This window comes from Melospiza georgiana, chromosome 9, assembly GCF_028018845.1.
Source record: "Melospiza georgiana isolate bMelGeo1 chromosome 9, bMelGeo1.pri, whole genome shotgun sequence".
Classification (NCBI taxonomy): Eukaryota; Metazoa; Chordata; class Aves; order Passeriformes; family Passerellidae; genus Melospiza; species Melospiza georgiana.
Window position 1 is genome coordinate 7,367,692 of NC_080438.1, and position 127,554 is coordinate 7,495,245.

A 127,554-nucleotide genomic window follows, 5' to 3' on the forward strand; every position below is an offset into this window, starting at 1 on the left:
CATCCATCTCCTTCAGGGTATTTATTGATCTAACTGGAGCAAACTTTTGAGCATCACTGGCTTTGCTCTCTGGTTCGCCAAAGAAGCAGCAGCCCAGAAGTGCTGAGGTGCCTTAACTCAGAAATTACATTGCTCAGGGAGAATAAATCCTCCCTTTTCTGCTGTTACAGACTATTGTTCTGAAAAACAGGTCAGGTTGCTGCTTATTCATATAATTTTTTTCCTAAAAACTAAACCAGTCCTGCTCCAGACATTGCTGATATCTGTTCTGGTGCCTCTCTGTTGCTGTTACCCTCTCACTCCTCCTCTGGTTTGCTCCAGGTATGTATGTCAAGTTTGACAGAGCCACATCCCTGTGAAATTCTGTGATATGACCAATTGATTTAGTTTGCTAAAGTAATTCCTCATGTAAACATTCCTTTCTTGCTGTCCTTTATTCCTGCTGCTGCATGAACACGGTGTTGGAATCTGTTGTGGAAGGACTGTGGATTTTGCCACTCACTTTATGCTCTGCTGCACACACAGAGCTGGTGACAAGAACTGATGATTCTTTACATATCTCTTCATGAAACACAGGGAAAATGTGGGAAATTGCTGAGTTTCAAGAGCTGTAGGCTGCCAGGAGAGATTTCACTAGACAGAGCTGCTCTTTGACCAAACAATGGTTTGACCTCCCTGTAGTTGTGTGTGCTTGTCACTCCCACTCTGCAGCTTCTCTCCTTTACAGAACTGTCTCCCTTTCCACACCAGTGTGTGGATCACTCACCTTCCCTACTACTGGTGTTCCCTATGGATGCTGCTCAGCCCTGCCACTCCCTCTGCTGCTAGGGTTTTTCCTCCTACCTGCAGAACTGCCATTCCTCCCGGTTCCCTCTGCCTGAGAAAGTCAGCAGTCATTCCTGGGCATGCCCCAGTTGTGGATAATTTGCCCTGGAAATGAAATCTCTGCAGCATTTTTACTGAGGTACCAACTCTCCCTGCACCAGGTGCTGGCAAAGCATCCCTGAACATCTGACTCTCTCTAAAATCCAACAGCTGCTTTTCCATTAAACCTCACACTTGGCCTTAATCAGGGAGAAAAAGCAAACTCCAAAACAGCCTGTATTTTGGGTTCTTTGGGGTGCATTTTCTAAAGGTTAAGAGGGAATTCAAAAATCTATGGAGGGCAAAAATAACCAAGCCCAACTGAAGAAAAAGGCCAGCAGAAATTTCAGGGACATTTAAGAGCTTTCATACATCAGGATCCTTTGTAAATGTTCTTAGACACCTCGTCCTTTCCACGCAGGGCTGGAGAGCAGGCTCACTGCCTGCTGGAATGCTGTGAAGACTTGGGGAAGAATGAGCTGGGCTGATGTCAGGGACAGCAGATGGCCCCTGCTGGAGGCCCAGGGAACACGGATTTGAGCTGCCTGGGAAGGAAATGTGAAGATGAAATCTCTTGGCTTAGAGTATTCAGGGTCTTGTGCCACGTCTGAACATCCCAGGAGTGCAGGGAAGCAGCTAAAGCAGCATCAAATGCTCAAGGGATCCTGTTCCATACCTGCATGAGCAAACCTGCTGCTCATCACCTTTGCAAATAAGGGTAAAAATCCTGAGCAGAAAGCAGCACCAATCTCCTGGACCTGGGACTTGGGAGAAGGGCTGGAGTGACAGGACTCAGGGAATGGCTTCCCACTGCCAGAGGGGAGGGCTGGATGGGCTATTGGGAAGGAATTGTTCCCTGTGAGGGTGGGCAGGCCCTGGCACAGGGTGCCCAGAGAAACTGTGGCTGCCCCTGGATCCCTGGCAGTGTCCAAGGCCAGGTTGGACAGGGCTTGGAGCATCCTGGGATAGTGGAAGGTGTCCCTGCCCATGGCAGGGTGTAAAATGGGATGGGTTTCAAGGTCCTTTCCACCCAAACAATTCTGTTCCACCCAAACAATGACTGCTTAAAAACATAAGAGTTGGTATTGTATTTGCTGGGAATGTCCTGATGAAGGCAGGAATGATGCACCTGACTCCATGTTCTCAGAAGGCTCATTTATTACTTTATTATACAATATTATATTAAAGAATACTATACTATACTAAAGAATACAGAAAGGATACTTAATGCTAAAAAGATAACAATTAAAAACTCGTGACTCTTTCCAGGGTCCCAACACAGCTTGGCACTGATTGGCCAAAGAGTCAAAACAACTCACAGCAGAATCCAATGAAACAATCATCTGTGGATAAACAATCTCCAAACACATTCCACATGTGAGCACAACACAGGAGAAGCAAATGAGATAAAAATTGTTTTCCTTTTTCTCTGAGGCCTCTCAGCTTCCCAGGAGAAAAATCCTGGGCGAAGGCATTTTTTCAGAGAATGTGAATGCCACAAGTTGGCATCTGAAAGTGGCAGGATTTTTTTCTTGTAACCCCCTTGTCTGCAAAAATCAGATATTTGGTATGCATTTACCAGCTCCAAAGTGCTGATGAAACTTCTATGTGATTTAAAAAGAAATAAGAATGTAATTTTGCATTCTGAATTGTGCTGCTGGTGACAGCAGTCAAATGGCAGAATTTCAAGGGCAGGAGCAGGGATAATCATCTTGGTCAAATTACAGTTTTAATTTAAGAAAAACTTCTTTCCTTACCGAGAATATTACCATGCATATTTTCATTTTATTAGTTTATGTACACAACCACTAAGTTATTTGCATGTTATAGGATTTTATTTTGTACTTAGCAAATGAATGACATCCAAGCAATTTTAGATTTAATTTGATCAATATTTAATGAATTATAATTATCATTACAACTCTGAGTTTTGCACTGCTGTATATTGCTGCATAATGTTTAATCAAGGGGAGAGAGAGACTAAAATATAACTGGAAAACAGCTACAAAGTCTATGTTAAAGAAATGTAGTGGGATTATTAACTAAATTACAGCAGTCTAATTTAATAATTTTCCTAGTTACAGCTTTAAGATTGAATTTCAAGAGCATTTCCCTAATTTATATTTTTAGATGCCTTCAATATATATTTTAAAAATACATGCACAAAAACCAAAATTACTCTGTGGCATCAGAGTTTGAAATCTCTGCATGACTGGAAAAAATTCCCAGGTGCTGTACCTGGGAAAATGGAAATACCAGATAAAGAAGATACCAGCTTATATGGACAGAATAGTCAAAAGATTTGGTATTTTTTATTTAATTGGATTTTTTACTTAATTTTCCACAATTTTAGCTTTGAAATATTTCTGGGAGTTGTGGCTGCAATAAAGAGTAAATACTTCCCAATTATTTTTTTAAATTACAGTCTAGGCAAGCCCATCTGAAGCAGTTGAGCCTGGTCAAGCTGTAGATTTTCACTTGGATCCAATTCCAAACTCCAGACCCAAGGCAGGTCCCAAAGTGAGGTTGAGTTTCATGCATTACAAAGTTAAAGAGAATGTGCAAAAAAACCCCACATGTCATAATGAGCCACGTGAAAACCACATTATTCCATGGCCTTTGATCAAAATCTGGTGAGGCTCAGAGGTGAGATCTCTATAGAGACAACTGACAGAAAGAGAAATCTATAGAGTTCTATTTAGGATTTCCCTATGAAACTAAATCAAAGGAAATAAAGAACAATAAATATGCCTGACACATCTATGTACTGTATGTGAAAATTATCCTGCTCCTGGGGTGGTTAGTTTTGGTTCAATAATTCAGGTTTATTCTTTAGCAGCATGTTCTCAGAAGAAAATCTGTAGTTTAATTTGTGTCTATGCCTGTGCAATTTGCAGAGATATGTTGTTGTTACACAGAGAGTTTAATTTTTAGGATTTTATTTCCTATATTTTCCCCTTATTATTCTCACTCTCTACTCTCAGGCCCACAAGCTAAAAAACCACAAACAAACATCACAATTAGGGAAAGAACAGAAATACTCTTTAACATCTGTTCTTGCCCAAACAGGAGAATTTATCCAAGACAAAAGTAAAATAAATTATGTTTCCATTTTCACTTGAGAAAGGGTTTCTGCATTTGTTTGGAACTCTCCATATTTGCAAAGAAATCCCTTGCTCTGCATCTCTTTGGAAGTGATTTTTCTCTCTCTTTGAAACACCTCCCCTTACACACTCTTTTATTTATTATTAACTCTTACGTTAAAGGCTTTCGTGAAATAATGTTTTTCAACTTCATATAATTAATAATTTAATTTAAAATACTGGTTGTTACTGAGCTGCAACATAACTTGTACATTGATTTTCCTTTCAAAACCACTTCAAAATTAAATCCCTGGAATTAAAGACACAAATGTTATTATCAAAGTTCTCAAGCAGAATAACAAGGAGATGCCAATAACCATCTTGTCTACAGAGTGGAAAGAATTTTGTTTTGTAGGAATTTCACATCTACATAAAACCACTTTGGATTAAATGTTGACTGCTTCACAAGTAAAATTTGCTCACTGGGATTGTTGAAAACAAGACTGTTCATGGAAACTCATATGCATGCACACAGAGCAAAGCACACAAAAAATCAGCTATGGCACTGCTGTGGGAGTGCCCAGTTTAGTAAAAAATTGTCCAGACTGGAAAAAATATATAGGGGCTTACACATATTAAAACCCCAGAAGGATGCTGAAATTCTCCAAGATTTTTGCCCTCCCTGTCTAAAACAGATTATTTTCAGTAAATGGATCATATCAGAACCGGTGCCTTAGAAATTAAAGGGCTTGTGGTGCTTTATGAGCTGGCTCCCTCACTCCACAATTGTTCTTCATTATCCCTCAGCTCCAGCTGTACTGTGCTTCCCATAAAACCAACTGCATGTCCCCTCTGTGAGAACTGCCCTGGAAATGGCACTTGAGGCTCTCTGAAATGTCTCCCATAAATGATCTGGAGTCACTGCCAAAGAGCCTGAGAAGGTTGTTGTCCCCTCAGCTCCTCACATGTCACCTTAATGGCAAATACAGCACAAGAATGAAGAGAGGGGAGTTTTTGCTGCCAGCACTGATCTAAGCACAGCAGGTTTGCCACTGCTTCTCCAGGGGGGATGTGGAACGCAGCACTGAGGAAGGAATGAGCAGTGGCCAGGAAAGGGCAGTGTATATGTGGGGAACTAATGCCAGGGCTAAAAATAAGTGTAAATAAGGGTTCTCTGTGATTCTGGAATTCTGAGGTTAGAAACATTCTGCTTGTGCCCAGAGCAATGATATACAAGGTGTCAAGCACAACTGAGCACTGTGGTGCGTGTGGGGCCTTGGCTGATGCTCACTCTGTGACTATGACACACTACTGAAAATTTTGAGGGGATCAAACTCCCTCCTCACCAAAAAAAAACCAAACCCAAACCATCTTTTATCGATTTAAGAAGTACAAAAATTTGTATCTAATTCCAGCTTTCCATAGAAAACTCTTTCAAAGCCCAGAACAAAACAGGTGGATGGCTGAAGATTGGAAATCATAGAACAGTTTGGGTTGGAAGAGACCTTAAAGCCCATCCAGTGCCACCTCCTGCCATGGGCAGGGACACCTTCCACTGTGCTCCAAGCCCCATCCAGCCTGGCCTTGGACACTGCCAGGGATCCAGGGGCAGCCACAGCTTCTCTGGGCACCCTGTGCCAGGGCCTGGCTCCCATCACAGGGAACAATTCCTTCCTAATATCTAACCTAAATTTTCCCCTCTTTTAATTTGAACCCATTGCTCCTTGTTCTGTCACTAGAGTTCCTGATGACATTTTGTGGTCAACTAGAAGCTCAGTTCAGATTTCCTACACCTGCAAAAAAGTCTTTTTGAGCAACCAAAATTCCCTGTTCAGGAACCCCAAGAACCATTTTATATTCTTTACCCAACTGATGATAAAGCAGCAGGGAGTAGGTGGTTATTTGGTGGTTATTTGGGTGTTCACTGGAATCATGGAATCATTGAGGTGGGTAAAGACCTTTAAGGTCACCAAATCCAAATCTTGATTCTAGAACCACCCCATGTTCACCATTAAACCAATTCCCCAGGTGCCAAGGACATTGAATCTGGCCCCATTCCCTGATCAATTCAATCCCCAATTCAGTTCAATTTTGGAGGCTATGTAAGGAATCAAATCAAGTCATGATCATCCCATGCAGGTTTCCTCTTTGCCCCACCACCTTTCCACTTGGGGTATTTCCACACCTAAAGACCACAAAAGAAATTAATGTCTCAGTAGCTCTACTGTATAAAAGAGCAAAAATTTGACTTTGCATCATCCTTTTGTTTAAAAATAAATCCAGCCCAGGAAGCAGTGCAAAGGACACACTGTCTCACTTCCTCTAGAATTCATATGGAATATTAACCAATGAAGAATTTTGATAATTTATGTTCTTGACAAAGGTTGTAACAAGAGCAAGAAATGGGGGAAACTAATTCTTCATATGGGAAACAGTAAAATTATAATTCACTGTAATCGCTGCCTTAGATTTTAATTTTCTGGTTCCCTTGGGCTCCACAGTAGGGGAAACTGAAGGACCTCACAGAAGAATTAAAAAGGGATTTATATCAGTGAAAAAATTGACTCATAAATAGTTATAGATTATATTGCAAGTTCTCATCAGAGCGGTTAAAACCAAAGCAGAGAGCTTAATTTAGCTTGTCAGGGGTTTTTAATAATGATCCTTTCAATTAAAAATCCAGTAAATACATAATGGAAAACTTATATTGTTTTCAGTAAACAAAACTGTGGAGAGAGCTGATGGAAAAACAACATGCCAGGCAAAATCTCTTCTTCCATCCCATCTGCCTTCTCTTCAATTTTACTCAGATTTGAGCTAAAAAGCCCAAATAAAAAGCATCAGCACCCCACCATTATGCCAGAGAGTCAGGGAAATGTAGTTCTCTGCCTGCAGCCAACAGAGACATGGGAATGTGTCCCTGCCAATGTCCAGCAGCCCCAGCACACAGAGCTCAGATACTCTGCCTTTTGTTCCCAAAAGTGTGGGGTTTAGTGCTGGGATGTGGCATTCACATTCTCTGAAAAAATCCCTTCGCCCAGGATTTTTGTCCTGGGAAGATAAGAAGCCTCAGAGAAAAGGAAAACAATTCTTATCTCATTTGCTTCTCCTGTATTGTGCTCACATGTGGAATGTGTTTGGAGGTTGTTTACCCACAGGCGATTGTTTCATTGGATTCTGCTGTGAGATGTTTTGGCCAATTACAGCCAAGCTGTGTCGGGACTCTGGAAAGAGTCACAAGCTTTCATTATTATCTTTTTAGCAGTGAGTAAGTATCCTTTCTGTATTCTTTAGTATAGTATAGTATTCTTTAATATAATTTAGTATAATAAAATAATAAATGAGCCTTCTGAGAACATGGAGTCAGGTGCATCGTTCCTGCCTTCATCAGGGCATTCCCAGCAAATACAACACTGGGAAGCTCTTGGAAGGAGACCCCTCCTGTCAGGGCAGCATTTCTGTGCTCAAAATGCACAGCTCTCACTTTCTCTGCAATCCACAGGTGTGCAGGAAGGGAAGGGAGTGAAAAGAAATCAGTGAGACAACACCCAGAGGGAGACAACAGCTTGGAAATGCTGTATCAGAAATCCTCACTTTGTCACTCTCTTCCCCACTGCAAAAAAAAACCCCACAGCTATTTCCCAAAAGCTGTGAGGGTTGTTCAAACCCCTCTTCCCAACACAGCCTGCGGTTTCCCAGTGGAATGAAGCACCACTCCCCTGAAGGAGCACTCCTGTCACTTGTTCCCTCTTGAAGAGCACCTTGGCAGCATCCCAAGGAAATTCAAAGTAGACACATCTCACTGTGGGGCATTTTCACAAGTGCTCTGCCATGAAATGCTGCTCTGCCCACATCTTAGGGAGCTTGGTTTCATCAGAAAGAAAAAGCAAAAAATAAAAAAAAATAATAAGGAAGTGATAACTGAGAAAGGACACATTTCTATTTTATTGTTAGAAGGAACCTTCCTCTCCTACCTGTCCTTTTCATGACAGTCCATCAGAGTTTGTCCCTGGCTGGGCACAGACACCTCCTGCACCCATGGTGGAAACAAACCCAGTCAGGAGCACTGGAGAAAATATAGAAAACTCATTTCTTGCAAAAAGAGAATGAGGATTTTTGGTGGAAAGGCAGATTTCTGGATTAAAATGTGTTTTCCTCTCTCATGTTTGAGCTACCTGGGAAAATAGAAAAAAGAGAATCATCTAGTTCTGTCTTTACTAAATTTTCTTTTGGTTTTGCTTGAGATTCCTGATGGTGCCTCTGCTTTTCCCATGTCTTGCTAATAAACCAGCAGAGTTTGCAATTTGTATTTTTTGTGTGTGGTGGATAACCCTACACTTTGTGAGGTTTCACATGGCCTCACACAGCTGAACCCATATTTCTGTCCCTTATTATACAGCACCTTAAATGCATAAAAAGCAAGATTTGCCCTGATTTTTCCCAGGCATAGCCATGCTAACTCAGAGGGGTTTGGACACAGTAGTTCCCAGCAGCTTTCTGTGTCCCTCTCCAAGAAAACACAGAGCTCATCTCCCTCTTCCTTCCAAAATCTGCAGCAAATTCCAATTTTTAGCCTGACAGCCCAGCTGAAAAATGTGTTTTCTGCAACACTCCTGTGCTTAAATGATACCAAAAATCAATTGTAATTAAAATAGAAAAGAAAAATAAAATAAAGTCACCAATACAAAGCTAAAAGAAGCAAACCTACACATTTTTCCAGAATACTGAGGTGTGTTTCCCTCAGTCTAAGCACTGTCCCCAAATGGTCAGGTCTTCCCTCAAGAAGCTGTCTACCCCCAGTGCAGTCAGTGGGTGTTACCTGAGAAGCTGTAGGCAATATTATTTAGTATTTTATTTCTTATTCCGGACAGGATGGCTTGCCTTCAGCAGTGGAGTGCTACACCCTTCATCCTCAAGGCTAAATATCAACACCAAAAAATGAAATTGATACACAGGACTTAAAAGAATGAGCCTGATTAGGCCATTATTTCTACAACATTCAGATAGATTGGAATTATTTTCTGTAATAGTTAAAAAAACCAGATCTTTTTCATGTTTTAATTTGCACCGATATAATTTTTTTTTTTTTAAAGAAAGAAAACCCACCTTATAAGTATTTTCCTATTTCAAACAAATCCTTTTATCTAAGGGTGAGCCCAGGTTGTTACTTGAGATTGTTTGCATAAAATCTTATTAGCCTATTGATTCTCCTTCTAACACCTCAGGTAGTACTTCATTACCATGCAAATAGAGACAGGCTTTTTACATGGACCTTAATGCAGCCCTGATTATTCTCCTTTCACAGCACCGCCAACAAAGCCCCGTAATGAAAATCATCGATAATTGTTCAACAGGTGAAAGAGATTAGAATCAAAGAGACACTTTCTTATCAGCAAGAGCTTCCTTTTCCCCTCCAAAACGTGAATTTGGCTGATTACCCTTCTCAGGGATGTGCAAGGCTCCCAGTTTTATCTTTTCCTCCCACAGCAGGCACAGTGCACTGCAGGGTGAGATGTTCTGGAATTCAGAGGGAAATCCAGACCCAAAGGAAGCAGTGGTGCCTCCAGTGCTGCCTTCTTCCCCCAAATCCCAGCCTTGCCCTTCCAGTTCCTGTGATGGCTCTGGAGCACCACCTCAGCTTTTAATTTAAACGAGTTTGATGGGGAAGGGCCCTGCTTTAATGGGGCACACAGCTTGTGAGAAAGAACAATAGAATCAGGAAGTCGTGGAATGGTGGCTCTGAAGCACCACCTCAGCTTTTGATTTAAACACTTCTGATGTGGAAGGTCCCTGCTTTAACATGACACACGGCTAGTGAGAAAGAAAACAGAATCAGAGAGTCATGGAATGCTTTTGGTTGGAAAAGACCTTGAAGAACACCCAGTGCTACCCCCTGCCATGGCCAGGGACACCTTCCACTGTCCCAGGTTGCTCCAAGCCCTGTCCAGCCTGGCCTTGGACACTTGTAGGGATAGGGAAGCCACAGCTGCTCTGGTCTGGATGATCCTTGAGCTCCCAGCCCAAAGCATTCTGTGGTTCTGGAAAGTCATACTGGCAATACAGTGGCTACAAATCTACCTTAATCTTAACCCTAGGTGCCCTCCAGTATGTCAGCAGAGCATCTCTGGGCCTGCCCTTGGGACAGTTGCAAGTGCAGAAACTCCAGCAGGGAATGTTTGTTGGCAAGCAGCCTCTGCTGGGATAGAATCACAGAACCCCAGAGCATGCAGAGTGGGAAGGGACTCACAGGGATCATTCAGTCCAGCCCCTGTCCCTGCACAGACACCCCAACAATCCCACCCTGTGCATCCCGGGCAGCATTGTCCAAACCCTCCTGGAGCTCTGGCAGCCTTGGGGCTGTGCCCATTCCCTGGGGAGCCTGGGCAGTGCCAGCACCCTCTGGGGAAGAACCTTTCCTGATCTCCAGCCTGACCCTGCCCTGGCACAGCTCCAGCTGCTCCCTGGGTCCTGTCCCTGTCACAGGGAGCAGAGATTGGAGCTTTCCCTGTCTTTCCCCCTCCAGGAGGGTTTGGACAATGCTCCCAGGGATGCACAGGGTGGGATTGTTGGGGTGTCCTGAGCCAGGAGTTTAACTCAGTGGTGCTTGAGGGTCCCTTCCAGGTCTGGAGATCCTGTGATTCCATGAGCAGAGGTGTGCACATAAGAAAACAGGGATGAAATAAAAATATTGGAGGCAGCCTCCAGCACTTTTTCCTTAACAAGCACAAATGCAGGCACAGAGCAGCAGCAGCACTAGAAGTGTGGCTGTGAGAGGCAGTAAAAGACACACCTGTTGGAGCAGAGTGCTAAGTGGGAAAAAAAGAAAAGTGACATAAAAAACGCCTAGGATTTAAAGTGAAGGAAACACTTCCAACTTGTTTCTCCCAAAGTTAATGCAATGGGGTCTGCCATGAAGGCAGGCAGCACTTGGCTGTTAAATTTTCCTGCAAAAAAGAACCTGTAAGAAAGAACCATCAAGTAACCAGCCAAATAAAGGAAAGGAAATTTGACTTTTATGTGCCTATAGTTTATAATGAATTGGGCCCCATATCTGTAGCAATTGTGAACTGAAAGCCAGAGCTTTGCTATAATTCAGTTTGATTACTACTGTTGACTTCCTTTTCAGTAGATTTCCTAAGAACCAATAGAAAACAAACAAAAATCTATTATCAAAAAGTCTAGCAAGGAGGGGACGAGGAGGAGGGAACACATGAAATAACAAAAATTTAGATGTTTTGAGCAGAACCTCCAATTAGAAGGAAAGGGTTTACTCCACGAACAAATTTTACTCCATTGCCAGGAAATAACAAGCAAAGGAGCAAAAAAAATAAATATGTCAGAAATTCTGTTATCTTGTCAAAAGCAAAGCAAATTAATTGTGTAAATATAAATGTGATAGTAATGATATTATCCAGCTCAAGCAAAGCCAGCAAATGAACCCCAAAAACCAATGCCTAAAAGAGCCTGCTTCAGTTATCAGCATTCCAGTCACAACTGCCACAATTTCCATTTGTGTTGTCAGAACACAGAAGTGGCTTAAAAGAAAAGGCAAAAACCCTAGAAATGCATGTATAATATTTACTAATCACTACTAATTCAGAAAGATTTAGGAATTTGTATGCCTTCAGCTGCCAAATATCATCTGAAATGTTTTAATACTCTCCAAAACCCTTATTGCCCTTTCGCTTGAAAATTTTAGACAGGATTACATTTTCTTGCTTGGTTTCTTTGCACAGAAATTGTGCTCTATGCAAGGAATCAGCATTATGTGATCAACACAGACAAGAAACAATCAATACAAATAAACAGTTTTAAATGGGCTGGAGGGGCAGGACACAGGGAATGGCTTCCCACTGCCAGAGGGCAGGGTTAAGTGGGATATTGGGAAGGAATTGTTCCCTGTGAGGGTGGGCAGGCCCTGGCACAGGGTGCCCAGAGAAGCTGTGGCTGCTCCTGGATCCCTGGCAGTGTCCAAGGCCAGGTTGGATGGGGCTTGGAGCAACCTGGGACAGTGGGAGGTGTCCCTGCCCATGGCAGAGGGTGGGACTGGATGGGCTGTAAAGTCCATCCTAAACCATCCTGTGGTTCTATGATTCAGTGGATGGTGTTGATAGCACCCAAACCAGAAAGAAATGCCATATTCCTGCCACTAATAGGGAACCAATCCAATACAACGATACTTACCATCATCCAAAACATATCAGTCAGAAAAATGAATGTGTTTAATGGAAATGATAACTGGGTTTTGATCATGAACAGGTCCTGGCACAGGATCATCCAAAACTGCTATGCTGCTAATTCAGAGAGCTGCTGCTAATTGGTCCCAGACAACATTCGCCATGTTATCTTCTTTGATGTAGAAAACAGGAAAGAATCATTCCTTTTTCCAGAAAACAGGAAAAAATAAGTAAGTTGATGAAAAACACAAACCCAGGGCTTATCCCAAAAATTTGTGGGTCTTTGGGTTTGTTTATTTTTATTGTTTTCCATTTTCTAAGCACTGCAACCCATATATCAAAGTTTGTGTTTGATTAGCCAACCCCAAAGCAATATTTTGTGAATACCACTAGCAAAGGGAAGAGAGGAAAAGAGAGCCTGCCAGTTCTGAAAGGGCTTTTACAGGACAGGGTCAGTGTTAATGAACAGAAATGTTACCTGATACACACTGGACACCAAGGAAATACATGAAAATATGCAGCTGAGTGAGTTGTTTCTACCAGAATTCACTTTGAAAGCTATTAGATTAAATTGGACCACGGCAAATTGTGAGACAATTTGCATTCCTGCTTAAAAATCTATAGTCTGAGTAAAATGGCCCTCAAAGCTTCATCTCTGTTAAACTGAAATATAAGACTCAGTATTAAAGAGCAAAATTTACCTGTTGACAGCAGTGATGGACTGTCTTTGCTCAAAAGACATTCTTAATTAAAAACAAATGGGGTTAATGTGAGCTAAAGCTACCAGCTCAAGTGCAATCAGCAGTCAAGTCAATCTGAGAGTGGGGTGACCTTCAAAGGAGAATGTTTTCACTCACTTAAACACATTGCTGACTTTGGGGAAAGAAATAGAAAGTTTAAAAAGAAAAAAAATAATAAGTTGTTAATAGGCTGTGAGGAAAGGATCTAAAGAAAAACAATCTTGCATCTTGCTCTTCCGTGGCAAGTGAGACAAGAACCTATATTTTTAATGAATATTTTCTGTGCACTTTCATTTATCTCCTCCATATTGTTCTCCCTAAGTGCCTACAGTTAAATCAAAAGAGACACTCACTAGGGAAAAATAACCCAGTCGAGCCTAACAACAACAAAAGTGCTGTTATCCACAGGAATACCACAGCTTCTAAGGAAGACAGAAAATCAGGGAGCCATTAATTAGAAAATTAGTTCCAACCAAGCTGGCAAGGTTTATTTTCATGTGGAAAATGGCAATGTTGCTGTTTACATCTCTCAGAGGCCTTTAAAGATGCCAACTGTGAAGAAAGTTAGAAATGCTCAAAAATAAAGGATTTTTTTCTACACTTCAAGGCACGATGGCAGAAGAATCAACTAATTACATCCCATCTTCTCCACCAGCACATCAACAACAGGATGTGTTGAGGAGTGGGGTGTGAGAGAGCAGCCAGCCAGGGCCACCCCAACCCACTCTTTATCCATAAAGATTCTTGAAAGCTTAAAAGTTTTTTATGAAATTTCAGAGAAATAAATCTTTAGAGGATGCCATTCTGCCAAGAGAGCCCCAGTCCTGCCCACCGGGGAATTTCCACTAGGACAGAAACACAGGGCCATGAGGAAGTTCCCAGGGAATGAATGAGATGATAATTTTATAGCACAGTTACCTGCACAAAACTTATTTCATCTTCACAACTCGCTTGATTGCTTTTCCCATTATTATTGTAAAGTCATTCCAGAACCTCATTTCCTCTATCTCTGAGCAAACTTCTGAAGTCCAGCTGGAATTTATGAGCAGACTATTTGAAACCACTCATTCTTATGCTAACATTTCCCTAGAAGTTTCTCCATTGATTACTTTTCTCTCTAAAGGGCCTCTCCAGACAAAGGCTATCGCCTGTCAACTTTAATTTCACAAGGTATCTTCATATAAAATAGGTCTCTATTTCTTCAGTCAATCTAATCATTTTACAAAAATATGGGACATTTTGCAAGATAAATGTTGTAGAGCCAGGATTTATCGTGAGTAATAGGAGCTGGAGTAAGGGAGTGCCTGGAGGCAGGAGGCCTTGCTGTGCTCCATCCCTCCTGCTCCCTGCTCACAAGTGACACCTCCCAAAGGTGCTTTAATGAGCCTGAACCAGGCCATAAAACTGCACAAACACATCACCCACACACAAAATAAACCAGGAGCTGTCCTCTGTAATAAGCAATTTCCAAGGATTGAAGCACTCAAGCCTTTCCTTTCTTTCCAAAACAAGGGTATATTCTCCTATTTTTCTCACTCAAAATACAATTTAAGACATTCTGCCAAGGAATAGAAAAGGTTACGCAGACTAATTGTGTCACAATTCATTTTCTCAGGAAAGTTCCCAAAATCGCAGACTGAGGATGAAAATATCTAGCTCAGGTTGGTTCTGCACAGTTCCCAAAGCCAGGAGGAGAACCAGCAGAAGGAATGTTCTGTCTGCACACTGCAGGAAAATAATAAGAAGTCCTCAATTTGTTTCAGGAAAATAATATGCAAAAAGAAGTGTCTCCCATTATACAAAGGATTCTGGGAACACCTGCAGGCTCCAGAATAGCAGTTGGTTTCGGGCAAGTCACAGATTTGTTTATGTCTTCTTTCTGTGTCTTTTCTATGTGTGGTTTCTATGGTCCACGTTTAGAACAAAAAAGAAACCATTTTTTCAGGTGTTTGCAAGATCCTGCCTGTGCTGACCCTACAGATGGGATGAGTGAATGGGAATAGTAATAAGGACAATTCCATCCAATTTGATCTGCTCTGGAAAACCACAAACAGCTCAGTTAAAGCTAAACCAGCAAAACCCCCCACATTTAGTGAGTGGTCTGGGGCTGCTATAAAAGAGGGGAAGACAAAAGATTGTAGTGTTTTATGAAAGGTGCCATGAGAATTGTGACAAACCAGAAGAAAATCTTTTTCTTCCCCATCACCAACACGAGGCCATGCTCTCCTCCAGACCAAGGTTATTTGTCTATCCATGTCCTAATGCTGATGCTGATAGGCATCACACACTTCCATTCCTTTTCATTCAGAATTAGATAAAAGTTAGGAAATGAGGCAGCACACCGTGTCCCTGCAGAGAGACACTCACATATTCAATGTCATCCAAAGTCTCCCTGATGTGAGGAGCCCAGACTAATTTACTGCCTCTCCTAGTCACAACAAAATATAAACAACATCATTTACTGTGACCTGTGCTGCTTTCCCTTCTGTTTTTCAGATATGTTTAATAAGTTTCAGAGAAGCACAAATGCAGAAGTCAGAGACCAAGTGACAGGAATAATTTACTGAAACCTGGAGATTCACATCCCACTTGATTTTAACACAAATGACAGCTTTCACTGCCTTAAAAAAAGAGACTGAGGAGCTGAGCACTCTGCATTAGCCAGGTTTAAAACTCTCTCCAGGCAATTTAATTTCCTCTGAAATAGCAACGTGAGAAGAAAACTCGGGTCAGGAGCTCCACAATCTGTGTCAGGACAGGAGGATTTAACACCACCCAGGATGGGTTCATGAATGAGCCCCCAAAAAACCCTGTCTGGAGCCAGAGGTGAAAGAAGGAATTAAATATAATTTAATAATTAGAAGCACTGTCCTGGCAGGGCAGCTGCTCTGGGACAACTCAGGGAGCCAAGAAAGCCCAAGAAAGGCCTTTAAAGCCAAGGTGTCCATCTCCACTCCAAACCCTTCATCCCTCAGATGTTGGGGGGGCATCTACTTCAAGCAGCCCTCCTCTCTCAAACCTCTGAGAGGTTTGGAGAGTGTTTCTGTGCCTAGCACAGGAGCTCATTCCATTCCTCGTTAAACTCAGGTCTGGCAAGGCTGGAGGGGATGTCCCACCCTCACACAGGGAGGCGGACGGAGATCAGCCTTTGAATCCCTGGCAGGGATGTTGCCCAGGGCATCAGCACTTCCCTGGAACACCCTGGAGCAGAGAAAATGTCCTGTGATTTACTGCCATCAGTGCTTTTGCCCCAAGCACTTATAAAAAAGTTGGCTTGGACAAAAAGGCCATAAATGAAACATAAAAGAAATAAAAATTTTGCGGGGTCATTATCGTTGCTGCTCTCATTTCACAAGAAAGCCAGAAGGGGGATTTCGCAAGAAACTCTGGTTTTCTTAAAGACCTCCTAATAGCAGATTGAAACTACAGCTAGCCATCCCCACTGTGGGACTGAAAAGAAAGCAAAGGCTACAAGAAAATTAGAGACATTTTGGGTTTATCCCGGGACAGGAGGGAAATCCTGATTTCCTGTAGCTGCTCTCTCTGTGATCCCAGGGCAGGAGAGCCTCACCCACCCTGCTCAGCATCCCTTCCACCCATTAGCAGATCCTCAGGGAGTGTCCATTTCTGGCTAATGCCAGGCTGGCTGCCACTGGCAACACTCAGATGCAAAGAAAAATCCTGAGCACTGATGTCCAAGATATTACTGGAACAAAAAAAAAGCATTAGAACACATGCCTTATCTATCCCATGGCATCACTTTTTCCTTTAGTAACTATAAATCCAGTAACTTGTCCTGATCCTGGAAGAATACAGATCTGGAACCTCAAATCTGCCAATCTCTGTGTATTTTGCTGGCTTAATTTATCAATATTATCAATTAATATAATTTATTCAACAATAGCAGTAAATAAAAAAAAATCAAATGCACAAATGCTCCTTCTCTCCTCCTACTCAGGAACAGAGTGAATAAAATCCAGTAAGGGGGTAAAGTGGACAACTAAACACTCAAATCTTTCTCTCAAGCCTTGCCTAACACAAACCTCTTCCAAAATAGAGAAAAATACCATGGAATATGAAATAAGAGAGCGACCCAGAGTTCAAAGCAGACTCGTGCATTGGTAACAGGGTTTTGTGGGGTAGCCACAGCAAAATAATGCACTAGGGGCTATAAAAAACCATGAAATCCCACACAGATCTGGATGAAATTTGGCACTCTTTCAAGAGTGGGCTGCCAAGGGGCTCTGGATTCACCCACTGAAGATTTGCCACCTGGAAAGCCCACACAGATATGTGCCTGCTCAAATGCATATTTTATTTCCAACTTTAAATTCTCTGAGAATATTTTGATCTGATGTTTGCAACCATGCAGATATTAATTTAATGCCTGTAAATTTAAATTCAACTTGGCAGCCTGTGCACAGAGCAAGCATTACCTGTCCCACATATGAAGCAAAGAGTTGACAAGCTGCTTCCTTTCTGTGAGACAAAATGGTTTATCAGGGTGCTCCCCAAATCAATGCTGGGGAGCTGCAGCCAATTTAGAGGCCTCTGACACTTATGAATTATGAATTTACCACTCAGTATTTAACTAGAGACCAGCTATAATTAATATTAGCTTGCCTGGAATGCAGGAATAAGCAAACCAAAGTGCCTGTGGGGTACATAATTTTTGGAACACACCACAGTGACACAGCCAGGCACTGTGGAAGTGTGGAATGAATGTGACTCCCAAAAGGGTTGAGATGGATGCGTGCAGCTGCTCATAGGAGGCACCCAACAAAACTATTGATTAAAACGTTATTATACTCAGGATACTTGAGTTCTGTTTTGAAGCTGAGTTCTCCAGAGTTCTCCCTGTCCCTCCATCCAGCCCTTCCTCCTCTGCAACACAGGGAATAAAGAAACCTCAATTTCCATTTTCCTCAACCATTTGATTTAAACCATCCTTTACAACCTGCTCGGGTCACCCTTTGTATCCCAAAACATGCACATAATCCCACATGAAGACATTTTTCCAAGGAATGTGATGGAGCCACAGACACTGTGCTCCTGTGCATCCACAGTGCTCCCCAAACTGGATATTGAAAAGCCTCAGACTGCAAGAGCAGCCAAGGTTAATTTTGGATAGAGTTTGATAATTAGAGTTATCAGACAGTAGGAGCCTTCCCTGGGCATGTTTGAAACCCCCTCAAAGGAAAGACAATGTGATATTGTGAATATATTATTTCTTTGCAAAGATAAAAGCTGGAGTCATGCTGTGGGCATCACAAAACCTCTCTCTCTTTTGGTTTCTGATGTTTTTCTGCACTTTCTGTAGATCCTGCTCTTCTGTTTCTTTCAGATGTACCTGCTTTAGACAAAATATCTGAAAATCTGTAGTAGTGTGACACCAGCTTACTACAGCAAACTAGATCTAAAAACATTCACAGCCCACAAGTCCTTCCATTAAATGGACGGCTATTTGCATAAAACAATATATAAATTTTACAACCTGCAGAAAATAGCTGAGATATTTGAAGGTTATCATGTCTTGCTCCAAAACTCTGAAATTTAATCAGCTTTGAGAGTAAATTTATTTTGGCTGAAATGTCCCAGTGTCCAATTCTCCCTGCACTGCCTGGTGGGAAACATCCTTCCTGTGCAAGCCAGGGAAAACTTAAATTAACTCCTGTGTAGAAAGTTGTGCCTATAATCACCTTTTTTCCAGGGCTGGAAGTTTGGGGAGCAGATTGTGGTCAGCAATGAACCTGCTTGACAAGGTCAGGTGGTTTGTGAAGAGAAAATTGGTGCCTGTGCAGTAATTAGGTTTCACTGAAGAGAAGCTGCCAAAGTCCCAGCAGCCTCCATGGGGTAAAGCAGAGTAATTAAAGCAGTTTTAATGCCTATTTACACCAGCAAAGGCTGGCTCTAACACTGGCTGTCAAAAAAAAAAAAAAAAAAAAAAAAAAAAAAAAAAAGCACACAGAGGTGATGAAATTGCATCATTTCATAAAAAGCTTCTACTAAATAGTGGGGTGCTGGTGCTGAAATACCCAATTATCCCCTGGAATATTAACCTCTGTGCCCACAGGTGTCCAAGCAGGGAGCAGGAGAGGGGAATTTGCTGCAGTCACACATTCCCTGAGCCTTCACCAACACCTAAAGCCCTGCCAGCAGAGCAGCCCATGATTTAATCTGCTCTGCAAAACCCCCCAAAAGGGTCAGCCAAAGCTTTGTGCAGCAAAAAAAAAAAAAAAAAAACAAAAAACATTGACAGAAAGCCTTTGGAGCAAGGGAAAAGCAGGAGGAGCTTTAAGAGCTTGAGCATAAATTGGATAATCCAAAACTTGAGTTTTCCAGGCTGCTGAGGTGAGGGTGCCCAACCTCAGCTCAGCTCTCCAATACCCAGACTACAACAGTCTTGGGTTAAAGCACCATTTCTCCTCTCATATTTCCTAGGAAAGAATTTGCCATTAAGGCCAAAATTGCATCCACAGGAACCAAAGATAACCTCAACTGGTGAAGAGATAAGACTTGATAATTTCTTAACCATTACCAATGTTTCTATACTTCCCATAAGTTGTTGAGATTTGAGGGGAGTGTGTTGTTTTGCCTTTTTTGTTTTGTTTTTAATTAAGCAAAGCAGACAATTTGTACTAACTCTGTAATTTTCCCCTCACCCACAGAAGAGCTTTTGAACAACAACTTCTTCCAGTTCTTTCCATTTTACCTGTGAGCTCAAAGCTGACTTTCCTCTGCTGCTGACAAAGTGAACCTGAGCAGTGGGAAGCCAGTAAATCTCAAGCAGCAGTGATGCTTTATGTACCTTAAGTACTGCAAGATTAAAAATGTGGTTTTATCACAGTGTGATACCGACGTTAATAACTCGTCTGGAGCAGGAATTCAAAGCTTTCAGTATTCTATAATTGAAAGTAGCCCAGTTGCACACAGATTCAGGTGGCAACAGAGGAGCTCAGATCATCTTAGTCAGTGTTTCACTCCAACAGGAGTCTGAGAAGGGCAGTGAAGCATCACTCAGGCAGGCATTACCAACACTGGGGTTTGCATTAGCAAATGAAGCTACATGCAAGTCACAATCCCACGCCAGCCGACTACAAAGCAGGTCAGGCATGCAGAAAAATTCACTTGTGGCACTCACTGAAAGCAGAGAACATTTAAATTTCAGATTTTCAGCCCATCAGCAATAGCCTTACCTGCTGCTACGTTTTCAGTTGTCCCAGCAACAAGCAATCCCTTTCCTTTCAGCCTTTTTATCATGGCTTCTCCTTTTCAGCGGGCTTTTGTGAGACAATTATTTCATAAATCTTAATTACTGATTCATTTTGTTTTTCTGGGCTCAACACAACACCTGCAGGCTGTGACAGAAAGCAGCTGTCCCTCCCAGCACGGCCATGGCCACCACAGCTCTCACTGCAGAGCTGCCACTCTCACATCAAAGGAGGCACAGCAGCAGCAGCAGGACAGACTGCAGGGATTCCAGGGCAGGACAGAGGGACATCCAGGTGGTCACAGCCTGGGAAGGGGCTAAGGCATCTCCAAAATGCCAGGGACAAGATGGGAGTGGCTGGCGGCAGGCAGGATGGCCACAGGGCACCAGGAGAGCAGGGAAGGTGGGCACAGGGAGGGAGGCTGGACTCCACTGCAGGCAGTGCTTGGGATGGCACAGCTCTGAGAAGGGTGGGCTGAGGCAAAGGCACAAGAGAGGGCAGTCAGGGGCACTCTGGTGGAGCAAGGAAAGAAAGGAAACCTTCCTCAAATAGTTCAGAGAAGTCTTTACCCTGCCTGGGGGCTCCTGAACATCCTCTTTGCAAAGAGTTCTCCTCACAGGGTGGGCAAGACAAGGCTCCTGGAGCTCTGGCAGCCTTGACCACTGCCCTGAGCTATTGTGTCCAATAAAATTATCAGAATGTCATTTTAATAGCTTTTGGTTACAATTTCACTCCCTTCTCATACAGGGCACACATTGCACCTGACTTAAAAAGACTATAAAGATGTCAAGGATGCAGAAATGCTCTGTGTGTATCCACAGCTTTGGACCCAAATCAGCTCTGCAGTCACAGTCCTCTCTGAAATCCAGCAAAAGTCTCTGGGCACACACTGTCACCATTTGTATTTCCTAAATCAGCTTAAACACAGCCTAAAAGAGAAGGTTCAGTACTGCCTGTAATTCTGTGTGAATGGCTCTCAGTGCACACACATTGCCCATTTCCCACCTGGATTTGCTGCCATTCCATCTCATTTGTGCAGGCCCAGCTCCTGTTCCAGGTCAGGCTGCAGAGGAGCAGGAGCTGCAGCACATAGGGAAAGAAAAACCAATTCACTCCTCCCTTGCCAATCATAAAGAAGCCATGGAGGTAGAACACAAACTCAGGCAAATCCCTGTGACCATGTTCACAGGGGTCTTAGGATGAGGGAAGAGACGAGGATCTGACTCCATGTTTCAGAAGGCTTGATTTATTATTTTATGATATATATATTCTATTAAAACCATACTAAAAGAATAGAAGAAAGGATTTCATCAGAAGGCTATCTGAGAATAGAAAGAGAAGGAATGATAACAAAGGTTTGTGTCTGGGACAGAGAGTCCAAGCCAGCTGACTCTGATTGGCCATTAATTAGAAACAACTAACATGGGCTAATCACAGATGCACCTGTTGCATTCCACAGCAGCAGATAACCATTGTTAACATTTTGTTCCTGAGGCCTCTCATCTTCTCAGGAGGAAAAATCCTAAGGAAAGGATTTTTCATAAAAGAAGTCTGTGACAAATCCCTGCATTTCTGATTGAAGAAATCTAAAGGTAGCAACCAGAAACTTGCCACTCATCTACAGGAATTTAAATAATAAAAAACTCAACTTATGCAGACATTTATATGTGTTTCAAAAGTAATAATATTTAAATGAAGGGAGTGAATGTCCTTAGGTAGAATTGAGGGCGTTTTAGTCAGCCATAATTTCATTTGAAAAGCCTAATAACACCCCTGGATTTAAATTCCATATATCATTCTGCTTTTGTTTTGCATTGTTGAAAATGCCATCACAAGAAAACAATGTACACCATTTCTAGTAGTGCATATTTATGGTTTATGGCTTCTTTATCCCAAGAAATTGCCACATACATAAAGAAAATCAATCTTTTCAATTTCCAAACTGTTTTAGAATTTATGTTCATTTTCTATTATAAGCATTTGATCTGGTCTGTGAGAAGTCAGATAGGGAAGTTTTACCCTTTGCAGTCAGGAAAAAGATGTTCATGAGTATTTTTAGTCTCTGCCATGTACAAGCCTTAAAACCTGAGATATCCCTTCACATTTTTTTTCCTGATGCTCAATATCTTTTCTGTTGCCTGTTTGTGATAACAATTCCTTTGGGCCGTAATGAGGAAAAGTCAAAGTTTGTTCCACACAAATTCTTCCTTCCATTAATAACACTGACAGGGGTAGAGATGCTGAGGCAGTTTCTGTGCACTCAATTAAAAAAAATAAAAATCTAATATGAAGCTGTAGAAGCAGTTTTGGTTATATTTATCATCAGATACTGCAATTAAAGACTGACAAGTCTGCAAAGCAAACAAAACAGAAATAACAATTGAGGCCACACCTCCAGAGGGAAAGTCAGGGTGTGAAATTATCACCTCCTGAACCTGGTCAGCTTGGCTTAACATGGATCTGGAGGAAAACACAGGTCTATGATGTAGATATCTATGAATTTAGCTCAAATTTAGCAATTAGCCCTCTTGCTAAATACACAGAACTTCTGCTCTGAGGCCAGAAATCTCAAAAAGTTGTGAGTCACTACCACAAATCAGTCTATGTGACCACTTTTCATCCTTAAAGGCTCAGATGATTCAAAACTGTTTGTCTGCCCTTCCTCCCTGTCAAAAATGCAGCTATTAATTAAAACCCAGAGTGGAAGCAATAACCAAGCAAAACCCAGAGTAATGCTGCCAAATTTTTGGGAAATGGCTCATCATTTTTTATTCCATGGCTGCTGACCAGCTCTGGGGGTTACATTCCTGCTGAGAGGAAGGCACCAGTAAATCTTGAAAGTGTTGGGTTTTCCCTCTTTCCAAATAAAAAAAAAAAAAAGTAGAGCAACCATGTCTGAGAAGATGCTGACACTGCTTAGCAACCAAAGGGATGGGGAAAAAACAAGGTTGGGAAGTCACCTGCTAGAGTTTAAATTACCTTAAAAATCAAAGGTGAAACCCAACAATGCAAGGCACAACTTCTGAATCATCAGCTGGGGAATGCCCACACAGGCAGGCAGGATTCCTCACAAAATGCCCCCAAAATGGGTAAAAGGATGTGGAGGAGTTGTTTTCCATAAAATATTTCCCTGTTTTTGCTATCAGCTCTGCATCAGTTCCTGGCCATCATAAATAAGAGCAAGGCAGAAAAATCTAGAAGCTCAGTGCAGGCTATGAGAGGGGAGGAGTTATAGGATTATATTCTGCTTATTTTGCCCCTGGAGTATATTTTGCTTAAATTTTAGTGTGCTCTGGTGAAATTTAAAAATCAGAAAGTGAAATGTGCAGGTGGAATGGTTGAAGAACCTTCTGTGTGACAGGAGAGAGAACACATTGTGCCAGCATTTCCTCCTCCAGGATTTGACAGCAGAATTCTTGGAGGACACAGGAAAAATTCCAACCCACAGAGAATCTGAGAGACTGCAACTCTCTGCCAACAAGTGACAGTGCTCCTCTCCAGTATTATGAGGGAATTTTGGATTTTGGAAATGTGGAGCTTAGCAGGATTTCCAAAACTCTGTTGCATCTCAGGGATGAAATCTGAGTAAACTCTAAACTAATATAAATCAAGGTAAAAATGAAAATCTGGCCAGGAAGAAAGTACAGTTTGTCTCTTATCCTGCTTACATATTTCTGGTACTTTCTGTGCAGTTTCAATCACTTTTCTTTTTTTAATGAGAGGCTGGTCTCAGAAATTGCAATATAATTGTGAAATTTAAGGGTTACCATCCAAGTATATTTTCATTTATCCTCTTTAGTTCTGTAATATCCCACCAAGCTGCTAATATCTAATAATCCGTTCAGAGAAGCTGAATGTTATCTGTAAAAACAAAATTGTTTACATTCACCATGGCTTACTGTAAATAAAAATGCTCATTCATTATTTAAAATGCAGCAGAGCTTGGTGAATTTTGTGTTTTCCCTGCTCAGTTTTGGCTCTAACCAACTCCATAAATACATTAGCACCATCTTTTGGCTAAACTAGGCCCTGACCTATATTTGTAGCTTTTCCTTACAAGTGGGGTTGTTGTATTTTCCTGGAATTTCCAACCTTTTTAACATGAGGAGGAGCCAAACAGGGAAGTGAAGCTCAGGCTGTGGCTGACAAACCAACCAAGACAACATTTTCATATCTACACTGAGGTGCCTTTATGTTATTGCAGCCCTAAAACTGAATTTTTATAATTATTTTCCTTCCCCTAGAATTGTGCAAAGGTGATTTTTTTTTTTGTAAAAATGCAAATCACCTCCACTAATTATTAATCAGCTGCTTGTTTGCATCATATCTTTTTCATAAAACATGCAATGTGGGCCTGCTCTAGGGATTTGCTGCTACTTTGCCATTCACTTGTACTTTATGTTACCAGATATAAAAGACTCTAAATTCAGACTTAAGGTGGTTGGTAAAATGTATTTTTTCCCTCCTTATTTTACCTTCTATTTTTTTATTGTGCTTATTGAAATTAGTTGAAAGGTGGGATGAAAATGAAGCTTCTATTTAGGCAAAAATCCCTCCTCCTTTGTGTATTCCCTTTTTCCTTCTGACATCCCATCAGGAAAACCATCTCACATCCTTGCTCTGCTAATGGTGTCTCAACAGGGTCACATCAGAGCAAGGATGGAGGGAATAAATGGCAAATACGACAAATTTAGGACTTCAGGACATCATACAAATGGGACTGCTGGAATTTCAAAAGTAACAGGTTGAGGTTTTTTGTTTGGGTTTTTTTTTTGTTTGGTTGGTTTTTTGTTTGTTTTGTGGGCGATTTCCTTTGTTTTGTTTTCTGTTTTGCTTTTGGTTGGGTTTTTTTCGTCTTTTGGTTTGATTTTTTTTTTTTTTTGCTTCTCTGGATCTGAAGGAATTCTGGATAGACATTTCAACTATGAGCACCTGTGGAGCACAAAGGACCTTGGAAAAGTGGAATTGTCTTGCTGAGGGTCCTGTCAGTCCAGTTTCAGCCTCACCCCAGTCAAGTGTCCCAATCTGCCCCAGGGAGCTCTCTGGAGTTTGGCCAAGCTCCTGTGGGATTACTGGGCCTGCAAGGAGAGGGTGATGAGGATCCCCCAACTCCACACCCAGAGCTGGGGAGAACAAACACATTTCCAGGTCACTCAGGGCATTTCCATCCCATGAAATCACCCCACACTCCATGGGCTGCAGAGGAAGGGGCATTTCAGACCAGGACAACAGCCAGTTGCAAAGATGGATGGTTCCAGAAAGAAAAGACAGAGTTTGGTACAACCTTCTGTCGAGTTTACATCATCCACAAACCTATTAATCCCACCAGAATCCCCTTTTCCTCATTTGCCAAAAAAAACCCCACATCTTCCCAGGGCAAACTAGCATGAAGTATTGTGTATTTTTAGTGATATTCTCTATATTCCAGCTGGGGAATGGGATTATTTGGACACTGTGCCCTGCAAAGCTCTCACCATTCATCACCCCCCTGACCCAGGAGTGCAGATACATCAGGATTTGCCCCTGGCACTGAGTGTTGCAGCTTTGTTAATCTAGAGCAGAAAAATAATTTGCTGCATGAAACCAGCAGATACCAGAGCAGAACCTCACGAGAAATATGTGCCATGTATATTTATATATTTATATATATATTTTATGTATTTAATATGGCATTTAGAAACACATCTTTGCCAGTAACAGCTACTGGAGTAGAGTCAGTGAAAGAAAGTCAAAGAAACTTCCCTAAAATAGGCTGAACCTGTCCAAACAGAAGCACTTCTCTTTTCTTCCTGTTTTTCCTTTGGAATTTTTTAGCTGCAATGAGAAAAACTGGTAATAATTGGTTACTTTATGACTTATGGCTAAAGCTATGCAGTTCAAAAGTTTCCTGTGGAGCATAATATTTATCTGTATAATTTTTACCTCTATAACACACATACCCCACACCAAAACATGTTCTTGTATCCCTACTGATGTCATTTCAGGACTGAGGAGTCTGGAAAGATTGCTTGGACTGGATGATCTGAGAGGTTTTTCACCTTCATGATTTTATTATTCTAAAAGAACATGTGTGGGAACAGGAATGTTTTAAGGCCACGTGGAACAACAGCTGGAAATAGGAGGCAGATAATAATGTAATAGAAAAATATTGACATATATCTGAAGAAAATGATGCCAAGATGGGCAGAAAAGCAAGGATGTACAAGAGCTTGTCTCATTCTAACTGGCAACAACCACATCAACCAGGAGATTTATGGGATGAAAAACCCCATGACTTGAAATTTCAGGAAGGTAGGGGAGGGATTTTTCCATTATTTACCAGATGAGGGGGAAAAGATGTTCCAGGGCTACACTGCCTATATCATTATATATATTATCCTTTTCAGGCAGGGAATTTCTTCAAGGAGCTGGTGGGATTCTGTTCCCATCCTAAAGCCAGATTATCATAACTTTGCATCCTTGGCTGGGAGCACAGAGTTCAGGAAATGCCTCTCCAGGGAGCCAGCCTGGCTCCATCCCATTCCAGCTCCTTCCAGCCACATCCAGGGGAAAAGCTGCCCTGGCAACACACACCAGTGACCAAATCCATGCCAGCAAAATCTAATATAGGAAAAGAGAAGGGCAGAGAACCAAAATGAAAGAAAACTTTTATTATATTTGAAATGCAGAGGCAAAAACTGAAATCACCTGAAGGAAGGTAAAACTGCTTGAACTGAAAAATTAGAAATAGATGTTTCTCTCTTAATTCTGAAAGGCTAAAAAGTCTCACCACCTACCCATTTGCATGAGGAAATTTAAGTTCAAGGAGATGTTTTGGATAAGTAAAAAATTACTAAAACCTGGGTGTTCCTCTAAAGGTACTACCCCAACTTGTTGCAATTAGTTTAAAACAATCCAGAAAGTCTTTGAAACACACCAAAAATAGTTTCTAAATAGAAATATGCTGAATATGTGAGAGGAAAGGGTTTGAAGGATTTGCAGGAAGGATTTTTCTCCTTGTTGCACTGGATTTGCTGGTCTTTTCTTAAAACACCTCTAAGGCTTCTAAATCTGTAGAAGTCAATTTTTCTTTCTATAATCTGTTATTTTTTCTGTTAATTAATCTGTTAATTAACCTTATTCCTATAATCTGGTTTTTTTTTTTTTTAAAGCATGAAAGCTTTGAAATTTCAAGCGACAAAACATACCACTGTGGTTTTTTTTCACCTTCCCAGTTACTATTTGATAATGGGCTATGAAACCACTTAAATGAAGAGAGCCCAGCCAGTCTCAATGGCTTTGGGCACCTGCATTAAAAGCAGCACTGTTCTGCTCTCTAAAATGGCAATTTCCCCAGGCCAACCACACATTATTTGGAGTCCTTTGGCACGGTGTTTGTGTGCTTTGTTTTGTTTATTGAAAGAAAAGTGTTTTATTTATTGAAAACCCACTCTCTGTGAGCCACTAAGCCAAGGAAAATTCTGTATTTAACACCTCTCTGCACATTGGGCCCTGAGAAAGGACTGCTGCAGTCACTTTACTGCAAACAGCAGAAAATCAGCTCCTGCCAGACACTTAAATATTCCCTCTTTAAATCACCTAAGAACCTCTGATGGAGACTGGCTTGTTTAGAGATTGGGTGCCACTCTTAGAGTCTCTCCCACTTCTTCAGAAAGATCATATCCCTGATGTGGGAGAGACTAACCAGATTTTTCTTGCAGATTGAGGGAGAGCTGGGAAAAACAGGACAACTGGTTTTATCTCTATATTATTGTCCTTCCTAAAAATAAAATGTAATAACTAAAGAAAAACCCAAACAGGAACCACTCTGGAGTACCCTAAAAACCCCAAACAACAATCCACACATCATCTTGGATGATCCATTCCCTTCCATAAAGGTAAAGCTGAGCACTGCTTCCCTTTTGGCAGAAAACTATTCTTTTAAACAGACACACGTCACTGCTCAACAGTTGGATTTTCTTACAATATAATATCATCCTACCAAATACCAAGCAGGCCAAGTTTTCCCTGGCTCTTAAAAATCAGCCTCAACATGAAGAAAGATATCAAACTTCTCACCAGCACTAAATCAGTACTCCCCAGGCTAAACCATAAATGTACTCAACCAAGTCAGCCTTAGAAGCTTTTCATTTAGCTCTACAAAGATAACACTAGATCAGCATTTTCATTAAAAAGAAATGTCATGGCTCATTCCTTTCTGTGATTGAAGAGGAAGCAGCAACATCTTCCAAAACTCAGGAGAGAAACATATGCTGCAATAAAAAATAAATACAACTGTGATTGTTGTTCCATTTAATATTTCAGTCTATGATTATAATTACTTCCTGATTGGGAAGAATTCTCAAGTTAAAAGAGAATTCTCATGCCATGCAATGGTAGCTCAAGCAGATCAAAAAAAGCAATGGCAAAACCCACAGGATGATCCAGGTACAAGGTGCAGGGACAGAAACTTGACTGGTCTTCATTTGCTCTGGTTTTATTCTAATTGTGCACTAAAGAATGTTTTATCCCCACCACCTCTCTGTTACCTGTCCAACATCTGGAATTTAGCCACAAAACTGGACCAGAACTGCTGGAATACCTAAAGGTACAGCAGATTTTGGTTGTGGCAGGCCAGCAACTCCTTACCAGGTCTTTCCCTTTGGTATCTGCAGCAGTCAGAGTGGGATGGTCAAAGGCTGGATATGGACAAATCCTTGTCCTCAAAGGAAGCCACTGTCACAGAACAGGGGGCAGTGTCCCTGCACTGGGCAGGCACAGACCCCACAGACTGTTGTGGTCTGTGCTTAAAGGCTCCTAAGACTCCTAAGACTTTACTCCTAAGGAGTAAACACGGAGTAGAGCAAATGGGGAGGGGTTTGGCAAAGCATCTTCCTTCCCTGCAGATCATTTGAGGTCAGAACTTTTCACTGGAGGGGGGATGAGTTTCAAGGAATGGTTTGTCCAGAAGTCTTTCTTCAGGATTAAATGGCTGGTTGGAATGAAAGGCTGATGGAGAAAATGAGAGGGTAGGAAGGGGAGAGCCTGAAGAAGCAGGAGCTGAACTTCCCAATATCATGGCTGGCATATCTGGATCAACCATGACCCAGAACTGTAAGAAAGCTGTGATCTGAAAAGCAGCAAAGGTGCCTCACAGGCAGCACACAGCCATCCCCCAGGGCCCATGGCAGGGGACATCTATGGGATGGAGTCAATCCCCAGGCACACTCAGCCTCCCCCAGGAGTGCAACACCCCTGTGCCATTTCCATTCCTCACCTGCCAGCAAACCCCTCTGCTATAGCCTGATGCTGTCCAGGATGGGCAGCAGAATCCCAGAACGGTTTGGGTTGGAAGGGACCTTAAATCTCTTGTTCCACCCTCTGCCATGGGCAGGGACACCTTCCACTGTCCCAGGTTGCTCCAAGCCCTGTCCAACCTGGCCTTGGACACTGCCAGGGATCCAGGGGCAGCCACAGCTTCACTGGGCACCCTGTGCCTGTGAGCTGCAGGGTATCCAGGTGGAAGCAAATCCTCCAAATTGCTCTGTTTGAGAGTCAATAAAATAGACTCTGATCACTGGAGAGGAAGTGATGAGCAGTCTCAAGCCAAAAGCAAGTTTCTAAAGTTCACACATTTTCCCTTTTACTGAAGGCTCCATGTTCAACCGGTGTGTAAACTCCACCAGAAAACAGCACTAATCTTTCTGCAAGAATCCAAGCCCAAATTTGCAAACCCAAGTGAAGACCTGAAAGAGTCTTTCTGTTGTTTACACAACACTGTCCTCCAGCTCTTTAGTACCACAATGTAGAGCACTAGTAATTCAACATAAATACATAACTGTACACACAGAGCATACACAGAGTCACTCACAAACAGCGTCCCCAAAACCCACAGACAAGGAACTGGGAACCTTTGCTGTTGATCATGACTACTTTCTTTGTGTTAACTTTAAAATAGTAATGATCTTCTTTTATGTTAAATGCACGAACAATGAAGTAAAACAATGTCAAGTCAGATGAGAGAACCCGAAGTCACTTCAAACAATCCGAGATGTGACGCTCACTGTTAAGTACAGTTCTGCTTTCAACAGATTAAAGTACTCTCAGATCTATTTTTTGTTCCAGTCAAAGGCAGACACGTTGCATAAAACATCAGGGGGCTTTCTTTGATCAGATGCATAACTTTACATTTCTTGTTAAACTGTTATAAAAATAAAAAAAGCCTTCTAAGAGGTAAACTCAGAGGATATTTATACTTTCCCGATGACAGCTCAATCGGGGTCTGGAGTTTAGCACCACTTTCAAGATGTAAAAATAATTATTTGCAGAGTAAGTTTTCAAGTTACATCTCTAGAGGAGATAAAGGAATGATCCACAGCCCTGTGCAAAACAAGTCCCACTTGGAGAGGGTTGTTACCTTCATTGAAATAAACCTCTGCTTAATATCACTGGATTAGAATAGAGAGACTTTCCAAGCATTAATAGGGCCTTTTTGTGCCACTCTGCAAGTTCACAGGAATGATAAAACTGTCTTAATTAAGTCTAAAGATTTTCTCAGCATAAGAGATTATCCCTGGGAGAGGCTGCCAGAGCAGTTCTTTGTCTTTGACAATTAGATCAGATCTGAGGCACAAATGGCAAAGCCCAGAACAGGAGCTTCTAAGAATAAAGCATGGCAAGGACAGGCTGGTGCTCAGCCTCAACCTATAGCCTCGTTTACTGAGGGTTTTAAGGCTTTTCCAAAAATAAAAATGAATTTGAGATATCAGGTTTTTATATTGATTTTCCTCTCTCTCATAAAAAAAAAACAAAAAACAAAAAAACAAAACGAAGGTTAATCAACAGCTAAGGAATTTGAAGGTGATTAACCATAGGAAAGAACTTGTAATACAAAGGAAAATGGGGCTGTTAAGACCTTCATGCTTAGGGTGAGATAAAAACCATGCTAGACTAAAGGTTGATTTCTCCAAGTTTTTTTATCTTGCAGCTCTGCAGATTTTAACACCCAGCAGAATAAATCCAACCGCACAGTGAATGACTGCTTTTCCTGGGAGCACATTTTTTTTGTTGGATCACCAAGTGAGCACCAGGGATGCACGGAACAGATTTGGTTTGTGTGTTTCCCAGGCAACTTAGTTTTAAGCAGTCAGAGCAAAGAGAGAATGAATTCTTCTTAAAACATCAAAAAAATCAAATAACCTGCCAGCAGATTAAAGGAGTTTTATCCTCGTTTATCCAAACTCCTCGTCAACATCCTTAAACTCAAAGGGATGTAGGTCAGCTCTGCTGTCCCTTCTTGAGTCACATCTGAGACTGTGACAGGGTTCAACCACTTTGAACAGCATCAGCTCTGTGTGTGCTGCCAATCCCACCCCTACCTCAGGAATGTGAACTTTCATCTTCTGAGACACTGAGTTTTAAAAGTGCAATATTTTTTTTTCTTGCCCCAGTGATATGATAGCATTTCTAAAGTCTTGGTCTCTCCATAAAAAATACTTGTTGGTTATGCAAATAAAGGCCAGCTCAAAGCTTTGGGTTGAGTTAATTGGCACAGTTAGGAAGTCATGCACACAACTTTTCCAGACTGTAGAAAGCAATTTCACTCTGATTTGCAAGACAGCAGCTCAGAATCAAAGTTGGAAAAGACCTCCAAGATCACATAACTGCACTCCTTTAGTGGCCCACTCTGCACAATCCCTCACCTGTTTCACAGAATGTGCTGGGAAAACAGCACTTAAATTCCAGCTCCACACTCATTAAAATTACATACAACTACCTGCATTGTGTATCTGCCAATGCATTATTTATTGTTCTTCCCAAAACTGGGATGGGTTGTGCAGTTCTCCTTGAGGAGGACGGCAGGATCACAGCCCAGACAGCTGACCCACAACTGGCCAGGAATCCCATGGAATGCCCAGTGCATAAACTGGGGGGAGCAATCACTGCTGGGGGACTCAGATATTGGGCATCACTCACCTTTCCTGCTGCTTTCCTCTGTCTCTCTCCCTTTCACTGCAATTATTATCATATTTTATTTTGTTTCATTTATGAAACTGCTGCTTTCTTCCCAATCCTCCTCCCTGCCGTGGGAGGAGAGGTTAAACCTCAACAGACAGAAGGAGATTTTTTGTCTGCAGCTTTGTTATTCTCAGACAAGTCCTTTGGCCAGTCCATGCCATCCCTGGCAGGATTTTTTCACATCAAGAGAGGAACCAAGAAATACACTGAGGCTTTCCATTGTTCTTTCAGCTGTATATCAAGCATTAAAGGATAAGTATCCACCTGGTGAACAAGGAGTTTTGGTAATACAGCATGGGAAAAAGAGCTCTATTCCACTTTCCAACATCAGACACTGTGTACTGTTCACCTTTGTGCAAAATAATTTGCAAAGAGCAGATACCAGGAGATGGAGCAAGTGATGAGGAAAAATCCTTCCTTCTTTCCTTCAGAGGTTTGAGGGTGTTCTTTTCCAGCAGTTCAGCTGGATCTGTGCCATAATCTATTTGCATAATCCCCTCTGAATAATAAATAACAAGAATAATAAAAAACAAGCAAGAATGACAGAGTGAATTCTGTGTCTACACCAACAAGAGCTGGTGTCAACCTCACCCTCTCCTTTGCTGCTTTCAGGGCATTTTTGTTTCACTTTCCTGTGAGACCTGAAGCAATATTCTGCTTTTATTTCAAAGTTTACATTCCTATGATTGATCCTTCTTTGTACTGAGCTCCCCTGTGGGTGTTGCTCCCCTCAGAGCTCAGAAATCATCTCTCTACCTGCCATGATTTGGTTTTCAGGATGGTTTAGACAGTTCCAGGCCAGGCTGGATGGGGCTTGGAGCAACCTGAGACACTGGAAGGCTCCCTAGTGAGAGGGACAGTCCTTCCAACCCAAAGCAGGCAGTGATTCTGTGATATCTGAAATAAAATCCCAGTTTCCAAGTCGCAGTTACTGTCCAAAGAAAACATTCTGTCTGTATGGCAAGTGATGACTGGAAAGCAGATAGAACAAATTCCCTGTGTCTCACAGGGCTGTATCCATGCAGAGGTGAAAAATGGGGGAACAGGCAGTTCAGCAAGACAGAGAACAACCAGAATTCATGAGCATGTTCCAGGTAAAGCCTGGAGGATTATCCCTCAAAGAGGCACAGGGGTCTGGAAAGGAAGGACCTCCCAGGTGCAGCCAGGCAGCACAAGCCAGAAACAATTAAATTGAACTAATTTCAGCTAATGAAGCAGTTCATGGAATGGAAACCTCTCAGACAACTGTGACACATAAACATCCTCCTGCAGTGAAGCTTTGGGAAAAAGCTGAAGTCTGGCCATAAAGCCAAAGCACACACATCACACCTGAGCAGGCCAGCACTTTGTCCTGAATCCTGGAGTTCTGCATCAAAAGCACCAATATGAGGAATACGGCACTGGACTATTCAATTGTAGCCACCAAACCCATAGAAGGTTCCAAGATACAAGAACAGTCATCAAAGAAACCAAGGTAGAAGATGAAATTCATGTCTTTTAACAGTTTTGGTGCTGGCCCTTTCAAATGAATGTCTTATACCTGAATTGTTTTAAACCCCCTTTCCCCCTTTTTTAAACAAATATGTTCTACCCTTTTTTTAAAGTTAAACTAAAAGGTAAGAATATTTCCTCATATACTTTTTTATTTTTAAATGAAACGTGTCATACTATACATCAGGTTAGGAAGAATTGTTGGCCTAGAGTAACTTTAAATAAAACCACAATGTTCAGAAGCTTTCCATTATTAGCCCATTATAGTCAACTTTGAGTAAGTATTTTCTGCCATGGGGTGAACCTTGCTTTAAGAAATTCCATTCTTCTATACCAAAAATGTGGTATAGCTAAAATCTGATGTTTGCAAATGTACAACCAGCACCATCTAAAATAAACTCCAGCAAGGCACCAAGATTGATATTTCCTTTGCTTTGGAAATTTTACCATGGTCCAACACTAGAAAAGCACAAGACTAATCATTATCCTCAAACTTCCCCTTTAATTCTCAAGGAGGAAAAATCAAGCTGACCAAGCCCATCAAAATACTCCATGTTTCTAATTACCAGAGCCAAGAGCTGCTGAAGTTTCCAGTCAGGGCTTTTAAATCAGGATTATCCTAGGCAGAGGCACCAGGAAAGCTCAGCATGCTCATTTCAGGTGCAAATCGAGCTGTTCCCAAAGGATGGGCAAAAAAAAAGTTAACAAAGCCTTGGCTGGCACTCAGCTTGAACCCTGGTTGAATCACATGTACAGTCATTGTGTTTCAGGGAAAATAAAAGGTATTGCTGACATCAATACATCAGAGCCAAAGCTGCACAAGTCCCAGAACTGAAGGGTTGCTTGATGTAGCCCAAATGGGGAAGCAGGAATTACAAATGGCCAACACCTGCTGCATTACTGATCTGGATTCTCTTCTTCTGAGCCTGTGGGCATAATTTGAAATTGCTGTTCCATTTGTACTAGACCAAAGATTTCTGTCAAGGCACCATCTGTAGCAATGGAATCCCCATCCGACTCCAGTTCCTGACACAAACCAAACTGAACCAAATGGAAATTAAACCTGCAAAACACCTACATGAAAGCAAACACCTCCAAACTATCAAAGCCCTCACCCATCAGAGTGTATTTACACCCTGTGTAAAATCCCTTCTGGGATCATTTGGAACAGCCACAGCCAGGAAAAGCCTCAGTGAAAGCAAAAGCACAACAATCTGAAAAAGGCTGACAGCCTGCATCCCCAAGGCACTCTCCAAAATTGTTCATTTTATTCCTCTGGAGACAACTGGGGTGTCTGGGGCAGTCCAGCAGCTGCAGGTGCTGGTCCCAGGGCGTGCAGGGACCATGTGCACAGTGCCATCGGCACTTTGGAGCAGAAAAGGGAATTGTTTCTGACATAAAAACCACCTCTGAACTGCTCTGTTTTCTTTCTTTCATGATCTGCTGAAGGAAGTAAATGACTGGGGATGGGATGAGATCCAGCACTTTTGCATAGATTTTTTTTCCCCAGGAGCATTCAGAAAAGCACTGGATTCTCAGCCAGGTAGAAAAATACAAATCGGTATCTTACAAGGAGAGAAAAATGAAAGGTTTTCAACACTGCACATTTTAAGCTGGGACAGGGCACACAACCAAGTGTTGTGCAAACACAAGATGTGAGAAATTTGTGCAGATTCCTGTTTTGCTGAGCTGTGAGAGAGGAAGGGAAGGTTTCGGAACACACAACTACAGAGAGGAGCTCTGTGCAGTGGGGTCATGCTCAGCACCTCCCTCACCCAGCAGATTATCTGGGGCTGGTGACCCAGAAGAATTGTTCGGCATGAGAACTTCTGTGCTTTTGAATGGAATTCAAGAAATTGAATGCCTTTGACACCACTGGGGTGGGGATCATCAGCTAATACCGATTCTGAGGTTACCCCCAAAGAAAGCTGAGCTTCCAGGCAGCAAGAAAGAACCAACCTGCTGGGGAACCTCCTGTTCTTGGAGAAGTCAGTTTAAACCCTTCAGGGAAAAGAGATAGCTGTAACATGGGTCACCACAGAATGCCAGAGTGGTTTGGGTTGGGAAGGACCTTAAAGCCCATCCAGTTCCACCATGGGCAGGGACACCTCCCACTGGACCAGAAAGGTCCAAGCTTTGATCTCCATGAGCCCTGGATGACTTTCCTGGGAAAGACATCCCACATTTTAACACTAGTTCATCATCATCCTGCTGTCCCCTGCTCTGCCATCCTCAGGTAGCACCAGCACAACCTGGGCTGGGGCAGGACAAGCACTCCCAGGCTGCTCCCTTTGCTTGTCCACAGCCAACCAAACCCCACCTGCCTGGGGCTCCTTACAGACATTAAATACTTTCTACAAGAGACACAGTCGGCTGGGCCAAGAAAATTTATTGAGCTGTTGCCACAGACAGTTAAAATTTATGAAGGGCTTCATATTAACTAGATTGTATATAAACATTTTAAAATGCTTCATGCAGAAGGAGCTGGAATAACTCAGAGCTGAAGCCACAGGGATTTGCTTTGAAAAAGTTGCATTTTTTGTCTGAAAACATTCACATGTGACCAGAGGTTTCACACCACACCTATGTAGCTGTAGCTACTGAGTGCTATATATGATATTTTCTGAAAAATCTTTTTTGCCCAGAATTTTTCTTCTGAGAAGCTGAGAAGCCTCAGAAAAGAAATGTAAACAATAATTATCTGATTGCTTTGGAACGTGGTCTGGAGGTTGTTTACCAACAGGTGCATCTTTGATTGGTTCCATGTTAATTGTGTTGACAATGACCAATCCCAGTCCAAATGTATTGGAACTGTGGTCAGTCACAGGTTTTTATTATTCATTCTTTTCTAGCCTTCTGTCTGCATCCTTTCTCTATAGTTTAGTATAAAATTTCTTTTAATATAATATCATAAAATAAATCAACCTTCTAAAAATATAAAATCAAATTAATCTCTTCCCTTGTCCTAAAACCCTCACAGCCACCACAACTTAGGGAGAATTTTGTGGCTTTTGTCCAAAGTCACTTTGAAACAGCATCCCCTCTGAGAGGATGGATGCAGGGTTTGCTGCTCTTGTCTTTTCTGACCTCTGAAAAGAACACCCAAAACTGCACACAAGCAGCTCTTCCACAGCATAAGTGGTCTATTATTAATTAACACTCATGCCACACTCAGCTGAGCCCTTCCCCTGGTCTCTGCAGGCATTGACAAGGAAGGGAAGTTAAAATCAGACTGGGGAGGCAAGGAGAGGCTGAGTGCCCAGCAAAGCCCTGGCACAGGAATGCAACTGGGATTTAAACATCCTAACCCTCTGAAGGCCATGATCTCTCTGTAAAGTCCCAGAAGCTGTTGCTGCTCCCTTATGCTTCAGTTCTAGTTTGCCATTGGATTTGTGATTTATGGTTAACTCATGCAATGTCACCTTGCTAAACCTGCAGGCAGCCTGAGGTGATTTTGGGGCCATTCAGCAGGATATGTGGGTGGTTTTACCTTCCCTAGACCCCTCAGTGTGATAGCAGATTGAAAACCTCCTCCTGACTGTCTGCACTGGGATGTTTTGCTGGAGGTCTCCCCCTGAAGTGGAAGGAAAAAGAGTAGAAGTCAGGGCTGTGAATAAAACTCAGTTTTACAATTAATCTGAGCATGGGAATGGCTGGAGCTGTGTCAGAGGAGGGTTAGGCTGGATATCAGAAAAAGGTTCTTCCCCCAGGGAGTGGTCAGGCAAAAACACAACAAGAAGAGACACAAAGACACCCAAATTCTTGTTAAAAAGACATTTTCCTAAGTGCTAATGTAACAGAACAACAACGGGTGAAAACACAAGAATCCAAAATTAAAATTAATGGCAAACTTCACAACACATTCCTTTAATCCCTGCACTAATAACAGAGAGTGCAAAGCTCATCAGAAATTCCTTACAGGACCGAACTCAGACTCGGGGAAGAGTTAAAATGAGCAGCTTCACTATTTGCTGGTTTGCTCTCCAAAGTGTTGCCTTGCACTGGATGCATTTAATGTGCTGAGGAAAAGGGCAGCAGAGGTCCCTGCAACCAGAAGATTTCGAGGGAAATTGTCACTTTCTCCTCTTAAGTGACAATTTAGTAAATTCTCGCTGTGACAGGAACAATCGAGAAAGCGAATGAGGGGAGGGGAGGGAGATGCTGGTGCTGGGTTTGGCACAGAGGGAGCTCCACACCTCGGCTCGGGGCTCTGCTCGGGAATTGCAGCTCCTGCAGAGCACGAGGAGCATCTAGAGGATGTGGCGAGAACTTCCAGAGCAGGGAAAGCTCATCCTCGGGAATGGGAACAGAATAATGGAGAAAATAAAGGCATGCCCTTACCCCTCCCCACTGCTCTTAGAGCTGCTTAAACAACCCCAGTCAAACCCCACTTTGCCAAATTTAAATGGGATATTATGGCATTTCTGCTGATGAAAGAGGTAAACTAATAAGACACATACACACACACAAACATCCCACAAACCCCACAGCAGTGGGGAAAGGTGACAGACTGCAGGAAGGAGGAGATAGTCCAGTGGAAGGTGTCCCCACAAGGGCAGGGGTGGAACAAGGTGAGTTTTAAGGTCCCTCCTGAGAGAAATGGTGGATTTGTCTTTACAAACAAGCTGTGGGTCTGCTGGTAGATAAAACTTGCACTGGGAGATAAAAGAAACAATGGAAACAATTCCACTGACTGATGAATGGAAAAAGATATTTGCTTTTACAAATAAACTTGAGGTTTGCTGAGAAATGAAATTAGACATTGAAAGATGAAAGAAACAATGATGAAGAAAAACCCCTAAATTCCGTAAGAATTAAAAATTAAAAGGGAGGGTTATACATTAGAGGGAAATCAGTATCAGGTGTATTGGGGAGTGTTTACCAGCCCCACACCCTCTGTAGCTTCCCGTGGCAGCATTCTGGGTCTCTCTGCTGCATTCTTCTATTTCTGAGTGCTAATAAGTCACCAGCACAAGTTATTTCCACAAAGATCCCCTCTCCAAGGTGCTGCTGAATGATCCACTCCAGCAGAGCAGGGATCAGGGGGCAGAATAATTCACATGGATTCATATGCAAATAAGACAAAAGTACCAGCAGCTCTTGACTTTACTTCAGTTTCTTTTTGTAAGAAATTCTTTTCCTTACTCCCAATCACCCACTAAAACTCCCAACCAACTGGAATTAATGGTCATTTGAAATACTGTTTAAAGAGCTAAAGAACTACACCTGAATAATTCAGTTTACACTCTCTGAGGCACATTCTGCAGGGCTGTCAGATTTGGGCTCATTTCTTCTTCTTCCCAAATGTTTCTTATTGCCCACTTCGGGGCTTGCTCCAGCTCCTGCTGGGAAGTTTCCAGCTGTGACAAAGGAATATCAAGCCCAGGAGGGCTGGGATCTCCTCCACAAGTGTTTTTGTAAGATTAACAGCTTCCAGCAGCTTCTTCTGAAAACTGGATCCCACCTGTGGTGTCTCATCCTAACTCTTAAATAGATCAGGAATGGGGAGCCAATTTTGCCAGGGGTCAAATTGATGGTGGGATTTGTTGCTTCTTGATAGTTTCTCATTTTTGGAGAGGTCAAACCACCGTGGTTTGGTTCTCCCACCAGCTCAAAACACATTGGGTGCCTTTTCCTTGCCTCTACTCTGCTCCTGCCATCCCTGAAAATACATTGGAGTTGCTGTGAATAAGCAATTGCTTAAAAAAAATAAAAATTCCCAGAGTACAAAAAATAAAGAAAACCTCATTAAATTTCTGACTAAAATTTTCCTGCAGGGAATGAGCTGGAAGTGGCATTCAGAAAGAGCAACCAGCAATGCCAGGGACACTGTGGGACACAGAGCTGTCACCGGGGTGTGATGTACCAACCTGGTGGGCCTGGGGAACTCCGGAGGGCCCCCAAAAGAGGCGGAAATAAACAGCACAGATGTGGTAATCACATATCCTCTGAACAGAGAGAGGCAAATCTCTGCCAGGATTTTCCTGGGAAGCTGTGAGAAGGCTCAGAGAAAGAATTAAAACCATTATTATCCCAATCTCTGCACCTGGCAGGCAATCTCTGTTTGTCAAAGATGTTTACAAGAAGGAGTTCTCTTCTTGACCAATAGATGAGAGAAGATTCTTAAAAGCTAATCAAGTCTTACATCTACTATTGTTTCTATAAGAACTGTGAATTTCTAATAATAATGTGTTTTTTTCATGCCTTCTGATGATGGAATCTCTGCATCACCTTTGTCTGTCCCCAATGCCCCTTTGGTGATACACAGAGCTTAAAGAGAAGAGAAAGAGGCTGCACATGCTCCAGGTTCCCACGGAAAATAGAAATTTTGTGTGCTAAGCAAGCAAATCATGAGTCAATCTATTCCTGCAGAGCTCCTGCAGCAGCCCATCCCCTGGGAAAGCAGGAAAGCTTTCTGTCATCACCTGGGGCAGCTCATGCAGCTGGGGATAATGCAGCTTCCTAAGCCAAAGTCCCCAGCACTTCATTTCAGGGCCCTCTGACTTCATTTCAGGGCTCTCCACTGAAATGCTTGCAGCCCTGAGGGACAGCAGTGCCACATTTTACTCCTCCACCTTTAGAGACTGATATGATCTCCAGGAGAGGCTGAATTCTCTTCAGCTGCAGGAGCAATTCAGCACCATAAATGTGCAGTGAGAATTTATCAGACAGCCTCTCTGTCCCAGCATTCAGGGAAGGTTTGCTGGAGCCCAAGTGACACATCAGCATGTTTCCATCTCCCTCACTCCCTCCCCTCAAAGAAACAAAAACGTGAACAAGGTGTTAAGAGCCAGCATTACCCACAAGAGACAGATTTATTCCTTTTGTTCCTTACGGCTCTCATGGGCTATTTGGTCTCTTTCAATGCTAATCCATCTCCTCTCATTTACTGTTTGCATTAAACAGTAACCACGGGTCACAGCTAAGGGTGAGATTACCAAGGGGAATTCATTGCATTTTCATTGTGTTCTGGATGCACAAACACATATTGGCCTCTTGGGGTACCCCCTTCAAAATCCAGCTGGGATCAAAGCCCCGATCGCTCCAATTGTCCTTCGAGCCATTTGTAGATTTCCTGATCCCTCACAGGAATAAAATAGTAGAAGATTTCAGGTCTCTTTTCAGCCCCCAACATGCATCCACACTTCCCAGAATCCCACATTACCAAAATTATTTCCTCAATCTGTGCCTTGACTCCCATTTGCTCGACAGACATCATGCAAAATTCCAGAATGGTTTGGGTTGGAAGGGACCTCAGAGCTCATTCAGTGCCACCCCTGCCATGGGCAGGGACACCTTCCACTGTCCCAGGTGGCTCCAAGCCCAACCTGGCCTTGGGCACTTCCATATCCCATAGTTGTCAAACTGACCTGAAATTTCTATTTCAAATGAAATATTTTTCATCCATCCATTTATCTCCAGACAAAACCATTATAATTAGAGATTTCACTCCAACTTTTTTCCAGGCTCCCACCAAACAGGAGAGAAAATAGGAACCACTTATTTTATTTTTAGCAAATTCATTTTCTACCTGTTTTCCTTTTCTTTCCCTTGTCTTTTGCTCAGGAAAACCTGGCCATATTCTAGCAAAAGAAAAAACCAAGGAGATTTGATGGAATAATTCCAGTTTTACTGCTTGGCACACAGGAGCAAGAGGAGGATAAACTCAAACACTCAGAAATATAGTGCAGTGTTAGAAGCCTTACAAGTATCTGGGTGGCCTGATTGATGTCCCTGAGCCTCCCAGCTTTGCCTGGGCCAGCCAGCCAAGGAGAACACCAGTCCCTGGGATGCCATATGGAAAATGGGCAATGACACACATCCTAAGGGTGGCCTGTAGGGTAAACACGGTGAGTAATGATCCCTGTGAGCTCCTCTCTGGTGCTGGAAATGAGTCTGCAATTCCCATCTCAGTATTCAACTCCAAACATAACCCATTCACAACATTTCAGATTCATGGAACAAAGCTGGGCCCTTGAATTATGGCTGGGACAGCAGAAAGTAATAAAAGAAAATTTTATAGAGCTGGTAGTCATCATGATGCACTTGTAATCATAGAATCATTAAGGTTGGAAAGGACCTGTAAGAACATTGAGTCAAAATCCTGTGGTTGTCTGGGGAGGAAACGGAGGTGACAGAGATCACCACATTCTCATTAAAGAAAAATTTTTTTAAAAAAATTTTAAAAAATTGAAATAAACCCTGGCACTTTGATCTCCCATGTTTTGCTCCTGCCCTGCTGGGATTGCAACTATTTAATCCAATAATGAGAGCAAACAACTGACCACTCAGACTTGTACCCATTTCCAGTTCCTTTCCTTCCTAATGATCCCTTTGACTCCAGGTGCAAAACTGTCTTCTGAAAGTGAGGAAAAAAGAAACCCACAAAAAGCTTCTCTAGCAACCTCTGCCAGGGCCACACCACTCTCACAGTAAAAAAATTCTTTCTTGTGTTGGAAGGAGGGAATTTACACCAGATTTTCCCTGGTGCAGCTTGATCTTGTTACTTTCTGCTTTGTCTTCACCACCTGCACTTTCCAACCTGCTCTTTAAATACTCATGGACCCCCCTCTGTTGTCATTACATTGCAGAGGTCCGATATTGCTAGAGTTTCATACCTCCTTGATATTTCTCGTAGGCAGCTCCTCCAGGCACTGGCTCTTCCTTGTCCTCACAGGAGCCACTGACTCCAGTTCTTCCCTCAGCCAACCAATCCACTCTTTTGTAAAACTCTTCTTATTGGCTACAGCTGTGGCCTGTTAACATCAGGCCTGCTCCTAATCTTTAATCATTAACCCAGCTACAACCCTTTAGGGGGTACAATTACTTTTTATACTACCTTTATTTACTTATATTCTATCCCCCTACACCCTTCCATTCCTATAATACTTTTTATTGCTTCTTGTTAACTATTCCTTAATACCTCTCTAAGATGGGCTGAAATGAAGGAATATTCTTGTGCTTTTTCTAGCCGTCCCACAGACCCAGGTTGTAGCACTGTTCTCTTTCCACCTCCTGCCAATTAATATTGGCTCCCCCAGGTAGAGCCAAACTGCAAATAAAGAGGAACATTAAAATGTCCAGGCCCCATCTATTGCAAAAAGCAGCCCTTGTTGCTGGAATTTACAGACTGCCTTTTAGTTTTATCATTTTATCCCCCTTGAACGCTAAAATCAGTTAATCCTGGGTAGCAGCATAAAACTTGGGACCAGAGACAGACTAAATCATCCAAGGGTGTTGTGGCACAAATCCCTGCTGGAAAAAATGCAGCAGCACTTAACTCCTTCCCTTCCCTTCCTGTTCCTCCTCAGGGCTCCAGGCAGGCAGCAAGGTGGGTATTTATTCACTAGCAACTCTCAGGGCGCTGCAGTGCAATGTCTTAATCAGTTAATGAAACTTTATGAGTTGTGCAAGAGCATGGATGGATGGATGTGGATAGAAAGGCAATGGAGAAATGTACCTGTGAGCTAATTAACAGGATGCTGAATCTCATCCTGTGATGTTTCCACTTCACATCACTGTCTCCCTATGGGATATAGTGGGTTTCTCTGGAAGATCAGGCATGGGCTACTCATGGGCACAGAAACAATAATAAGGAGTAAAACAGCAACAAAATCCAACTGGACAAACCTCATCTGACCCAAAACATTAAAATCTGTTTCAGCTCACAACTGTGTCGTTCACAAGGGAATGGGTTTCTCTTGGAAATGAGATTTCCCATTTCCTCGGGTGGTGGTACTGCACTTCCAGCTGCTGCTGCTGCAGATGAGCTGCTGCCCCTCACATCCTTGGCTTTCCCCGCTGAAGAGCACAAATCCGGGAACAGAATCCCTCAGTCCCTGTCCAGCACCAAAGGGAGGAGCTGTCCCAGCACCAAGAGGTGGCGCCCAGAAACCAGGAGATGCTGGGAATGGGACTGGTTTGTGCGAGGCAGCATCAGGGTGAGGAGGACAGGGGAAAACACACACCAGGACAGACACAGAAACTGTACAAAATGAGGATCAGCCCTTTCCAGCTCCCATTCCTGACTTCCAGGGCTCCTCATGCTCCGAGCACCAAGCTCAGGTTGCTGCAGCTGTGCACACACCAAATCAGCAATTTGTTCTTTCTCCTCATCTTTGCTATCAATTTATTCCAGACAGACCCCTGACTCCTTCTCCTGGCCTCAGCTTTTTATAAACTCTTTCAGGAACACTGTAACAGAGTAAATTGCAAAATTCCATAGTGAAAATCCCTGCTGTGTTTTCCAGTTTCCTTAAGCTAAAATTTTCTTGGGTTTAAAGTGAGAAGTGAATAGTCAATATACACATTTTGAGCACAAACTACTGAATGAAGAAAAACAAACCTTTTACTATAGAAATTAATTGAATTAGGAAAAAAACCTCAGAGTACAAGTCTATCATATCTTTCATGTTACAAACACAAGTTCATCAGCAACACATTGAAAGAGGAAAAAAAGAGAAGGGGGGTTAAAGTTTGTCACTTAAATTCACTTCAAAGAGATTTCACTGAGGCAAGACATTTCAAGCATTTTTAAAAATAGGGTTTTTTACCAAAAAAAGAAGGAAAATATTTACATTTTGAGAAATTGATAAGCCAGTACTTCAGAGTACCCAGTCACTGACTGAGTGCTATAGCTTATGGGCTGAGGTTTTTATGGCTGATGCATTCAAGCCTTTGAACACTGATGAAGGACATAACAATTAGCAACAAGGAAGACATCCTCTAAACCCAATGGAAAGAACCCAAAGTTAAGCAACCTTCTAACCACTTTAGTAAAATAGTCTGAATTTGTACCTTGAGTAACCTGGTCCAGAGGAAGGTATCCCTGCCCATGGCAGGGGGATGGAATGGAAGGAGTTTTGAGGTCCCTCCCCATCCAAAGCAGTCTGGGATTCCATAATTCCTCACAGCTCTCTCCTCAAAAAAAAAAAAAAAAAAAAGTTGTGGAGGGCACTACAACATTTTAAGGTACTTTTGAGAAAACTCTGAAGTTCTGCTCTGCACTGAACCCAGTGGAGCCTCCTCTGCCCCTTGCATACTCTGTATTTGTTTTTACCATTTCTTGTCAGTGCCAAGCAGAGCAACATCAAATTTCTTCAAAGTACTCCCTGAAAAATGATATTTGAATTTAAACACTTCACCTGCTAGAACTAAAAATGTCTGTACAGTGCCTGGAATTACACATTATTGTCATTCTGATTTAGAGACAACATACAGGGGACCGCCGAACACTTTTGGGAAGGTAACTTGGACAGAGCTTCAAGTAAATATTTTGTTTTAGGGAACAAAGAAAAAATAGGAGTTTTTTGCTGCAAACACAGGATCTAACTGAACTTGCAAGGGGAAAACATGGAAAAAAATGTTGGACTTCTGTGCCACTCCATCAATTTTGTGCCCACTGAAACCACCCCATTTCAACAGTGCCACTTACCAGGGTTGGCTTAGTGCTGGAAGGAGCTGTCATTGAAAATTTACATACATGTCCATTTCAGAGTAGCAACAAAACATTCTCCAGGATCTTTTTTCTTTCTTCTCACATCAAAGAAATATATCCTGTATTAATTCTAAACCAAGAAAGTGTTAAATTAATTTTTAACATCCTCACTGTTACAAATTCATGACTTTTGGAGATATTTCTTATAGTTTCTACATAGTTCTGAAAGTTTCCTTAATTTCCAAAGAGACATTTCTAGTAGTTTTTACACTGCTGAAAAGTTCCTTGAGTTCCTAAAACCAAATCTCATTGTGGATTTATTTGCTGAATTGCAAAACAAATTTAGCCACTAATTGGAGACAGGTTGCTCTGGATAAAAACTACAGATCCTGCACAACTGTTCTTAATCAGAATGCTGATGAATCTCAGCCACACTTTGATACAGTATTTGAATATCTTCCAGCCTCAGGATTCTGTGACTCGTTGTCAGGAAGACAAAATAAAGCAGGTTATGATTACAAACTAACCTGTGAAATAACCCAGCCTCATTTGTGCAGGTAAATATTAACTGAGGAGGAATGAGGGGTTTGTTTAGTTCAGGGCTGGAGACTTAAAACAATGCTGTGCACGCCTGGGGAAAACCTGATGGCTCATTAGTGCTCCTGCTTGGCTGAAGGGTCAGGGAGCTTGGGAGTGCTGCCAGCCACAGAAAGCTGCAGAAAAAGGCTGGATGGCTTCCAGGGGTGTTTTGATGGAAGTCAGGCTGTTAGGGATGTCCATGGCAACGTAGGGAAGAGATGCTGAAATGTCTTGTCTTTTCCTGGAGCCTCCATTCCTCCTGTTCTTCATAGAACAGGTTTGGGTTGGAAGGAATCCTAGAACTCACCCCATTCCAGCTCTGCCATGGGCAGGGACACCTTCACTGTCCCAGGTTGCTCCAAGCCCTGTCCAACCTGGCCTTGGACACTGCCAGGGGCAGCCACAGCTTCTCCGGGCACCCTGTGCCAGTGACCTTCCCCCAGTCCTGCCTCTGAGTGAGTCCCCTCACTATGGAATTGTGACACAGAAAATGTTTAACCTGAGATTTCCCCTTGCTTACAAAATGCAAAACGTGCCAGAGGCCACTCTGTGGTGGGATGGGTGACCCTCAGGACCTTCACATTCATAAAGATGGGACTTTAGGAAATAGTGGCAGGAATTTTTGCTCTTGGTAAAAAAAATCAGGGTTGAGATCAAACCTCCCATCATCATGCTATCAGCATAGGTGCATGCTCTACACTACATCTGAGTCTTCCTCCTAAAACAGTGAACCAACAGATCTTATCCACTACAAGGTGTCCCTGCCCATGGCAGAGGGTTGGAACAAGATTGAGCCTAAATGTCCCTCCCACCCAAACCATTTTGGGGTTTTTATGGATGAATGTATGGAATGTCAACCACAGCAGCTGAAGTACTGCAGTAGAGCACACCCAGAAAACATTACCCAAGACACAACCCAAAGTTCACAAAAAGCCAGGGATTCTTTCAAATTTGCTGTTAAATCTGACACATCTTGAATGTTACGTTGGCTGTGTCATTTCTAAAGAACAACTGCTATAAATAAATATGTGATTATCTGCATCAAAAACTATTTAAAATTAAGCCCAAGAGTCTCATTTTTCTTTCTTGCCTTTTCAGAGTGATAGATAAGAATTTATGACCTACTTAGCTCTTAGGTATTTACAGGTGAAAATACCTAAAGGCAAGAAAACCAATAAGGCACAGAGCAAAATATGAGACATATTGCCTTGTACAGGCAAAAAGAAAAGAGAAGACTTCCAATTATTTTTCCTGCATTAGCACTGAGAAGTAGAAAAAAGGCAAAGCAAGTTTTGGGGTAAGATTGCTGAGGAAAATCTGATGATAAATGGGCAGCTAAGCCTTCCTGTAAGGGACGAATGAAACCTGTCCAGTTTTCCACTGAAATGATTTCTATTCCAAGGTTAATCACCTTTTTTTGCAGCTTGAAGAACTGACTGTGATGTCCCTGAGGCACTCATTGGGTTGCAGAGGTTGCCTGAGGGACAGCCAGGTTGCTCAGAGGCACCTGGTGTTAATGTCCTGCAAAAAGCTGTTTGTGCATCCGGGAGGAATGTCAAGAATCATTAAATCCCCATTTACTGGCCTTGTACATCACAGCATTTATCACTTGGTGCTGGCCTGGCAGAGGGCTTTCTCACTTCTGCGGGCTGAGGGAGGCTGGAACTGTCCAGGTTTGGCATGAAGCAGCCCCTGGATGCCAGAACTGCCCTTCCTCTCTGGGTTACATCGCTCTGCCAAGACCTTCAGCCCACAGTCAGGGGGGCTGGGGACATGGGGACACCAAGGAACCCATCTGGGAGCCACTCAAGCTCTGTGTGCTGCTCCTGCTGGGAAGCAAGGGCTGGATCTTCACATTATTTCTATTTTTCCTAAGCACCCTGTGTTTATTTAGATGGTGAAATAACGTTGCTTGGCTATTACCTGTGGATTCATAACACCAAGTTCTCTGTTTTGTAAGAGATTTCCTCAGTGTCCCACCACACAGGGAACTGGGAAAACATGAACAAGGGCTGTTTTCCACTGCAAGGATTTGCCACCAGAGAATAGTGATTCAGTGACATCCTTTAAGCCAACAAATATTTGTAAAGTGCATCTTACAACACCACAGGCAATTATAAAAAACTCTTTCAATGAAGTTGAATTTGTCAAGCTGACATTTATTGCATTACACAACAGAGCAGGAGAGTTGGCTTTGGTCACACTGCAGAGCACAAATGTTGGAATTTTACATTGGAGTGAAACATTCAAACTTCACCAAACTGAGGTCCACAGGAGGAGTTTTGGCCTCACCCTTCCAGCCACACACACAGAAGGGGCTGCTGGGTTTGGACCTTGCTCCTTTCTGTCAACATCTGTTTAAGGAATCAAACGGATCTGGTGGGTTTATTTCATTTCAATCAGCTCCACCAACACTGGATTAGATATTGGTAAGGAATTGTTCCCTGTGAGGGTGGGCAGGCCCTGGCACAGGGTGCCCAGAGAAGCTGTGGCTGCCCTTGGATCCCTGGCAGTGTCCAAGGCCAGGTTGGACAGGGCTTGGAGCAGCCTGGGCCAGTGGAAGGTGTCCCTGCCCGTGGAACTGGATGAAATTTAAGGTCCCTTCCAACCCAAACCCGTCTGTGATTCTATAACATTTGCTGATCTGTTTTCTACTCTGTGTATCAGCCATGCCATTGGCCCAGCCCAAATCTCTCCCACTAAATCCTTTTAAATCAGTGCACCAAACAAAAGTTCTAAAACAAAACATGAACTAAAAGGGAAACCCATAAGACATTGATTAAAGACCACTCATGTCCCAGGCTACAAGAGATCAGAACTGCCTTGGTTGGGCAGAGGGAGAGCTCTCAGCAGAAGGATGGTCTAAAACTCAGTGTTAGACTAAACTCTGTGCTTTACAATTTTCTCTCAGATTGATAGGAATTTGGCTGATATTGTGAGCAGTTATCACTGCCTGGAAGAAAAACATCTACATTAAAGTGTGTGATGTACAAAACCCCTGAGGCTGCAGTCTTCAGGACAGAGAGAGGCTTTCTGACTCTGGGAGTGTGTAAAGCTTACAGAGGCAACTCAGTGTCCCTCAGTGTTCACCTACTTTTCACATCCTCACCATTTTTAGCCATTTTATTAAATTTAGGTCACTCTCATCACGTTTTGCTGCTTGCACAACTCACCCTCCTTGCCACTAGTACTCAATCATTTACAAACACAAAGACCAACCCAAATCCTGCTGCCTTTTCCTCACACAGGGACCAAACAGCAGGACAATGATCTTTGGGACTTTAAATACTTCCTTTAGCTGGAAACATTCACTGACCCCATGGGTGAGAGGAAAAGTGGGGTGAGTTTGGTCTAGAGCAATGACAGTTCATAAGTTGAACATAAAATTCAAATACATATATTTAACTGTATAAATATCTGTATTCTCAATCTAGAAGATTGTGTTTCCTGTGTTTCAAACAATTTACACTGAAACATTGCTTGCTGCTGGATCTGTCCCAGCTCACAGCCATGTCATGGAGCATGGTGGAGTCCCCATCCCTGGGGGTGTTCAAAAACCATGTGGATGTGACACTTGGGGACCAGGTTTAATGCTGAACCTGGTAGTGGTCCTGGACTGGTGGTTGGACTTGGTGATCTGTTAGGTATTTCCCAACCTTAATGGTTCCATGATCCCAAGATTCCAAAATAAAAGAAAAGGAAGTGAGCAATAAAGACAGAGTGGATTTCAGATGTCAAATTATTCTCTAATTTGTTTTCTGGCAGCTCTTGAAAGAAGAGACAGAAAAGACATAGAGGCAACACCAGCAAAAGGCTTGTGGTCTGGTGGGGTATTGAAACCTGCTCTGTGTCACCTTGGAATAAATTTCTTTACTTAAAAATGGGTTTAAAACGTGGTTTCAAACAAGGTGTTAAAAGAGGCTTTGAAGCTGAGGGAGGAACAGCAAATGAGTTAAACAGCACTGCTAACTTCTGGGCTTCTGCAAGGTCAGAAAGGCATCAGTTCAAAACAGCTTCCTCGCAGGGTTATAAAGGGGCAGAGCAGTTCCAAAGGAGGAACAGAGACCTTCCCGACCCCAGCCCTCTGTACTGGCAGCATCCTGGGATTCATCAGTGCCAGTAGCAGGGGTTGACCCGTCACACAAAAATGCCCTCAGGCAAATCCCTGGGGTTTGGTGAAACCGGACCAGAAGGATTTGCTTTGAATCCACAGCTGCAAAGCATCAGAGTCTTTGCTTCCCAAACACGCTAGTGAAACATTTCCCCCAGTCTCTTTTGAAGCCGTGGCGTTAATTCCGGTTTGTGTTTTCCGGCACACGCCCTAAATGAGCTGTGAGAAAACGTCTGGGAGGTGTTAAGCACCAGCGGAATGTGGAGGGTGTCTCCTACGTTCTCCTCATCCCAGAATTTGCAGCCTGCCTGGCACAAGTCCCGTGTCGCCTGCTGTCAGTGCTGGCCCAGCATCCCCAATCCATCCAAAAAGTTGGGTGAGGAGCAGAAATGCAGCTAAAATACAGAACGGTACCAAACAAATTATGTAACTTTAGAATCATAAAATCATGGAATGGTTTGGGTTGGGAGAAGCCTTAGAGCCCAGCCAGTGCCATCCCCTGCCATGAGCAGGGATGCCTTCCACTATTCCAGGCTGCTCCAAGCCCAGTCCAACCTGGCCTTGGACACTGCCAGGGATGGGAGGTGTAGCTTTACCAGTCTAGTGTATTCTTCAAGACAGAAGTTACAGTTTCACTCCCAAATAAGCCCAGAGCTGCCTATTTTTCCCTTGCTCAGTTTTGATTTGCCTAAAACCATATACCTGGGTAAGAATTTGAGAGAGACACAAAGGCCAAAACCACCTCAAGGTTCCCAGGTTTCTGTGGCCAGCTTGGCCACAGCCTTTGAGGAGGACACGCTTGGAAGAGCATCGTACTGATTAAAGACAAAATACTTAAGTATAAAGGTGGTTTGATGTTAAATTCCCTGAGGTTTTTCTGACAGGTCTCAGGATGGCCTCATGAATGGGCTGCTGGCTCCAGGTGAGATGGAATGACAGGGAAGCCCCAGGTGGTGGAGGACAGTTCCATCTGCAGACAACAGACCCAGCCCAGCACCAGTGTCCCCACCACAGCTGGGGTTCCCCTTTCAGTGCCCCATTTGTCCCCGTTTCTCAGACCTGGCTGTGTTCCTGGCACCCCTGAGATCCACCCTACCACATGGATCTCTCCAAGCTCAGGGCTGCCTGCTCAGGGAACTCTGTTCCCAAACATCTCCTGACAAAACCAGGAGTCTTTTGCCTTGGCCTTTGTTGCCTGATTTCAGGTTTGTGGGGCCCTCATGGGTTACACAGCCACGGAAGAACTGTTGTTCCTGTGGGGTTTGGTTTCTCTAAAGGTTAAGGAGTTGCCGTGTCCTGGCCGTGCCCCAGGGCCTGCTCCTCGCGTGCTCAGCAGCGCTGTGTTTGTGTTGCCATGGGGAACTCCTGGGAATCCTCCTGCCCCTGCCTCCCACCCCTCCTCGTGAGAAGGGCCCTGTGTAACCTCCTGGCTGAGTCACATCCCCACACAAACCTGTCCACCCCGGGAGCCAGCAGCCAGCGAGGGGTGAATTTACAGCTCCAGGAAACGTCTGTTCGGCTTTGCTTCCAGTGAGCACCAGAGCAAAACCTGTTATGTCACCATAAGGGGTTGCACAATCTGCTGTTTGATGCCACATCCACTCCTGAGCACAGGCAGATCTCCTGGAAAACCAGCCCTGTGTGCTCTGTAGGAGATCACTCAGTGCTCAGGTGTCATCCCACTGACAAAACATGCCCAGGGGAATGGGAAAGGGCATTGGCTGCAGCTCCATTCCCTGCCAAAATGGGTTTTCTTCTCACCAACACAAACAGGCCAAGGCCACTTCTCCAGACCTCCCCAGGTCAGTGGGATTTATTCTGAGCATTCTCTTCTGCTGGTAAAGGAAAAGCTAGACAGAGATTTCCAGTGGCCATCCTGGCACTACAGCCTGCCCCAAGGGCCCAAGGAAGAGAAGCTCAAGGCCACCCTCAATGCTGGGTGTCCCAGAGCCCACCAGAGCAGGTCTCCAGAGCCCACCAGAGAAGTCTTCCAGAACTGTTTTCTGGAGCCCACCAGAGATGGTCTCCAGAAAATACCAGAGCTGGTTTCCAGACCATACCAAAACTGGTTTCCAGAGCTGTTTTCCAGAGATGGACTCCAGAGCCCATAACAGCCATTCTCCAGAGCCCACCAGAGCTGGTTTCCAGACCATACCAGAGCTGTTTTCCAGGAACTGAACTCACCCCCAAGGCTTCACCCCCTTCACCAGTGCAGGGTGGCACTTCCATGTCCTTCAGGCATGAAGGATCTCCCATGTGCTCTCCCTACAGTGATGTTTGAAGCCTAAAAGAATTCATTTTCTAAATCCACCTTCTTATGCCCCCTAGGGATCACAGCCGGGTTGGGAAAAAATACTGTACATACAAAGCAGAAGAACCTGGATTAAAGGGAGGGAAAATGAGAAACAAAGGATAACATTTCTAGGTATGGGGAAACTCTGTGTGGTTGGTGTCACATTATGTATCAGAAGAGGGGTTTTCCTGCTTTATTATTCTCCTTCCACATTATTTTTAATAAAGTTTAAGGAACTTCCCTGCTTTATAAGGAATCCAAGATTAAAGGTAGCAAAGACTTATCCTGTGCACTGTCAGTCTTCTGAGCTGCCCCTCACCATCGAGCTGCTCCACATATCTTCACAAAAAACTGAAAATAGCCCACAAATTATCAAAATAAAACTGTCTGGAAACAGCAGGTGACAAATATAGTTTTATTTTTTATCATCTGGTAACACTGTGATAATATAAACTGTATAAAGCATGATAAAACTCTTCCATGAAACAGAGTAGGTACATATTATAAAATAAAAAATACAAATATTACATTACGAAAAGGAAAGATGACATTTAAAAGAAAATATTACAATAATATAATGGTACCAGTTCCTTTCTGTATTCCAGAATTTATGGAAAATGTTTAAATTATGCAGCACTAAGATAAGTTACTTTTATTTTCTCTGATGATTTTAAACATGCACTAACTCAAACAGAAATAAAACCTATTGATCAATACAGGAAATGTTACTTAACCACAGAACTTTGCATGTAGACTTGGACCAACCTAGGCTAGTGGGAGGTGTCCCTGCCCATGGCAGGGGGTGGAATGAGATCTACTTTAAGGTCCCTTCCACCCCCAACCATTCCACAATTCTTTGGTACAGTGGCCATTAAAGAAATGCATTGTAATTATTTCCCTTCCCAGGGATTTACTGACTTTAGCAATTAAAGTTTTCAGAGGTGCAGCTGCATTTTCTGTGCATTTGCAGAGTTACAGCAATACTGATTGTGATGGTACTAAAACAAGCTGTCTATGCAGTCTTTCATTCATCAAAGTACTAAGAATATATTTTTAAAATAGCCCTTAAGGCTTCACATTCTTACCTGAGCACATTCTACCAATCCCCAGTAAACATTGCCACTGTTCCTTTGCAGAAATGTGTTGTTTTAATCATGCTCAAATGCAAAATCACTGTCAATTTATGAAGAAACATTCAGGTCAGAAACACACAAACTGACAGTAATTTAACATATGGCTGCCAGTAGCTCAAGAGTTCAAGCAATGTAATTTTGAGGATTAAATAAGAAAATATCAGAGGTTTAGTTTTCTGCTGAGTGGTACAGACAGTCTCATATAGCAGTAAAGTGGATTTCAAATTTTTTTTTTTCTAATTCCATCTTACCCTTCAAGCTATGCCCAGTTTACATCAATTAAAAATCAATTACCCTCCCAAAAGAAACCAGTGTTTACAATTCTATAAGAAAACACAAAGACACTGAACCCAATGATCCACAGTTTTAAAAACAAGGATCTCAGCCTACTGAAATGTTTTCAGCTCTCAAAAAAGCAGTACAAAATGCATTCACAAGAAGACGTTCTCAGGAGTGTCGCATAGCCCTGTGAGGAGCAGGGATGCTCCACTCAAGTCCTTCTGCCTGCAGTTCCAAAGGCAGGAGCAGTTTCTGGGCAGGGCAGGGCCAGGCACAGCCTCTACGTGTGATTGTTGTTGTTGAGGTTGCTCTTGTTGAAGAACCTCCTGGCCTCCACGCTGCTGAGGGACACGGAGCAGCGCGAGGGGTTCTGCTTCCGGTACTCGATGCTCTCCACCATTGCCTCCTTGATCACCTGCAGCGCCAGCAGCAAAGCTCAATTTGAACACTTTGAAATGGACAGAAACAGACCCTTCTCCCATTAACAGCTGCTGCACCCACTTTTAGCTCCCCTCCATCACTGAGCAGAGGGATCGATGAGTTTTAGCACAAATAGTATTTCTTGAGTGTATAAAATACTAATTTTAATGTGGTTAGTAAAAATATGAGGGAGGCTACTAACACCAAAGTCACACAAAAACACACAGTATTTAAAAAAGCCACAGTGAAACTCACAAAGGTAAATCCAAACATTGAGAAAATCCATATTTCAAGGATGTAGAGAGTAATTATTATGTTGAGAAAGATTAAATCTTCACTTTTAAATCCTTTGTGCTGATGTAACAAGCTTTCTTCACTGTATTGATTAAAACCCCTGTATCTTTATCTGGGATGATCATTACACTTGTCAGTCCACAGATGTTGGGATCATGATGTCATGTCTCAACAACTATCAATTACAAATAATTATTACTGAGTTAGCTGATAAAGAAATTTCCTTCAGAGGAAACTTCCAGTGTCCTTTTTGTCCAATTAGACAAAGAAACCCTGAGTGTAAAGTCCTGCACATCATGTTTACATCTTTAACAGTGCCCTTTGCTCAGTTATCCTGAATGGACTGGGATGGTAAAATGGCAAAACCAAGGCATGAACCGAATGAGAAAATCAGGAAAACACTGAGGCAAAGCCTGTACCTTCAGTAGGGCAGATTTAGGGCTTTCCTCACATCACCCACTTCCCAGCCCCTTTAACCCCCATACTCACATCCATGTTATTGAGAGTGTTGAACTCCATGAGGTCGTGGAGCCTCTTGAAAGCCTCGTTGGGATACTGGAAGTTGAAGGTAGAGAAAGGTGTGTCTGGATCATCAAAAATATCAAAATCTGCAAAATCCTTCTCTTCTTGTGTTTCTCTGGGAACACCTGCACAGGACAAATACAAAAATTCCATCCAAATGTTAGGGCTGAGGATTTATTACCTTATTTTTAATGGCTTCTCTGAATTAATTCCCTAAGGACTGCAGACAAAGCTGCTCTGAGTTGTTTCAGAGGTAAAACATTCCTAGTACATAACCACCAAGTGATTCCAGAGGAACAGGTGGATTCAGCATCAGGAATTGTGAGCTCACCTGGAGCTTTGTACTTCCTGAAGTCAATGTTGGCCAGCACAAAGTGGATGATGGTTGGACAGTCCTTCTCTGAGGAGGTGTCCTTGGGTTTGAAAACATAGCACTCCTTCATGCCCTCCCTGTCAAACACGTTGGGGTCTATCTTGGGGAAAGGAAGCTTGTTCATTTTGGCCCATTTTTCAGCCAGCAGGATCTCCTGGAAAGAGGAAAATGTTTAAATTATGCAGCACTGACTCTTTCTTTTCCTGGAAAGAGGAGAAAGACTCAGGTGGCACAAAAGCTTCCACTGCAAAGTCAGGAGGTTTGCAGAGACAGGGATCATGTGGGGTGGTTAATGTAATCCATAAATTATTAGATCTCCAACACAGAAAGGACAGAGGAGGCCCCGGGATGGTCAGAAGGATGGAGCAGCTCTGCTGGGAGAAAAGACAAGGACAGCTGGGATTGTACAGCCTGGAGAGGAGAAGCTTTGGGGACACCTCACTGTGGCCTTCCAGTGCCTGAAGGAGCTGACAGGAACCATGGAGAGAGACCATTTCCAAGGGATGGAGTGACAGGACACAGGGAATGGCATCCCACTGGCAGAGAGTAGGTTTAGATGGGATATTGGGAAGGAATTGTTCCCTGTGAGGATGGTGAGGCCCTGGCACAGGGTGCCCAGAGCAGCTGTGGCTGCCCCTGGATTCCTGCGAGCATTCAAGGCCAGGCTGGATGGGGCTTGGAGCAAATCTGGGCTAGTGGAAGGTGTGGGGTTGGATGAGGTTAATGTCCCTTCCAGCCCAAACCACCCTGTGGTTTTCAGGATTAATCAAGTGGATCTCAGCAGGACCAAGTGAGCACCTCACTCACCCTGCCCAGGCTCTGGCACCTGCCACATGAGTCACAGGAAGGAACGTGGTCTGCCCCAGAAGCCTGGGGGTGAATTTACAGAGCTGACAGTGAGGGAAAAGCCATCCACAATTTTACTTTGCAAAGCAGCACCAGTGCTGTGGCAACCACTGAGAGCTCCTAAACACTTGTTGTACACATTGCCACACATTGTTGCACTCAGAATTAACTCCCACACTCAGGGGCCTCTCAAAGAACACCGTGTGAAGAGCTCTGGAGAACAGGCTTCTTTTTCCTCATGACAACCCAGTAAACAAGATAATTTGTAAATAATGACTCAAAAGCATGTAATGAGGGTGTGTGAGAGGGAGGAGAGGGAAGGTTAAACATCTTTAATCTTGGTTTTCAATGAAATAGGACCCTTTTTTGGATGGCTGTTTTGATACGCAAGAGATTAAGAGATAGTGGGTGTAAAATGGTAAACCAAGGCTCGAGTCATTGAGTAAAATATTAGAGTGCTACCATAGATACAGGCCCACTTCTGAAGTGGCATTTGCTCTTTGCAATGCACCAATGGGACAGAACTGGTTCCTGTTCTTGTCCTCTGCCTCAGGAATACACCTGTGTCTGCCTCAGCACACACCCACTTGTGCTCCAGAAACAATTCCCTTCAAGAGAGGTTCTGGAAAACCTGAGGCACCATCTAGTTTTCCCACCATTTTTTATCATGTTAAGGGATTTTTTGCATTTTGAAAATTATGGTTTAGAGAAAAACCTTCAGAATACCACTTGAGTGCTCATTAATCTCTCCATGTTCCCCAAAACAACCCAGAAAATTGCAGCTGACAATGACAGAATGCTAAGGGTAGCAGGGGTGACCATATACTGCCTTTTGCATGGGCTCCACCTGTGGAATGTTAAAAAAGGAAGGAAAAAGATGTTTCAGAGGCAATGGCAGTGCTGTGTCAGCAAATTTAGCTGCTGGGGCAAACATTCTTGACAAACAAAGGAGATACATTCTTAGGCAAACAGAATATTAAAGGAAAAAACAGACTCTGGGATTCAGTCATTTAAGGAAAAACAAAGGAACATAAACACTAGGAAGTCTTCTCAGTGCTCTATTTTCCCCAGTAGCCACAAGAGACCTAGAGATTACAGGAATTTCTCCTTTTTATTCTTCTGTAATTTTACTTTGCAGTTGGCAGCACTGATCTCAAGCTCATTTTCCTAGCTGTTGCTTTCTAATGTTGTTTTGGGAGTTTTGTCACTCCATAGCAGCTGAAGGAAAAGAATTCTCCGTTTGTTGTAACTAAAATTTGTCTGTAAAGCAACAAGGAATGCCTGCTGTTTTTCAAACAGGAATGTATGAGTTCCCTTAAAAGTGAGTTCCCTTAAAAATTGTTTTAAAAATCCATTTGGGTTTGAAACAAACTATGCCTCTTTTCCGAGGATGGTAGAATAATTAGAGTTGGAAAAGACCTCCAAGATCACACAGATCAACCAAATCCCACCACACCCACTAAACCACAGCACAAACTAAGAACCTCACAGCAGTCTCTGAGGCGCTGCTTTTTCTGTAGCAGCTACCAAAAATGATCCATGTAAAGGCTTTGGGACCAGCTGGAGCTGTGTGGATGTGCAGGTGGTACAGACTGACAGCTGTGCTTTCCACACCTGCTGCAGAAAACAGCCATGGCACTTACTCCCGGTTTTCTTGTTGCCATTTTGCTCTGGTCTGGATGAATTTAACATGGATGAATTTAAGATGGATTTTAAACCAGGATTATCCTGGTGAGATGTAAATGAACAGTTAGCCCTGATTCCAAAAGTTTATTTATTTAGCAATCCTGAGATGAGACATTTCTGCAAGATGCTGACATGAAACCATCCATTTACATCACAGCACACAGAGGAGAGCAGCTGGGTGGAGGGAGAGGACGGCAGGGAAAATGACTTAATTGTTTAATTCTGACAGAAAATAAAATTCTGCAATCAGTGCCAAAGCAAAACTTCCATAAAAACAATTGAGCTTCTGCTTCAAAGCAAGTTCATGATCCCTCTTTGTGCCAGTTGCCTCATGGAAGGCATGTAAACAGGAACTGAGGTACAGGGCAATATTCTGCCTTGACGTGGAAAGAAATATTCCAAAGTTGCAGATACAACAGCACCAAGGCCTTTCTGGGACCATGTGGAATAGAACTGAGTCACCCTAAACCCCTGAATGCAAGAAAGGAAGGGCCTGTGTCACTTACTTTGAAAGGAGGGCTGGAATCACTTGGCCTGGCCGAGAAATCGAAGGAGATGATGAGATCCACTCCTCTCTGGGGCCTCAGGATGAGCGGGTAGGGCAGGTTAAAGGTCAGCCCACTGTCCACAATGTGGATCTTCTTGCTCTTCACATCCAGAGGCTCATAGATCCTCTCAAACTCGTCAGGATCTGCATGGAACATGGAAAATCCAAACCAAGAAGGGACATCTGAGTTAAGAACTGAGGTTCTGATGAGGTCTCCCCAGATTCTGGGGACAGCATGGAGTTTGAACTGCACAGTGTATCCCAGGTAAACACACCATGAATTCAAGTGTAACTAAAACTCTTGAAAACTGGAGAATGAGGTGAAAAGCCAGAACTGGAAGGGCCCTCAGTAAGTTCATTAGGTAGACCCAGAGGAGGTGAACCGAAGGGGACAAACACCCAGGTTTGATCCCAGCCCTCTCACCTTCACTCCATCATCCCAAACAATCCATACACAAAGGAAAAGGTGTATGCGATGTCAAGAGGCATGGGGGTGTCAGAGGATGGTCCCAGACTCTGTTCAGTGGTGCCAGTGACAGGATGAGGAGCAATGGCCATAAACTGAAACACAACAAGCTCCACCTCAACACAAGGAAGAACTTCTTTCTTTGGAGGGTTGGAGCCTGGAACAGCTGCCTGGCCCAAACCTATTCTCCCAGGTTCCCTCCCAACCCCACATCTTGCGCAGCTCTCCCAAATTTACCCAAAAATCCTCAATGTGGCTCTGCCCTCCTGTGACATTTGTCTGTGCCTGCTTCTGCTCATTAAATTGGGACTATCAGGTCTTGTTTTCCAACCTGCACCAGACCTGATGACCTCACTCTCACCACTCCAGCAGGAACAAAGAGAAATAGTGACCCATATCCATAATTCAGGCACTGGACAGAATTCCCTGTCAGCCATTTGCTGCTGGCGCTGTCCCAGTATGGTATCCACCACTCTTTTCTCTAAGCCCAACCTGATGATGTTTCCCACTAACCCCAACATTGCCTCAGGTACAGCTCAGGAAAACCCAATCCATTTTCCCTGAGTGTCTTCACAGTTGTCCAGGTCTCTGGACACTACTAAACTATCCCTGCTGTACTTAAAAACTTTTCCCCTGACAGTCTTTTCTTGTTCCGGACCTTACAAATATTTCCAGTGCATGGTTTTGCTTTTTAACAAAAAAATCTATTTCTCATATCTGTAGAGGGCAGTGTAATGTAAGGAATGCTGGATAGAAAAATGTAAAAATATAATTATTTCTGCTATAATTGAATGTCCTGGTACCTACTAATTGACAATTATAGTAATCTGGGAAATAAAAGAATATTTTTGAAGCAAAGAAAATCTATCACAAATAATTAACTCTTGTCCCTGTCATTTCAGAAGCAGTATGTTGTGAGGACCAAACAAAATCTTAAAACAGATTATTTCCTTTTTTATTTCTGCTGTTGTTTAGAAGAGGATCCTTTCCTAAATAATAAGGCACCATTTCCCACTATTTGCCTTGATTTCTAAAGGAGAGAACACTTTTAAATCATGGCCAATTGCTAAAGGGCTAAGTGTGTTTATAAACTTATTTTAGGACTTACTTTAGATATATTTCATAATCATGAATGAGCATAAATGAATGAAAATGTATCAGTATTTATCAAATTCATCACAACTCAAAAAACAGGAAAAAACCCACACTGACTACAGTTCCCTCTATCATACGTAGACCAATTTGTTTTTCCTCTTCTTGTTTAAACAAGTCAAACACAATTTAACCCTTGTTCTCACTAGAACTTCTAAGAAATTGCAAGAATATTTTTGTTCATGTTTCATCTTTTCTTATGTTACAAAAATTGAATTTGAAAGATCCTTTAATCAAGAACAGCATTAGCTATAACAGTGTTTGTGATGGGAGTGTTATTACTGCTACACAAACTTCCTCCCAACACTAAAGAGTAAGATGGATCCTATTGCTTACAGCCCTCATGACCCTTTTTGATAAATCAAATTTATCAAAATAATATTACTATATTTGAAAGGAGAAAATGTCTTCATGCTGTCAATAAATTTATAACAGCCATATAAATGGGTTTTGGTAATCACAGTCTTCATAGAATCCCAGAGTCTGGGACATGAATTTTCAGCCTTTTAGGAAAGATGCATTCCTATTACCAGCACCTTCCAGTCCCTCAAACAGCAAAGTGGGAGAAAATGGGAGGATGTGGCACTTGGGGACAGGGTTTAGTGGCAGGGCTGGGTTAGTGGTTGGACTTGATGATCTTAAAGGCTTTTTCCAGCTTTAACAACTCTGTGGGTCTGTGTTTAGCAGCCCAGCTCCATGTTTAGCCAGCTCAGTCCTGTCAGCTTCCCAGCAATGGGATTCACAGACAGATATTTGTTAGGAATAAAGAGGGCACATCCTAGAGACCAAATTTGCCACAGATGGCAGCTCCAGTGGGAGGAGGGCAGATCAGAAGGGCACTTGCTACTGACGTCCATCCACTACAACTGTTTCCATAAATACTGAAATAAGGAAGCAGGGATTAGGGGTTATTTTTCCCCATTGTTATGCACTTGGCATTTTCTCAAATTGTTCTAGTGTGTTGTAACATCAAGAAAAGAAACAGAACAACTCAGAGTTCACAATGAAATCACTCCTGATGAAATAAGAAAATGTTTAGCATGATTTCCACAAATAGAATCTGTGGAAAAGCAAAGCCAAGGGTTTTACTTCCAGACCAAGCAGCTGGGATCTCTGCTGCAGGCACTGCACACCCTAAATTCAGTAATGACTGTAAGACTGCCCAAGGTCAGCCACAGTTCATTCTCTGTAGAGAGTCTGGGACAGCTGGAGATGGAAACTATTATTGATATCCTTTTTGATTCACTTATTTCTCCTTTGGAGTGTATGGCAATAAAGGAGAGTAAGTCTTAAAGCAATACAGACTTCCCTCTGCACTCAAGCTGACAGGTAAACTGCCAGTGCTAGGAATAAATGTGCGCAACTTAAATGCATCCAGTGCCACAGTAATCTAAGGATTTAAATTTTACACCACAGTCTCCTTTCTATCTGAGCCTCTGGGCTTCTCAGCTCTTCCATATATTAGGAAAATTCACAGCCTTAAAATGTGGATACACTCATCACACTACTGAACGATTACATTTTATATTAACTACTGACATTTCAAGGGGTTTTTAACTATTTTTGACTACAATATTGCAACCACTCACAGCTGTCAGATCTGAGTTGTAACTGCAGGTTTATGAATGGGGGCTTTGGCTAACAGCAAAAAACTGCAGTCATGTCAAACTTTTCCCATTTTAACCCACAGAAGTTTCAGGCACTCCAAAGTAATTGTGTCAGAGGTGCAGAGTTCTGTCAAACCAGCATTTTATTTCCATCTAAATCAAATCCCAGGAAGCTGACAGTTGATTCTGAAGACTATCCACGTGTCTTAATTATGCAAAATTCTCATCAACTGTCATTTTTTCCAACCATAAATTTCCTACCCACTTTCCTGCCTCTTTTCCAAGTACTATAAATATTAAGACTACCCAGTTGTAAACACTACTGAGATGACAGAAATATTTAGAAAGTGGAGTCCAGATGGAAATTACTCTTCAAGCCCTGCAAGGGATTTGTTACATTAACAAATACACATTAGAGCACGGCTGCTACTTAAGCTTTTAAATGACATCAGGTATTTACTGTTGCTTAACGAGCAGTTGGGACAATCTCCTTTCTCTGGATAGGAAATGAGGGCTGAGGAGAATGGTGCTGTCACCAGGGATAGTTGGTTGGGCTGTGCTGGGAGGAACAGTCTGGAGGGACACCCCCTTCAGAGAGGTGTAGTGGTTATTTGCTTGATGGATCACAGAATCATGGGTTGCAAAGGACCTTGAAGATCACTCAGGGAAACCCCCTACCATGGGCAGGGACACCTTCCACTATCCCAGGTTGCTCCAAGCCCTCTCCAGCCTGGGCTTGGACACTTCCAGTGCCAGAAGAACACTGAGAAATTTGCCGTTCACTGAGCAGATTGCAGTGAACACTAAAGCAAAGGCTCTAAAAATCCTAACCAAGCACAATAATTCTTCACAGCTACTGTTCCATACACCACATCCCTCACGGAGTGAGGGAAAACTATGATCTTCTTTTGCAAATTCCTATTTTTCTGAAATTCTTATTCTCTATCAGCATTCTTGTTTAAGCCAACATGAAACATGGATGCACCTGCACATCAGGGACCCTGGAATGGGAGAGTTTGTCAGGGGGGGTCACACTGGGAAGAACACGGTGGCAGCAAAGTAAGACTCTATCAGTGCCAGGGCAGGGTCAGGGTGGAGATCAGGAAAGGTTCTTCCCCAGAGGGTGCTGGCACTGCCCAGGCTCCCCAGGGAATGGGCACAGCCCCAAGGCTGCCAGATCTCCAGGAGGGTTTGGACAATGCTCCCAGGGATGCGCAGGGTGGGATTGTTGGGGTGTCTGGGCAGGGACACGGGTCAAACTCCATGATCCTGGTGGGACCCTTCCAAAATTCACCGATTCTGTGATCCTACAAGTGAAGAAGTGTGTTACCTCCAGGGGTTTTTCAAAACACAAAGCAGATGAGCTACAAAGGTGATGCAACAGGGAAGACCTGCAGGAGAACAAGGAAAGGTTTAATTTCCACCAGCAGGCTTAGCACCAATAAGAGCCAAGGAACAACCTGGATACCCTTTGGAGAAGGCCAAGACAGTGAGAAAGCAGATGTAACAAAGGGCACCATGCACAAAAGCAGCTTGGCTCCCTTCTGCCAAACCAAGAGCCACTGTCCCTCCAGTGGCTGTCCTACACGCTGTGCCGAGGGACAGGGCAGGGAGCAGACAGAAGTCACCACGTGGTGCCCTTTGAGCCTCCCAGTCCCCTCACAAGCTCCACTGCTGGACAATGCCCACGGAGCTGTTGTGGCCCTCCCGGTGTGACATTACCACACCGGGAACGCACTGCCTCTGCCTTCATAAATAATAGTGTTCTGGGAACTGACCTGCCACTGCTGCCGGCTCCTCCTCCTCCAGGGACTCCTGGGTGAGCAGCTCAGCCAGAGGGGACAGGGGGTAGCAGCTGTTGAGGTTCAGCCCCAGCATGAAGTTGTGCACCTTGCCGGCGCGGCCCTCGCGCGTGTTGAACAGGGCGCTGTCCCCCACCAGGGCCATCAGCATGCGCTGCACCCAGCTCTCCTGGCTGCTCTCCTGCAGCCTCCCCTGGCTCTCCTGCTTGGCCTCGGCGCCCTCCGTGCCTGCACACAAAAATGGAAACACCCAGAAGTGTAACCCCACCATTGCAGTGGCTATAAAACAAAGGAGCTACAAAAATACAAAAGTTCTTTCAATGAGCCGGGGGCTGGATGATGGAGCTTTGAAACAATGATTTCAGAGAAGTGCAGAGAATTCATCCTTTCAACTTCACAGCCCAGTGAAACCTTTCATCTACACCCCAATAGCGTGGATGTGTCCATCAGGAAAATAACTGGGAACGTTAGATGACCAGAGCATGGCTTTCTCTGTAAGCTCAGGGATAGACCTGAGCTGATAAGATCCATACTTGATGTAGACATAAATTCATCTGGATGTGCATTGACAGCCTTCTCCATCTCTCCTGCCTGTTAGAAATCCAGCTTTGCTCAGGAAAGCAGAGTTAATCAGCATAAAGGATAATGCTGTAGCATGGGAATTCTAAAATACCTGAAATTATCATTATAGTAAACTGTAGACTACAATTAATATCTGGCTTTAATTAACTAAAGAATACAATGAAAGATCCAGACTTAGATGTCTACAGTTGGAGCTCTCACAGTAAAAATGAGCTGGACTGGCACCACTCTCCATTCATTTACCTGCCAATACTTGAGTTTTTGAGGGTGTTTTGGATAAGAAAATAATTCAGGCTCAAGCTTGATACATTAAATTGAGCTTTTAAACTTGCCTCTTTAAGCCAGGGTTTAAAGGAGCTGAGTTTTACATAAGTAGAGAGAAAACAAGCATCAGAGAAGTCCAACATCTGTCCAATAACATTCTATAGAAGTGAGAACGATTTCCAAGTGTTTACAATCCCAGATTTGTTGTTGTTCACTATGGCTACAAACTAGGAGAGAAATGTGTTTGGTGCTGGCTGTAGTGTTTAAACAGGAAACCCACAAATAAACACAAAACCTGGTACCACCTACAGTTTTACACATAATGGGAGCTGAAGAAGCAATCACTGAGCTGAGCTAATGACACAATTCCCTGTCTCCCCATACAGGATTGTCTTTTCTTCTGTAGATCCTGAAATCACAAACAGCTGCATTCTCAACTTTGCTCTACTTGCTAGAAATAAAACTCCATTTTGCAGGTGAAAATCACCCCAAAAATATAATCAAATACAGAAAGTTGACTAAGGCACCAGAAATCTCCAGGTGCTTTAGGTTCTTAGAGGTAATTGTCAACAGAATCTTTTCTTCCCACTGCCCAACATTCCTTTTGTGGCTGTGCCTCTTCTGGGCACCTGGATTTGGGCACTGTTACAAACACTGTGCCATGCATGAGGAATTTCCTGTATCAGATGTCATTTGTAAAGGTGCTAGAAGACACTTGTGAATGATGGAAACACACATTAAACCATTCCCAGGTAAATATTTGATCACTAAACCCTTGAAAACAATGAACACTGTTGGTTTAGGGGGCTGGCAGCAATTCCAAGGTGCCTCTGAGCTCAGCAGTTTGCTGGAAACAGACTTCTGAGGAACTCTGGCCCAGCAAACCACATTTTTTGGGATGTATGTGGAATTCCAGACAGCTGAGAGAATCAGGAGACATGAAGAGAAGCCCAGTACCTCCTGGGGTCTCCTGTTCTCTATTTTGCTGAGCCACACAAAAGCTGATGGAAAAAGGAAACAATGAAATGAAATCTGAGCATTTCCTTACCTTTTGGATGCTGTGACTCATCTTCACTGTCTGAGCTGTCATTGCTCACAAGGTGCTTTAGCCTAATATTTTCTGTTGAAAGAAATATAAATTCCTTTAAACTGCTGGGGTTTAACTGGCAGAACAGTTAAGAATTTCAAAACAATCTGAGTCATAAAATTCTCAGTCTTTGTAACAGAAAATACATCTGAAGAAGACTGGGTCTGCTGTGGACATTAGAATGTGAGCAGCAGGTATTGGATTCAGCCTGCAACTTTTAGCCTGGAAAAGAGGATGCAACCCTAAAGCAGTACCTCCCACTCCCCTCTGCATACCTGACACACTTTATTCACCTTCATTAAAATGTAGATGTTTCGCTTCTGTCCTCTCAGTAGCTCCTACTGAACTAGGAAAATGTTACTGTGGTGCCAAGGTGGCACTGGGACATCTCCAGCTCTGCTCCAGACTGTGGTTCAAGTCACATAAATATTTTCACACCTGATCCCACTTCAAAGAGTATTTTTTAAATGATATGTGAAATGAGTCACAGATGACAAATAACATTCTGTGTCTCACTATCTTTCAAAACCAAACTTTTCCATGATCACAGTTATTGACAGGGATCCTCTATGAGGAGGTGTTAACACCCAGGAGCTGTATCAGAAATCGGAACCTGGATTTACCTGGTCTCATTCTCATCCACAAAGAAGAGATTAGCAAGTAGCTGAATTCCATCCATTAGGAGGCAGACAGAGGTTATTATTTAAAAACTACCTCAATCTACATTTGCTCTTCTTGCTCTTCAGAAAGCTCTGGCTGTCTAGGACAATTTATTTATTGGTCAGATCTTCCCCTGTAATGCTGTTTTTTCAGCAGGAAGCAAAAGTATGAAAAGCCTTTTATCGTTAACTACATTCTCAGATAAAACTCAATGAAGTCCATCCAAACCAAGCCACAACTCTTTCTTTACAGTCGCCTTGTCATTTCTCTACCAGGAGCGAAACCAAAACCACTCAATTTGCAAGCAAAGGACCAGATAACCAACAGGCTGTGGTTAGAATGGAGAAATTTAAAAACCCAGAGGTGAGAAAATTCAGGTGCATTTTGCTAAACCCTTCAATAGTCCAGTGTCAAAAGACTACACGAGTAACTATTAAATACTTGTCAGCTTCTGCTCTCAAAAATCACATAACAACATGAAGAGAAGATTCTATTAACTACCAGAAAAGAGCTGGATAGATTCATGTGACTTTCAGCAGCTCTGAGTGACCAGAAACAAAAATGAAAGAAAGGAAAGAACATTCCCAGTGTTCTTTCCCCACCTCAGCAGCATCCAGCAGTGCCAGCAATTAAAGGTAATTAATTCCACATTCTTAAATGACTGCAAGCAGTGCCATCCTTCCACAGAGGGAGAATCTTGCTAGTAATTGCTCTGCATAGTGGAATTATTTACTAACAGTACCTAATTCTTCTTCCATGGTGGGCCCTTTATTCTGAGAATTGGAGACACCAAGGACTCTGTTAAATAATATTGAAAATGCACTGCCCCAGACACCTGAAAGAGAAAAAAATAAACAATGAATGGTGATGGGCAGAAGGAAAATAAACTCCACATATTTTAATAAGCACTATTGAAGCAGTTGGTTGCTCTCTGAACACACCTCTGAGTTTGGAGCAGGCCAAGTCATAAGCTCAGTTGTCCAAATTAGAAAGAAAACCCCACGGAAATTAGAAATAAATCAACAATGCCAATCCATATCTGTGAAAGCTTTCAAATGAATGTCTTCCAACAAACTGAGAGCTCCACTTCCTGTCTCCACACTTTGTGTGACTGCATTTAAAAGTCCATGAACTACTGAAATTGCTTTTCATTTTAAGTCTCTTTCTGTCACATACTCACCCATCAGGAAATGCAAGGGATTTTCAGCATATTTCTTCACCACTGTCCCCATAAAAAACTTGCTTCCAAACAGATCAGGAGACATGAAAGTGCCATACTTGGCCATTCCAATTTCATATGGACTGAACTCCACCCAGTCTGCAAAGTGAGAAACAAAACTGCTCAGTCAGAAATCTCAGGATGGAGGAAAATGATGGAGAAATGAACCAAGAAAATAAATTTTAGTGACATGGGAAGCCAAATAACCATTAGGAATATCAAATCAAGCTCAGTGATGTCTCAGCAGGGAAAGAATCCTCATTTCTCTTATCACAATAAACTTTGGTGAAAAGAATGAAGTTGGAAACCCGAGGTATAAAAGGAGAGATTGCAAATGAGGGAACACTCAGTAACATCTGGTTTTCATCCCCTGCTTCAGCATGGTTCCCTGCCACATGTGGGTCTCAGCTCCAAGCTGCTTTTCCTTCACTGCAATTCCACCAAAAATGGAGAGCAGTGACAGAGGTGGCACAAAACCAATTACTGAATATCCCAAGGGTTGTGAAATATTCTAGCAGAGGCATTTGGATTCTACCCAAACCTAGAGTTTCATGCAAAAGCCAATATCAAAAGCAAGGCTGAGAGGCAGCTGATAAACTTATCAATTCAAACATTGCCAAAGATCTCCTTAGAAGTCCATTTTATTGAACAGAGAGCTCAAGAAAAATATGGAATAAGATGTTCAAATGCATTTTCTCATCTTAGCAGAAAATATCAAAAGTGATGTGGATTCTATTAATGGAGGCCTTTGAAAATGGATCTTAGCTGACTTGGAAACACTTTTTTTTTTTTTTTTAATACCAGTGGAGTTGCTTCCATCAGAGAATTCAGTTCAAAAAGGGAGCAAATAACAAACAAAACATATCTTCTCTTTTTATCATTTCACCCATTCATCTATTTCACCTTCCCTAGGGGTTGATTTGACTGGAAATAAACCAGAAGTAATTCTGAAACAGAAAGGTGAAAGAGACAGCTTGGAAATATCCCCACATGTCATCTACCCTCAGGATATTCCTGCTGACGTGTGGAGCAGAAGGTGAACACTTGTACCGAAAAGGAAAGATTTCATCATGACTGCTGGGAGTTTCATTTCAGGTAAGTGTAATGCTTATCTGAGCTAAGTCATATACAACATCCTATTTTCCAAATAAGTCACCCACAAATCTTCACATTCACTGGAACAGAAGGTAATTCCATTGAAGTCCCAGTCCAGGAATTTCATATTTCCTTTTAGCTGAATAAACATGAATTGGCAGATATGTGTGCTCAGGGAAACAAAACTTCTGCCATAGAATCAATGTAAATTAGGAAGTGTAAATATTTCTGTTCAAAATTTACTAGAGCTCTCACATCAGGAAAAGCTAAAAGGGGGAACGAAGCTTAAAATAAGAAGCAATCAAGATCTAGCACCCTCTGTTATGAGAGATGTCAGCCTCAAAAGGCAAACCCCAAGGTCCACTTGCACAGGTAATATCTTTCTATAGAGCAAGGTAAAGCTCCTGATCTTGCTTATAGAAAGACATTATTAACAGAAGATCATTTTGGTTTTAAAACAGTAATCCAGTTACAATATATTGAAAAACAGAAGTTCATCTAAAACCCAAAATACTCCTACTTTCAAACAAAAAGGTATCAGTTTCCTAAGTAGCAAAGTTAAAGACACATTTTCCCATGAAATATTCAGCCTAATTTACAATTCCTCATTTTCATTTCCAACCCAAATTTTGACAGCCACTTCTCCAAATAACTATTTTAGGAAATACAGTGACATTGTATTTTAGGCAAATGACAATGATATTTTAGGAAATACAATGAAGCAAACCACCTGGCACTTCCCTTTCCTGTATATAACTATAGATGTACACATCCTTATCTTAGTGTACATCTCCCACAACTGGACCCACTCTCAACTGAAGTTACCAGAGGGGATTAAAACCTATGGAATAAATACAAGTGAAAGGGGTTTTTTTTGTGTTACCAACGGCATTTCACACTGGGCAAGAAGTGAAAAAGAGGCATTATACCTAATTTGTTTGTCCAATTTTAATCACAGTATCATTAGAGTTGGTAAAGACCTCTAAGATCCTCAAGTCTAACTGCTGATGTCACCCTTCTCTGAAAGAAGGTGACTGAGGACATTTTCCTTTTCTTGTTTGATATCCTAATTTAAACACCTTTTCCCCTGCTGAAGTCACCAGGTTTCTCTTTGGCTTGGCACTCCTACCTGAGTATGGCATCACCTATCCCTGAGTAACTTCTTATCACCCTGTCAGATTCCCAGAAGTCAGATGCAATTAGTCTCAGATGCATTAAAAAGAAAAAGGGTTTTTTAACCAGCCACACACCTCCCTCCTTGCCACAAGTGACTCAACACAGATTGGGAACACACCTGCAAACATCAGCTCTGAGACATCTGGCTTGACATGCAGACAGGTGAAGAGTGGCAGAGCACACTGGGCATTGTTGACCTTCTCTTTCATATTGCTCAGAGTGGTGTCCATCCTCTGCAGGGAAAGAAAGACATTGGTCCCAAACACATCCTGGAAAGGCCTGCTCATATATATACATATATATATAAAGGTAAATATCACATTTTTTTATTTTATATAAAGATCTGGGAGTCTCCTCCTGTCAATGAAATTTGATAAGAAAAGTTTCTCACTGATGCGTCAGGTTCAGATTTAAATTAAACATCTGTGCATTTTTTTCATCCCTTGGTACACAGGGACTTCTAACCAACCTCACACAATCTTTAACACCCCTTCAGCATCAGAATTCTATACATCTGCCACTAAATGCTGTGTTGCCTCTTTTTCAGTGTTTTAAATTGTTTAAAACTCATTATCAGTGTAGGGATAGAAGTGTATAAAACACATCTGCAAATCTACTGACACATTTCAATCTCGCCACAAGACCAAATCCAGCTGCTGCTCACCTGACTCATTTGAACTGGAAGTCTTTGTGCTTGATTCAGCCAATTAGGAATTTTCAATTATAGAATACAACAGTGTGAAGCTCTCCTGTTGTCTTATTTTCAAACAAAACCAAGGGGATCTTTCACGTTGAAATTAGTACTTTTTAAAGCAAATGCTGTTTCTTATTGTCACAGGATGACAATATTTATGAAAAATCCTTTCCTTTGGATTTTTTCTCCTGAGAAGCCGAGAGGCCTCAGGAACAAAATGTAAACAATGGTTACCTGCTGCTGTGGAATGCAACAGGTGGATCTGTGATTGGTCTCATGTGGTTTTTCTAATTAATGGTCAATCACAGTCCAGCTGTCTCAGACTGTCTCAGTCAGTCACAAGCCTTTATCATTCTTTTTCTATTCTTAGCTAGCCTTCTGATTAAATCCTTTCTTCTATTATTTTATTATAGTTTTAATATAATATATATCATAAAATAATAAATCAGCCTTCTGAAACATGGAGTCAGATCCTCATCTGCTCCCTCATCCTGGGACCCCTGTGAACACCATCACACTTATGGCAAAATGTGCACCCTTTATTAGATGTCCCTAAGGTAATTTCAAAGAAGTAGTAACAATGGGAATGATATAAGAGTTTGTCAGCTTTAACAGCATCAAACAGTACTTTTTTAAGCAAATGTTGCTTCTTAAAGCAAAATGTCCACCCTTTATTAAATGCAACTAAGGTAATAAAAAAAAAATAGTAACATGGGAATTATATGAGAGTCTGACAGCTTAAATGAGCACTCACATCATGGATCAGTGTTTCCCCTATGAGCATGCCAAAGATGTCAGTGAAGGTGACAGGCTGCCCTGAGCTCTTCTTGTTCCACAGAGCCTCAATGTAGCGCTTGACCTTCTGCGGGGTGAGCAGCAGCAGGGGGTTGTGGCTCACCGAGTGCATCAGCTCCTCATTGATCTCCTTTGGGCCCTTGGCTGGGAAGTCAGGGTGGGAAAACAGAGTTGACATATACCTGCAAGGGCAAACAGGCTCTGTGAGCATCAAACCTGCTGCAGTGTCAGCTGCCTAGAAGCTACACGAAGCTCATACATGAGCTGATACAGGTACTGATTAAATCAGGTTCATTAACTCTCCATTTATACAGGAAATTTTAGTCTCCTTTTTCTCAAAGCACAGAAAGCTGAGCAATATGTTCTAAATATAAGCACAGGATCAAACACTCAACATGCATTTTCCATAATGTGTATGAAGCAAATGATTAAAGAGTCCTCACTTTTCTCTTTAAGGGATAGCAGACAGAACATGCTAAGCTGAAAGAAGCTCCTCAGTTAGCATAGCTGTGTGGCAGACTGGAGGTGCTACAAGGACACATGCAGCTCTCTCCCTGTAAGAGTTACCTCTCTGCCCTCCAGTTCATTATCACTACTGAAAAATTCCTAAAATATCTCAGTGTATCACAGAATACCACAATGGTTTGGATTGAAAGGGACCTTAAAGCCCATCCAGTCCCACAACATGCCTTGGGCAGGGACACCTTCCACTGTCCCAGGTTGCTCCCAGCCCTGTCCAGCCTGGCCTTGGACACTGCCAGGGATCCAGGGGCAGCCACAGCTTCTCTGAGTACCCTTTGCCAGGTCCTGCCCAGGGAACAATTCCTTCCCAATATCCCATCTAAACCTACTCTCTGGCAGTGGGAAGCCATTCCCTGTGTCCTTTGGAAATTGTCTCTCTCCATGTTTCCTGTCAGCTCCTTCAGGCACTGCAAGGTCCCAGTGGGGTCACCCCAAAGCTGCTCCAGGCTGCACAATCCCAGCTCTCCCATCCTTCCCTGCCAGCAGAGCTGCTCCATCCCTCTGCCCATCCTGGGGCCTGCCCTGGGCTCTCTGCAGCAGCTCCAGCTCCTCCCTGTGCTGGGGCAGCTCTGCAGGTGGGGTCTCACCATGCTCAGGGGCTCAGGGGCACGATCCCCATCCCTCCCCTGCTGCCCAGGCTGGGGCTCAGCCCAGGGCAGGGGGTTCTGGCCTGAATATGGCCCCAGTTCCCAGGATATGTTGCTTCCATAATCAACAGAAGCACAGTAACTACAACCTGCACAGAGAGCTGGCTGGCTGTGAGGATGAGGTAAATCATGAGTTTGTCACTAAGAAACAAGCTTAGCTTTACTGCAAACAAAGCTCAGACACACGTGCAGGCAGCCCTGGCTTCCACTTGGTTGCATTACGTCACACCAAGACAGGCCCTTCTAATCTGTGAGAGGCTCATTTACTATTATTTACCCAGTGACCTGGCCCAGGTACACATGCCTTACACTCCTGGCACAGCTCTGAGACACACACAGGGTCAGCCTGGCCCTGAGGTCATGCCCAGCCATCTGTGTGACAGCACAGCCAGCCCTGTCCCACGTGGGCTGCCAGGGCTCCATGTGAGCTCCTGGGTGCAGGGAAAGGGAGATGAAGCTGGAGGAGTCAGCACAAGGTTGAAGCAAGATGGCAGGAAAGCATTGCTCCAAGGCTAGGCATGCAGCTGAGGGGACAAGTAAAAACCTGCCTGTCCCACCAGGGAAAAAAAAGAAAAGAGAATTATTCCCAAAAGACAGACTGCATGGAAAAGAAAGAAAAGGAAGGGAGTGCCAAAGTGTCAATTTATTTATTCATCAAGCAAGGAAAGACTGAAGGATGACATCAGAGAGCAAAGACAAATTTGTGCAAACACAACTGTCTCCAATCTGTTTCTGACTGGAGCAGTTCAGATAATCTAATATAAATTATAATCTCACTATTTTAACTCAGATTTTATAGGTTTACATTAGATCACCTACGCATTCACCCCTGGGTTTTTCCCAAAAAGGACCTCACAGCCAGCAAAGTGACGTCTGTCCTGAGCAGGGACTGCAAACCCTCCCCTAGAAACACAGGTCATGTTTTAACACCACATTCCAGTGCTCTTCATCCACCTTCTGCTTCTCACAGCTGTGACACAGGTCCATCCATCTGTCTCAATGGACAGTGATAAATCTTTCCCCACCAAGAGAGACAGAAAACACAGGTTCCCACCTTTTATAGTCCAATCTAAAGGAGAAATTTACTCTAGTTCACAGACACTTCTGGCATTTCAAAACCTCCTGGCATTCTGAAAGCTTCCCTCTAGTCTGGGAGAGGGGGAAGCAATCTTCACACAATGAAAAATAATTGATTAAAAAAACCCATACATGGAATAGAACTGATAATCATCTCCTTCAAGAGTTAACTCTGGGGTTAGAGTGTGGAATTAAAAGTCATGTGCTTCCTTAGAGCTAAACCAGGTGATAAAGTTTATCCCAGGCAGATTCCCTGCTTGTTCATACTACAACAAGTCTTTTTCTCTCAAAGAATTGAGATAATTGTATAATCCCATCCCTGAGTCTGAAAGGACCCTCAGGTCTCTGCTCCAGCCTCCTGGTGCTCAGTCAAGTTCAGCTTTCTCACGAGCACTGAGTCAGCCTGAGGATGGCTCAACACATTCCCCTGCTTGGCCACTCTCAGTGCAGCAATTCCCCCAAGAGTTCATCCAATTACTCCTTGTCTTTTCCCTAAGGATCTCCAAAAATAATTTGTGTTCTTCACATCTACTCATCAGGAACTGAAGATAACTATAAGATCTCCCTTTTCAACGCCTGTGCCTGCTCCTCAAGGTTAAATGAACTATTTTAAAACCTGGTGCACTGTCTAAATTAAACAGTGCCAGTGGGACTGAGACAGGGGGTAATCCACAGAGGGATGGCCCTGCAGGGTGGCCCCAGTCATCCCCAGTCAATCCACCAGGATTTTACACTGGCTGTAAAATGAAGCAGAAGATCTTTCAGTGATTTTGAGGAGCTCTAAAAGCCCTCCTGAAGCATACAACAGATTTTGTGTTGATTGAGTCATCAGCTTCAAATCACAAGGGATTTTTTTTTTTGTTTTTCATTTTTCATAAGGAAAATGAAACAACACACATTAGGTGTTGATATAGAAATATGGGTGCATATGTGTGGCACCTCTTTCCATCCATTCCTGCTCTCAAAGCTCCTGGGAAAGCACCTGGAGTTGTCCTTGCGCTTTGGGGCATCCAAAACACCTCCCCCAGCAGACCTGGATGTGTAAAATGTGCTGTGAATTATAACCATAGAAATAAGCCAGCTCTGGTGACAATTCCTTCAGAACCTGCAGCAGGGAAGGTGAGGATAAGCAAGAGGAAGGCCTTACCAGGTGGATCCGGAGAGCCCAGCAATGTAGGTGGCACAGTCCAGGACTCCTGACTCATAAAGTGCTTTCATGACTCCAGCAAAGCCCACCATGGCCCGGAACCCCCCTCCCGAGCCCAGCACGGCGATCACTGGCACCTGCAGGGAGGAGACAACACCAGCACCACATCAGGGACAAGGGACACGCCCTGGGAGCGCCCAGCCCAGCCCCTGGACACCCCAACAAGGATTAGAATTTATTGATTTTATGCTACAGATCACCACTTGTAGCATAAAATAAATCTGTCCTTCTTATCCATGATGTGAAATAGAGGAAATATTAAATTTAGTTATTAAATGAACTTTTCACTTACAAAACCACTGGGAATTTTAAAGGAATCTAAACACCAGCTTTAATCCAATTTGTATCATTGTGACAGAGCCAAAGGCAGTAAAATTTACTAATGAGAAACAGAACAGAGACAAATAATATTTTGACTGGGAGTTTATAAACAAGTTTTATAACAAAAACATCCACTATTACTACAAAGCATGAAGACAGTCTCAGTTTTACCACCACTTTGCAAAAACTATCAGAGAGATAATGGGAATTCATGGGGATCTGGACAACTCCTCAGCCATCAAGAGAGGAGTGAGCAGAACCATGTTTATTATGGCACCAGGTTAAAATTGCGTCCACAGGGGTTCATTTTACACTTTTCTCCTTCTTACTGCCCAGCCCTGACATCCAGGCTGTTCCCCTCAACTGCACAGCTTCCCCAGGTATCTAAAAAGTAGACAAAATAAAATAAAAATTCATTTGCTCCCACCATCATGTGTTTTGGCCTAAGTAACAGCCCAGAAATTTTGGCCCAGTTTCCAAAATCCAGGAGGATTTTCCACTGTTCAGGGGTGACAAAGGAACCACCTCTTGATTGTTACTGAGCACAAAAAGAATTACACAGCTGTGCAGAAAGCCCCTATCTGATCAAACTGCTAATCTGTCAAAAATCTCCCTGAAAGGCAATTCCAGGTGCCAATGGACAGGATCAGTGACAGGAAAAGGATCCATGTGATGACAGAGTCCTGTTCTTTCTGCAGACTCCATGCTCCAAGCCATGAAACTCCCTTGAGGACTGACTGTCCCAAGGAAATGCCCATGAACAATGACCAAGGCACTCAAGATGTTTCTTGAGGCTTCCACTCCCCAAAACTGCTTATTCTTGATGCAGTGAGATGATTCTGTTCCCTTCTTCATAAGTGCTCAGCTTTAGTAATAGAAACCACAGGTATTCATGGTGCAGCTCCAGAGATAGGGATCTATCCCAAAAATGACACAGCCCAGGGAAGGATTTGGGATATGTTTTGTTAAGCCAACACCCCAATAATGGAGCAGCTGCTTTGAAGGAAGATCCATGTCAGCAATCCCTCCTTTAATCACCTGGGGAGGCTTTGAAAGCTCCTCAGGAGCACTGCCCACTCAACCTGAGCAGACACATCCCAACAGGACTGAGATGTCACCTGCAGGTGCAAGCCTGGAGAAGGCATGTGAGAACACTCCCAGAGCTCCACTGCTGCACCCATCAGTGCACTGGCACTGGGAAAATGGGAGAGTCCCTCAGGAGGCAGAGGAATCCACCATGGAGATGGGCTGGGAATGCCCAGGAGAGTCACCAACATCCTGACTGCAAATGCTTCCTGATCCACAGGCACTCTGGGCATCCCAGGCTCCTGTGCTAGGAAGGGTGGGTACAGCAAGGGGAAGGTGGATTATGGAATCAAAATCCTTCAGAGGTTGGAAAAGACCTCCAAGATCATCAAGTCCCACCATCAGCCCAGCACCACCACCATGTTCACCACTAAATCTTGTCCTCAAGGGCCACATCCACACACTTTAACACTTCCAGGGATGATGATTCCACCACTGCTCTGGGAAGCCCCTTCCAGTGCTTTACAGCCCTTTCCATGAAGAAATTTCCCCTAATACCCAACCTGATCCTCTCCTGGCACAGCTCAAGGCCATTCCCTCTCATCCTGTCCCTGTTCCCTGGGAGCAGAGCCCGACCACCCCCAGCTGTCCCCTCCTGTCAGGTGTGTTAAACCAGCTTTTTAACTCCCATTCAGTTTCTGACATGTTTAAGGGCACAAAACAATAAAAACTGAAATGAAAGACACCCACCCTGCAAGTTGCTCTATGGGATAAATAGGGCAGAGGCAGGGAGGGGGAGAATGAGCTGCACCCAGAGCACCCAAAGCCAAGAATCAAGAAACCACATCCTGATGAAGAACAGAGAAAAAGAGGATACCAAGGGCTGCACACTCCTCTACTGAGCCCCAAACCCTTTGTATAGAGCCACCAGCACATGAGTTCACTCAAACCAAAAGGTTCTTAATCCTATCTTCCAGTAATCAGACAAGAAAAAGCTAAACCATACTAAATCTTGTTTTGGGAATGAGTAGTGCAGATGTCTTTATCCAAATGCCCTGCAAACACAGTGCACAAAATCTGAATACCTGTGGTGGGAAAAGAATGCCATAGGGCACACAAATGATTATTAAAAAATTGCTCTGCAAATCCAGTCATAGAGAACTATATGCTTTCTCTGGAAGATTATGGTATTTTTAGAAAATTGCTTGAAGCAACAAAAATTAAAAAAATAAATTGAGCAATAACAGAAGTACAAGAAATCTCTACCTCTGTGTTTCCAGAACGTGCCTCAGGATTAAGTTAGGAAATTTGGAACTACTCACTTCCCCATGCAGACATGTATAATGAATTCAGAGGTATTAAAGTCTCTCAGCATCCCTGCAAAGCACAAGCCACTAACAGATGAAGCAACTTGGGTGAATTTTGAGTATGTGACTTATCCAAGATAAAACAAGACCCACAGACAGCTAAAACTACTCAATGTCTCCCAACTTCATGTTAAGACTTCAGACATCACATAAATCCTCCTGCTACCTTCCATCTGTAGCAATAAAAGTAAGACTACAGTTTAATTTGAACAAAAAGGGTTTTTTCATTGCTAGAAAGGGATAAAAACTCTGTAAGCTTAGAAATACACATTTGGCATATGAAAAATGGGAGGATACCTACAGTTACTGTCTGGGCAGATGCAATTTAACTGATATAATTTCACTACTGGAGTCAGTGAGGGATACCAAGGGAAGATGACGACAAAGAATAAGAAATCTTAGCTATCCTTTGTAGTAATTCATGCACAGATACCACCTGCATGGAACTGAGACCTGAGGCACTGAGGATCACTCCAGTTCCAACTGGAGTTTGGCAGAGTAACCACATCCTTTCTGTGGAAGATCTTATTCTGCTCCAGGTCACACCAATGTCACACTGACAGATTTCTACTCTGATAGGATCTGCATGTGTTAAGATTAAAATAACTGAACCGAAAATTAAGAAACTTCGAAAATGTTCCTTCTCAATACACACATATTTTTTTCCCAGTCCAATTAAAATATGTACAATTCTTGTTAAATTCTTTCATGTTCCGCAGAAAGTTTCATTAAGCAAGACAGAGTTCAAAAGTACACTACAATAAAACATTTACCACCTGCTCAAAACTTCAGGGAAATGTAAAAGATATTCTTCAATGCTGGCTGCAAAAGACTGTCACATTCTCCTTATATTAAAAATGCACAAAAGGAATCAAGAGCAATGAAGGGATTAATCCAGATTAATTCATGGATTTTGTTCATTGCTTGACACCTCCATAGGCACAAAGTGTTCCTGTCACAATTCTGGAAGCAGCACAGGAGAGGGAATGGACAAGGAAGGAAGAGGATGGGAAAGCTCCAACAAAATAAGTAGATCTGTACCAAGTGGATTCTTAATTAACTCTAAATAATGAAGTGTTTTATGAAACCATTCTGTGAGGCCCTGGCACAGGGTGCCCAGAGAGGCTGTGGCTGCCCCTGGATCCCTGGAAGTGCCCCAGGCCAGGCTGGACAGGGCTTGCAGCACCCTGGGCTAGTGGAAGGCGTCCCTGCCCATGGCAGGGGGTTGCACTGGATGACCCTTACAGTCCCTTCCCATCCAAACCATTCCCTGATTCTGTGAGATGTCCCAAGCCACCATCAGCCCACTGTGATCTGCTGGCCTCCCTTCCTCTTGGCTTGGTCCAAAGCACCAGCAAGTCAAGGAAAGCTGCAGTTCCTCATGTTTCAAAGAAATAGAACTTCATAACCCTAATCCAGTCAAACTGGCTCAAGGAAAAAAAAAAAAAGAAGAAATAAACTAATTTCCAAGCTGACTCTAAATTTAAACCAGCTCATTTCCTGTCTAGTCTTTCAGAGATGAAGGTCACAGAGCATGAGATGGGTACTGGGCATGCAGGGGCATATTCTGTGCTGGGTGAGTGCCCAGAGCCACTGCAGGATTCAGCAGGTATTTCACACATCCTGGGGCACTTTTCAGATGGCAATCTCCCCTCACAGCCAACACCTTAACAAACAGGGAAAAATCAGAGCAGTTTAAGGGGCAAATGAATCACAGAATCCCAGAATGATTTCATTGGAAGGGACCTTAAAGCACATCCATTGCCACCACAGGGACACCTTCCACTAGCCCAGGCTGCTCCAAGCCCTGTCCAGCCTGGCCTGGGACTCTTCCAGGGATCCAGGGGCAGCCACAGCTTCTCTGGGCACCCTGTGCCAGCACCTCCCCACCCTCACAGGGAAGGATTTCTTCCTAATATCTAATCTAAATCTCTCCTTTTATAGTTTTCCCCAGTCATAAACTTTAATTTCTAAATTTAGAGCCAAGAAAAATTACTCTCCAGGCTAAATATTTTATGTTCACAGAAGAAAAGGATTTTTATCAGCTATAATCTTTCTCCATCAAACCCTTCCACCTCGCACGCCTCATTCTTTCCTCTGGCAGGCAAATGAAGGATTCCAAAGGGGATGCTACAGTTCCTGCTGGGAACTCTGCACACTTACATCACGGGAAGAGGTCAGGTTGTGGCTCTTCTCCCCCAGGAACGATTTGATGCTGTGCATGATGTTGTCTCTGCGCTGCTGCCGGAACCTCTTCTCCTCATCGCACAGCGCCATGCTGAACCGCAGGTCTGTGGAGGAGCTGGTTGGGAAAGGGACAGCCTGTCACAAGGGGCTCAATCCCAAACAGCATCACTAACACCTCCCTGGGAAACCAGCACAAAATCCTCACACACTCACAGAAGATGAAATAAAATTGTATTTTTCATGTGACGCCATCCATCTGCTCTAGAGTGATGGAGGCAAAGAGCAATGTGTCTTTAAGACATGCATTTTATGTAGAACTCATTAAAAGCAAATAATTAAATACAGCAAGCATTATCTGCACTCACATACAATTATAAACCTACAGCACAGGAAAAACTGAGCTCTTTTCTCAGTATTTTTCTCTACATTATGGGATAAAAATTGTACACAAGGCTGCGTAAGGATCTCAGCACTGTACTTAAGGTACAACTTCAGCTGCCACTTCCCATGGACAGCAAAGAGGAGTGGACAAATCCACCCTGGTCCCACTGAAAAGCATACGGTGGTGAATATTTAGCATATTTAGGCTCAGACAATAATTCACCAGATTGGTGGAATGGATCTGTTTAGGCTCAGAAAATAACTCCCCAGATTGGTGGAATGGATCCATTTAGGTTCAGATAATAATTATCCTATTTTTAAAACAACCTATTATGCAATAAAATAACAGGATTAAGAAAAGGTGTAAAAAGAGTCCCTAGAAGCAATGTTCCATGAAGATATCCATAATCTGCATGGCTATCAGGGAATAGCAGCAGAACTTGATAAGATCCTTTACATTTCAAAGCCTAAGAAGACAGAGCCAAGCATCTTGTATTTATTTAATGTCAGAGATATGAAATATTTGTACAGTACAAAGCCTGGCATGTTCAGGGTGGTCTCAAGGACCACCCACAAATGCACTTTCCTAGTACAACATGATGAGAAGAAATTATCCCTGGGGGATGTTTGTCATCCGGAGTAATCAGGAAATAACTTGACTATTACAGGGCTCAGTGCTCCTATTTATAGCTACAGACAATAAATGACTCCTTAAATTCCTTACTCTCAGAAAATAATTTTCAAACTTGAAATGTATTGTTCTGCTTATGCCTCAATATTATTTATGGTTTTTCACCAGGATAGGGGAAGAATGAGGGAGAAAGACAGCTAGAGAAGGGGAAAAAAAAAAAAGGGACAAATTAAGGTAGGCATCTGCTTAGCTTTTACATGGAGAACTCCTAGCCCTAAATCTTTACCTAAAGCTTCATTGTGCAAAAGCTTCATTGTGCAGTATTTACATTTAAATACACTTGAGGAGCAGCTCTGTAACAGCAGCTGAAAGTTAATGTGAGGGACCAAGTTGCCAGAGAAGTTAAAACAGTGAGGATAGAGCTGCACCTGAGTGAGGTCTGTGGATTGTTTTAGAAACAAAGCCCTTTTTTGAATGAAAGAATGAAGTGCCTTCACATAAACCAGGCTGGGAGATCCATGTGGGATGGCCTCATTCCTGCAAACATTTGGAAGGGTCACACCTCTTAGTCTCAGTGAGGGTGTTTAGTCAATAACAGAATTACAACGTGAAAATAAACCAAAGTTGTAAAATCTCCTCACTTTTACAATACCTGGTATTTCTATGCTACAAAAGGGAATTTTTGCACTCTACTTCACATGTTTTTAAGAAAATCCCAACAGGGTGGGACTCTTGGGGTGTCCTGTGCAGGGCCAGGAGTTGGATGATCCTTATGGGTCCCTTCCAATTCAGAATATTCTGTGATTCCATGAAAATTTTAATGAACAGTTTAAAATTAAAAAAATTCCTTTGCTGCTGGTATATTTTCACCTGTTTTTTTAAAAAAAGATATGAGATACTCACCATACTTCCAGAGACAATTCCAAAGTCATTTCTGTGACCTAAACAAGAAATATTTAAATATTGTTATAGCACTTAGAGAGGGAAAACTCACAAACACACCTGGAACACCAACTACTACTGTCAGAACTTTTCTTTCTTTCTTTCCTCTTCAAAGGAAGGTATTTTTGGCACCTATGAATGAGATTCTTTTCTATGGATTTTTATTTTAAAGCACACAGTGGGATTCCAAAATACACCATTAGAATTGCATACAGTGGAAAATGTTGGCCAGTGCTGGCTGTCATTCCTCAGATCCCACTGTCTCGCCTTTCTTGCAGTGCTAATCCCTTTCTGACATGCAGCTCATCTCTGTCCTGAGGGGATCTGATGCTTTTCATCCACTCATGGCTGGCAGAACCAGGGGATCACACCTAAGTGTCACCTGTGTGAGGGAATCACTGCTCTGTGTCCCACAGGAGCCACCAAGTGTCTCTCCACAGTTAAACATGGCTTAATTAGCAGTCAGGAAGGGTGATTGCTTCCAGCTTGCTGGAAAATGCAATAAATGTCACTGCACAATGGCGTCACTTCCCAGCCACACTGAACTGCCTGGCCATGAGCTATGGGTTGGCTTCCTCTGCCTTTCACTGAGCACTGAAAGCATTGCCTGCAGGCAAGAATTAAAAAACGATGATTAAAGCACCAATTCCCTGTCAGGCACAATCCAGGAGTACTGGCTGTGGAACTCAGACAGAATGGAGAAGGTATTTTCACCTTCCCTCTGTGCAATGGCCTTGCTGATGCAGCCCAGGAGGAGTGACAGACTCAGTGTGTCCTCTGTGTAAAACCAGATTCTCCTCCTCACTTGGGGCATGTGAGCACCAGGGATGGAGCCACAACAGCCCACACTGAAGGGCTGCCTGACCCTCAGACTGCAGAGAAGGATCTGGGATGCACAGCTGCCTCTGACTCCCAATTCCTGAAATGGGAATTGCAAATGAGGCAGGGGATGAGCAAGGTGTGGGGAGAAAGAAAGAACAGGCAGAGAAACAACAAAGGGAGGACATGAAGAAACAGAGTGAAGACTCACTGAGGAAGCACTTCAAAGGCTGGGAAGCAATTACACTATTCCCCACCTGGCATTACTAATTTAGAAAGCACTCCTGAAACCATGCAGTGATCCAATGCTTATAAAAATGTATGCAGATGAAAGAAACCCTTGGAGGGAAGCATTCCAACAGGGAGATATCATGGCATTTTCTATACCTTACACAGACTGCTACAGACATTTCAGGAATATTATTTCATTTTCAGTTTCAGGAATTCTGTGTATACATTGTCTACATCACGCTCAACCTGACTTCATCTCCCCTTAAGCATTTGCTTATAGATTTCAGAGTGTATTTGCCTTTTATGCCCTGGTTTTTTGCCCTGTGACTCCCTACCAAGCTTTGCTGAACACTGATGAGAAGTTCAAGCAAGGCAAGGCCTTGTATTAGTGGAATGAGCTCTGTGAACTGTGTTTGCAAAATGCATTCATCAGTTCTTTCTCACTGCCCCACCTCATGCCTGGCAGAACCAGGACCTGCTCTCAGCCCATGCTCTGGAAGCCCAAGAGTTACTGAAATGTAGTGAAATAAATATGCAGAAACTTCAAAAATGCTGTTATTTTAAAAAGGAAAAATAATGGAATGTATTAAAATTCCAACTGCCCTAAGGCTATGCCAAATGAAATGCTAAACTTCAAAAACATATGAAGCTCTCTAGTTTCCAATAAATAGGCCTTTAACCAGTTATTTGCTGTTAACTATGCTTTAAAATTGTATCACATGGAAAACAGCAGAGTGGTGACAAATCAAGATCTCTAATCAAAAAATAAACCATAGCCCAAACCAGAAATGCAGATGGTATTTATAGATATCAATATGTGCCGAACAAGCTTAATTCCATCCAGCTTTAACAACAGTTTCCAGGAGTTACAGTGCAGGCAGACAAGCCCTGTTCAAGAGACTCCATCTGATTTGCAGACATGTTTAAAGGGAATAATCCAATTACTGCATCACCTGCATCACTGCATGTTAAGCAGGTCTGTGTTACAACAAGCCACTTCCAGAAAGTGAAACATGTAATGATAAAAGAATTCCTGCAGCTTTCTGGAAGCCACAGGCAGCAGCAGGAGGGGCAATGCACTGACCAGCAAACTCTGAGTAACCTCACACTGACTGAGGCCATGAAACTAAACCGCACTGAGTGTGCAAGAAACTGCTTTAGGCAGAGGAAGTCCCAAATTGGACATTTAAAGATGATTCTTCCAGCAGGGACACCAAGGCATTCAGTGGCACTGCTTTGCTTAATTCTCCTCTCAGCAGGGCTGTAAGAAGATAGATAATTAAGGCTTAAAAGTGTCTTTAGGCATCCATGGGCAACAGTGAATGCTCAGAAAACTTCTGACCAGGTTAAAGTCATGAATGTCCAACTTACATTATTGAAAGTTAGCTGGACCTCCTTCTTCTCCCCCAGTTTCAGAGAAGAGATGGGAAACGTGGATGTGCCAAGAGTCTCATCCATAACATAGTTGGCATCCATGAGAGTAACCTGGAAGAGATATCCATATATTCAATTCCACTGCAAGAAATCCTTTTTTAATTCCATCAAGCCTATCAAAAAATTATATGGAAGAAGAATGGGCCTGACCCAACCCAGCCAATGCCCAGTGCCAGCTGACATTTCTTTAAAACCAGGATAAGTGGAGGTGGCACTTCAAGGAACTGAACTGCAGGAGTACACCAGGATTACTCACAACAGGATTTTAATCTCAGCACCTTTATGGCAGCAAATCTCACCATCTTTCCAATACCTTCAAATTCTACATACAGTAGAAGCAAAGCACAGTACCTTCATATTTCCAGTCAGTAAAACTTCCCTACGGAGAAACTTGTATAGTTCTAACTATAAAAAACATCCAGCAACTTTTCAGAGAAGATGGAATCCACATACCCCAGCCTTGACTCCACAGACCAAGATTGTTACAGCAGTGATTTGGCAAAATGTGCAGCATTCCAATTTACACAAAGCTGCTCTCTGTATCCAGCCAGACTTTCAAGTCTCTTCTCATACCCTCCATGCTGGAGCAGACCTTTCAAAAATGTGATAATATCCAAAGAAGGATGTGGATATGGCAGAACACCATTCCATGCTTTTGTTCTAATCCATGTGGATCTATGTTTAGAAGTCTTTTTTCCCCAGTGGCTGCTTTCCAAGTCCTCAAGATATATAGAAAGAATTTCAAATTCTCATTTACATGGTTTTTATTAAATGAGATCTCCAGACTAATTTGATTTACAGGTTCTTTTTCCACTTTGTGGCATTATATCTTTTAAAATATCACATGTTCGTGGCTTGGACTGCATCTTTTGTAGAAAACAAAAGGAATCAAGATACAATCACTTGAATAATTAGTTGCTACATCTGGGATCAGCCTCTTCTCAGCTATAAAGAATTTTCTTCATCCTGTGCCACAAGCAACCCTTTGAAATTATGAATTCTCTTTCTTTTAGGACAGAGCTCATTATTTTAATGGTATTTACATTGCTCTGTTTCCTTGCAGAACTTTATGCCCATTCCTGCAATCTCTGAGTTCTGTCTCTTAAAACGAAAAGCAAAAACTTCTTAGTGGGATTCTGAAGAGCTGCCTACACTTCAGAAGGCAAATTACCCTTGGGATAGAGTTAAAGATGCAAACTGAAACAATCCAAGGAGTCACAAAGATTGTGGAGTCTGAGCTTCAGAATTCACATAGTATTTGGGTGGGGAGGTGACTTTACATATTTCTGACACTGCACTCCATTGTAGAATCCAAAGGCTCTTTCCTACTCTGCCAGGTCCACAATTAACCATTATTGAATGTTATCATCTACTCTTTGAGGGCAATTATCAGGGAATTTTATTGCACTATCTCAGAAGCAGCAACAGCCTTTAGTTATTGTAAAGATGCATTTCTACCTATATGCCCACCTTGCTGTGTTTGTGACTGTAATAATTTTATCCTTTTCAAAACCCTTGAACCAAATTTCATCCTCAACAAATTCAAACATTCCTAGAGAACCTGCCTCAGTGAAAAGGAGCTCAGAGCAGGGCCCAGGCTCTGCTCCAGGAGACCCAGCAGTGGCAGAGAGGAACAGGCAGGAACTGATGCCCAGGAAATCATTGTGAATTCCCTAATATCTTTTGTCTCTAGGATGCACGGGATAGTTCTTCAGATCCAACAAACAATGGGTGTTATGCTCAAACAGCAGAGCATTCCCCAGGAGCACAATTCCCTTTCAGACCCAAGGTCTGATGGTCACAGGCTCAACGAAAACCTTCACACGCTGCAGGCTCTGTCCCAGTTGGCTAATTTAGACTGAACTCTGTAAGCTCTGTCAGAAGAGAGCAGGTGGCAGGGCCATCCTCTGTGAAAAACAGAGCTCACAAAGGATCAGAGCTAACCTTAAATCCTTGCCATGCCCACTCAGAAAACACTCACAGCTCTTGTGTGCATTCAGCTCTTGTGTGCAGCCTGGAGAAGTTTAACACAGGAGACTGAACAGTGGCTTGGCCAACAAGGCTGGAGTGTGCAGAAGAGCCCTGGGTGGGCTCCAGGCAAGGAGGACACAGCAGAACCAGCCTTTTGCTCTCTCTGCTTGGGCAGAGACTTGACTTAAGCCGCACCTATTCCCTATCTGTAAGGGCTGAATCAGGGTAGGAAGCAGTGAGTACTCTGCAGCTGATGTGAGGAACAAGAAGTTACTATCCCTCAGGAGCTGTCCAAGGGTGACTCACAGGCATATCTGGTAATGACTCTTCAGGCTACTCCTTGAATAACTCAATTTATCCACCACTGCTTGCTTAGCACCACAGCTAAACCCAGGTTTAACATTTTAAACAAAGAGGTGATCTTGAGACATCAAATGCCACACATGTGCAAGGCACTGTTGTTTCAACCTTCACCTGCCCAGCCCAGCCATGGGATTTACCTCCAGGACATTCTCCAGATTGGGGTCCAGAATGAACTCGAAGGTCTCATCCCACACAGGGTTGATGTCGTTGTTGAAGTGTTTGGTTCTCTTCCTGCAGTCGGGGGCAGTGGGGATGAACAGCTCCACGTAGGGATCTGGAGTGTCAACTGTGGAGCACAACACAGGTCAGGCAAGGGAAAACTCCAGCTTGGCCTGGAAAAATTGGTACAATTCTGTGTACCACTCATGGGAAAGGACAGAAAGATATGCAACTCTTTAAGCTACATAAATGCAATGACAAAAATGATACAACAACTGTAGCTATATTTTCTGAAAAATCCTTTTGCTAGGATTTTTTCTCCTGAGAAGCTGAGATGCCACAAGTACAAAATGCAAAAACAATGGTCATCTGCTGCTGTGGAATGCAACAGGTGCATCTGGGATTGGTCTCATGTGGTTGTTTCTAGTTAATGGCCAATCACAGTCAGCTGGCTTGGACTCTGTCTGAGACACAAGCCTTTGTTATCATTCTTTCTTTTTCTATTCTTAGCTAGCCTTCTGATGAAATCCTTTTTTCTATTCTTTTAGTATAGTTTTTATATAATATATATCATAAAATAATAAATCAAGCCTTCTAAAACATGGAGTCAGATCCTCATCTCTTCCCTCTTCCTCAGACCCCTGTGAACACTGTCACAAACAATACCAACAATCTCCCCAAAATAAACATTAGGGCTTTAGAAGGAGAGGGGCAAAGCCTTGAGCAAACAGAAGGGCCCAGGGACTGAGTCAAGTTTATTGGGAAAATGCAAACATCTGCCAGAGAGAGGTGTTTTTAAAAGCTTTTACTTCTTCCTCTCTTTCTAGCCTTTAATGGCTTTGGCTCATGCCACAGCAGCAAGTATCCCACAAAATAATGAAAACAAGCAGTTTGCTGTGGGTTTTGGATCCTCTTTCACCTTTGCTGGTTTGGGAGCAATGGAGGAAATCTGTCCCAGCGCTGCAGTGCTGCACACAGCATAAAGAGCACTCAGTTCTGAAACATTGCCACCACCACAGCCCTGGGGAGTCACCACAGGATGAGGACATCTCATTTACACAGCAGAACCCTGACTGGAAACAGAGATATGGGAACTGCAGCTGATAGGAATTACTGGGGGAGAAAAGAAAACATTGGCAAATCCCATTGGATGTGTCTAAAAATAGCCATTCCCGAGAGCACAGAATGCTGCCATAAAAATGAACTTTCTAACAGTGAAAACAGGGGTTTTCTGTACAACGAGGGAGGGGAGTTTGTGTCAAATGGGGCCAGGGCTCAGAAGCCTTCCAGGAGAGTAGGGGAAGTTATTTCTGTGGCTACAGTGGATCAGGAAAAGTTTCCTCCTCTGCTGTGGTGAAACACCCACATCTTTCTAACACTGAAACACAGAATCACAGAATATCCTGAGCTGGAAGGGACCCACAAGGATCAGCAATCAGTGCAACTCCAGGCCCTGCCCAGACACCCCAACAATCCCACCCTGTGCATCCCTGAGAGCATTGCCCAAACCCTCCTGGAGCTCTGGCAGCCTTGGGGCTGTGCCCATTCCCTGGGGAGCCTGGGCAGTGCCCAGATTAAATCTTATAATGAGGAAAAGCAAGTCCAAACATTCCTCCTTGTACACATTTTCAGTCTAAAGCTACTTTTTTCCAATAAAGACAAATTTTAGAAACTGTGGGAGTTCAGTAAGACCTTATCCATGAGATTCCTGAGGACCAGAATCACTTCTCCCTCCTACTGGGAGAAGAAGGAAAAGAAGATAACAAAGAAGTTGGGTAATTTCAAATCAAATCAAATATCTTTTGGGGAAAAACCCTGACCAAACAACCAAAAAAAAAAGGCTTTTGGAAACCACTCGGGAGGTTCTGAATGCATCCCCAGGCAAATCCTATTCAGTGTTATCCTAATCCAGCTTGTCAAGGAGTTTTCCACTGTGCTCCATACCTGTGGGGCTCAGCTAATTGCTACATTGAGGTGGTCTCAGTGCTCCTTGAGTAATGAACAAGCAGCTATTTTAAGCTGGGGATCAGTGAGGAAAGACTTTAAATAGCAATTTTTATTAGCTCCTGAGGAATTATGCCTGATCTTGTCTCTTCATTTTGGGCAGGGGAACTGGGGGATCAAGCCCCAAGTCTTTCCTCGCGGGCAGATGTTCCAACTTGCCAACTTTTCCATTCCTTCCAACTACTACACAAAGCTCTGCCACAAAGAAAAGAATCTCTGAAACTAAAAACCCATGAAGTGGCAAGGTCTTGCTAAGTCTTGGTATCCAGCATGATTTTAGCAATAAACACCCAGGCTTGCCCTGCCAAGAGACTGAAGCTGCCTATAGAAACCTGGATTTTAGACAAAATCCTGATGGCTGAGCAGAGCTCTGGGCAAAAGATCAGTGCCTCCCTCTCCATTCAGATCATGCTGTGTGATCAGTCCCAATGCTTACAAAAATCCAATTTTTCTTAAAACAAAATGGTTTTGTTTTACAAACAGCAAATGGTTTCCAATATCCATATTTAAAATCCCAAAGCATGTAGAAACCCCAGACCTCTGACATGCAGATCCATCACTACCTTTCTGTCAGGCAAACCTCAGTAAGTGTTGAAACTGAAACTAAACCCAAGGCATGGATCAACTGAACTTGGAAAAATCAGCCTTGGTAGTTCAGTACTGCCAAGTCACCTCACTCCATCTCTTTATTAGCTTTTTAACCAAAGGCAAAGATTTAATCACCTGCCCTTTCATGTTTGAAAGTTTATTTGGAGCTTTTTCAGCTAAGAAAAAAAATCTATTCTTTTTTAACTTCCTTCTTTAGATGAAAATATATGGGAAGACTGCTTGCTCTGATTAAGATACTGCTATAAGCAATACTAAATACTTCTTTAAGATATATTATATGAATCAAAATCTAACTCCTTGGATCCTTGGATGGGGATCAAAAACTACTAGCAACCTGGCAAATAACACAAAAGTATTCACCTAATGTATTTCAAAACATTGAAGTTATCAAATGTACATTAAACAGCCAGCATGCACTCTCAGCATTCCTGCCTGGGCTTCTGCTAATTGATTTGCCAGGTAACATTAAAAAAAAACTAAGCTGAAAATGTAACTAAAAGCAGCTTGATCAGCCTGTTATCACAGAACCTCCAAATGGTTTGGGTTAGGAGGGACCTTAGAGCCCATCCAGTCCCATCCCCTGCCATGGGCAGGGACACCTTCCACTGTCCCAGGTCGCTCCAAGCCTCATCCAACCTGGCCTTGGACACTGCCAGGGATCCAGGGGCAGCCACAGCTTCTCTGGGCACCCTGTGCCACCCTCACAGAGAAGGATTTTTCCCTAGTACGCCATCCATCCCTGCCCTCTGGCAGTGGAAGCCATTCCCTGTGTCCTGTCCCTCCAGCCCTTGTCCCAAGTCCCTCTCCAGCTCTCCTGGAGCCCCTTTAGGCACTGGAAGGCTGCCATCTATATTTTGTTTTTAAGAGGAAGAATCATTATGGTGTATGGGTCAAGAGCTGCCATTCAATCACGACAAGAGAATTATTTATGTCTGAGAATGATCTCTGTCTGGACCTGATGACCTAAATGTCTTTTCCAACCTTAAGGAAAGTTCCTCTTTTGGGGAACTGGTCCTGTGTTGCAGCAGCTGCCTCAGCAGCAGCCACGTGGGGGAATTGCACTTGTTCCCAGGACATTTCTGAGGAAAGCAGAGTTTCTGTGCAACTCAGCCCTGAGGCTGCTCCTTATGCAAGCCTGCTGCTCCATCACCATTTCTCAGAAACAAGGCAGGCTGAACCAACAGTTAAGCACCAGTATCTCAAACCCCACCTGCCCTCTAAAAAACACAATTAAGCCTTTCAGCACTGATGCCAACGAGGGTCCTGCAATTAGCAGCTTGGAGGCAGATGAAGTCTTGGGTAATTAACAAAATGTTGGTGATAATCCAGAGTTACAGCCCCCTCCCACCCAAAGCTCCAGGGGCTGAAGACACACATCCAAAACCAAGAGCAGAGCCAGCATCCCCTCTGCTGGTTTTAAACTGCTGCCTTGGGAATGGCTGAGAGGTAGAAAGTAAGGATTCACTGACTTTTCCTCATCTGATTTATCTCCTTTATTTAAGTCATGGCTATAGGATTCTCCCTTTAAATTGCATTGTGAATCACCAAGTGAAACACACAGTGGACAATAATTAGGGTCAAACATTTTCACAGTGAAAAATGAGTAATGCTTTAAGCAATCTGGCTATTAGGGAAACCTGTAAAATTTTCTGCAATGACTGCAAACCGTTTGATCTTGTGTTATTAAGATTGGTGAGATGGCTGTCATCAGGCCTCTATAGTAATATGATTAATAGTTCAGATATATGATTTATATTTCAGTCATTCCAATTTTAATAACTTCAACAATAATTACCATAAAGAAACTACAGAAAGCCTGTTCAAATATAACACTGAGATAGACACATCTCTATCTCAAAATAAAAAGTGGTAAAAACCCTTAATTTACCCACCATTAAACGCAATCCCATTGATAAAAACTTACTAGGTCCCAAAGGACCAACTTTGTGTATTTCCCACCATTTTTTTGGCTTGCTGCCCCACACTACAACTTGTTCAGCACATGCAGCTGAGCAGCCTGGCTGAGGTCAAGCCAATAATGGGAATTGCTGGACGACCTCTCTCTCCTCAAAGGGGAAGGAAGCTAAACAACTACAGAATTTCTACTCAAATTGGGAATTTTGTGGGGCCTCACAGTGGCACAGAAATATGAGTTGGTGTCTCTGCCACAGTCAGGAGAAAAAGTAATGAATTTTAAAATCGTGGGTTTTCCCAGATTCATGTGATTTTTCAGTTTTTAAAAAGGGAATTCTTAAGAACTAATCAATAAGTGTCCCTCCAACCATGGAACAGATACTTGAAATGCTTCAGACAAATCCATAGCCTGGCAATAATGCAAATACCAGGAGACTTGCCAGAAGGCCACAGCAACCTAAAAACCCCAGGAGTACTCCCTACTTCTCATGTTTAAGGCACCAGAGGGAATGCCAGGGCTGATGGCTTTGGGGATTTTGCAAAGGGCTGATGCAGTGCCAGATTCCGTGAGCGGAAGGTGACTCCAAGGGAAGCAAGGCACCTCTGAAGCAGCACTTATGCTATGAGAAATCCTGGGATTAGGTAACACCTTCATTAAACATTATTTGTGCATTTTATGACAGTGCTTTTCATCTCTGGCACTACTTCAGTGGAGGCAAGAACCAGCTCCCAGCACAGGCTCTGCACTATCACCCAGTTCACTGGGGCAGGACACCACTGCTTCCACTGATCCAGCCTTGAAAGGGCAAAAAATCCCAAACAAGTCAGCTTTTGGTCAAGCCACATTTGTAGAAGGGACAAGAGGAAAAGAAACACTGCCTTCTCTAGGTTATCTGCACAGGCCCCAAAATTATATAGTTCAGATTCTTCAGCTCATGCTTTTAAAATAACATTTTCAAAATGAATTAAAAGTCTCCTTCAGGCAGCAACCTGCAGAAGTCCTTACCCAAAGAGCTGTGGATGAGAAGACCCATATGGATTGAAGGAAAACCAGTGAATTTTCTGCAAGAGAAACTCAGAGACAGCTGATGACCCCAAAGGCACATCCAGCTCAGGGAGTCTCACTGAAGGCAGCCAAGGAGAGGACAGGATCAGTGGGAAGTGTCACACTCTTACTCTGTTTGGATTCCTTCTTTACATCTCACTATGACTGATGTCCTTCCCAATTCTCCCATGGATCAAGCATTAGTCCAACCCTAACATATATTCAAAGCACTCCTGGGACAGGGGATGAGAGGGAAAAGAATTGAAAGCAAGAAAAAGTCAAATTATCACAGGGGACAAATGGGAGCTTCCTGCTAAATGCAAAGGCCCAAACTGGAAGGACAGTGACATCCACAGGTCCTGGAGGGGAGCCCCACCAGGAAGCTCTGCCTGGAGCAGGACAGCACATGGGACAGTGTCACAACTGAGATGGCCATGATATCCAGAGCACCACCTTACCCCTTCAGAAGGCTGCAAGCATCCACCCTTCCTGTTCTTTAACTCAACCTTTTATCCCCTCCTGTTGATGCCTTGCCCCTGTGTGCCCTCTGTTCCCTTTGGTGGCTGCTCAGTGCCCCTGGGCACTCCATGGCTCATTGCTGTCAGTGCTGCTCACCTGCTGCCACAGCTGCACCCACTGGGCATGAGGCTGGGCCCATTCCCAATCACCACACACTGTGCGCCTACAGGACAGGAGCAGCTCCCAGCCAAGCTCTGGGGCTGGTCACAGCCTGGAGCAGGGACAGAGGGCTCTCCAGCCACACAAGATGGATCCCAGACCTGAGCCAGCACTGCTCCATGTCACCATCACAGCAAAACAGAGTCACAGGAGAGCTTCGTAAGGATGGGAAATGAGTTTTCACCAATGTCTCACAGAAACAGGTCCTCCCTCAGTAACCCCATGGCAAGCACTCTCAGACAGAATGTCTCATCAAAATCGTATTTTTGCAGCTGGGAAGAGCAACATTATCTGGATCAATTTCACTGTGGAACACAACAGCCCATTTCTAACACAACTTCCACCTCCCAGCACTGGATATCCACACAAAAGGGAAAGGATACTGGGTGTGCCAAGGAAACTGAAATCTAGCATTTGGTTGCCTCAGTGTTAGGCTGAGATCTGCAGCAGACATCTTGAGCAGCTGTTAGCAGCACTGTTCATTTAAGATTTTTTTTCTTTTATCCGTCTTTTATGGATCCATATTTCATCCACATGAACACTTGCATATGCAGCTTGTAGAATGTGGAGGATTGGCCAACTCTGACCTACTTTTCCCACGCTGTTAGGCTGGAAAAGGGGAGCAGTTTAGCTTGTTTTCCCCTTGCAAAAACCAGGAGCTGCTCCAGGGCCTTGCAGGAAGAGCCTTATCTGATGGCACTGCACCAGGTAAGTGCACTGTAGCCCTGTGCTGCTGTAGCACAAACCATAACACAAGCAGACAGATCTCCAGTTCCTTCCTTTCAGCTAGGCCAGGTTTAAAACCCTGCTCACACCTGTCTGGACTGCCATGACTTCATGACTTGGGTTAAACAAGCCAGCTCCAACCCCAGGAGCTCTGGCTCACAGGGAACAGCCCCAGGGGACAGGGGTGTGAGGGACAAACAGGGCATGCTGGACATCCCTTCCTCATTCCCAGATCTCAGGGCCAGACAGGTAAAGGTGTGCTCCCATCCCAGTTTCCTTTGGAGATGTGGGAAGCCATGAGGAAGGGCATCTCCTGAACTTGGGGAGATGTCCACAGCTGGCTGCAGTGACATGGGCTGACCATGCCAAAAGCCACCCAGGAGCTGCTTCCCAGCTCTATTTGGCCAAGTTTTGCAATGAGAGCTGTGGTCTGGTGACTGCACTGCTCCCAGCTCTTGTTCATCTGAGCAGCTAAACTGCAGTGGAGATGAAGCCTTGATTCCAACGGGGTGGGCAGCAACTGGGAGAGAAGCTGAGTGCCAGTGCTGCAAGCTAGCATACTTTAAACATTTTTAAAAAGGGAATTTTTTCCTAAAAATACCCAGAATGTGGAAACCCAGGGCACTGCTCTGGGGTGCCCTGACCCCCAGGGGAGCACTGACTTTGACCCTCATTCATGGAGAAAGTTTCCCAGACTACAAGATAAACTAGAATCCACAAAAGCGTGAAATAGATTATAGAGAGTAGTGTAGGTGCGTCACTTGGTGAGAAATTTAGGTTTTGGAGTTTTTAGTATGTTGTGGATGGAAGCAAGATAGAAGGGTGTCATCCTGGGTTTCTTCTTCATGCTTCTTCTTCCTTCTTCTCCATGGGTTTGGGTGGCATTTTGTAATTGGGCAGAAAAGTCCCATTGCAACTCTTTGGGATCAGTTATTGGGTTAAAAGGGAAAATAATCTAGGTGTCAGTTCTTAATTGGATAGTTTAGTCTTAAAAGACCTTATAACAAGAGATTGTTGGCCATTTTGTGCCTTCTAATGAAATGCTGCCCAACTCACAGTAGTGAGACTGTTTTAACGATTAAAATTAATAAATATTTGATTCCAGACATGAACTACTCTCTCAAGTGCCTTCAATCCAGACCCAGAGAAACCAATGACTGGTACCCCCACGCTGGAATGACACTGTTCATTACCACAGCATCAAAAGAAGATGAAGCAAGGAAAAGCTGCAAATCCCAAACAGGATTAAGCAAGATGAGTGATCGCTAAGAGCAGAGTCACAAAACTGGTTCCCTCTGTAGATATCACTGTTTGTTGTGAAAGCCAGTACACTTAAATACACACTTAAAGATAGAAGACAAATTTTACAATGCTTCCTCTGACCCAGTTTTCCACCAAGATCCTTGAAAGTCCAGAAGGGGAGAGAGATGTTATGGAAAGGAGACCCAGTTTGCAAGCATTTCCCTTCCACAATGCTGCAGTTTTGGACTCTGGGATTTTTCCTACAAATTCTTGTACTGTCATGTCAGTAAGGAAGGGCTCTACAGTTTGGGTGGCATCTGAGTAGACTCAAAACTACACATCTACTGTATAAGAACTCACTGGGCCAGAGGCAAAGTCTTTTTCAGGAGGTCCAGTCAGACAAGTGATTTTACAAGGTCTGCAATCAGCAGCAAGCTACGCAATTAAGATAATTAAATCTTCACCAAAGCCATGCAGATTTCCTGATTTTTCACCTTGTAATAGCTTTATGTAGCAGGTTTGGGGCAGCAGGGGCATAGAATCCTAGAATGGCTTGGGTTGAAAGGGGCTGTAAAGCTCTCCCTGCCATGGGCAGGGACACCTTTCCCTAGCCCAGGCTGCCCCAAGCCCCATCCAACCCAGCCTTGGGCACATCCAGGGGCAGCCACGGCTTCTCTGGGCACCCTGTGCCAGGGCCTGCCCACCTCAGAGGGAAGGATTCCTTCCTAATGTATTTTTTTTGTCTTCTTTTTCAATGACCCGTGTTTCTGAATTCAGTAGAGTGCATTGGCTGACCCCAATCCCAATGACAGCTGGTAGAGGGATGCAGCAGGACAGAAGGAAAGGTGTACAGGAGGTGGGTTTTCCTTTATTCCTGACTGTCCTAGGCTGCTACGATTAACTGGCAATAAATTACAGTCATTTTCCCCAAGGGAGCCTGTTTGCCTGTGTGGTGAGAGGTGAGAGCTGTCCCTGTCCTCACGTGACCCTCTTGTTCATGTTCTCTCCCTGTGCTGTTGACAGAGGGAGTGACAGCAGCCAGCCAAGGTCACCCAGCACCCACCTGCTGCACTTACTCAGCTCATAAACCTCAGGAGCTGAGCACACCTCCCAGAGCAGCAGCCTCCAAACCAGGATTTAAACCTTTGTACAGCTACAGCTGCACCACCTGGATGCTGACAGGAGGTATCCAGGGTGTGGGAGTCACATTTATCACTCCCACTCCCAGGGACACTAAAACTGAGACAAGTGATACCAATAAAGGAAGGGCTTCTATAGAGACAACAGTAATGGGCAGACACCTGAAATAAGAAGGGACTTGAATGAACTGATGGGAAATAAAGGGTCTACCCTCAAACCTCTTTTGCCCCCTTCCCACCACCCTGGGTGGGGAGTTTTTACAGGAAATCTCATTTATCACTCCCACACATGGATTCAAGGAATGACAAAATGGCCTGAGGATGACACAACCATTTACACTGCCCATTCATGAAGAGCTCAAGAAACCCTGGAAAACTTTCTAGAAATACTGGTTATCTGCCCAGCCTGGGCTTGAGTACACAGAGGTGTGGATGGCCATGCCAGAGGAGTCAGTGCCTCCATGCCACCCATTGTGGGGGACACCACACACACCAGACCTGCCAGCTAAAACTCCTTGAGCACAGGTAGAGTTCAGGGCCTCCAGATGGAAAATGTCACACAAAGCACTTCAGCATATTTCACAAACTTAGATTTGCTCAGATCTCTCAGAGCTGTTCCAGAAAGTCTTGGAAATGCTGATATGGAAAAAAGAACAGCAAAACAAACAAAATCTCTCATGTTGCCCCAGGCCTTCATCACACCACAATGTAAAATTGTTCCCAGAGCACTTCTGGTTCATAACCTGGAGCAAAAACAACAGAAAAAATTAAGGAGAACTCATCAGAAGGGTCAACAGCTTGGGAGTGTCCATGAGAAAAATGAAATTCAGGCACCCACCCCAAACAGGGCTTACACATGGTCTGTCACAGCCATCTTCCTGTCCTTGAGACAAAAAACCTGATGGAAAAGTTCAGCAATTCCTTCAACAAGTTTAATTTTTGGCAAATCAGATAAAACCTATATATATATATATATATATATATATAGGTTGGCACAATCAACTGTAAAGCCCTTCAACACTCTCAGCTTCAAGCACCTCCCCACAGTAATTAACACAATCATTCATTTCATCAAGTAGCTGCCAGGCTCCAACAACAGGGAATAAAAATACTTTTAATTTTCCCAAAATAAAAAAAAAAGCAACAATCTGTTTTTTCTCATTTTGGGGGATCTGCCAGGACCTCAAGTACCAGCCCTGGGTCCTTGAAGCTCGCCCAGAGATGCCTCAGCCTGGGGGTGCCTCAGGCTACTGAGCTCTGGCAGTTGTCTCAGACAAGAAGCCAAGCAGGTTTCAGTGGCCCTACAGCATCACTCTGGCACGTTTTATCAAAATAAAATGTTCTTCCTGAGCAGCTTCTTGATTTTGATGACTTGTTAAGATAAGAGGACTTTTTTGTTTTCTAGAAAAAAAATACAATTATATTGAAGAATAATATTCAAAGTTTATACTATAGGACCATATTTGATCTAGTGCACAAAGTTGCCATGGCTTTTTTTCCCTGCCCATGTTGCCCATACTGCCTCATGACAGACACCTGCATCCAAGACCTTTGTAAAGCCTTTGTTTGTGTTTTACACACACAAACTCATGGGCTCTTTGTTCCACTCTTCCAGCTCCTCTCCTGAGGTCTTCTTATCTAAAGACCACCACATGTATGAAATTATATATATATCTGTATCCACACACCACTGCATCTTCCCTGTGTGCTCCTTCCCCTCACCCCACAGGGGATGACAGGCTCACAATTCCCTCTTTTCCCCTTTTCCAGGGCTCCCCTCCCTTCCCTTGTACTTGTGGCTGTTGAACATCCCCCTCCTCAAGTAACCCTCCTGCAATTTTAGCACCAACAGCAGATTTCAGTGATGAAAACCCCCTGAAGCAAAGTGCAGGATGGGTGGGTCAGAGCAGCTGATGTACTTTGACCCAAAAGTAGTTTCCAGGAGTTGGGAAACACTTGTATGTCCAATCAGCTGGATGGGAGAGCAGGAGACAAAGGTCATACTCATCCTCCCTGCCCCAGCCTGCAAGCACTGGGAAAAGGGAGAGGTGGCCTGGCAGCAAAGCAGATCTAAGGAAGGAGAAATATTATTTTTGAAAAGTCAGCCAATATTCTCTTCCCTCCTTAAGAGCAGAGTTGTTCTTCCTAGTGGTTTCCTGTTCAGCTGTGAAGTCCAGAGGCTCAGCAGCCTCCCAGAAAGAGGAAGAGGTACTGTTGCCATCCATCTCCCCACCACAGGATCTGCTGGACCGTTTGGGTGGGTTTTCTTTTAATGGACTTACATTTTTTTCTGCTTTCTGCACTGACTCAGCAGAGCTGAGGCTCTTTTTATCCCCCACCAAACCACAGCCCTGTGAGGCGGCAGCAATTTCCAGTTTCACTGCACTCACACAGCACTTCTGACCCAGCCAAAAAGCTAATTGTAGGTGTTGCTGGCTTGTAGGCAAATCGTTTACAACTCACTCAGCCCTCCTGGATCAATGAAAGGAGGAGCGGCACATCTGCTCTCTGAGTGAGAGTGAGCACTGACACGGGGACACTGCTTTAGACAGACAGACAGACAGACAGAACTCCACCACCAGCCCACTGACAACCACTTAATGCACAATGAGTCACCAGCTCTCCCTCCCTGCCCAGGCTCACAGGAGAAAAGCAAAATAGAAAGAGAGATACTCACGCATGTCACCAATGGCTCCTTTGGTGACATTTGTGGCTTTCCTTACTGTCACAGTGAATATGTGTGAGTACTGGTGCTCCACCTGAAAGTCAGAGAGTGAGAGGTGATTAAGATCCAGAACCAAGAAACACCCCATCTCTCAAAAGAAGCTTTCATTTTGTCCAAAAACAGAGAGAGAGAAATCACCCAGTCAAAACAAAAGGGAAACTCATACTGGATAGAGCATCCTAAAGCTGAACTGCACCCTGGAGCTTTACCAAGAGGTACCTGCACTGGGGCTGCTGGATTTTCCTGCAGCCACACCTACTAATCTCAACCAACAACACTCCCTCTCACCACAGAACCTGCTCCGAGGCATTTAGTCAGGCAGCAACCACTGAGAACGGCAAGGGAAAAATAAAAATGGGCTTTTTTACAGCTTGTCTTGGTAATTGCCTTCCCCTGCTAAAAAGAATGAGAGGAATTACTTCAAAGTCTGTGTTCTGGAGCAGATAAACGCACAGTGCACACACAAGGGGTAAGAGTTAGTGCTATACTTTCTAGTACACATCAATATTCAGTGTGAAAGCAGCCTCGAGACAATGTAAGGAAGATGCAAAGCAAGCTGTTAAAACAGCCCCCAGCACCTTTCCTCCACTTTCTGGAGGTTCTTGTTTCCTGCAAAGCTCAAACACACAGCAGGAGCTGTCTGCCTAGGAGCAGGTGTGTCCTCAGCAAACCAGGGAAGTAGGAAAAGACATGAAATTAAGAAACAAAAAGCAAAAGCCTTAATAAAAGAGGTCACTAACTTGGCTGTAGTGTTGCTTTATCTACATGGCCCTGAGTTTGAGCAGCCTGCTGGATACCACTGAGAATCACCAGTGCAGACTGCAGGGCAGCCAATACTGCCTTTACAGGAGATTGGAAGGAAAAGTGAGGTATTAAAGCCAGGATCAGGTCTCATACCACTGTATATTTTCTATCTTCTCCTAACCATCCACTGACCTTGTGAAGTACATTAAAATAAACTCACTCACTGGGACCAAAACAACCAGGGAAAAGGCCACCATCAGGAAATTCACTGAAATTAATTTAAAATCATAGACAATACCCTTGCTATGGGGCATGCTTAGTCACACTCTGCCTGGTGTTTTCCTGGTATTTTTTCATCTAGATAACTCTTTTTTTTTTTTTTTCCCAGAACTGGTTGTTTCAGCCAAACCTCCTTATTTTGTGTCTACAGCTCAAACCCAGAGACCTGAGCCAAACTGGATCCCTCTCATAAGAATAAAGAAAAAAGTTAACATCTCATAGGTTACATAGAATTTTCTGGAAAAAAAAATAAAAAAAGGAAAAAAGGAAGGCCAAAATGAATCTTCTAAAGATAGCAAAATGACTTGTGAGTGCTTAAGTGGCATTTGAGTCAGGAGTCAATAAAAAGCACCTCCAGTGACAGCAACACAACTCCTGCAGCAACCTGAGGTGTGCCAAGGCACGGCCACATCCCTATGGCAAAGGCTCCAGGAGAAAACACCCACAGCCATGCAGGGTGGGTGGAAAACACCCACACTCTCATAGAGGTGGCCATAGATGACTCCACTGCAGCCATGCCTGACCCAGACACTGAGTTTATCAGCTTTATCCGGCTGGAATCACCCCCACGCTGTGCCAGCTGCTCCAGGATCCAGCCAGGACAGTCTGCCTGGCTCTGGAGTTTTCCCCTGGCAGCCACAGGGGTTATATGGATCCAAGACCAAATGAGCAGGCAAGGAAGAAACTGTGGCAATGCCGGCTGTGGTGCACTGAAACTGTCATGGCACTGCAAGTGGTTCAGCACCACAGGAAAAAGGGAATTCAGAGTCTTCCCAACACTCCCAGTGGGATGCTGGACCTCAAAAGCATCAGACCCAGCAGAGAGGGCTCAGCTCTGGGAACCCAGAGTTCCTAAGGAGCAACATGTATTTCACAGCCTTGCATGGGCTGACATGAAGACATCCCAATGACTGAGTGACATCCATCCCCTTCTGCACTGCAGCTTCCAAGATGAATGAGGGGGAAGGAGGATGAGACTTCTCCCTGAACAAATTTCTGCCTCTGCCAGAGGGGAAAAAGAAGTCCAGAGTTTTCCTCCACACAAGGGTAAATGGGGATTTTGGTGGGTATCTGGGAAGGGCTAGGAACACAGCTGTGTGAAGTCACCCCAGCTCTGACATTTACCCTGCCCCAAAAACTTTTACAAGCTGTGACTCCCCAGAATCCATGGGCTCTCACTACCCCCTATTTCCAGCTTGCTGTCTGAAATTGTCCAAAGCTGCTTTATTATCTCCCATTATATTATCTCCCAAGTATGCCAGATTGATAGAGTTGGTTTCACAACTGGCCTCAGTTTCTTCATACAGACTGAAGCATTTCCTTTGTCATATCCAACCTTGTAATTAAAAGAAACAGCCCAAAGTACAAACACACCACCCTCCTCCTTTTTCTCAGCTGTCAAGAGAGAGCTTGTCCTCCGTGGAGACCACAAATCAGAGATCACTGAGCATTTAACAGTGAAGAGGAGTTATAATTAAGTGACAAGGATGGGACATGGGTGTGCTGGGCTTAGTTCTCAGCTGATAGATGAAGTTCATGTGCCATTCTGATGTCCCACAGCTCTGGCTGGAAAAGGGGGGTACTACACAATGTTCCCTGACAACAAGCACTCTGTAAAGTAATTTGCTTGCATCTCCCATATGGCTAAACTCATATGCCTAAGTTCTTGTGCTTACCATCAAAGCAAGGCCAAGACACCACTTCCCAGTTTGCTCTCTTCCCAGCAGCACAGATATCATCCCTATTTCTATTACAAGTTTATAACTGTTTTACTAATGCCTTGACAAAAAATGTTTTTTATTAACTTAAGCAGCAATGTCCATCATTCCAGCTGTTGCACTGCCAAGGAAATTAAGTCTGGTTTAAGACTGGGATCTTCTGAAAGGCATGTGAAAACACAGAGGCCTGGCAAAACAGAAAAGCAGTATCTTCTTTCCCTGTGCCTCACCCAAAACAACACACTGAGGATTACAGTTTTACACAGTTATTAATATTTGGCCATGGTCATATGCTTGGAAGAAATTTGCCACTACTGAAATAAAAAATCTCCCTCTTGGTAAAAAAAAATAAATACACAGATACACACAGGAAGCTTGAAAGTCTACATCTCTTCTTACACTAAAATAAATGTTTTTCATGCAAATTAAATGCAAGTGGAAATTAGAGCAATTTTCCACTTAGGATGCAGTTTCTAAGGAGATCAAAAGGCATAAATGTCCATATTTCAGAAGCATTTTTTATTAGTTTTTCAGAAGGAGCTCTGATGAAGGCCCCTGAAAACACAATGAGAAATGTATTGACTCTGAATGCCCTTACAAATCCAGTCCTTGCTAGTTCAGATGACTAAGCTGTGTTTTCTCAAGTGACTTACGTTCACCTTAAGTCTTGATAAAAATCTGTACAAATACATCAAGTACTTCTGAAAAACAGATTATGGTAAATAAATCACTTAAACGTTGCAACACTGAGAAGAGCAACATCCACATTCCTTTAAAAATCTAAGACAGGTTACAAATTACAAAAGCTCACCATTAACTCCAGTGCAAGCTGTCCCTGCCCATGGCAGTGAGGTGGGGTGGGCTTTAAGGTCCTGTCCAACTCAACCCATTCTACAGATTTAAAAAACTCAAATACACTGTCCAAAGCGACACGCTTCGCACGTGTTTCACTTCACTTCCTCTTTCTCCATAAATGTAGAGAGGAGAAGAGAAAAATCAAAAAGTTTTCATCATGCTCTGTCTGAATATGGGTTTTCTGAGTTATGGAAACTCAGGTGGACAGTGTTCACTATTCAATCTACATTTTCCATGACTGCACAGCCACAGTTCAGCATCTCCTGTTTTCACACCTCAGCTCTCCTTTGTTCCTCTCTCACCTTTGAGCGCTTTCTTTGCCCTCAGTAAAATTTCCCTGATTATCTGCTCTGCTGCTCTCATTTAGCTGTCCTTGCACACCAACACACCCCTTCCCACCAGGGGCAGGGACAGAGCCCCAGGATCTCCAGGCACACGGGCGGGTTTTGCCTGCCACCCTTCCGGCCGTGCCCGGCCAGCCAGGGATTTGCATGGGCTCAAAATCACATTTGTCATATTTCAGAATGCTGAGTCACAGAGCACAGCTCCACCAGGACACGGGCATTCTGTGAGCCAGGCAGGCAGGCAGACTGCACAGGTATTAAATGGGTTTACTTCCTTCATGTTAAGGACACTTGAGCTAACAATGGAGCTGGACAAATGAAAATATTTGCTTGTTTACTTAAGTAATTGATTTTCATGGAGCCCATGCTCTTCTTTCACAGGGTATTATAGTTAAGACAAACTTCAGTGCCCACACACAAATTTTATCTTGAAGTGCTTCTTTCCATTGTTATAATATTTATCCCCCATATCAAAGTAAATGAAGAGGTATTACACAGTTTAATTCTTTGAATTTTTGGAATAGTCAGTTCTGTCTGCACCTGCAGCAGCTTTCTGAACATCCTTATTTATACGTCAGAGTCTTTCATAAAATGAGAAAAAAAAAAGCTCGGAAAACACACAACAGCCAGCACAAGGACTTCTGGAAAATGCAGAATTCTTCTGGGTAATTTAATGCCAAATATCATTTAAATCCAGTATTTTTGCATTAATGTGAGCCTGCTGCCCATGACTGATCAAAATTGCAATAAAAACTTTCCACGGGATTTCAGTTTTCAAATTAAAAAACTTCAAAGATTCCCATTCACTTTCCAAGCAATTAAAGGATCAGCTCTTGCACAAACAGTGTTGAATCTGGAATTAGCAACAGTTCAGCATTCCCAGGGAGCTATAACTACATTTACTACACACACTTTTTATTTATTATATTACATATGTAGGACAGCTCCATTTTGTTGATTACTGGCATCAAAAAGTCCTTTTATGTAAGTAAGATTTATTAAAATACATAACCGAGTGCCTCAGAAACCTCTCCCATAAAGACCCAGATCATTCCAAGCAATCCATCCAGGAGAGGGCACTGATGCTGGGAGGAATTAAGCCAGCATTGCTTTAACACAGACATCACCCTGAGGTTTGTCCTCCCTCCCAGCAGCTCCCAGGACTGGGCAGGGAGTACAAGCCAGTTTGACATCTGCTGGCTGCACACTGGCGTGGAGGATGTGAGCGCATGGGGCACAAACCACAGGGCTGATAAGAGATCGCTTGTAGGAAGCACAGGGAGTATTTTTAGCTGTGTAAAAGTAAAACACTGTGACAAGTGTGTGGCAGCTATCTCTGGGGACACCTCACTGTTGCTGTCAGCCCAGTGCTGTCACGAGAAGCCCCTGATAGGAACACCCCCAGTGTGCCTCTGGATTTTGGCTTCGGCAGGAATTGCCATCCCAGTGTTGGCTCTGGAAACTCACTTCCAGCTGTGCTGGAAGGTTGAGAGGCTGCTGAGCCACTGAAGGGAGTTCTGCTCCCATTTCCTTCCTCCTACTTCTACTCATCCGTGGGCTGAGCTCACCTTGGGCCAGCTGCAACAGCACAGAATGGGATTTCTAACCCTTCCATGGAATTCCAGAGTGCTTTGGGATGGGAGAGACTCCAAAGCCCATCCAGTGCCACTCCAGGCAATGGGCAGGGACACCTTCCACTAGCCCAGGCTACTCCCAGCCCTGTCCAACCTGGCCTTGGACACTTCCAGGGATCCAGGGGCAGCCACAGCTTCTCTGGGCACCCTGTGCCAGGGCCTGCCCACCCTCACAGGGAAAGATTTCTCCCTAAGAAATTTTTGTCCATTTTTGTATTGAACAGGTTTTTTGCTCATTCAGCAGGATCCATTGGCTCACTGCCATCCCAAGGGTGTGACAGCTGGGACAAGGATGCAGCAGGAAAACTGGAATAAAGCAGGAAGAAGGGAGCAGGGGCACAGTGTGCTGCTGAGTGGCACAGATCATCTCACTCTGAGTTTGCACAATATCTTGTGAGGATTCTCTTTGAACCAACATTAGTGACATACACCAGTTTAAGATCTAAATATCCCAAAATGCCAACTTATCTCTCCATTCACATTCATACTAATGAAAAGGAAAAGAGTACAACCTCCTCCTTCTGCCCCCCTCCCCCCAAAAATAACCTGCACTGTGAAGAAGAAAAGTAGGCATACCATTTCTTCAAGGAAATAGTAACAACTCTAATGTTATGTCCTTATATAGAGTAACTTCCAGCAGAGAAGTCATTATACAAGACAGTGTATATATATCAGAGAAGATACTGTGTGTATAGATATATATATATATAAGATTCAGTGCTACTTACCACAATGTGTTGATAAGGATCTATGATAGACATTTTTGCCTTAGTTTATTCAAGGCAACTGCCAACTATCTATTTCAAATCCACACAGGAGAGGCTTCCCCTCTTCTCAAAGCAGAGTTCAGTATGAAAGGTCCTTTAACTAATAAATAAAAAAGAAGATATAATTAAAATTAATCTGCTCCTTCTGAACTATATTTTACAGAGCAAATCAGTTACTACTCTTTAGGAAGGTTTTCACAATTAATTTGTTTACCAAGAACTTAATTTCCCATAAACTGTGGAGATATAGGTATTTACCTGCCTGAGCTGGAGAAATTTCTTGTGTTTATTTCCTCTACTTCAGGGTAAGAGCAGGAATCCAGTATCTTAAATTCCAGTCATGCCAGTTTCTAGCAGGTCTGCAGATAAACAAAAGAAGAGAGGAATTATATTTATTCTGTAACTATATTGTAGTATTTACGCTACCATGCATTACAGTGCTAGTTGCGACTGCGAGCTCTGCAGGAGCAGCAATACTGCCCTCTGTAAATCCAGGAAGGGAACTCCAGCTGGAGCTCTATGTAACCTCCTGGCCAACCTCCACTGACTGGACATGTTCCAGAGGCTTGGAGGGACAAACTGCAAATCAGGACTTCATGGCTCTCCCACAGGCTCACCACAGGCCACTGCTTTCTGAGCACTCAGTGAAGACCAGGGGCCACCAGAGGACTTCAAAGTCAGAACTGTTTTTAACCAACCAAGTACCAGAGGTTACTCTTGTGTGCATCTTTAAAAAACCTGGGGAACTGCTCAACAGGATCAGTTCTCAGATCCAGCTGGACCATCGTCAGACCTGAACCATCAGCAGAAATTTCAAAGTGAAAGGAAGTGAAGCACCATTAGGGGCTTGGTCACAAGGCAATGATTCCTAATGCTCAATTCTGAAACAGCAAGATAAGCCCCAAGCAATTCTATATATCACTCCCATGTATTGCTCTTGAGCAACTACATGAAGACAAGACAATAAAAATTTAGTTTCATTATGATCACTAGAACATTACAATGTCTTTTCTTTAATCACTGAATCATTAAGGCTGGATAAACCCTCCAAGATCATCAAGTCCAGCCATTAATCCAGCACTGCCAGGTCCATCACTAAACCATGTCCCAAAACACCATAACTCACACGTTTTCTGAATGCTTCCAGAGACAGCAATTCCATCACTTCCCTGGTTATGCCTAACCACCCTTTCCTGTCAGCCCTAATAATAGTTTGAGGGTTGGAATAACCCTGGGTTTATTTATTCATTGTTATCTGAGAAAGTGTGAATAAGAAAGACTTCAGCATTGGAGAATCATGGTAAACATGCCCAGCTATATCATTTCTGGAGGAACTGCTGACATCTTGGAAGGCAATCCAGGAAAGGGAACAGCAGGAGCTACCCAATCACCATAACGGAGAGGAAATTTGTAAAACCAGAAAATACTCATTTCCCTGAAGTGCACAGTCAACTACCACACTTGCTTTGAGAGGATACACAAAACCAAGGCAAGGATACTGCTCTGTCTGGGGAAATAAGAGAACAGGTTAGACCCAGGATGAAAAGCCTGGTTCGAGTTAACGTGCTGCATCCTAAAGGCAGAGTTCCAGTTCCCCAGATGATCCCTCAACTGGTTCAGACATGAGATCATGCTCTCTCTCTCTCCCTACAACCCCCCGCCTCATTTGTTTCGACATCTGCAGGAAGCGCGTTGGTGATGCTGCAGACAACAAAACAGCTTCTTTGGCTGCGGGGCCAACAGAGTCCCCAAGCGCCATCTGCCCTCCATGGATGAGGCAAGGATCCTGCAGATGGACAAAAACACAACCACGTCATCAGCAACTGCATCCCAACACCCGCGCAGAGCCACGGGCAGGGCTCTCAGCAGGGCCAGGCAGCAAGGAGACCTCGCTCACAAAGCCTGGGATCTCGGGGTCCCACAGGGCTCCAACCACCAGCACTGCAGATCCAGCCCTGCCCATGCCATGGTACTCCAAATGGCAGCTCCTGGCTGCCTGTGTTAATCAGAGTCTCTCAGGATGTGACAAACACAGGCAGGTACCCGAGCACAGGCACCAGTGCCACTTCATGGGCCCAGGGCTGGCAGAGGGACAGCTATCCATGCTCTTCCCAGAGCCAGCTATCCATGCTCTTCCCAGAGCCCATCTCAAGAGAAAGCAGATGTTTAAGTGACTTGAATACTTAATCCCTTACAGTGGATTTAATTCAGATCAGGTAATTACACCACGCCCTCTGGAAGCTCACACTGCATTACCCACGGAGTTTGGGTAAAGCAAAATAAGAGATTTCTAGATCTAAAAATTGTAGTGTGGCAGAGGAGCCAAATACAGAGCAACCAAGAAATCCCGATCCTCATCAAGAGCCGTGAAAAAAGTCTTGAAGAATGTTTACTGCAAACATCTGCAGCAAACAGAGCTGTAATCCCAAAATTATCTTGCTTAACACTTTCCCTTACATGCTGTCCATCCCACACTGCCTAATGGTAAAAACTTCATGGAATCACAGAATGTCCTGAGTGGGAAGGAACCCCCAAGGATCATCTAGTCTGATTCCTGACCCTGCACAGACACCCCAACAATCCCACCTTGTGCATCCCTGGGAGCATTGTCCAAACCCTCCTGGAGCTCTGGCAGCCTTGGGGCTGTGCCCATTCCCTGGGGAGCCTGGGCAGTACCCAGCACCCAGCACTCTCTGGGGAAGAACCTTTCCTGATATCCAGGAAAACCTTCCTCTGGCCCAGCTCCAGCCCTTCCCTGGGTCACAGGGAGCAGAGATTGGAGGAGCTGCAGCCCCCAGTGAGCTCTGCCCTCAGCCTCCTCCTCCCCAGGCTGACCATAATAATTCAGGGCTGTATCACAAGCACATAAAAAGTCCTGCACTTGAGCTGGAGTTGCTGAGCCCCACCCTTGGCAGATGCAGGGGAAGCTGTGCCTCTAAACACATCTTCAAGGACACTGTGACATTACCAACACAGGTTGTTTTGTTTCCCTGATACCTGGTGGTGTCACACCACCTGTGACTGTGCTGTTCCTGGGGCTGACAGCATTCCTTACAAAAGAAAGAGCACCTCAAGGCAGCACCATCACCATTAACTGTTTAACTGTATATTATAGGTAATCAAAGAAGAGATTAATTTAACTGGAGAACAGAGGGTTGTGTGGAGACCTTTCAGCAGCCTTTCAGGATGTGAAGGGGCCTATAAGGAAGGCAGAGGGGGACTCTGCATCAGGAATTGTGACACAACGAGGTGGAACGGCTTCAAACTGACTGGGGGGAAATTTAGATTCGACATACAGAAGATATTCTTCCCTGTGAGGGTGGGCAGGCCCTGGCACAGGGTGCCCAGAGAAGCTGTGGCTGCCCCTGGATCCCTGGAATTGTCCAAGGCCAGGCTGGATAGGGCTTGGAGCAACATGGGAAAATATCCCTGCCCATGGCAGGGGGTGGCACTGGATGGACATTAAGGTCCCTTCTAACCCAAATTATTCCATGACCCTCTGATTCTCACTGTTTTATTGGTCAATGCCCCAGTTTACAAATTACACAGTAAACAGGCCACAGTTTAGCCTGGCCCTGTCATGGAGAGGCAGCCTTTCCCTTTCTCCCAGTGCCATAAATCCCAGCCTTGTCATGGAGAGCCAGGATTTCCCGAAGTGTCTAAACCTCACTTACACCCAGGAGTGAACTCTACCTCTGCCAGGACAAGGGTGTTTCATCGCCAGGCACATTTTCAGACACCATCAGTACCAAGCTATTAGTGGATAGCTGGATCACTCCTTGAGTCAACAGTCTTCTGTGATCTCAGCTCATACTCACTCACTTGAGGTGACAGATTGAAGTGGAGAAGGGATTATTCTCTTGGAAGGCCAACTATAACACAGTAACTCACAAAAAGAAGCTACACACACATACACATACGCAGAGATTATTACTGGAACATTTTCATTCTCAGTACATTCCTACAGATAATTCATTTGTACAGGATATGTCAAAAGATAAGAATAATGAGATTTTTCCCATGCTGTGCACAAGCTTACTCTGGAGTTAGTCTCACCAAGTGGAAAAGCCCTGAAAATGAGTAAACGCAGCATAATATAAATATCATTGCCAGAATACGTCTTCACAAGTGTAAGAAAAATCATTAGAGGGAGGTTGTTTATATCAAGCTGTCCAATTATTCTTAAAAAATCAAAGACAGGAACAACTTTAAATATAATAAGTGTGACTCACCAGCACAGTCATTAACTTTCAATCTATCAGAAGAGTAAGGGGTAGAGAATAAGCTAAGTAATGACTCAGACTTTTTGTATGAATGTCACCCTCCATTTCTATCAAATCAGATTACAGCATTTTATTTGGTTAGATTGATCCTGTGATTGTATAACAGAAATAACAAATACTCTGTTTCTACATGACTTTGTCTAGCATCCTGGAAAATCACTGTAATGTTATTTCTTAATTTAGGGCTTCCCACACAAGGAGGAAGGATTACCTCTGCTCCATGTAGAGCCCCCATCACTCCACTTCCACCACAAATGGAAAAGTAGATGCTCTGCTGGCATGCCAAGTAGACCAACGGGCCAAGGCCAAAGGGATGAGGGTCAACAAGGACAAGTGCTGGGTGCTGGCCTTGGGTCACCCCAATCCCCTGCAGCTCCAGGCTGAGGGGAAGAGTGGCTGGAAAGCTGCAAGAGGCCCTGGGGGTGTTGGGGACAGAACTTAAAAGAGAGCCGAGGTGTGCCCAAGTAGAGCAGAGGCCAATGGCCCCTGGGCTGTGCCAGCCCTGGTGTGGGCACGGGCCCGGGGCAGTGGCTGTGCCCTGTGCTGGCCCTGCTGAGGGACCTCGAGTGCTGTGTCCAGTTCTGGCCCTCGTGGCCAGAGAGACCTTGAGGGGCTGGAGCGTGTCCAGGGAAGGGAACAGAGCTGGGGAAGGGGCTGGAGCACCAGGAGGGGTTGAGGGAGCTGGGAAGGGGCTCAGCCTGGAGCAAAGGAGGCTCAGGGGGGACCTTGTGGCTCTGCACAACTCCTGACAGGAGGGGACAGCCGGGGGGGATCGGGCTGTGCTCCCAGGAACAGGGACAGGAGGAGAGGGAACGGCGTCAGGATATGAGGTTGGACATCGGGAGGAACTTCTTCATGGAAAAGGCTGTGAGACATTGGAATGGAGTCCCCATCCCTGGAGTTGTCCAAGGAAGTGCTCTGGGCTGGTGACAAGGTGGGGATCAGTCACAGGCCTTTTCCAACCCCAGTGATTCTGTAGTTCTGTGACTGCTCTCCCCATGCTAAGGAAGTGTGGGTGGGAGGAAGGATTCTGAGCAGAGGGGCAAAAAGTTCAACCTTTGTGCCACATTTTTGAAGGACACTGTGAGGTGAAGCTTGTCAAGGAAGTTGACACAGCATAGCTAGACAGGAGATTTTAAGATCTGACTTCCTGCTATAGGGGAGGTAATAGATGAAGAGATAGTGAATCTTTTTTTAAAGATGACTTGTCGGCCTGTTAGCAATTACTGAAAGTATAGGTGACACAGCAACAGTGGAGGGAGGGCTGTAAACACTCTAGCAGGGCTGAAACTCTGGAAAAGTCCCAACAATCACCACCAGTGTAAAGTTTCTCCTTTTCTAGTGCTGAAGGCTACTTTAGAGGTCAAAAGTGAGGAAAACAGAAGTTGCAAAATTATCAGGCCACAGATACGCTCCATGATACACAATGCAAGGCTTGGTGAGTCAAGGGCATCAGACATGGTCCTTTAAGAAACTTGAATTAGGCTGGATTAAAACCATCCTCCTTATTTTATATTCTGCAAGGAATGGCTTCCTCAACAGGAATATTCTAGAGGCTGGAAGCATCTCTGCCTGAATCCCCACAACTGTGTCTCATTGGCCATGGAAGTGCCCTGGATTGAAAACCAAGCCAAGTGCTGTAGTTTCCCCATAGGCAGCATCTGCAAGTCTGAGGAAGAGGCAACTGATTCAGGGCAGAATGGTTTATGTTACAATTATCCTGCTTACGCAAAGGGGACTTAACAAGAACCACTCGCTGCAACAGCCTTTGAGGTTATGAGAAAAACCCATGTCCCCATATGTGAACTCGCTGTATGGCAAACTCACAGAAGGATGTTCAAGTGGAACTGAGTAAATTCAAAGTAAGGAGTTCATTTATTCAAGGAATGAAAGAGCTCCTTGAGTTTATACCTTTAAATAACTGTTCTTCAACATCCTATTTCACTTCAACTGAAATTGCAGTGGAAATAAAAAAACAGCCTTGAGAAAGAACAACAAACTCAGCTGAGAGATGCCAAGAATACTCTTTAAAAATGGCAACAATCACTATCCTTTGCTACAGAAATCAAAGCCACAAGGCAGAGTCTCAAAAGTGGTCAAAAAACCTCAGGCAGCTGACCAATAATCCCCACTGCGTGGGTCAGGCTTATGTGGGAAGCAGCTCACTTGTTTTCCAGCAAGAAAGCCAAGAAACAAAGAGGAACATGAAAAATCTGACAAATTCCATTAAAAACAATTATTAGGATATAGACCTAAACCAATCAGAATGCACGACTCAAACCCACCTCTGCAGGTAATTTACTATGAGCACAGTGCAATTAGGAAAAGCAGATGGGGAAAATGCCCAACATTTCTATACAGTAGGAATTTGGGACCTAGTTATTCTACAAATAAACTTTCCATCATATAATCCTGGAATGATGTGGGTTGGAAGGGACCTTAAAGCCCATCCAGTGCCACCCCTTGCCACAGGCAGGGACATCTCCCACTATCCCAGGTTGCTCCAAGCCTTGTCCAACCTGATCTTGGACACTTCCAGGAATGTTTGACAGTTATTTTTGAGGAGTATTTTCACTTTTGGAAGCCCAGCTTAAGGCTCACTTTTGAATTTCAAGATATTGGGTGCCCCAAGTACCCAGAGCCAGGCTCTCTGAAATGGAAAAACTCACTGCCAGTGGCAGCTTCCAAAGTCTTGCCAAGAATGCAAACACTTATGCAAGAACTCCTAAAACTAAAGATAGACATCTCAACTGCAACACCTGACTGGGCAGAGCTTTTTGTTGACTATATTCCTTTAAAGCTCATGTGAAGGGGGAAAAGAGAGGGAAAAAACCTCCCCTGCCTGCCTTTCTTACCTGGAGTATTGGCAAAACTTTCCACTTGCTCTGCTGCACTGTGGTCAAGAGCTGCTGCCTGACAAAACCTCAGGATCCCCCTTCCAGAAGCCTCACTGGTACTGTGGCAAGAACTGCTGCTGCATGATTTAGAGCTCTAGAATCAGCTGCCAAAAATCTCATTCCAAACCCATCCCTGTTCCTTGGGGACAGCACCGAGCTCAGCCAACTTCTAAGTGTTTCTGAGCCAATGACTTTTAAAGATTCCATTAAAATCATGAGGGTTTGCTTCTTGTATATCTTTAACTTATCCACACCTTCATTCCCCTTCTTTTCCTTCCCTGCTCTAAAGTAGGAATGGTTTAAAAACAGAATTTCTAGGGAAAACATTAGAATAAGCTTTTATTTAAGTATTTATTGGGTTTTGTGGGAGAATCCAATATGCAAAGGTGCCTGATGCACTCAGGCTTCACCTGAGGCAGCTGATAGTCCTTCTGCACTACAGTTATGCAGTGGTTTCACACAAAACCCCCCAAAAACAGCTAAAAACGGAACAAGCTGGTAAAATTTAACAGCTAGCTTCTGGTCAGCAATGCACGTAAAACAAATTTAGCTGACCTTAAGGTCAATATTTCCTTTCAATATCTTTTTCAGTTCAGCTGGGGATTTCCTGGCATTTTGGCACAGGCTGTAGCCCCAGCCAGGCTGCTGGCACTGCCAGGCAGGAGGAAGGGCTGCACTCACAAGGTATGTTTTGTCATCTCCCACTCGTCATGTCTGCACAACGTGACTCAACTTTCTGGTTTTGGGCTCCTCACTCCAAACACGAGCTCTGGTCACCATCTGCAGCCAAGGGGACAATTGTGCAGCACTTCCTTTGGTCTCTATGGTCAGCACTTAAAGCATGACAAAATTGGAGTGACTCAAGGAAATCTGTCTGGACTTTCTAGTAAAAGTAGTGATGAACAAACTTCTGACGCTGACATTTTTCAACCTCTTTAAATGCTGAGAGTAAAATTTATATGTTAATATTTCATGGCTATTGACAAGCTGGAGTCTGAGTAAGTAGCATAAATATATGTTTTACACACAGACACAAAGACAAACATAGACATGCCCAACACATATATTACATTTTTGAGAGGAGAAATTAAGTACTTCCATAACAGTGATCTTTGTCTTGTATCCAACTCTTGGCTGCTGAGCAAAGCCAGACCTGGAGCAAGCCCCACCTGGCTCCACAGAGCCAAGCAGACCTTCAGCCAGCTGTTAGACAGAATCCCAGACTGGCCTGGGTTGGAACGGGCCTTAATGACCATCTCATTCCACCCACAGGGATGCCACTCACTATCCCTGCTTGCTCCAAGCCCCATCCCCGCTGGTCTTGGGTATCTCCAGGGATGGGGCAGCCCCAACTCTCAGGAGCAAGCAGCTCCTGAGCTGCCAGCTTGTGTTTGAAGGCAACCTCATCTTGGCACAACATTTGCACAGGGGTTTGATTTTCTGCACCAGGCTTGGCAGGGCTCTCCTCCACCCTGTCCTGCTGGAGAGGGCGAGCAGGGGCACCTTCCTGCTCAGAGACCACACGGGGAGCGGCGCCTCATGCCCCTGCCCCAGCTCCTTCCTCTTCCTGTGCCGTGGGCTCACAACTTCCCCAAGTTCTCTGGTCCCTGGGCAGCTCTGCCAGCCCTGCCCTGCCCTGCCAACCAGACCCTGCTCCTGCTTTGTTCCAAGGGCTTCTGTTTCCTGCCCCACCATTCCAGATGGATTCAGAGTGCCAACAGGGACAACACTGAGCTGTGGCACGAGCTACAGTGCCACCCCTGCTGATTTAGGATGAAAGCTTTGACACAGGTGCTACTTCATTTTTAGAGAACTATCTAACTCTTATCCACACCGACACACAGTCAAGCCCTGAGAGGATAAAGGACTGAAGCCACTACAAACAAATTCCCAACTAAGGCTTTGGAGATGGATCAAGACTGAAAAGAATATCTTTACACAATTCTTGGAAAATTTTCTCTATAATACACACACACACACAAAAATTCTCTTTACTGTAATGTGATTCCACCAGTACCAGGAGGTAAATTCCATCAGTGGTTACACAAAACAGAAAAAACCCACAGAAGTAACAAAACCCATAAAAACACAGTAACTTAAACATGGATTTCAGGAGAGTGATACAATAACTCTCAATCACTAAGGAGCCACAATGACTTCAAAAGTAAAAGGACAGTAATCAAAGGGAGGAAGAAACCTCAAATTTACATATCCCCTTGTTAAAAGAGCTTTGCAAAATCTGGGACACAAGGGGGACTTTCATGCTCCTCTCTGAGGCACAGGGGATTGGTTCAGGAAACTTAAATGAACTATGACTACTCTCTTACCAAACTACCTAAGCTTCTAATTTAACTATTTCTTAAGACACCGAGGGCTTACTCCCTTCCTTGCCAACTCAAACTCTCTCTCAGCATATGAAACACCCATGGATGTGTTGGCTCTGTGGTGAAAGGGAAATGACCGACACATTACAGGGCAGAGAGTTCACAGTGCAGGTGTTTGACCACTTTTCAAGAAACTTTCTATAAATAAAATGTCCATTTGTCAAAGCACAAAGTTGTCAGAAGTGAGCTACATCAGTTTAAATAAAACTCTTTGGGGGAGAGTTTAACCCTAAAATCAGCTCTTAAATGAAAACAGCCACTAAGTGGCCAGGAAAGGTCACTCAGCTCGGGGAGAAGACCTTGCTCTGCCCACACCATTCCTTTCAGATGGTGATTTTCACTCAGATTTGACTTAATGCCTTGGAAGAAGTTATTTAATCTCACAGAACCATAGAAGGTTTGAAGGGACCTTAAAGCCCATTCAGTGCCACCCTGTGCCATGGGCAGAAACATCTCCCACGATTTCAGGATGCTCTATGCCCTGTCCAACCTGGCCTTGGACACTGCCAGGGATCCAGGGGCAGCCACAGCTTCTCTGGGCACCCTGCGCCAGGGCCTGCCTACCTCAGAGGGAAGGATTTATAATATCCAATATAATTTTCTCTGTTTCAAAAACACCCTTATAAAAATTTAACCTGCATTCTCCAGGCCACAGGGGAGTTGAAGAGCTCATTCAATAGCACACTGAGTCAATGAATTTGGGATTCTTGGAAAAAGGAATTTAAGTTTAAAAAGCAAAACAACACTTGGAAGCATGTCCCAGCTGAATGCAATCACTCACCAAAAAAACTTGTGTGGACATGTGCTGTTCCAAGTGGAAAATGCCAGAGAAATGCAATATGTTGGCAGGCTTTGCCATTAGCAAAGAGCTGGTTCTCATTACCATCAGCACAGGCTTCACAGCAGCTCCCTAAGGGAACCTCACAGTGCCTAGGAAAAGCAGGGACTCTGAGAATATCATCACTGAAACAAACACACACCCATAAAAACACTGGATTTAGGGAAGGCCAGGACCTGCTTCCCAGCACACTCTCTCTGATGCTGTAGAAGCTCTGCTCCCATTTTTTAAAGTTTTTCACCAGCACTGTCCTTAAATCACAGCTATAGGTCTTTGGCACAGGGAAAACTACTTTTTCTTCACAATACAACAGTCCAAAACCACCAGGCTTGTGAAAATTAGAGTCCAGCCTTTATCAGGAAATAAAGGGGTGTTATTAGAAATTCATTATCCATCTGCTTGGATTAAGGAGGAAAAGGATTCAGAACAGCAGCACATGAATAGTTAGTTCTGTATTTTATAGAAATTGTCTAGGACAAGAGCCACTATTGCAATGTTCACTTCAACACACACCCATATTGATTAAATTAAAGAACAGATGTGCCTCAAAAGTCTTTCAAAATTCTAAATCATAGGCTTCTTTCTGTTTTGAAAAACAAAACACAAGAGGATCAACCATAAAATTTCCATTTACTCACATTCCACAACCACCTTCTCCCCAAAATGTAGTTATATGTTGTTCCTTCCAGTAATGCCAGACCAGGCAGCAGCTGCTGGCTTTGCATAGAGCTCCAGTTTTGCATGTGAGGTCCAAAGGCACAGCTTTTGGGATGGAGCATGCAAAGTGCTGGTGCATGCCACAGCCAGAGATGCTCCCTGATCAGTGCAATCACCCACAGGTGCTGTTTGCTTTCCCCTGAGATGGGACAGAATGAAACCTCTGCTTGGGGGTATTTGTTTGTTAACATCCACTTGACAGTGCAGTGAGTTAAATGCATGAGAAACACAGTTTTAGTAATTAAATCCTATTTATAATCTCTACCCTTGAGAAATAGACATGGTAGAGGGGCAGGGAAGCACCACAAATTAGAAGTAATTTCACAACAAATGTTAAGGCTAAATCATGGTCTGGCCAAGGCCATGGAGCAGATGGGATGAGACAGCCTGGACATGTGCATCCAATTCTTACTCCACCTATCCCAACATTCCACTTATCAGTCCTGTCCTTCATGCATGTTTAGTAAAATGCAATCCCTCGGGGGTTGGGACTGCCCCTAACTGGAAGAAATACACATTTGTACAGATCTTATAATAAGATCTCTGTGTGTGCATAAATAAGGACCTTATAATCCCAGTAAATAGAAAAGGATAATTTATTACAGAAGTGCACATTCCTACCCATCTTGGCAAAGGATATGAGCACTGATAATATTAATAGGAAAAGAAATTAGTCTTACTGATTTATGCTGAAATCATTCTAAGGAAAATACCAGATGAATATCAAAAATGAGTCAGTTCAACAGCTTTACTATCAGGTAACCACAAAAAAAACACAGATGCGACTGATACATCTCAAATAATTCAGAACTTGTCTATGTGAAAGCTTTTGACCATTTGTTTTGTGTCTCCTTCCCAAAGCTGCATATTTAGGGAAGCTGGAAAGAAAATTATTTTTGTTTGCAGGCTTAGCTGTATTTTTAAATACTTTCAGCATCCTACGCTGAAGGAATGCTGTTAGCAGGAGAAAAAGCAGCTCTGTATTTTTCTCTCCAAGCCACCAGTGCTACCACTCGTCTGGAAGGAGATTAAACATCACAACTAAAGAGGGTTTGCCAGCAGAGCTGTGCAGCCTGGACAGCAGCCCAGTGCTCAGAGACAGCACAGGCCCCTCTCAGCCAGCTCCAGCACCAACCCCAGAGACTGTGCCCCTTGCACAGAGCAAAAGGCGCTCCCAGAGCATCACCTCTGTGCTCTGAGAGATATCTCTTTGGAATCACTTCATCATAGAAGCACCTGCTTTTCCTCCAGGGATCGCTTAAAGAGTCTGGGACACTCCCACGCTGACTCCCACTCTGGCTGTTTGTCAGTCCAGAGCCCAAAAACATCCTTCCCTACATGTGCTGAGAGTCTTGGAATGACCAGCACGCAGCAGAAGCGTAGGCAGAGAGGGAAGTGTCATCCCCACAGCCCACTCTCTGGCAAAGGAAAACACCTGGGAGAAAAGCTGCAGTGTCTGTGTCCCCTGGCACTGCTGCCAGCTGAGACAGGACCAGCACAGGCTGAGGAAGCACCACTGCTGGCAGCCCACAATGAACCCATGAGAAAATTAGTCAAATCTGTACATCAATCAATATATGGTTGGTATTTTCCCCTCATCAAAAATATTGGCTTATTTTTTACAGAAACTGTGTCATCCTATATAATATCACAGAAGCCCAGAGTGATTTGGGTTGGAATGGACATCAAAGCCCACCTAGTGCCACCCCTGCCATGGGCAGGGATACCTTCTACCAGCCCAGGCTGCTCCAAGCCCCATCCAACCTGGCCTTGGACACCTCCACAATATGTTCAAATGGGAGAACTAATAGATATTTCTAAAAAAATGTCCATGGAGTCTCACTTGCAATATCACCACAATATTTTTCATTTTAAAAAAATTAGAGTAAAGTTTAAATGTTCACTAGATCCTTTTGTTTTCCCCATAATCTATTAAAAATATTGGAAGCTTTTGGTGTTTTGTTTGGTCCTGCTTTGGGGACCACTTTCCCCTGTCCTAGAGCCCACCTCCCATCCCTGCCTCATGGGCTGAGTAACTCTGCTCCAGACATTGACACACAGGCTACTGGAAATTGGTACAGTCAGGAAATTTGGGTCATCTCTCTGAGGTAAACAGTAAATGAAAATCCTCAGGAAAGTCTGAATACCAAGGTGATGAGGGGCTGCTTTTTTTTCTTATTTTTAAAAAAGGAAGAATTCTTTTGAAAGTATTCTATTACTACATCACGTTATTATAACCCAGGGCAGCAATGAGGTCATTTCCATTACCAAAGCAGGTTCTGGGATTTGTTTTTCAGACTACTGAGAAAGACACAGTTATATCAGTGCCACAGCAAACCCAGACAAGAGTTCATCACCTCACAGCAAGATCCTGCTGCCTCTGCTCACCAAATCAAAGACAAGTTCTTCCACAAATTATGTGCAGCTTCTCCTTGGAAAGAGACAAATGAAATAACACCAGACCAGGGCAGACTCAGTTTAAAAGTGTCTTCCATGAGTGGCCCCCAGGCTTTAACTGGAAGCTGAATCCTTAGCTGAACCAGAGCTGTATGGAAGGACCTGCTTTTATAGTTTAAATCATGTCCAGACTGTGAGGCATCAATATTTTTGACACCAACTTGCCCATCAATGTCAACTAAACAATTAGTTAAGAATTCAGTTTTGCTCCCTCAAGACCACTCCCCTTCCTCAGATATGGAGGCTACATGCCCTGAAGGATAGGGAGACTGCTCCATAGCAGTGTTATGTATCAGGTAAAAAATAAATTGGAATGTAATCTCTCAACTCCATATTCACACAGGCCATACCATACTGTAAAGCTTTTACCTCCTGGGCTAGAAATTTTCCAGGGACAACAAAGTATTTTCTCATACTTTGTAGTCACTTTTAATACACTTGAACTTCTGGATACAAGGGAGACACCTCCTTCTCTGGATACTATTTGTTGCTCTCCCTGGTATTTTCCAAGCCATTCAATTAACTTCATGTGATCTGAATTCTCAGTTCCCAAATCTCCAGTTCCACTGCCAAGGCTGTCCCGTTCCAACCTCCATGGAAGTCACCGAGGTTGCCACATCCCTGGATATTACACATCAATTCAAACACCCCAACAGAGCCATTCCCATTACTCCTGCAGCTGTGTGCACCCAGAAGGCCATTTCTGCATTGCACTTGTGTCAGCCCTTGGCATTGTCAGAAGAATTGAGGGTATCCAAAGTGTCACTGAAGTTTGCTCAATGGCTTTGCAGGAATACTTCTGAGGGAAACACTCAGTGCTCACCCCATGCTCGTGATTTTTCCCCTTTGTAGGATGAAAATTCACAAACTGAAGGGAAAAACTAGGGAAAAACCTGAAATACTTCCCATTCTAGCTGGTTTAGGCCAACTGGCAGAAGTAACCTATTCAAAGTGCTGTGAAAATTATAATCATGATAACAATGTTCAATAGAACATATTCAAGTTAAACATGCAACCCTAGTGATGCACTAGCATTGGAGAACTTTTTTACTTTTTTTTTTTTGGCTTTTTTTCTAAATTTTTTAAGAAAAACAAGTCATAAACAGCACTTGGTGCCAAGAGTCAAACTGGTGTTTTTCCAGTGCAGACTGGCCATGCAGCAGAGATTAATTTATGTGATTCAAGCATAAATCAATATTTGCATTTCTCTTTTGTTATGGATCCCTGCCACAGGAGAACACGAGAGTGCAGAAAGGTGGACAGGGCCAACGTGAAGGTTTGGAGAGATGACAGTGCTAGAAGAGCATTTATCTCTACACCATATATTGAAAACCTCTCACTAACGAAAATAACCACATCAGTTTTAGATTCATGCTTTCTGTCTGGAATCCTCAGCAGGCTGAACAGCTCTGGGTAACCACAAAGCAGCTGATCCCCTGCATCAACAGCTTCACGTGCATTTCACCCTATTGAGCTGCAGAACAGCATCTTCTGCCAGGTACATCCACTGCAGTTACAGGTCCTACCCACAGCACTGCTCCTCCCTTGGGGCTGGAGCTGGAACCAGAGTCTGCATCCCGTCATCCACATGGGAAATTCCGCACTCAGCAGTTCAGGCTGCCGAAGGGATTTTCCCCAAAGTGAAGGCACAAGGTCGAGCTCTGGGCAGGGGTCAGGCAGCCCCAGCAGCTCCCGCTCACCAGAGAAGGGGACAAAGCCCATGCAAAGCTGGGGGAGCACAGAACTGATCCCACCGCTGGGGCAGCAGCGCTGCACAGGTGCAGCAGGGCTGGGCACAGCAAATACCCTGCACCTGTGAGTGTGGGAATCCCAAAGAGGCATAGGGAACCCCATGGAACCGGGCTTGGAGCAGCCTGGGTTAGTGCAAGGTGTCCCTACGCAGGGCAGTGGGTGGGACTGGATGGGCTTTAGGGTCTTTTCCAACCCAAACCATTCCGTGACTTTGGTCCGTGACCACACCAATGTAAATGAACAGAAACCTGCTAAAGGCCGTGAGCAGGAACTCTTACAGACATTCCTCTCGCATCGGACCCAAGAGAAAAGCTGCTCTCGCAGACACTTTGCGAAATGTTCCCTCGGCAGCCGCCCTGCCGCACTTCCCCACGGCTCGCACGGCCGAGCGCTTCACCGCCTGCCAGTACCCGTGTCCGTGCCAGCCGGGGACAGGGGCCGGGCGCGCACCCCCGCCCCGGCCGGGATGGAGCTGCGCACCCGTGCGGGGACCCCGCGGTCCCGCTCCCGCCCCGCTCCCCCGCGCTGCCGCCCCCGTACCTCTCGGAGCCCCCTCGGCGGAGCAGAGCGGGCCGGGGCTGTCCGCGCAGGGACTGCTCCCCGCGGGGGCTCCGCCAGCCCCGTCCCGCCGCGGGGGCGGCTCCGCTCCGGCCCCGTTGCCGGCACCGCTCCCGCCCGCCCTGCGACCGCTGGAGCCGCGGTGAGCCCCGCTCCCACCCCGCGCTTACGGCTGCCGGGCTCCGCCGGGCGCGTCCCGCTCCGCTCCGCTCCGCTCCCGCCGCGGGCCACTCCGCGCTCCGGGCGGGGAGGGGCCCGAGCCGCCACCGCCTCTTAAGGAGGATCCAGGCGGCGGCCGGGGCCGTGGGGACAGAGCTGAGAGGGGGACAGGGGCTGTGCGGGGACAAGGGGTGAGCGGGGACAGCGGCTGCGAGAGGGAACAGCGGCGGGGCTGCGGCGGCTCCGTCACTCCGGGCGCTGCGGTGCCCGGGCCGAGGGGACGGAGGAGCCCCGAGCGCTGCCGTGGGGAGCGCTTGGCCGGAGCCGGAGCGAGCGACTGATGTGGTAGAAAACAGTAATCAGATAAACAGAATATGCATTAAAATATCCCTTGCGTTAAAAAGCCCTTGCTGTCGCGGCAGCGGTGGATGTTACTGTGGGAATGTGCCTCTCTCAAGGTGTTTGATTCAGCAGATGTGACCACACAACACTTTCATGCTCTTCAAGTACCTCGTGAACGTTTGCACGCGTAACGCTTTCACTTACAGACTCTTGGTTTTGAAAGGAGGGGTGTTGAAACAGCGGTGACTGTGCCCTGTGAACCTCGGCCAGGTCCACCAAGGTGTGGCTTGACCACTCAGTCCCCTTTGGTCCACTTTACACTTCCATCCAAAAAGTGGAATTTTAAGTCATTATTAATTCTATCACTTTTGCTCTTTGTGATGATTACCTTAGAATTCTCTTCCACTCATTCACATGTTTTTCTGGTTTGCTTTAACAGATTTGAAATTGAAGTGTTTTGAAATATACCGAAATTGGTAAATTTCTTTCTAAATTGTATTGTATTATTTGCTGCATTGTTTCCTGCTAAACAGGGAGTGGCCTTAAGCTGAAGGAGAGCAGGTTTAGATTAAGAAAGTATTGTTCTCTGTGAGGGTGGGGAGGCCCTGGCACGGGGTGCCCAGAGAAGCTGTGGGTGCCCCTGGATCCCTGGAAGTGTCCAAAGCTAGGCTGGATGGGGCTGGGGGCAGCCTGGAATAGTGGAAGGTGCCCCTGCTCATGGTAGTCCATGGATGTTCTTTTGGGTCTCTTCCAACCCAAACTATTCCAGAGTCTATGATCCTTTGATTAACATCCAAACAAGTATTTCCTACCTGGGCTTTTGGAGCTCACAGTGAGTCAGTGGGAGAGTCTGACAGGCTCAAACCTCAGCTGCTGCTCACCCATAACCTGCACTCTTAACGTGACAGCTCCCAAAGATGCCAATTCTTCTCCAGACATGAAAAGATGAGACTGAGTTCTACTTCAATGTTGACGTCAAGCTCTTTCCAAAGACCCATTTTTACACTGGGGCTTTGCACAAACTCAGTGCCTAAATTGGAACTCACTTTGAAAAACAGTGGTCTTAAAAAAGTAGAGATAAAGGGAAGAAGAAAAGGCTGAAATGACTCAGCTGAGACCTCCTCAAAGCGCAGCAAACCGAAGGATGCCAGTGAGGGGCACGTAGGTGGCATTCACATTGTATTAACAAAGCCGAGTGTCTGGCAAAGCTGTAGCCACAATTAGAGGGCAGCAAGCCACTTCTCAGCACAGAGCAAGCCAGAATTCTCATTTTCTCCATTATCTTATGGGTCCCCTGCTGTGATGCACTGAGGGGCTGAGCTGCCCTGGCCACCACTGATGATCTGGTGGTCTGTCTCATTGGTGAGGGTAGGGAAGCAGGGTAGGGAAGAGCTGCCCTCTGTAAATACTGTCACAAAGAAGGGCAAGTGTATGTTTAGAAAGCCAGCCTAGGACTGCCAGCTCAGAAAGCGCCTGTTTGATGTGGCAGCCTCCCCCTCCACATCCTCAATGTGCCATTTGAGGGAACACTGACCAGAAAAATGCAGAGAATCCACAGTGGTGCCATTATTTGGGTCCTTTTGTCTTCCACGTCAACCGCTGTCTGCAGACCACCTCACCTCATCTCTTGGTAGGAAAGGACTCTGAAATGTGTCAGACAAGCTCAGTGCTGGTCTGGAGACATGTAGAGATGACAAAAACATGAATAAAATTGTTCTCATTGAGTTAGTTACCTTTTCCCCTTTGACAGCAAGTCTGGGAGTCTGACCCCATCATCTGTGCTCTAAATCCTCCAAATGCACTTAATTTAAGTGCCCAAGAGATGCCCTGCTGAGCACAAGAGGAGTTCCCAGAGCTCCAAGGTGACCATGAGTGCCCAGAGGAGGTGTGAGCCCCCTTCCTGAGGTCCCCCTGCTCCCCCTTCTCCCTGGCACAGCTGCTCCAGCCACAGACCTGTGTGGAGCCACGTGCTGCTCGCAGGCCTGATCAGCTGCCCCTGAACTCTGCCAAGGAGGGGGCATCTGCAAACCCAGGCTTTATCTCTGACTCTCCTTCTCAGCATTTGAAATCTCTCCAAAGCGCGATTCCCAGGGAACGGCTCTGGTTATAGATTTTGTGGTTTTACAGATAGCAAATGCTGGAATAAACACCACCCCCAGCAAGCAGGGGAACTCCAGGATTTCCATTAGAACTCCCAGAGTCAGTTCTGATTATCAAAACTCTGATTTCTCCCTGGTCAAGGAAACAGCTCAGACTCCTGATAAAAAGCTGAGTAACTAAAAGTCAAAAATTCCTCTTCCCTTCTTGTTGACGCAAGGAGAAATAAAAACCTTTTTTTTTCTACATTGTGACTGTTCACGTTACTTCATATAATTATTTTTAATCTTAATCCTGTTTCTTCAAGAAAATTATGGGTAGGGTTTCATGATTTATTTTTTTCCCCTGTGACAAAGGACATTTAGCAACTGCCTTCCCCCATCCCTCATTCTCCCCCACGCAGTGTGCTGCGGGGTGCCTCACCAACTAACCTTGGAATGGGTTAAGAAACCTCTTTGCCTTGCCTTTTATGTGAAGTTTGCTGTTCTAATTTCAGGCTGTTTCAGCCCACTGCCTGCTGCAGTGTCCCTGTGTGTCTCCAGAGCTACCGGAGCCCCCAGACCCTGCGCTGCCTCCTTGGCTTCCCTCCCTTCCTGGGATTCTCCGCAGTGGGAACGAATCCTGGACTGTGGTGAGGCAATGACAGGGTGTGGAAAAGCGCCTTGAGAGGCACCAAAGAGATCTCCCCTGAAGCAGAACTTTAAAGGAAGCCATGCCAAATTACAGGGCCCCTCATAGCGTGTCCTCAAGGGCACAGCTTCAGGCAAACCATGGAAAAGGGAGAGTGGGGATAGCAGGACAAACACGCAATTAAGTAAACAAAAAGAGGTATTTTGTCAGATGCTTCACACAGACCCACTACTTTTTTCCAGACATTGCACCATGTATCAGAGAAAAATCATTCTTTGATCAGGCTCACAAATATGAGGCGTTCATGGAAGGCTGACATTTGCTCTTGTCAAGATAAAATACCTCTCCTCCTGTGGTGCAAATCATTATCTACAGCACCATAAGGTGAGGGGGGGACTGTAAACTTGCTATTAAGATTTCTCCAAGTGAAAATTAGCCATTTGCTTATCCATTGCATATCCTGACATAGTTTAGCTGGGATTCTGCCTAAAGCAGGATTTTCAAGCTGCTGCTTCCTAACATTGACATCTAGCAGAGTAAATGCATTTCCTTTTTACCACTTTAGTCCTTAAGACCATTTATCAGATATATCAGGACTGCAGAAAAATGGCTTTTCCTCCAAGCCAATTTGCCTTTGCCCTTACTTCCTCACTCCCACATGGAAATATTTCCCCTATGACATAAAAAAATAAGCCATAATTCTGGAGGACTTTCCACTGTGAATGAGAAAACTTTGCATCAGAAGGGACTTCTGGAGGAAGCTCTCAGTCAGGTGTCTGATTCCTTGATGTTCCTCTCCTTCTTTCTCTCCCTGCTTCCACCTACAAGGTGGTTTTCTGGGGCTGTGGCCAAGCCACCCATGGCACTTATGGAAACAAACATAAAGAGCTGAAATAACAGCAGGTTTCAGTCACAATCCTGTGATCCTGAAATATCCCGAGTGCTTGAAGTGCAGCATGTCAGGGGAAACCTTAATATTAAGGAAGAAGTCAGTCCCTGTAATTGCCTGCTACTGGATCTATGGTGTCTGTCCTCATAAAATGATGGGATCACAGGAGAAGTGGCTGGAAGGGACCTCAAGGGGCTCCTATCCAACCTCCAGCTCAAAGCAGAGGCAGCTCTGGGGTCACAGGTTGCCCAGGGCTTGATATTCCCAGCTTTCCATGAGAGGAAACTGGCTTTTCATGAGACTTTGACTTGTGGCTTTTCAACAAATTAGAATAATTTTATACTGAGAATGATCCTATTTATATTAGGACATTTTAAATGAGATGAGTTCAGGACCAAATATTTTATTAAATTATATCCAGGATTACCACATACATTATGGATGTAAATAAAGTTGCCTCAATCTAAACAAAAATCAGTCACTAAAAGAGGCAATAGACAATAAACCCCAAACATTTTAAGAACATGAATGCCAAGAAGTTCATTATTCTGAAGATCTGTTGTCGTCACTGTCATTTCCTACCTGCCTTCTTGCCCAGTGCCTTGTTGATAACCGTGCCCAGCAGTTTCCCCTTGATTTCTCCTTGAAAAAAATCATGTCGTTATCACATATTTCTAGATATAATTTAATGTTCCCTGGAAGAAGTGAGGACACACAGGTCCAGAAGTCTCAGCTCTGTCCTGTAATGATTGATTGAGAAAAAGTCAGTGCAAACAAAAAGCTACAAGGAATAGAATTCAGTTTGAAATTCAAACTAAAAATCAGTAACTAATGAAGTCCTTGTGTTCAATACATAAATCAAAAGAAATTAAGTCAACCCCACTCCTAAGAAGTGCAAAGAACTCCCCCAAATATCACAAGAAAACTGAGAGAAACCAAGAGACTATATTGGAGATATACTTTTGAAGAGATATATTTTCATTAAATAGCTGAAGGTGTTTAGACAACCTTGTTTGCCCTTTTGAGAGTAATGGCACCATCAACATTCACTTCACACTCTGTTATTAGCACCACGGGTTGCTGGTTTTATGGTCCATTCATGCTCTTCAAAGGCAACACTCCATTTAAAGGGTAACTTGGATATTTCCTCTCCCAAATGAGGCCATTTCTGTTCTAATGCCTTCCTTTTCTTTCCATGCAGCCATTGCTCTTTGGCTTCTCCATTGACTAAAACCAATCTGAGCTCTGCTGTGACCACAAGAGACCTGGCTCCACATCAGAAATTATCCTGGAAATCCAGGAGCAGTGCCAAACTCCAGGTGTGACAGACCAAGGAGAAGCTCCAGAGAAATGTGTTTGCTGAGTTTTGCATCTTCTGTTGACAAACACTGCCTTCATCTCTTTGGGATATTTTGTCCTCATTCTCCAAACTCTTACTCTGTCTCACACCCATAAACTAAGTTAGACATGAAAACCCCACATCAAAGGCTGATATGAGACACTACACCAAGCAGAGGGCTGGTTTATTTTAAATATGTCCTAACATTCAGGGAAGTTCCTAGATACCATCAAAGTTTTTTACTATCAGGAAACTTTATTCCCTAATGCCCTAAATCTTTTCTATTGTTATGACAAAGGCAAAGCACATAAAAATCATTTCCTAACCACAAAGAAACACTCTGTAAAACAAGTTAAACTCAAACAGGACAAGTTTTTAACCAGTGGGAGTTATGGACCCTCAGTCCTTTTCTATCAGGGAAAAAAGATATGTTTGTGTGCTGAGGCTGAATTTAAGTTCTCAAAATACTCCTAGAGCAGCAGAACCTCAATGTACTGATTCAGTCTGGTACCAAGCACAGTAATAAAAAATAATAAAAAACAATCAAAAATAATCAAAAAATAAGTCTGATATTGAACAATCTCCCAATCTGCTGTTTCAGGAGGACTTGAGTCCAAATTTTCAGAATTCACAGAAAAGTGAACAATTTTTTACATCTGCAGAATGAGAAAATTGTATTTTTTTCTAGCCTGGTTTTTTGTTTGACACTGAGGAATAGATCAGGTGGAAGTTAAACATGTTTGCCTTAATATACAAATAAAACCAAGGAAATCAGGAGCCAGCTATTTCTCAGGTACTGTACAGACTTGCACATCTCTCCCTGAGAAACTATGAAATCTTTTCTGTGTCATATAAATGGTCAGAGACACTCTGGAGTAAGAGCAAACCTAAAGATTTCTCACTGACAGCTGAATTTGTGAGTTGCTGTTCCTTATCAGGTTGATCCTTGGCAGTCACTTTACTCAGTGATGAATATTTCCATTATTTATTTCTGAAGAGGAGGATCCTTGTGATTAAAGACATCTGCTCCCAGAAATAGCTGGAAAGCATCAGGATGAAGCAAACATCACCCACACCACCCTGCCTGGCAGCAAGCCATCACTCTCCCCACAATAACAAACTGACAGATCATTTTGCAAGTAGAAGTTCAAAAACAGAAGTAAAACCTGGAAATATTCAAAGTCACTATCACACAGAGATAACACAGAGCAGAGTGGATAAATACATGGTGCATGCAGAAGGATTTTTTTACAACTCTACAAATATACCTGGGCATTCCAATACAGCAAGAAAAAAAAAATTAATTTCGTGTCTCAGGACCTGACTATCCCAATTAGACTTTTTGCACAATGTTGAGTTTAAGAATACTCTGGGTAATTTTCCTATCTCTTACCTCATTCTCTTAAACTTCAGGATGTGCTAGCCCCAGCCTGGCATCCCTGGTGCTGCAGCTCAAGGCAGTATGAGGCAAGGAAAGGCTTCCAGCCCTGTGATTCCTGTTCTGTAGCTCCATGGAGTCATGCTCTGCTCTGGGACAGAGGGTCTGGGGAGTGTCTAAGGCAGCTAAATTCCTAAGGAATTAAAATCTCTGTGGTGGATGATTCCTTAAACATGAGCTGTGCCTTGGGATTTTTACTTGTTCTCACAGTAATGAACTGGACCCTCCCAGGATAAGGTATTTTTTGTTATGTAAGAAAATTGAGGAGGTCCCTATGATTCTGTGAAAAAAGGGAGCACCTTCCCCACAAGCAATGGTTCCTCTGGGAGGGCTTCTCTCCACAATCCTGCATTTAACTCCGTCTCTGTCTCATCTACCCCACTG

General features: G+C 43.8%; 1 protein-coding gene across 1 annotated transcript; it reads right to left on the reverse strand.

Moving 5' to 3' along the window:
• Positions 1-52,386: 52,386 nt before the first annotated feature.
• On the reverse strand, positions 52,387-120,475 carry PLA2G4A (phospholipase A2 group IVA). The gene is made up of 19 exons (XM_058030154.1): positions 120,436-120,475; positions 104,649-104,740; positions 104,352-104,490; positions 98,002-98,083; positions 85,946-86,094; positions 83,412-83,525; positions 80,952-80,989; positions 79,013-79,151; positions 74,076-74,212; positions 70,642-70,864; positions 69,312-69,426; positions 66,884-67,021; positions 66,446-66,538; positions 65,005-65,076; positions 63,087-63,338; positions 58,043-58,227; positions 54,963-55,158; positions 54,599-54,756; positions 52,387-53,810 (listed from the first exon to the last, which is right to left on the reverse strand). The coding sequence occupies exons 3-19, from the start codon at positions 104,382-104,384 to the stop codon at positions 53,676-53,678; spliced, it is 2,259 nt and encodes a 752-aa protein (XP_057886137.1). The 5' UTR covers positions 104,385-104,490; positions 104,649-104,740; positions 120,436-120,475; the 3' UTR covers positions 52,387-53,675.
• Between the last annotated feature and the right edge of the window lie 7,079 nt (positions 120,476-127,554).

Bases quoted from the DNA above. Each gene is read 5' to 3' on its own strand.
- PLA2G4A (XM_058030154.1), bottom strand. From the start codon at position 104,384: ATGTCTATCATAGATCCTTATCAACACATTGTG. The intron at 86,095-98,001 runs GTGAGTATCTCT...TGTGCTCCACAG, and splicing joins AGGAGCCATTGGTGACATGC to TTGACACTCCAGATCCCTAC. The intron at 69,427-70,641 runs GTGAGTGCTCAT...CTTTCCCTGCAG, and splicing joins GGGAAACACTGATCCATGAT to AGGATGGACACCACTCTGAG.